At 39.3% G+C, this 144,179-nt stretch overlaps 5 protein-coding genes and 1 non-coding gene across 12 annotated transcripts; 5 read left to right on the top strand and 1 right to left on the bottom strand.

Moving 5' to 3' along the window:
- The first annotated feature begins 1,813 nt into the window (after positions 1-1,813).
- On the top strand, positions 1,814-39,408 carry eif4g2b (eukaryotic translation initiation factor 4, gamma 2b). Its single transcript, XM_027282621.1, has 21 exons — positions 1,814-1,871; positions 27,065-27,173; positions 28,798-28,863; positions 29,477-29,602; positions 31,991-32,093; positions 32,264-32,395; positions 32,530-32,596; positions 32,704-32,855; positions 33,047-33,157; positions 33,649-33,831; positions 34,199-34,340; positions 34,450-34,613; positions 34,721-34,834; positions 35,213-35,341; positions 35,493-35,597; positions 35,700-35,915; positions 36,164-36,422; positions 36,556-36,760; positions 36,872-37,080; positions 37,253-37,374; positions 37,819-39,408. Exons 1-21 carry the CDS (start codon positions 1,814-1,816, stop codon positions 37,882-37,884), a joined length of 2,838 nt encoding a protein of 945 aa, XP_027138422.1. The 3' UTR covers positions 37,885-39,408.
- On the top strand, positions 34,943-35,119 carry LOC113746757 (small nucleolar RNA SNORD97). Its single transcript, XR_003463110.1, has one exon. It is a non-coding gene; the product is annotated as a small nucleolar RNA SNORD97 (small nucleolar RNA).
- A 15,973-nt stretch (positions 39,409-55,381) lies between the features above and the next one.
- Positions 55,382-58,857, top strand: lyve1b (lymphatic vessel endothelial hyaluronic receptor 1b). Its single transcript, XM_019262407.2, has 6 exons — positions 55,382-55,493; positions 55,849-56,011; positions 56,951-57,090; positions 57,280-57,654; positions 58,126-58,204; positions 58,527-58,857. Exons 1-6 carry the CDS (start codon positions 55,409-55,411, stop codon positions 58,741-58,743), a joined length of 1,059 nt encoding a protein of 352 aa, XP_019117952.1. The 5' UTR covers positions 55,382-55,408; the 3' UTR covers positions 58,744-58,857.
- Positions 58,858-60,514: 1,657 nt separating this feature from the next.
- On the top strand, positions 60,515-67,943 carry rlig1 (RNA 5'-phosphate and 3'-OH ligase 1). Its single transcript, XM_019254613.2, has 7 exons — positions 60,515-60,754; positions 63,343-63,460; positions 64,725-64,820; positions 64,951-65,067; positions 65,305-65,502; positions 66,953-67,122; positions 67,216-67,943. Exons 1-7 carry the CDS (start codon positions 60,665-60,667, stop codon positions 67,399-67,401), a joined length of 975 nt encoding a protein of 324 aa, XP_019110158.1. The 5' UTR covers positions 60,515-60,664; the 3' UTR covers positions 67,402-67,943.
- Positions 67,944-68,615: 672 nt separating this feature from the next.
- On the bottom strand, positions 68,616-101,772 carry cep290 (centrosomal protein 290). 6 transcript variants are annotated; one of them, XM_027283651.1, is made up of 53 exons: positions 101,643-101,683; positions 100,936-101,173; positions 100,576-100,653; positions 100,305-100,374; positions 100,164-100,210; positions 99,535-99,669; positions 99,057-99,110; positions 98,866-98,886; positions 98,025-98,171; positions 97,609-97,791; positions 97,317-97,406; positions 96,582-96,704; positions 96,108-96,231; positions 94,713-94,885; positions 94,204-94,366; positions 93,982-94,082; positions 93,831-93,897; positions 92,600-92,709; positions 91,973-92,048; positions 91,697-91,830; positions 89,563-89,724; positions 88,846-88,995; positions 88,633-88,748; positions 88,441-88,543; positions 86,725-86,955; positions 86,305-86,478; positions 86,075-86,186; positions 85,673-85,878; positions 85,187-85,338; positions 84,821-84,932; positions 84,089-84,544; positions 83,831-83,995; positions 83,535-83,642; positions 83,257-83,388; positions 82,902-83,171; positions 82,038-82,145; positions 81,644-81,843; positions 79,871-80,084; positions 79,102-79,239; positions 77,755-77,976; positions 77,085-77,207; positions 76,837-76,979; positions 76,381-76,536; positions 75,327-75,441; positions 73,139-73,273; positions 72,387-72,473; positions 72,104-72,268; positions 71,864-71,986; positions 71,206-71,375; positions 70,963-71,104; positions 70,280-70,353; positions 69,370-69,464; positions 68,616-69,036 (listed from the first exon to the last, which is right to left on the bottom strand). In XM_027283651.1, exons 2-53 carry the CDS (start codon positions 101,038-101,040, stop codon positions 68,792-68,794), a joined length of 7,305 nt encoding a protein of 2,434 aa, XP_027139452.1. In that variant the 5' UTR covers positions 101,041-101,173; positions 101,643-101,683; the 3' UTR covers positions 68,616-68,791. The 6 variants fall into 6 exon arrangements, with proteins under 6 accessions (XP_027139452.1, XP_027139451.1, XP_027139454.1 ...); XM_027283650.1 differs by lacking the exon at positions 101,643-101,683 and adding an exon at positions 101,558-101,626; XM_027283653.1 differs by lacking the exon at positions 100,936-101,173 and having other exon boundaries at positions 101,643-101,772.
- tmtc3 (transmembrane O-mannosyltransferase targeting cadherins 3) lies at positions 101,654-124,731 on the top strand. Of its 2 annotated transcripts, XM_019254612.2 has the most exons (15): positions 101,654-101,778; positions 102,365-102,578; positions 102,666-102,884; positions 105,600-105,699; positions 107,848-107,963; positions 108,141-108,313; positions 111,176-111,428; positions 114,706-114,854; positions 115,146-115,266; positions 115,467-115,578; positions 117,960-118,063; positions 118,918-119,087; positions 120,305-120,531; positions 121,825-122,598; positions 123,110-124,731. In XM_019254612.2, exons 2-15 carry the CDS (start codon positions 102,390-102,392, stop codon positions 123,112-123,114), a joined length of 2,712 nt encoding a protein of 903 aa, XP_019110157.1. In that variant the 5' UTR covers positions 101,654-101,778; positions 102,365-102,389; the 3' UTR covers positions 123,115-124,731. The 2 variants fall into 2 exon arrangements, with proteins under 2 accessions (XP_019110157.1, XP_019110156.1); XM_019254611.2 differs by having other exon boundaries at positions 121,825-124,731.
- Positions 124,732-144,179: the final 19,448 nt, after the last annotated feature.

The following is a 144,179-nucleotide window of genomic DNA, read 5'->3' as shown; positions in this document are numbered from 1 at the left end:
GGTCTCAGGATGCTGAGACCAAAAAGGTCATTCAAGCACCAAAGCCGGATCAGCATAGAGAAACTAAAAGAACCCAAGCTACAACCAGACTTCATTATCATTAAACAACCTATTAGGTGGAAAAAAGTGTATCACATTTGAGATTTATCAGTTCTCCTCAACTTAGCAGGGACAACAAGTTACCAGGGTTCTCTAGATCTTGAATACAGGGTAGAGAGAGCATGTCACCTCCTTGGTATTCTTGATTCTCTGCAGCTAAAATCAGCCATTTCCAGTTCATCAAGAACATTCGACACCAGACAACAACACGGTAGAGTCTCCAAAAGAAGTTAAGAAGTGTTGCCAAGAGCCAGTCTTCTCTGCTGTGACATTAAACTAACCTTACCTGCCACTTATTGGAAGGAAATTGTTCTGAGTTTTCATAAATGAAGATTCATAGCTACACTGCAGCAAAATTTCCTAAGCAAAATGCTTAGTTTTTGAGGAGTTGTGGGTGAAAAGGACGACAGGTCCTGTCGATTATAAAAGAACATGACAGAAATCTTGCAAAGCGGTGTCAGTCATTCTTTGGCTCAGCTCATTTTTAGCAAATTATTATTTCTGCTTGTGGTGGAAGTTAAAACCCAAATCTAGAGTTATACAACTGTCACCATCCTTTTTTTTCTCAGAAAAGTTACTTTTATTCCACAATCCCAAAACAAAATCAGTTAAAACATGTTAATTAATCACACAGTGATTTTTAAAACAAAGTACTTGTCCAGGTTTTTCCCATTACATGTCACATTGACTATTCCACCATGATTATGAATAGCAATAAGGGAGTTTAGAGGGCCAATAGGTGGTTGAATATAGGATTTAAAACATTTGGCCCACTCATAGCAGAGGAAAGGGACTATTTAAGTGTGGATAGTTAACATGTATGTGTGTTGGCATCAGTTTAGCTGTACTAATGCAATGCCAGTGCTTTATGAATCCACACATTTACCTTAATCCCTGTTTAATCCCTTTTGACCAAATCAGTCACCAGTTTGATAAAGCAAGGAATGCTGCATGCACTTGAACAGAAGAAAAAAGCACAGTATACAAAAATCAAACCAAAAGTATGCAGACACCTAAAATATCCTGAAATGTGTACATCTCGTTCCAATTTCTGACATCAGTCTTCTGCTATAAGAGCATCCTCTATTACGGGAATGCCAAGTGCTATCCATAGGTAGCAATTACACAAATTACACAAAAGAGCACACTTATATCCATATAATGTACCTCTTTTGTGGAGCTGGATGGGGCTGTAATGCTGTTTTTATGTAACAATGAGATGTGTTTGTTTTTTGCTTTACTGTTTTTGTGTGTATGTGTGTGGGATTGTGGTTGTGTGAGGATGTGATTTAAGTGTGCATTGCCTATGAGGTGCCGTCAGGGACATTATTCAGAAATACCTCTCACACACACTACTGAAATATTACGCTCTTACACACACTAGTGAAACGCTCTTACACACACTAGTGAAATGCTCTCACACACACTAGTGAAATGCTCTCACACACACTACTGAAATATTACGCTCTTACACACACTAGTGAAACGCTCTTACACACACTAGTGAAATGCTCACACACACTACTGAAATGCTCTCACACACACTACTGAGATTTCAGTGTAACCGGAAGGCATTTCAGTGTAACCGGAAGGCATTTCAGTGTAACCGGAAGGCATTTCAGTGTAACCGGAAGGCATTTCACTGTAACCGGAAGGCATTTCACTTAAACCGGAAGGCGGGTTGTAAGAGGGAGCGCAGCATCGTTGGGTTGCAATGGCGTGGCGCAACGCTCAGCTGGGCGTCATTGGGGCCGCGAGACGGGAAAAGCGCCGTAAGCCGGCTCTCCACGGTGTCGGCACTCAAGGGGGCGTGGCACTGTTGCCTGCTCGCTGTTGCATTAGATAATGTTCGAATTGTCTCCGCTGATGACAAAATGTTGTTGAGTAGCGCGGCAGCTTCTGTAAGTCCACTGGAAAGCTCCTCCTGGCGCGACATCTGCAACCCAACGATGCTGCGCTCCCTCTTACAACCCGCCTTCCGGTTTAAGTGAAATGCCTTCCGGTTACAGTGAAATGCCTTCCGGTTACACTGAAATGCCTTCCGGTTACACTGAAATGCCTTCCGGTTACACTGAAATGCCTTCCGGTTACACTGAAATCTCAGTAGTGTGTGTGAGAGCGTTTCAGTAGTGTGTGTGAGAGCATTTCAGTAGTGTGTGTAGGAGCGTAATATTTCAGTAGTGTGTGTGAGAGCATTTCACTAGTGTGTGTAAGAGCGTTTCACTAGTGTGTGTAAGAGCGTAATATTTCACTAGTGTGTGTGAGAGCATTTCACTAGTGTGTGTAAGAGCGTTTCACTAGTGTGTGTAAGAGCGTAATATTTCAGTAGTGTGTGTGAGAGCATTTCACTAGTGTGTGTAAGAGCGTAATATTTCAGTAGTGTGTGTGAGAGGTATTTCTGTATAATGTCCCTGACGGCACCTCATAATTGCCTCCCCCCACCCCTTGTGTGTGTTTTATTGATGTTGAAATATATCATTAAAGAGCATCAAAAGCTGAAGAATAAAAAATAAAACACGTCTGTGTATTCCTTTTGTCAGCGTTCCTATTGTCATTCCTCACTGCTCCCACACCCACCCGCTCACAAATAGCCCTTAAATTTCTCTCTCGATAAACCTGGACTCTGCACTCCGATAAAGGCAGAGGATAAATGAAGAGTGCACTTTGTGAGGAGAACAAAAATTCATTCCGGAGTTTTTTGTATTGTTAAATGTGTCGGTATTGAGTAAAAATATGTTTCAAAGTGAAGCAGTTTCTTAAAGAATCAAAAGCCCTCAGCTAAAAAATAAATCATGTGTCCACAGTGTTTGGGTTTTTTTGTGTTGATTCCTGAGGGGCAGAAGGAGGAGCTGAGGGGTTTAATGTGCACCAGGGCCACAACTGTGAAAGCATCAATAACTACCCTCACAGTAAAGCACTCCTGGGTGTAAGATTGGCTCTATCGATCAGCTTCTCTAAAGATAACATCCTCACTTGTGGACCTGACTCTTTAAAAATTCTGAAATTTCGTTAAACCTCCCTTTTTGTTTCTTAATCTTTCCTGTGGGAGACATGCATGTAGAAAAAGACCAACATCTCGGGCTCCACACCAAAAAAATTCTCTGCACGTCAGTGAAGTTAAATGTTTAATTTGCAAAGGAAGTAAAAATCACTCCACAAATCTCTCTGAAATGGCTTTTGAGGCTGGTCAGACGTGTGTGTTCTAGCCCGTGGTGGGCGAGTGTCTTAACAGAGGTGAAATACACTGCTGAGTATTGATCGGAGGCCATGTGATTCAACTTCTTTCCCTGCTCCCTCATAGTCTGTATCCGCCCGCATCGATTGGATGGATGCAGGCAAGCTGGACCTGCACAACAACATGGTCAACCAGATGTCTGCTGCAGAGAAGCTTGCCCACTTAGCCTTCAACCCTAATTGTTATGCCTTTTGAGTTTTATTGTCAGCCATTTGTGCTCTGATTGGACATTCTTGAGCGCAGATATGAACTATAATTTACCAAATGCTGTTACCATGAGACTTTAATATAGCCCTAAAAACTAGCTTTGAATATAATTTAATAACTTTGTCTAGAGTGTCTAATGTGTTAATTGGTATCGGTTTATGAAATTCACACAGGCTTCACACTTAAAATGTCTGTGATATAAAACTTCTGTTAGAATCAATAAGCTATTGTTTCTGGGTTTCATAAATTTATCATAAAATCTAATGAACATTTGTTTTGGTCTTATTGATTGCAATGCAATAAAGCTAAAACTCCTTATTGATCACAGACCCAAATATAAATTTCTAGAGGCCGTGCTCACTGCACCAATCAGTATTTTATAGTGGCTAAGTCAACAAACACCTCAAACGTGTGACGCATGCAGTGCAGAATGTTTGTTTTAAAAAAAACAGGACACTGAGAATCTTTGGTACAAAGAAAATGATATTTGTTTTAATATGCTGTTGTCTGCTAGCAACCTGCCCAGTGCTTGCAATGCTTGTGTGTAGCAATGCTTATAATTGTCATTTATGTAATGTTTGGTATGATTTTGTGTAAGTAATTAGTTTTTTGTTTTTTTGGATGTGTGCTGCTGTCTTTTTTTTATCTTGCAATAACACTTTAATTTGTGACATCGAGAAGCCATCTTAAAAAGGCAGCAGCTGTATGTCTGCAACCAATCACACTCTGCACGTGCAATGGGAAAGCATATATGTTAATTTACTATATGTCTACATATATGTACTACAATCTCTATTTCCTATAAAATTAGTTGGGCTAAACAGAATTCTCAAAAAGATACATACCTAAATATTGCAGGTTAGATCAATCTGTGCAGATGCAATTGCATGGCAAGTGAAAACTCAGCATCAAAAATAAATGCAACCTTCATAATTAATACAACAGGGTTTCACTAAATCCCACCGAGCAAACATTACATCAACATTAACACACAAATATGCAGAAAACCTAAAACAAATTGAGACTGCAGCTTTACCCCGTTCCCTCATGAGGCCTTACCTTGTGCCACCATTGTAAAGAAGAATTTGTTCTGAATGACTTGCTTTGTTAATTAAAGGTTAAATAAAAATAAATAAATAAAACTGTTATTATAATTACTGTACTGCTCACCAGGGGAAAATGTGGAGTGGAACTAAAGTTGAAGAGATTGTTAAACATGGCTGTTTATTTAGACTACTGTATTGTGACTGTAGCTACTCTTCCTTGGGTCCCTATTCATATGTTTAACAATACTCTGATACATCAATACACATGTGTAACATCTGTACTCATAAGACATGCATACATATCACAGACTTATTACATAACAGGTGTAACTAACCATGTTTGCACTACAGTCATTGTTACTGATCGAATGGCATCATACTCTTGCTTCCAGTTGTGCTTTTTTCTGCTCAAACAAGTTGAAATCTCTGTTGTGAAGAAGATGCAAGATCAGATTCAGGTTAACAAGATGAAAAAATGTCATATCACAAAATGGGCACACTTTAGAAAGGCTTTCAAAAAGGGGGGAAAACTTTGGGAAACACTGTTTTAAGGACAGACCTGGTTCTATTTAACATTATAGTTGTTATAGTTGTGCATACACAATGTTTTCCTGTCCTATAAGTGATTATTACAGACATTAAAGACTTAAAGTTAGGCTTTAGTTTAAGGTTAACCTGACTAAATGTTGCCATGTGTTCTCAGCAATTACTTTGGTATCATAGCCAATAAAAACGATGGCCAAAGTAATAAAACAAAGAGCCAAGCTATAATTAACTACAGTATATTCAGCCTTTAATGGACATCTTTACTATTGTTGTACTCTGCTACTTTCTGGCAAAATACTTCTTGTTCACTTCACATAAACACCTGTTTGACGATCCACTGTGCGGTGGTCGGTGGCCATTAGCATTCCATCTGATGCACATCCAAGTGCTGATCCTCATTTAATTTGCTTCCAAGCTTTATCTGGAGCAGCAGAGATAATGCAAACATTTTGCTATGTTAATTGAAATCCTGAATAATTAACAGACTGCCTTACTTAGTTTGATTAGATTTTTTTTTTGTCATATCAGGCAATACAAATCATATTAAGCAGCAAAAGCCGATTCTAAAAGCATTTTGTGTTGTCTTTCTCATGTTTCTCAAACCTGAGAGGCTTCACTGAAATATGGATCAGTCTTGAATTTAAAACATTTTCTGTGCACTACGGTGAAACAACTATAAAACAAATAACAATAGATCTGTTGTATCCACATACCCAGAGGGAGAGGGAAGCCTGTCTGACTAATATTGAGTCTATAGGGTATCAGGCTCTCTGAGTCGGACTACCAACAAAGTTAGTTGCTGCAGGATACTTTTTCATGTGTCATTATTTCCTTGGACCAGTGAAACTAGATGTGAACCTATTTTCTGCAAGATTGTAAGAACCTCCTGGATGTTCCGGTTGGGGGGAACTGTCCACTTCATTTACTCTTTCCATTTGTTAAGGCTTTTATGAAAGTCACGCACCATCTGCATGGCAAAAACACTTCTGGAAACTTCTCTTAGGAGTGTGTTTGCTACTGCAAAACGCCCACTGCCTAAGTTGTTAAATGAGGAGATTAATATTGTAGTTTTCAGCCGTCTCTGTGACCTCTGTTTGGTTTTACCTTGGTGGCTTAAGTTAAGTTGTGTTCAATCAAAATGCGTGTGGTAGGCTGGCATAGCTTTCAGTTTCTTTCAATACAGAATGCAGTCAAAATAGTCCAACTCTCAGTGAGACATCAGCTGCCAGCACTAGAGGCCTTCATCTGTTCCCTCTGGACTCAATTTGTGCATCATTTTGTTTACACGAACACGCACACATACACACAAACACACACACACACATAAATTTGACCAACCTCAGAAGACACATGTACCTAGTTATTCCAAACACTGTCATCTCTTCTAAAAATGCCCTGGGATTGCTGTCAAAGGCTGAGTGTAATTAGAAATGAAAAGAGAGACTCATGAATAAATGACCTGTGGTATTTGTTGGGGACAGGAAGCCGTGTAAAATAAGTAAAATCCAATTAAGCGGTTAGGGAAATTGTGTTGGAAGTTATAAATCAGCAATATGGTACAGATTTATGCTGAGTCGCATTCATTTCTCTTTTGGCTCCCTCCTTTACAAGATAAATGACTTTAAAGATACACTGAATGACTTAAAGGTCTAGTGTGTAAGATTTAGGGGCATCTATTATGAATATGTGAGAAATAAAATATAATATTTACGTTTTCACTGTCGTGTTTTTACAGCAGCCCAGGAACATTCTAGGCTCTTGATAGGGCCTTTCACATTTCACATTTTTGTGAGTTTCACAGCAACCATAGGTTCTCCTACAGGCTAGGGAGGGGAGGGTGAAACGAGGTATATTCAGTTGGTTGCAACCACTAAATCCTACACATTGGACCTTTAAAGTTGGCCTGAAGAGTTTTCTTGTCAACAAAAAATGTCTCATTGAGCTCTAACAAATGTGTTGAATGCATCCCTGTCCTCATAACATTTGCAAAGCATTTAAAATCAGGATTGTTTACAAAAAACACAGTACAAGGCCCTCTGTCCTAACCTTAGACCCTTGGCATCGGCTAAAAAGAAATCTTTTTAATGTGGGAAAGAAAAGGAAGAAAGCCTCAGGAAGAGGGACAGAGAAGGACAGACATGTTATTGAAGATATTCAATAGATGTTGCGTATACAGAACAGACCAACAACAATTTCACAGAATATAGAAATTACAATGACAACATTTCTGATACAGAATGTTGATCTAGGACTACATGGAACAACTTCAGGTATCACCAAGTGTGGCTACACAAGGTAACAAAGAAAGAGAGAGAGAGAGAAAACTGGAAAGAGAGAAAAGAAGAACACAGCTTGGAGGTTTGAATCAAAACCAGAGGTTTACAAGATCTTATGTGTACAATGTATGCGAATCTTGAGGATGTGTTTACTAGCTTGCAGTTTTTTGTCAGTGATGTAGTGCAGAGTATACACAGGTACACCGATATACCTACTTATATTTCGGTCGCCATTGGATAAACCGTCCTCTAAAGTCCTTCTGATGTGCATAATTCTGTAGTGCTCTGTGACCTAAACTTTTAGTGATGGCAAAGACATGACATAGTTGTCCAGTTTGAGTGGATGAAGTGAAGAATGAGGAATACTTTACTCAAAATGCATAATTATGTAGTTGTCTCCCCATCTGTGGGTCATGATTTATTGCAAAATCTACAATTAGTATGTGGCTGATGTTGATTTCATAATGATCAGCAGCAGAAGTTAAGTGACAATATGCAAATACTATTGGCCCATTTTTGGCTGTGATGAATATGTAAGAGTACTTACATGTCACTGTTTATAATTTTATCCTTTCCTTGACATGCCACTTTAAAGTATGGGAGTAAGAGTACAATCACTTCTCCAGGCAACCACTGGTATTTGACTCCAAGCACACACAAATGCTTAGTAAACTCATAGTAAAATGGCTCCGTAGTAAACTTCACAGGTAGGTGCAGGGACTTGTTTCAGTTTTTATGATTTCCTACTGACTGCCGAGATGTCTGATGTATTTTAACCTTTGTTGACCCATGTGTGATGTCTGTGAATTGTTATGAAGCTGCCAGGGTCCTGACATCCCTTCCTAGGGAAGTTTCAGAGCACTTCACACTCTGAGTCCAACATGATGATATCACACAGTGTCATGTGGCCCCACCAACTCAGAGGTGACATAAAAGTGTGAGGGAACAACAGAGGTTAGGGAAAGGAACTAAATATCCCAGGACGGCAATCAAAGTGCTGTACGCCAAAACTATATCCATGTGTAGTGAATGAATAAATTGCATAACATTACATAATTAAGATTTTGTTTCTCTCCGTCTTTTGACTAATATCTTTTCTCTTTGCCTGTTGACTGAACATCTTTGAATTTGAATTAATTTTGGTGAGTTTTTTTTTCATCAACACTTTACCTTAATTAAGTAATTAAATAAAAATTCAGTCTTTTGTATGTAATACAAGACTTTTATTCTAAGGGGTGTGATTTAGCTCAGTTGGTAGAGCATCTGCCCCAAAGCTCAGCTCTTGCCATGGCAGCCCAGGGTTCGAATCCGACATGTGGCTCTTTCCTGCATGTCATTCCCCATCTCTCTCTCCCTGCATTCCAGTCACTCTTGAGCTGTCTCTATCAAATAAAAAAGCTTGAAAAGACCAAAAAAATTATCTTAAAAAAAAAGAAAACTATTTTACTCTGAAGGGAGATTGGATGGAATTTCACCTATAGATGAATTTACCTCAGGGGCTCCCAGGTGTCCTTTAGGTATTTTTTAAAAAGGCAATATTTTTTTGTATGAATTATTATGAAAATTTTGATATTAAAATATACAAATGAGACATTGTCTAATATGGACATAAACAATGGCTAAAGCCAGGTTAAACCAGCTTTCATTTTGTTGACATATTAGAGTCAAAGTTAGAGTAAAGCCCCCATAAGTCCCCATGATAAAATGCTTAACTTCACTACAGAAATAAACATGTTTACAGCCTGGTACAAAAAACAGTTTTAGTCTCTATGATATTAAGAAATAAAATTTATGCGTAAGTAAGTGTGTGTCTGATTTGACTGATGTATCAGCACCTAGGCTTCATGTCTTTGCCCATTTTTGGATTAGCTACGAAGGGGCAGAGGCTGGACTGCCAAGATGGTGCTCGCCAAAACTGCCACACTAAAATAAACACTTAAATATGTATTTTGTGCATTTCCAAAGTAACCCAAAATTTCAAATAGGACCAGTGCATAAAACAAAAACATGTTTTTGCCTGTAGTTTCACTTTAAAACATGTTGTTTATACATTGTCAATTTTCTGCAAAATTCCTGTGACTTATGTTTTTATGCATATTGTGACCTGCTGACATTGTCCTGAAACAAGACATCAGGACATCATCTTGACATCAATCATATGCTAACACTCACAAAAGTAATACTGAGGCGTGCTCGTGCCTTGACTTAACAGCGAGGCTCAGCATTGACACCGACGGAGCCTTCATCTGCTCTGTCACGTCTCCCGCTGCCTTTCCTCACTGCACACCGGCCCTTATTTTTAATACTTCTCCTGCTCAGCAGATACTCAGGTTTGAGATCTCTTATTTGAGGCTGGTGGTCTCTCTCTCTCTCTCTATCTGCAGCGCACTGCACACATTTCTGCAGAGCTGCCATGTAGCGTTGACAACACAGCACGATGCACAAGAGCAATAGAGCCACCGTGATGTGAAAATCGGTGGTTAACGAAAGGTGTCTGGGGTAATCACTGCTGTTTGGGAGAAAAAAACCTGATTCTCATGCTGGAATATATGAAGGTTCAAATGTCAGAAGTCCTGAGTTCCACTGTTATATTCCTGTACCCAGCTAGATACAGTAAGTCCAGTAAATGTTTTGATGGGGATTTGATTTGGAGAGGCACACAGAGGCATGCAGTGTGCACTGTCCTGGTGTTCTAACAAGAGAACCACAGATAACACCTCCTTTCCCAACTAACTATCAAATGATTCATTGCAACAGCAAAAGAAAAAACAATGGTGCATCATGTCTCATTAACCAAAGAATGCCCCATCATAACGGGTTATTAATACAAACATCAGCCAGCACTGATTGGCTGCCCACTAAGCCTCTACGCATCATGGTGCATGGCAGCGAACATTTCAATGTAATGACTCAAACTCATCACCTGTCATGGTGTATTTTTTGACAGTGGCGACAGATTGAGTGTACTCTCTGTGCACGACGTGACACGACTTCTCTCAGTCTTTCACCCGTCCTGTTCCCCAGGTTGGGTTGATTGTATGGAAACGCCATAATTCAATGCAGCGGGATGATAACGCTGGCAGAGCAATAACAGGATACAAGTCGTTTTGCTGATGTTGAGGAAAAACTGTGAAGCTGCAGTTAAAATTTTTTTCATCATGTTTGAAATTGATAGGTAGGTAGTCACATTAATGTGTGCAGTAGGCTTGTTGGCTCAGTGTTTGTGGCCTCAGGCATGTGTGTTATTTTCTATTTTCTTCTTTGCCTGTACATGATGTTTGACACACACAATAATCAATGTTTCACTCTGCTATTGTTTTACCCACTCTGTATGCATTGTATGTATGTATATACCTCATCACATTCTCATTAAGTACAGTGTACAATACAGAGGACCTTTATTATATGCCCAAAGGCTAACGAGTTAATAATAATTAGTAAATGGTAATTTGATTAAGCAGTTTTATTTAGAAACGTGCATAATTATGTATAATTATAACATGTTTTTGGTGCTTTATGGTCACCCTGATGAACTGGGGACTTCCAGGGTGTACCCAGCCTCCAGCACAACTGTGAACCCATGAAGGATAGGTGGTTACAGAGATGGATGTATAGATGGATGGTTCCTTATGGCTGTCAAGCCAAACTGTCGACTAACATATCCTCACCTCATGAAGTTGATATGATGAACATGTTGCCTGTTTACATAGCTAACAGACACAGCTTCATTAGCATTCATTTGTGTTTCTGTCCACCTGATGAGAGTAATTTAAATATTCCTTCTGCTTTTATCTCCTCTTCTCCACCAACAGAGAAATAATATCTGTGTGTCTTGTTAACAGCGCCGCTATCTTCCCTAGCTTGCCATAAATGTGTCTGTGGGTCATTTGGTCCTGGGCAAAGAAAATTCAGTGGGTTTATAACGGCTGCCTGATGCAGCTGGAAACAAAGTTAATGAGAGCTGTGAGTATACCAGAATAGTATATCTGAAATGAGCTGACACTCAACTGCCACAGTTGAGAGATAATTCTCTGTGAACATAGAAGAACAACTCTGGAGCAAAACTTGAGGACAGAAACAGGGAATATGTAATATCAAAAATTGATTAATGCAGCTTTAAGGTCTTAAAACTAGATTTTGACAAGGACCACATGATTTTTTAACCATGACCCACCTTACGTTGTATTCAGTGGTGTGAACTTCATTACAAATTTAAAATGAATCTAATTACCAAAACCACCTGACGTGCAGTGAGATGGTCCCTTAGAGAGAGTTAGTTAGTACATTATTAATTTATTAAGGTGTCAAATAATAAACTGATTGTAAAACAGCAGCAAAAACAGAGATTTTTCGAGTTGTAAGTTTGGAATTACATATTTTTGTGCCGCACTGAGATCCTGAGTGGCTCGTATTTGTTTTTGAGTGACAGAAAATAATGACTGAACTATAACAACTCAAACTTTATTTATACAGCACAAACATAACAAGCCCTCGGTGGCCTCACCATTGATGATCTACCACATTCAATGCTTCATTCCTCAAAAATCCCTCCGGAATCCATTATGTTGTCTTCCATTGTTCTGTCAGGTTGGTGGGTAGAGGAGTGAAAGCCTTCTTGCCCAGACTAACAATAGAAAACACAGAAAAAGTCATTAATTTGCTGTTCTGTCTGCAGGTGAAAAATTCTGACAGCTGAGCCGCAGATAAATATTGATTGAAATATTGTTGTTGACAAGGTGTATTAATGTGGAGATATTTACCGATGACCTCCAAAACAGACCTAAAAATGCACAGATGACACACACTTATCAGGATTGTTTAGGTTTAAAAAAAATATATGCCCCAGATTGTTTGAGTAAAAACAGCTTAAAGTTCTGCAATATTCCAATCAACAGACGCAATAACAAATCAGCACTCGCTTATCAGACATCACCTAATCAGGCTAATCGTCAACAAGATTTAACAACATGGATTCCCCTGCGGCAAACTGTGTGTCATTGTACCAGTTAATCTTCCCTCCTATCACACCTTTTCATGCAGCATAGAGACGTATAATTGTCCTTGTTGTTATTGTTGAAGATTGATTGCACATTAGTCTCATTTAATTTGAATTTAAACACATCTTTTGAAGAATCCCCATGCAGCAGATGAGTTCTGTTTGAGCAGCGAACTGGCCACTCTGTGACAATATGGGCGGGAAAACTGTTGGAACAGAATAATACTCTTTGCATAAACAAACAAGGCAACAAACCAAACAGAAAACCGACGAACAAAGGAGAGAAGGGCATATTTGTTCAGAACTTGGAATAATCTGTGTGCCTGGTTCTGTGTGATATGTGTTGATCCACAAGACTAGCACATTTGTTTGTGTTTGTCTTCTCATTTGCATTGAAATATGTGTGTTTTTGTCCCTAAAGAACATCTGAGGACATCATTAAATGTTGAAAGGCGTAGACATAAATAAAACATTAGTGTTTCATGTTGCCTCAGTTTGTAAACTTTCTGGGAGATTTCTCATCATAGCACACATCTTAATTACACCCATATACAAGCCACTTGGGTACTTCTCCTCCATGAGGATGGAACACAGAGAGGATGGACGTTTAAGTCACAGAAATGTTTACCAGTACTTCATTTGCATTACATGCATGCGGAAAAGGAGCTGCAAGGAACTAGGAACTTCTACAAAGAATTCATTGTTATTAGTCGTTCCTCCCAGAATTTGAAATAAAATATAATGTAATATGCAACACTGGGTGAATTAAAAATTAATTATAAAATTAAATTAATTCAGCGAAGTTATTTATTACTTTATATAAATTACTATCATATTAATTGCGTTCTCTAAAACGTAGTTGTACAATACTATACCCTCAACAATTAGAAATGGCACCACAACAATCATTTCTACACACAGCCTCAAACTAGTCAATAGCAGCTGTGAGTTAAAGCCATGTGTACTTTAAAAAACTGTTTCATTGGTGTTTAAACTGTTTCTTTGTTGATCTTTATCAAAGCCAGGTCACATAGGAGCCATTTTTTGTATTCATTTTTCTAAACTTTTAAGAGAAAAAGAAAGATTATAAAACATAAAAAGTTTCTTCAAAGCACCAAAAGTGCTGCATTTGTGACTTAAAGAACTCTTTTCTGCATTCACTACCCAGAGGAACCCTAAATAGGGTGCAAATGCAAATAACTACAAAAATCCAGCCTTGGAACATAAACAAATGGTGTATGCTTTACTCCCTATGTCTAGAGATTGGTGGTAATATCCAATAACTAGTCTAAAAGAGTGTAGTGTTTCTTGGTGTTCATCAAACCCATTTCCCATAAGCCAAATTGTATTAGGAGACAGTCCAACATGACAGTACAGTACAGACTTTTTTTTTTTTGGCAGAAGAGATTACAGCTAAAAAAGTTGCTAATTTGACTTGTATGTATTTACATGGTAGATGGACTGTACTTATATAGTGTCTTTCTAGTCTTGACCACTCAAAGCACTTTTACACTATATATCTCATTCACCCATTCACACACATTTATACACTGATGGCATTAGCTGCCATGCAAGGTGCCAATTGCTCATCAGTTTTTAGGAGCTAACCATTCATACACATTCACACTTTAGAGGAGAGCACTGTGGGTATTATAGTGAACAAATTTTGATGACAGAAATATGTGTGCTCCCCTCCTGGTAGTTTTTCATAGGCTGTTCGTTAGCCGATGAATAACTGTTAATTGTTTAACTTTGTTTAAATCTCAAAGGGTTCAACTTCTAATTGCAAGTGCTGTGGATGCCAATTTGTCTCACACCATGTCTACACAGGAGGTGTGGCGTGAGCAGCATGTTAGCAGAGCAGCAGCAGAGGCCACAGCATTCTGTATTTGTCTACACAGGATGCATTCAGAAAATATGCTCTGGGTCGTGTTTACGCTCATACAGCACAAACCGGATTGATTAAAATAGAAGCATATCTATTCTGTGAGATGGATGACTGGAGCTCAAACTCCTCCTGTGTGGACATGCTGTTAGAATATGGATATTAAACCCCAGGAACACTTTTTTTTCTTAAAGGGGAATAAAAAAAATATAGATTGATCTAGTGGAACGGAGAACTTCAGGCATGAACTCAATGCATTTGTCAGTGCTAATAGTGTGTGAACTCTGTGGTGCATCAACGATCACACAATTGAACAGAACTTGTGGCTCAGTCTCATGATTCCCGAGAATCATTCTGAATTCTGAATTAAGAAATTTGACATTCATTTCATTCAAAGGAATTTAAAGGTCTAGCTTGGTAGGATTTAGCAGTCTCTAGTTGAGAGTGCGACCAACTGAATACCCCTTGCCTCACCATACCATTACAAGCCATATACCCTATCTAAAGCCAGCATTTGGTTTGTCTATTCTGGACAGAAAACATGGTGGAAGATGACCTGCTCCTTCTGCAGATATAAAAGGCTCATTCTGATAACAATTCTTATTTTCTGCTGATGAGAACAACTTAATATTATATTCCATTTCTGCTAATAGATCCCCCTAAATCTTACATTAAAATGCTACAGTCCTACCCCTGTATCCCACTGGGCATGGCTCTGTGATATCACGGCATCATGGTTTTGGTCTGTTCTCCACACAGCTTCATTTCCCCACATTTCAGAAGGGGAGTATTTTGCCCAACAGACTTTGTTAACTTGCTCAGATTTGATCATCTTCCCCTGGTTTATGTGTTTCTGCCACAGGTAAGTAGGTGTGTGCTACTTCACTTTCATCTCACATTCATTGTAGCATTACATGCTATAAATTGTGCTCCTGTCCACAGTTAAATTGGTTCACATTAAAGCCCCAGTGTGAGATTTGATTCCAATCCCACTATTTTGTGAAGTTCTGGTTCTAGTTCCCTGAGTGGGCTATGAGGACCTCCAGGGCACCTTGAGGCTGTTCCAGGAAGTTCCAAGAATAGTTTAATTTTCTTAGAAACCATTACAGGCAAACAGTCTGAAATGACTAAAGATTCACAGCTGGAGTTCCTCAGGACAAATCTTGTTCATTTTATCAAATGAGGTTCTGCTGTTGCCATTTGAATGAACTCTGGAAACTCTCTAATCATCAAGGTGACCAATTTGAAATCCACAAAAGTCGTATCTGACATCATGTCTATCTTTGGCACTTTCATTTACACCCAGCCTTACAGTGCAATTTGTACTCTATTGTTCATGTACATTTCTCAGACAGAGCTTCAAAATGAGGTATCACCTCAGATCTACTTGTTGGAATATTAACATGAAAACTCCTTTGGGGGATGACATGAAATCCAATTTCTTGTGTATATGGCTCATTTGAATATAAATCAAAGGATGGCATGTTGACATCTGCTTCTTGAGCATCATCCATTGTGCTATGACAATCGTCCCACCAAAAATCAACAATTCAATTTATTTTTTTAATGAGAATATATGGTCACAAACATAACAACGCGCAACCCACAACTGCCACAATTTTTTCAATCAAACATCTACACAACCCTGTGAAAATGCAAACCAGATCTCCTCACAAATTAACTATAATTTCCTTCCTGAAAATGTCAGGCAGGTTCAGTGTCAGTACAGGGCTAGAGAGGGGTTGAGGCACAGATAGAGTTTGACACTAACTGTGCAGCTCACAGTGTTTCTTCCACAGAGCTGTCCTGCCTATTAGCCATATGTCTCCCAGAGTCCTGATGCTGTGAGGGCTTGACAAGCCCGCTGCAGAACCTCAAATTAACTTAATTTGGGTTTGGATGTCATCCTCCACAAAGCCGCCTCAGTTTTTCTTTGTCCTAACCTCTGACTGCTACTCCTCTTGATGCCGGCTCGGTCCGGGAACATAGCCTGGAAGGACTGCAGGCTTTAATAAGGGAGTGGATCGGCCCGAGCAGGGGCTTTTTAATTAGCAGCCACTTTCCCGCTCAGTGGTCTCCTCCATTTCCATAGCAAGAAATTATTTACGGATGCTTTTGTTAGGCTGCCCATTATTGTTTGGATGGCACAAATGATGTGGCGTGGTACTCGGCATGATGCAAAATTGACACAGAGGTCCACAGTAATGGTGTGTTTGAGTGCAGCTTTGTGCTTCTATTAGGTACTTATTTGTTTTTTAACACAAGTTGAGAGAAGACAGATTTATTGTACATTCAGTGTATTTATATATAGGCTTAGGTTTTTAATGTCAGCAGGGAGTTACCATTTTAAAGAAAGCCCAGCAAGAAAGCACACAAATCTTCATTTTGTTCACTTAAGGGAAATGCTTCCCATGAATATATTGGTGCTCGACACTCAATCTCAAAGCTTTACCTGGCCAGATTTACCTGATTTACTGTTTGGATTCTTTGTTTCTGATATCAGTCCCACTGTGGGCCGTTAATAAAAGACTTTTCCATATGTTCCACTGCCAGCACCAAGGGACCGGACCACTCCAGCCCCTCAGCATCTACTTTATGGAAAGTGACATTCCCTGTGTACAAAAACATTTGTGTGCTGGGACCAATTACACCCAGGAGCCACAAATATTTTTTCAGCATCTGCACACAAATATATGCATCACGAATACTTAACATAAAGCTATGAAAATGGATTACCCCACACTTTCTTACATGCAGAGAACAATCTCAACCCACAAAAAAGGGGTTTAGCTTCAAGCGAACTTCCTTTTAAAATTTCAATCCAAAGGCGGTCTTTGGTTCTATCAGTCGGATATATATCCTCAAGTCTAAATACAACACAATACTTACAGAGAGCAACCCCACCCTTGGGACTGGGATTCTTTGAACATTTTTACATAACAGAGCTTTTATTGATTTTTGTTTTGAACTAGAGGGAAGAGTTTGAATAGGAAGTGCTAATATTTTAATCCTGCATTCCCAGGACGGAGAAAAACTCAGTGAAGAGAAAAACACAAACAAACAATATTGTGTTTCTTTCAGGAAAAAAAGAAAGTTGCCCATAAAGAGTTATCCATAAAGAAGCCCCACCTGCACATCTGAACTGTATGTGGAGTCTTGCACTTTCCACTGTTCACTCTGTCAAGGTCTCAATAGGTTATTCTTGACTTTGACATGTAGCTGACAAGTGATCAATTGTTCCACTTAGAGAAGTTTATGGAAAAGTCTGCCAAACAAATCACCATCTTGTGATGAATGAGAAATTGACTGGAAGTTTGCAAACATGCGCTCGTATTGATTTTCACATGAAGGGTGAATTATTTCTCCCACATCTCTTGTTGAGTCTGAAATTTGATATGGAGTCGTTTTTGCTTTCTGCACTCTAATTCATAGGAGCAGCCAGAAACCTTTTATACGGGAGCGATACCCTTTGCCACAGGTCACTCAAACAGTAATGCGTTCTCTTAGATTAGCCTGTCAGGTACAATGTAATTGACTGGGGAGATTGAAATGAAGATATCACAGTGCTTTATTGATTCGCATGTGAAGAGGGTCACATGTACCAAAGTTTATCAGCACCTTGACAGACAGCCTTGGAATGGAGACTTTTTATAAAACCCTCTGTGGACAAGGGGGAAGGATTAAAGGGTCGCACACAGTCAATTGTTTTCAAGTTGCAGCCTATCGCCATACTAATTCTTTGTTGAAAATAACATCAAACTAAAATCAGACAGTTCTCAACTTAAATGAGATGTTTAGAAGGTAGATTGTTTAGCGAGTTATCATGCCAGCGTTTGCTTATTAGCATTAAACACAAACACAACTCATTGTAGGAATTTAGTCAGAAATTAAAGTACTGGACAAATAGGGATCACATAATTTTAAGGGATCACAAAAGTTACAACTCTTCCCAGGAGGGTTCAGGTTAGGGTTTCACTAAAAAACAAAGACCTGAACATCAAGATGGCAGAATGGGTAAAGTCAGGGGACCACCAATAGGCTTCATTGTCTGGCAGTCCTGTCTCCTAGAAATTCTGTTTATATACGATGAATTTGCGAGAGCAAACATGTTTTGATGGAAATGTAATGCCAACTGAATTCTGTTTTTCTGTTAACTGTTCTGTTTACATGATAATGGGCGGTAAGATGGTGAAGTGGTGAACTGTTGCCTCACCGCAAGAAGGTTACTGGTTCGAATCTCGGCTGGTGCACATATAGGCTCAAGCCCCACAGTGACCCTGAAGAGTATAAGCCATTACAGATAGTGAATGGATAACATAATGATATGTTGTTAATGAACATACCTGGCAAGTTGCACAAATGTTGATACTGAAAGTGTCAGTAAAATGTTCACTGTTCACTTCACTTCCCAACAATCTGGTTATTGGGTACACCATTATCCACCCCACCCGCCTCCTTACAACTACAGCATCTTGCAAATATGTAGTCTTTCATCTTGGTTTTTAGTTATCTCTTGGAGGCTGGGTTGTCTCTGGGGACAGTGAAAATTTCAGAACAATCTGTCCAGTAGCTGTTGAAATATTTCAGCCTGGATAAAAATATGAAATCAACTGACTGACCAACCAACATTACCAGCATATCATCCCAAGAGCATAGCTAAAACAGTACCCTTTTACATTTTCAAATGCTATATTGTTATCATTCTGTGATGAAGAGTTCACTTCTGTTCTGGTTAGACATTTCACACATTTCCTAGACTACCCTTCAGCAGACCTCAGATAAATGAAGGAGCAGGCAGTGGGAAATAGCAGAGCCAGTATTTTTCCCAGTAAACAACACATGAGAGTCATTCCCTACTCAATTATTGAAGCTACTGTTAGAGAACAATGGTCCACTATGATGGATTTTACCTCGTGTGATGATGGAACATCATTGTAAAAGAGTGGATTCCTGGAAACCTGATGTTTACTCTTTTTTTTTTATCATTTTCTGCTGTAACCCTGCATTTAACTGGTGGAAAATACCTTTGGTCTTTATTGTATGTGATTGGTTAGAGATTAGAATACTGCTCGGGCACAGAACAACAAAAGGAAAATGTATAGATATTGACCAGTATGTTGTTTCTTTCTTTGTGTACACATATTCAAAAAAGCAGTTTTTTCATTGTCGAATGTGCATTGCCAGTCTAAGCTTTGGTATGTTCATTTGTGTGGTTTGTGGTTTTTCTGTGCTGGTGCTCATTGGCTGACAACACAAGACTTGGCTGTGCCGGGCATCTCTCAGGTGTGAATTCTGTATAAACGCAGAGTTTGTGGACCTGAAAAAAACAGCTTGCAGCACGCTGGGTGAACCCTTCCCTGGATAAATAGAGGCTCTGAAATGTGTGAGAAAGGTCACACACATCTCAGGGGAAAGCAAAGGAGTGTTTCATTCATATTTTCTGTGTTCTCTGAAGGTCATGTGTATATACAGTATAAGGTCATGCACATCGGGCCGGGTTAGAGGTGAACTCGGTATAACTAGCCAGTGTGGAAAGATGCACAGCGTGACCTTGTCAGTCCCAAGATGCTACCTTAGCAAAGATAATTAAACTGCCGTGATTCAGCTTCAGTTATTGCTTCAGCTTTATATCGGATTATTCACACTCTTTTTAATGGCTTTCTGTGAACATCTGAAGCATTTTGGCATACAGCTTCAAGAAATAAAAAAAAATACTACTATGTATGTGGTTTATATTTCACTTTTCTTTCTTTAAACTCAGATCAGATCTTCCTCATTCTTTATTCACATTTGCGGCACAGACAGACCTATTCACTCAAGCTGGTTTCCAACAAAAACTGGCAAAAAAAAAACCCTCATGTGGCTGTCACTGAGCGATAAATGCGTCTTTTGAAAAGGTCAAGCTGGGTTTTTTGTTTTTTTTTAGCGCCAGCTGCCCTTGTTGGTCTTTGACAATGCCTGTTTCTTTCAAAAGCTCCTTCTAAATCCTGTTAAGAGAAAGACAAATAAAAGTAAAATTTGACGCTCATGGTATGTGACAGCTTTACTTCAGTGTTTAGGCTGAAAAGATAACCCCATTCATCTGCTTTTACTGTACATGCATATTTTACTTTCTTGTAAATCATTAGCTCAGTCGGTGGCCTTTATTTATGGCAGCAGAAACCTTTCTGTAATGACAGCAAATGTGTGGAGCATAAGTATAAAAGAATAATTGCTGCCGTGCCTGTGCACAATGCTTAAGCATCATCCTGCAGTGGAAAAATGATCACCTGGGTGGAAAAACGTTGCACTGTAATTCATGCATTGTGTTTATCTATGCTGTCTGTATCTCCATATAGGTTTCAAACAATGCATACGCTCAGCAGGATTTTCTCCCTCCATTTGGCCTTCCATCAGTACTAAGGCTTAAATTATATTTTCCATGTCCATAACGTCTGCGAAGGACCCTCACACAGCTCAAAACTTATGACTATACTGATGTGCCATCTGAACATGTAAGGACATGTTGAGAAATATAATCTCTATAAACAGATTTCAGCCCTGAAAGTCTTTTGGGTTCTGTTTGTAGTCTGAGTGGTATTAACCTGTCATGTTTGAATGGCTTTTGGTTTGCAACACTCTTGGACTTTGGAAAACATTGGCTGGAATGTAGTCTCAGAACACAATGACTAGCTGACCATGATTTAGCTTTTTATTATCTTAGCTAGAGTTATCTGCATTCATGTACAAATATCTGTTTGTACAGATTAGCAAAAATGTGTCTTGCTTGTCATTCTTGCACATAAATTTGCTAATCAGCAAAGGAAGTCTTGGCACGGAAATTCTCTTTTTCTTTATATCTAATATATATATATGGTCTAGTTAAATCTGAAAATATGTCTGTTTGTAAAACATTTTATTGTGGACGAGGCAAACAGAGCAAATTCAAATACATTCAGGGATGCCTGTAAGTAAAATTGTGATAATAACTTTCTGTCAACTGCAACTTTCTCTGAAATAACATTTTAAATCAATACACCTGCACAAAAAATACAAGTGTTGTCATATTTTTTATTTTGTTGGAGACTTCATGATCATAAAAATAATGACATTTTAAAGCAGAAACATTGGGCTTAGTTAAAGGGTATCATTTATGACTCTCCATTATATCACTACAATTTATTCTGTTGTCTGACAGGTGAAATGGAAATATGTGTAAAAATATGTAAAAGAAAATAACTAAATCGATGAGTTCAGCTCTATCAAAAAACGCAGCAGGAGAGCTGGAGGGGAAGGGAGCTGACTAAAAGAGCACGAAGAGATTTAGCGGTTGTCCTATTGATGGGTGTTTCAGTGCAGACATTGACTTTCATGAAAACTATCTGAAAGTGTGAACTCAGAGTCTCAGATAACCAGAACCCAACCTTTGATTCATTCCCCCTGGGAGTTCTAATCGCACAACTGAGGCTTCTACCTTCCAAACTCTGCACAAATATCAGTATGGATATGGACGCAAGGTCCTCGGCTAATTAAATCTGTAATCACTTTGTACTATAAAAACACAAAAGGGGAGGTTGAGACTGGTGAGAGGGTTGGCTGGTGGTTTGAAATGAGGGCCAGTGGACTGTTATTTAATAAAGACAGCTAATTGGGTCAGAGATCGTTATCAACATAAAGCATTAAGATAGGTTACTGCAGTCCTGCAGGATGAAAGTTTTCCTGAAGGGAGCACGGAGAACAATGGCGAGAGAGACAGAGATAGGAGGAGGCTGGAGAGAACAACAAGATAGAGTTGTCAAGGGTACAACGCGCAGGTGTTTTATTTTGTCTGTGGGGTGTGAAGTCATGTGGTTATGATAGGGAAAGGTAGTAGCACTGAAGAGAGATCCAGACTGAGAGTGCATCCTTATGGACGACAAGCAAGCTGAAGTCCATGAACACTTATCATGTCTTTTTACATCAACTGGAGGGCTCATTCTGCCCTCTAGTGGAAAAATTGAGTAACTACTTTTAATTCAACATCCCTGTCCTCAATTGAATTAAATTAAATTAAACTAAATTAAAGGAAAGAAAAGGAGTACACTGAACATCCTCACCCTACCCCAAAGGTTTCCTTGACCTTCATATTTTTCTGTACTCGCAGGCCTTTACATCAAGGGTAACCTAACATACCAATGAGGGAGCATCCACACAAAATAACAGCCGCAGACTACTAACTGTAAGTTTAAATTGTTGGAGTTTAGTCAGATCTTCTCCCCTCCCTTCTCCCCTCCCGCTATTTTTGAGCTTTCAATCAGATCTTATGATTCCCAGTGGATACAGTTTGCTCACAAAGTGAGTATTGGCTGCAGAGCAATTTGTTTTTGTATCCAGCCCCATCTTTTAGAATACAGTTCAGTGGTTTGTAGTTAAATGCCAGATCATCTCATCCTGGTATGCTCTCTCTTCTTCTATATCACTGACTGTCTGTAAATATATACATACAATAAATGCTGCATATAACTTTCCATCCAGATCCAACCTTATTGTTGCACGCTCTGAAAAATCTGTGATCCAATTCTTATCCATCATAACACAGTCCTTCATGCAAGAAAAAGGCTTCTTCTCTTTGTCCTCATTTAGAGTGCGAGTGTGTGCGAGTTTGACTATTGCTTTCGTCGTCCTGCGTTTTCCTGCATGTTCTACATATTCCAAAGGAAAACGCCTGGGCAGGTTTGTGAGCATTCCTGCGTGCATGAATTGTGATTTTATGTTTGATATCATATGTTTAGTTGTATAAGAACAGATCTGGTGTTCTGTCTGAATTATTTTACACATACTACATCTGTTTTTCTTCATCCTTTGTATCTTGTCACTGTCTATTGGAAATATTATAAGTTACTGCTCTATTTGGTTGCTCCACTTGTTCACTGTCACAAGTCTACCTTTCATTTTCTGTCTTTTTCTGTATCTTGCTGGTTGATGTGTTTTTCTCTCCACCCTTAAAACATCCACTGGGAACTGCACTGCAGGGTTTCTTCAACCAAACTTTCATTACACCAGCTCATTTTGACCAGCTCATTTCACCTCGAACAAAAGAGGCGCGGTGGGAGACTAATCACGGAAATCTGTTGTACTGGACTCTTGTTCTACTGGTTTCGACTGAGTACCTCCATACACTCTTAGTGAGCAAACAAGACCACAATGGATTAGTGATATTCCGCTTACCTGGCACCACATGCTGATTTCACTGATTAGCGGTGAACTTGATGTAGCTTTTGGTTTCTATGAAACCTAGCAATTATGTTTGTTCAAATTTACATTTAAAATGTTCAGTGTGTAAAATTTAGGCGGCTCTAATTACAGAATATGTCAGAAATTGAATATAATATAAATAAGTATGTTTACTACACTGGCTCCAGGTAGGGCCTGCATGTTTTTACATGTTTTGTGCCCAGCATAATTTCTCTTCTCATGCTAAGGAGATGCTGAGAAGACTAAATTTCACTTGGTAACACCACTCCTACAAAGATGGATTAAATATAAAGTATTATGTTTAGATGAATCCATAATGCCATTTTATTTGTTTCTTATTATCCTTTTGTTGGATGTTTTCTTGGCAACAGTGCAGCAGGAAAGGATAAGAGGTGGAGAGTTGATTAGCTGGAAGTGCCAAGGAGACTTTGAGGGTGTCTAAGGTGATGGAGGCCCCCAATTATATTCCTGGCTACATGGGGAAAAGGAGGTCATGACCTTTGCCCTTATCAGCAGACTGAGTGATGTGCTCCAGTTTGCCCTTGGCCTTGACTGATTCAGCTCCAAACCTGGCAGTTGTGGATGAAGTAAAAAATAAGTCAGAACTGTTCAAGACTGGACTGTGACTGGAAGTGCACAGTAGATTTTCTTCAGCAGCTACATCAGCACAGAGGTGGCAGGGTGGATGAGCAGAGGGTGATGTGTTTAAGCCTCCTGATGACTACTCCATCCATCAGAAGTACACTAGCATGAAGAATGTGTGTACATCACATTGATTAAATAAAAAATCTGCATACAAAATAAATAAAGGGGTCTCTAGTGTCACTTGCAGCCATTGGCAAACTGAACTCTTCTTCACATTAATTTCTCAAAAATAAACATGATTTAAGTTTGTTGTGTTGGCTTATTACTGTGCTACATGTTATGGCCTTTTGTGGCACTAAGTCCTTCTGAATAAGTTCATAACTTGCAAAAGTTTGTGTTGTTTGGTCAATTATTCTTTAAAAAAAATAAAATCTTCCAGGTGTATTGGATTATTTCACCTATTTCAATACATATCCACCTGTTTCAAGAACTTTCATTGTAGTTTTTCTGCAGTGATTAATTGTTTTGTTTCACGATGCTGCATGCTAATAGTCATAAAAAAGGAAAATTTTAAAATATACAAAATACAGTATATTTTTTGCTGAATATTGTGATCTGCTTCTGTTTAAGGGATGTAAAATACAAACACTGACTTCAGGAAATGCACTTATGGCGGACATTAAATCTGTATAAATGTCACTTACACAAAGTATACAGACAATGAGAATACACACCTATAGGAACAGTTCTCTTAGAAGTTCTCCTAGCGATTTATTTTTATATATATTTATATATATATATATTTATATTTACTTTATACATTTTATTGTACTGCCAATAGTTCCAAGACTAAAATATAAGCTGGCCTAAAAATTGCTATGACCCACTATCTGAATTGACCCCCTGCCTGAACACTAACACACACACAAGCAATAGAAAAACCATAGAGTGTTTTTTAATGACAGAAGGCGTCTATGATCAAGTTTGAACTATCTAAAAATAAAACAAAGGTGAAATTAAGTGAAATGTTTCTGTATTATGGCCAAATGGGAGTATATACTTTGAAAAAAACAAACAAACAAAAAAAATACAGGACTGTAACCATTGTTGGAACTTCTGATGCCTCTGATGTAAAATTCTTTGAAGGGGATATACTGTGCCCAGTAAAATCACCAAATGTCATTATTTTATTATTATTATTATTATTATTTTCCATTATTATTTGGTTATTATTATTAATATTATTATTATCATCATACATTTCATTATTTATTTCATTATCATAAAATCATGAAAATAAATAATATTGTGCAGAAGCAAAATGAAAATTAGATGTGTATAATGCTCATTTATAGGACATATCTTGCAACACATTTATGTAATAAATGTAAGGGTGTTTTTCTATACATTATGAATCCGTTATTATTATCTATTGGTCACACATATTCTGTCTTTTCAATGAAAAAATAAAAACTTATCTAATTCCTTTATCTCCATTAAATCGAGCAGATAATTTAACGTCTTCTCCTGCACTGCAGATGTTAAATTGTGTGTCAATCAACTAAAGGGGGCGGTCTCTTTTGTGCTAAGAAGCCTCTCATTGGGTAATATACGTTACTGGAAACGCCTTAATAACATATCATTCTTGTGATTGGCCAGGTTTCACATAGCAACAAACTACGTGACCAATGCAAATTGGTGACATTCTGTTCCCCCCATCGGGCTTTTCTGCTCTAGCAGCTAGCTAACGCAAACAAGCCAGGCGGCGAGCAGGGGGATTGATGTGTGTGTTTGTGCGGTCATCTTTCTGCTTCTAGCTCTCCTGATAACCGTCGCACAACTCGCTTTTCTTTTACAACTGTCTTATTTCTTCTTTGGTAGTCACACAACAATATAAAACTGAAGTTGCTTTGGTAAAGGTAAGGTAGAATTTTTCTCCCTTGCAAAAAAAAAAAAAAAAACCGCACCGGCTCATCCAAAATGGCTTCTTGCTAGCTAGCGAGCTAAGATACTAACGTATAACATCAGTCTGCTGAAGCTAGCTGTAGCATGTTAGCTCCGGAGCCGGCAGATAGCAGCCTAGCTACCCGATGGCTCAGCTGATTTATATGCAAGTAGAAAATGGCGTCGTCGCCTAGCTACTCTTAACTATCAGTAACAGGAAAATAGTGTTAACGTGTTGTTCGGGTGCTGTTAAAAAGGACTGAGTGCTCCGTTGCACTGGAGTCGGGGCAGGGTCATGTCAAAACTGGCCCTTAAACCCTCCTGTGTGCTCTCAGCCATGATGGGATGGCGACACAAGCACGGACGGTTGGAAACATTAGCGGCCAAGGCACGCTGCCCTGCCCCGCTGCTTCACCGCAGAGCGGCGTAACGTTAACGTTAGGCTTGTTTTCCAAGTGGCAAACCAACACAAGGCACCTCGGACAAGATTTCAGTGCAACTATAAACATTTCTCTCCATGAAAGCTTACGCAGCCGTCTGTACAAATCAGTCAGCGCTGCAACAAAACGACGAGCGAACTTATTATTAAACATATTAATAATGTCGTGACGTAGCTAACGTATGGATTTAGCAACCTAGCCGGCTAATTAGTTAACGTTAGCCCGTTAGCTGACGCACCTTTTGCCTTGTTGTGGCGAAGCAACGGCGGGGCACAGATTTGTGGCGTTTAATGTCCTCGAAACAAACACCCCTATCAACACCCAACGTATACATATGCAGTGTGTAACATATGGCGTTTATAATTTGTTACAAATGGTCATATCTGCTTTCATAATTAGCTCGGTTTTCCGTTGGTGGCTAGGCCAACAAAGACAGTTTATCCAGCTAAGTTGGCTAACTGACGCTGTCCTCAGAGAAGTCATATTTTCCTGACAGATATCAAGCTAAGACTGCCAATGATGCGTTAAATGAATGTGACTTGTTTTCTCCCATCACGGTCACTAATTGCACTCCTTTTTCTTCCTTCCCTAGCACCGTTTTCCCCATCCCCTCCTATTATTCTTATTCTTTTGAGTATTCTTCATTGTCAAGCCGCCAAAGTGGAGAGTGTGATTGCAGAAGGGGGTGCTTCTCGTTTCAGGTAATAAACCAAAAGCTTGTACAGGAAATGCCAACATAGAAACCCCCCCCCCCCTTTTTTTCCCTCTCCCATGGCTAGCCCTCTGCTAGCATTTTGGGCAGGGACTTCCGGCCTTAAGAACAAAGCAGGATGTGGGAAGGCTCAAAATGGCTGTCAGACACTTCTCTTTGTGAAACCTTTTTTTTTTTTTTTTTTTTTTTGAAAAGGGGGGGTGGGTAGACATAATGAGCCTAAGAGGATTTCTGTCCCATTGGTTGTGTGTTGTTGGTAGCAGCAGCAGCACACACCCAGTCCACAGTATACAGAGTCACTGTAAACAGGATGTCTCACATCTTGGTACTTTAAAAAATGAAATTGAGGCTTCAGATGTTCTGTGATACTGTATGTTGGATGTAAAAAGTCAGCGTGAGGGCTGTTTTATGGTGCACCTCCACACAACGTTCTGCTCTCGTGTGGCGTTTGTCAATTGGCAGATTGGTTGTATTGATCATCGCAGTGTTTCATAATTCCTTTTAATATAGCAGAATCTGCTAAACAAGGCTTAAAGTAATGTTTAGTGTATAAATAAATAGTCCCGGCCCATATGCTTCATTGGAGTGCACTATCAAGTAATGTTGTTGATACTTGGGTATTAGTAGACCGTGACGTCTGTGATCAAACATCCGCAGCAGAGCAGCCAATGTGAAGAATAACTGCTTCTGAAACTGTTACGACTGATCGCTGCATTATCTCTGTCTTTTGATCGTTCAGATTTACAGCTCGGGCTTCTAGGGAAAAGGGAAGGTGTGATCATAAAATGAGTTATTCACAAACTTACTAGGGCCAGTTCTGAAGGTGTGAACTAGAGCAGAGATGTGGCAGTATAAAATGTAGTAGGTGATTAGTTTGAATTCAATTTTTTTGAAAGCTACCAACACTGTTAAAAAAGCAAATAACCCTAGAGCGATTTAAAAAAATAAATCAATTGACTATCAGTCACTCATTGTAAACCACAGACACTCCGTCCCTACAGCACGAAAAGTGTAGCCTTGGTTTTATCTGTGCAAGGCTACATGTAGTCTCTGCTCGACTTTGTTCCATTTACTTGACTGAGTGGTGCATTAATGCCCATGACATCACCTTAAATGTACTGCGTTTAGCATTGATCTTTCTAAACATGTGCATTGTCATTCTCAGAGCTCCATCGCTGCCACATCAACAAGTGATTGTGGCAGTCGAGCATTGTGCAGTGTTTATTCATGAAGCTGCAGGACATGACATTCATATTTTTTTACTTTCCAATGAATCTGTAAAGCTGGCCGTGAATTGGTTTTAGCCTTAAGTAATCTAAATACAGCGCTCAAGTGCAAGGATACACCAAGTTAGAAGTTCGTTTTCTTACTCGTTTAACAAAGACATTTTATATATGTGTATATCTGCTTGATTTCTTATAGATCTGTTTTCTGATTGTGACTTTTTGGGTTTTAAATGTAAATGCATCTAACTTGTAATCCTCTGGGTCTTCAGTGTAGACAAAGTTTGAATGAACAAGTAGTGCAGTTAATCTTGTTTCCTGTGAGGCTCATTCCACCTTGTGCAGGTTTGCATGTACCTAATGTGTTTTTCTTCTTGTTTGCTTCTGCAGTGCTTCTTCGGGGGGAGGAGGTGGTAGGGGTGCACCTCAGCACTATCCCAAGACTGTCGGCAACAGGTTTGTCATTTAGTATTTTTCTAGTGCACAATTAATGCATGATGATTCCGTTATTAGCACGACAGCACCACAGACTTTTGATAGTGCTTTTCAAGAGCAGAAAAATGGACGAGACAAGTTGGTTGGTTAGATGGCTGTATGTTTACATACCCAGGAGTCCTCTAACATGATGTCAGTCAACTGCAGATAGTGCATGCATGTTTACCAACCAGGCAGTCTGTGATCATTTTACAACAGAGTGAAGTGTTTAAAGTCCTAACACTGGCAACAAAGCACTCGCACTCAGGCATTAAAGACAAATATTGTTTTCCATTCTTGTGGCGATTATCTAGCAAACCCTTTTATTTAAAGTAAATAATAAGACAAGGCAAAAGGGGGAGGTTCTTTTCTTAATGCAGCTCTGCTGTTTGAATTGGACCAGTAAGATAGACAGACCTGGCAGTGCAGCATTTTCAGTACAAGTGTGCAGTCACTTGTAAAATAAGTATTGTAAGCGGGTTTGTACTACAACAATAACTGTATTGCAACGGTATTAGTGTATTTGTCCTGTTCCTGCCATGATGTTATTCGATTCTGTGGTACTCAGCCTCTCTTTCTTTCTGTATTTCTGTAGCGAGTTCCTGGGGAAAACCCCAGGGCAAAGCGTTCAGAGATGGGTTCCTTCACGAAGCACTAGACGAGATGTCAACTCCAGCAACGAAAAAGAGCGACACGATGCAATCTTCAGGAAAGTGAGGGGGTAAGGTTCAAGCCCTTCTGCATATCTAAAGAGTTACTTATCCATCCCCAGGGATAAAAAAACAACAAAGACACCAAACAAATCATCCACCCAGACTTAGCCAGAAATACTGTGCATAAGAATTTTGATCTCTTGTGGCTCAGAGATTGTTAGTGCTAAATCTATTTTGGTTGTTATTCCAGGACTTGCTAAATTTATAAAACTCATATGATCAACAGTTGGTGTGGTTTGTCTTCTGGAATGCCAGCATGGTTGTGAAAAATGCCAGTAAATATCTTGTTGGACAAAGGTCACAGATCTTGTAGTCCAGTTGATTCAATAAAAAGAAGAAATAACCTAATTGTAGTGAGAAAATTCCCCTTAATGCTCCATTTGTACAGTTTTCTGTTGAAGCCGTCAGAGACCAGATAAGAATCCAGAACTTCACCTCTGAGGATCAGTAAAGACATGAACTTATCAGGGGTTAAAGGGATAGTTTGGGTGTTGGGGAAATAGGGCTGTATGAGGTACCACAGGGATCCTGGCACAGAAACCGAGCATTGTTTTGCTGTGGACAGGGTAAGCAGAGCCTGACCACCTCTAAACATAAAGACTTTTTCTTTGGAACCAGCTGTAGAATTTCCATAATCCTACGCGCACTCCCAACACCGCTGCGCACTGTATCACCAGAAGATGAACTGCTCGGACAACAAAGTTGTAAGATTCATAGGATGGTTTGTTTTGCGTTTTTCCTGGCTGACCGTTCATTACGTACAGATCATTTGCCCGTTGAATCGCGTTGTTCTGCAGTCATTAAAATGCCATGCGCTTGGCTAAAGGCACTTAAGTCCCGTTCTCCTCAGTGTCAGGTGATGTTTACAAGTACAAAAGATGAAGAGATGAGTTTCCCTCAGGAATGTAGGCTAGCTGGTGGCCACCACAGGAGGCAAACATTGGACTCGTGCCGTTTCCCCTTATTTTATTATATACCAGAAATTAAAAAGGCAAACTTCTCCAGAACTTAAAAAATAACAATAAACAAACATGAAGTCACCCTGTGACAGAATGTTTTGCTCTCAATAAAAACAAAGCCAGTAAAGAATGAGAAAGCTAATGAGGATAATGAGATTAAATCAACAGAGCCTGTAGATTTAAAATCATTAATTGGCTCGGTTGCACTGTGTCACAGCAAATCAAGAGAGGCTGCAGCTTTGTCCAGAAGTGTGAATAAGCACTAGTGAAGAATTAATGGGTATTTTTTGAGAGACTACAACCGAGGGAGCAAGTTTTAAATGAACAAAAAATACTTCTACTTGGTGTTTTTATCAGATCGTGTATTTCACGGGTCTGGCGCTGCTTTGTCTCTGTGACAAATATATTAGATTTCTACATTAAAACCCAATTTTGTTCTTTCAGACACTTTAAATGCCAGAGAAAAGTGATCATGGATGTTGAGAACAGGCTATTGTATAACCCTAAAGTTCAGTTTCTCTACTATGCCTGCAGCTTTATGTAGAACAAAAACAGCTCTGCTTGCAGGTGTAATTCTTTGGTTCAGTAGCAGAAGGTGTAGAACTACAGCTTCATTCAGTTCACTTTAATTGTCACATATAATCATACAGGTACAATATTAACATTAAAAAGAGTAAACTCTGCAGTGTCCTCATTTAGGATCTGAATGGTTTGAGAGTAGAAACTCTTCCTAAACCTCTCTGCGCTGGTCTGGCAGGCCTTCTTCCTGAATTCAGCAGGAGAATAAACAGTTATCTGGGTGACTGGGATCCTTTTAAAAATTGTCCTAGTCTTATTTTTGCAGCACTCTTTGCAGGGCCTTGTTTGGTGCAGTTCCTGTACATGTTTCCTACTACTCTAATACAGGGAACTGTTATGGTACTCTCAGGAGTACAAATTCCTCAGTATTTGAGGGAATACCTCAATTTCTTCAAGTGCCTGGGAAATGGTCTTAGCCTTGCTTTTCGCCCCGCAGAGTCAGTATACTGCACCCAGACCCGGGTCTCGTGTGAATTCTGGTGTCTCAAGGATAATTCATGAAGGCACCCTGCTATTAGTGGGTGAAATGCAGATTGAACAAGTGTCAACAGGGTTTATTTTATCATGGAAGCGGTATAACTTGACGTATCTTCAAAGTCATCGAGTTGTCAGCCTTGGGGTGAATGACGGGCTGTGCAGTAACTTGGTACAGGCAGATGGGGGAGGGAAAGTTTTTAAATGTGAATGGAATTTGTTTGTGCTGAGGTGGTCTTAACGAACTCAGGCGTGTTGCCACGTGCTGCTAAACATATGGCAAAACCTTCTTGATAACATTGTGTCACGACAACATCTTGACTGTATTTAATCATACTTACTTACGTACTGCCACTCCCTTCCCCTCTTTTTTTATTTTTCCAGCATACTCAACAAACTCACGCCTGAGAAGTTTGACAAGCTATGCCTTGAGCTCCTGAACGTGGGCGTAGATTCAAAACTCGTCCTTAAAGGAATCATCTTGCTGGTAAATGAACTATTTGTTTTTTATTCTTCAGTCGTCTGCGAAATTGAGATGTATTCATCCATTCTTGGCAAGCTGCTCTGAATGACTCATACACGTTTTTATGACCTGAGTGGTCACGCTCTGGTTTCTCCCTTTTCTCTTCCTCCTCCTCTTCCCTCACTGTGGTTTAGATTGTAGACAAAGCCCTAGAAGAGCCGAAGTATAGCTCGCTCTATGCTCAGCTATGTCTGCGCTTGGCAGAGGACGCACCAAACTTTGATGGCCCTTCATCTGAGATCCAAACATCCCAAAAGCAGAGCACAGTAAGTGCGGCTGTTCACATTCTGCTGGACTGATTAAATAAATGATTTTATTGTCATTAACACCTCCCTGGAACTTGGTTGTGAAATGATATATATATATATATTTTTTTTTTTAAATGTTCTTATTATTGTAGACCTTCAGAAGACTGCTGATTTCCAAACTTCAAGATGAATTTGAAAACCGCACCAGAAATGTTGAAAGTAAGTTCATGTCATCTGTTTATCTTTATGTAATATATTCAGTATCTTTGTAGCCCATTCCTGGAAGCCTGTCCACTACTAACTTCTGTTCCTCCTTTTCGCTTCAGTCTATGACAAGCATGACAACCCTCTTACTTCTGAAGAGGAGGAGCAGCGTGCCATTGCCAAGATCAAGATGCTTGGCAACATTAAATTCATCGGGGAACTTGGCAAACTCGACCTCATCCATGAATCTATCCTTCATAAGTGCATCAAAACAGTATGTGCACTCGTTTTTTTTTTGTTTTTTTTTTGTCTGTTTGATTTATTTTTTTTGTTGAAGACAGAGTTTCTCATTTTATAAGATTGCAAGAAGAAGAGCTGCAATTGAATCAAATGAAATGCATGCGTTCATGAAAGCAGAATACCTTGTATGACCTGCCGTCTGCCTTCTCTCTATCTTTTCTGAAGCTTCTGGAAAAGAAGAAGAGAGTCCAGCTCAAGGATATGGGGGAGGATCTGGAGTGCCTCTGTCAGATAATGAGGACAGTGGGGCCGAGACTAGACCATGAGAAAGCAAAGGTAACGTCTCCATCCTTTCATGATGGTTGGTAAAAGTAAACCAGACATTTTATATCTTGGGTTAATTTGGTCAGGGGGTTTGTATTGTTGCTCTGTGTGCCATTTTGCACTGCACTTGTGCTTCTGGCCTTGTTCTGAGCAAGGTTAGCCCAAATTTTGTGGGGTTATCCTCCTGAAAATGGACTAAACACAGGGCTAAAAGGTGCCAGTGTCTTTCATCTCATGTTCAGGGCTTAGGTTAACCCGGGATTAATTAGAAAAGGGGTCAAGTTATCCCAGGATCACCTCTTAGCCAGTGTTAAGTATATGCAGTGTAAAAATCCCTTTTGTGGTTTTGTCTGTGTTGGCTGTGTCACCTCAGGTCACGGTTAAGTTCAGCATCTGTCTGGACGCCTCACCCAAAGCCCCACCTGGCTCACAGCCAGTGCTAAATCCTACTGCTGTACTGTATGTATGCGAGTCCTCACACCCCCTCTCCAACCTTTCCCCAGTCTTTAATGGATCAGTACTTTGGCCGTATGCGATCCTTAATGAACAACAAGGAGTTGCCCGCTAGGATCCGCTTCCTGCTGCAAGACACAGTGGAACTGCGAGAAAACAACTGGGTCCCCCGCAAGGCTTTCATCGACAACGGACCAAAGACGATTAACCAGATCCGTCAGGATGCAGTGAAAGTAAGTTCGGTGAAATGATGGTGTTCATTGTTTAGATCACCCACGTTTCAGGGACCCTGCTTGTATCAAGGATGATTAATAGCTAATGTCCAACATCGGAAGCAGAGGTTGAGGCACCCATGTGTGAAAAAGGCTCCATAAATAAACTTGAAATTATAGCCCCTGCACCTTCCACAGACCTACTGTGAGTCAGCAGGACATTGTCCTGACACAGTATGCACAGGATGTAATTAGGTTTCTGGTTTAATTATAATCGTGTAGTCTAAGGTGTGCATCCCTTTAAAAACTTTAAAATGTTCTGGGTTAGATTTTAGCACTTTAGCTACTGGACGGTTTTCTGACACTCTGTTTTCTGTTTTCCTTTTAGGATTTGGGTGTTTTCATCCCAGCACCCATGTCTCAGGGGATGAGGATGGACTTCTTCCTGGAAAGCCCCTTCATGCCCACCAGAGTGAAACTAGACAGGGAAACTCTTGGGGGATTGGCCGACATGTTTGGACAGATGCCAGGTATGGCCCGGGTTCCTCGGTGTCATGACCTTGTGTCCTTCAATTGTTAAATTCTTTTTTATGGCAGCCATTTCATATAATACACTAATACTATGCTTTGTTTTCTCAGGCAGTGGAATTGGAACTGGCCCGGGGGTTATTCAGGACAGGTACTCGCCCACTATGGGACGCCATCGCACCAACCCGCTCTTCAACGGCCACAGTGGCCACATCGCCCCTCAACCACAGTCACAGTTTGACATGGGGCCAAAGTCTTTTGTTAAGTCCAACCAGGTAATCCTCCTTAATCAATGTTAGTCCAGACTAAAAGCGACTGCTGTCTCTTTATAAACCCTGAGATCAGATTTTTTTAAAAAGCAATCCTCTATGACTTTCGACAGGTTCAGAACCAGCATTTCCTCAACCAGAACCAGAACCACACGGCCCAGCAGCAGGTCCAGTCCAAGGACATGCCTCCACGATTCAGCAAGAAAGGACAGCTCAATGCAGATGAGGTAACTGGAACTTGTTGTGAAACTCCATGAAGATGCTGCACAAGGGTCTTGTCACATTAGCATTATTGGCTGCATCATGCAGTTCTACATGCCTGTGTTCAAGTCTTCATGCCCAGTGATTATAAAAAGACGCGTTATTCTGAGGAGCACAACCAGCTGCCAGTCTTTATCTACCCTTCACTCTGTCTTTGATCTCCATCTTTCCTATCCCTCCTACACTCCTTCTCTTCTCTTTCTCAAACTGGTAGCTGGTCCGCTGACTGCGATTATGAGATATGAGGGCATGAATTTAGCTAATATGCAAATATTGAAGGTATCTATATATTTAAAGTTACTAATCTCATCGTATGCTCTGTTTATGACACTCTGGTCCCACAGATAAGCCTCAGGCCTGCTCAGTCATTCCTCCTCAACAAGAACCAGGTGCCCAAGCTCCAGCCCCAAATCCCCACCATGATGCCTCCCAGCGCCCAGCCCCCACGCACTCAGACCCCTCCTCTGGGACAGGTAAGGGACAATCCCTTCTCACAGTTCACCACTGGGTTAGTTAAACAAACATAAGAAGGTAGATCACTGTTAAAGAACACAAAACATGTGAAACAACGATTTCTGTTGTGATTTCTTGGTGGAACCATATCACATGACTGTTTTCTCTCAGCCGCCACAGCTTGGCCTGAAGACCAACCCCCCACCCATTCAAGAGAAACCTCAGAAGACGAACAAGAAACCACCTCCTGCCAGGGAGGAACTGCTTAAAATGACTGTAAGCAGAACAAAGTGCATTTTCACAAATCGGTTCACATTTTACATATTCAGCGATCAGACTGTCCGCAGCTCATTTCTTTCCCATGCTTCAATCCTTCAGGAGGCGATCATGACTGAGTACTTGAACAGTAAGAACCTGACTGAGGCTGTGAGCGGCGTGCGAGAGATGAGAGCTCCCAAGCACTTCCTGCCAGAGATGCTGAGTAAGATCATCGTGTGTTCCCTGGACCGTCCTGATGAGGACAAGGAGCACGCGAGCACTCTGATCCACACACTCCGCACCGAGGGCCTCATCACTGGAGAGAACTTCATGCAGGTATACACTGTTATCACACTCGAACTAGACTGACGAGTAAGCTGCCCTCTGTAAGTCAAGATTGATGGATTAGAGAGGTGTAATGTGTACTGTTGGTGGTCCGTAACAGAAATAAATGGAGGAAACAAAACCATCACACTAGTAAATTTAGACATTTTCTCAAATGACAATGAATTGCCCACAGAGGTTTCTGTTATTAATTATCATTATTCATGCTCTGGCATTTCCCTCCCTCTCATGTGATTCAGGCTTTCCTCAGCGTCCTGGACCAGTGCCCTAAGATCGAGCTGGACGTGCCCCTGGTGAAGTCCTACCTGGCCCAGTTTGCGGCTCGGGCCATCATAGCGGAGCTGGTGAGCGTGGCAGAGCTGGCTCACCCCCTGGAGAACGGCACCCACTTCCCCCTCTTTCTGCTCTGCCTGCAACAGACGGCCAAGCTGAAGGACCGAGAGTGGCTCACCGACCTCTTCCAGCAGAGCAAGGTCAACATGCAGAAGATGCTCCCAGGTACGTCAGCCAGCCTTCAGGCACAAGCATTCCAACGCAGCTGATGTCCCACTTCCCGAAAGCATCCCATTGAGGTGACAGGTGTTACTACGTGACCCGCCCCCTCTCTAAACAACAGACTTGTTCTCTGCAGAAATCGATCAGAACAAAGACCGCATGCTGGAGATCCTGGAGGGGAAGGGCCTGAGCTTCCTGTTCCCGTTGCTGAAGCTGGAGAAGGAGCTGCTGAAGCAGATAAAGGCAGACCCGTCTCCACAGTCCATCTACAAGTGGATTAAAGACAACATCTCTCCCAAGCTTCACACTGACAAAGGCTTTGTCAACATCCTCATGACCAGGTAAATATTTTTTTTTTTAATGAACACAAAGCGTAAAAAGAAATACTAGGCTGAATATTGTCAATGGTTCAACTGTGTGTAATTGACCGTTGTTCTCTGATCTTTTCCCAGTTTCCTCCAGTACATCTCCCAGGAGCTGTGCATGGCGGAGTGTGACGAGCAGCTGGCGGCGCCCTCCAAAGAGCAGCTGGAGCAGGAGAAACAGCTGCTGCTGGCCTTCAAGCCCGTCATGCAGAAGTTCCTGCACGACCATACCGAGCTGCAGGTCAGCGCCCTGTATGCCCTGCAGGTGCACTGCAACGCCAGCGCGTTCCCTAAAGGTACAGCACCCACCCATGTCTTTGTCAACCCACTAGAGCTGGACCAGTAAATTGTTAACTTGCTGCAGATGGATCAGAAATGGTGTCTGTGTCCACAGAGAGCAAATGACTACCAGCTGTTCATCAGTGCTGAGGTACAGGAAACCATGTATGTTTGATTCTTTCCATTAAGGCATGCTGCTGCGCTACTTTGTCAACTTCTACGACATGGAGATCATTGAAGAAGAAGCCTTCCTTGCATGGAAAGAAGACATTACCCAAGAATTCCCTGGAAAAGGAAAAGCTTTATTCCAGGTACAGTAATGACTTCACAGTGGGTTTGTAGTTTTTATTTCAAATAAAACATCTACAGTAATGGGCATGGCCGCTAGGCATTGTACTGCTGTTTGACGGGGGCAACAACAAAACATTTATTTCAATCAGACAACCAGACTTGATTGACAAAAACAATCAATTTACCTGACAGAACATGAGAATTGTTGGTCCTCCGCTGCCTCCATCAATTAGTTTTCTTCTGTTACTGTGCGATTTTAAAGCAGTGGTTCACCAGCTACACCCGTGAGTGAGAAACCTGCTATGACGATGATGGTTTTGATGAGGCTCCGGTCCACTATGGTCCTGACTATGTAGAAGTACTGAGAGTCCTGCATCAAATAACCTGATGATCATTGACAGGTTTTATTTTGTGCAAGACCAACAGGACTTGATGTAATTGTTGACTTTGTTTCCCTCCGTCAGGTCAACCAGTGGCTCACCTGGCTGGAGACGGCAGAGGAGGAGGAGTCGGAGGACGAAGCAGATTGAGAAACTAAGCCGAATCATCACGGTGTAGATGATTCGAAGATCAACCTCATCTTATTACAGTCGCCTTTCCTTTATTAAACTCCATGCTTAATTTAACCACTACCACGTGGCACTCGGCTGCTTCTGTCTCGCAAATATAAACCGAAAGCTTGTACACGTAGGGCCTCATGTGTAACCACCCGTACCGTGACGATAGGCTGAGAAGCATCATTTGACCTGTTGCCTAATGGATGTTTGATTTTGGATCTGTGTCCTGATCAGCTACATGAATTCTGAAGTCTGGAGTGGCTCAACCATGTGTTTGTTTTTTCTTTTTGCTCTGACTCTGAAATTTGTAACTTTTTTTTTTTTTTCACTGAATTGCATGTTTTTCATTTTCACATTACTTTTCCCAGTAGGAAAGTTTATTTAAAAATGTGTAGGATTCCCCCTTAAATAAGACAAATGAAGTGCTCCTCTTTGCTAATACTAGTTAAAAACATAAGATCATTAACTAAAAGCTCTCGTCAGTAATCTGCTTTGTGATCTTCATTAAGCCTGGAATCCCTTCATCACTCCTCATATGTGAGGGAGGGTATTAAAACCACCAGACAGGCTGCGGAGTGACCCCCATATATTGAAAGTCAAAGATGATGTGACATCAGCCTTGGTGTCAAGGAAGTATGATGAATGGCAATGGGGCCACTGAAGTGAGAGCCAAGTATAAGCTGGCAAGACATTTCAAAATGAAATAAGGTGCATGTTTAGTTTTTTTTTTTTTTAAGTTTCTCCCTCATCAGGAGTTTCCCCCCTTATGTCCCTCTTTGTTATCTTTTATTACACGAGTGGTTGCAATACTCAACCTCCAAATGTTACAATATTTTAAAAGTTGTAATCATTGGTGTGCCGCCGTAACGTTTCAAAGTTGCCTGTGTTTCTACCTCTTAGTTAGATGGGCTTTTGTTTGTTTTTGTTCTTTTTTGTGCTGGTGGGATGGTGAAATCTGAGAAGAACTGAGAGCCCAAAGCACACGCTGAAGTATTTTGATTTAGTCCTGGCCTAATTGCACAATAAATATATTGAAGCAGATTTTTTTTTTCCTACAAAGCTTCATGTGGTTTACAAGTATTAATATTTAATGGAAGAAAGGCTTGTTTTTATTAATTGGACAGCTCGGCATCCTCTTTCAGTAATGTACCTGTCAAAAGCTTTTCGTCTCACCCGAAATTTGGAGTGATGTGATTGCGGCCTGTTTATTTTGAATCCTCAACATGAAATATGAAACAAGTGAATTTTAAATGTTTTTTCTTAAATTGGCAAAATGAAAGCAAAGCCTTTAGATAGGTTGTAATCTCCCCTCCCTTTCACTAAAATAAGTCTAACAGCTAATTAAGTAAGAAACATCAAGTTTTATCCAAGAGTTGTGCTCACAAGCCATGTTCATGTGTAAGATCAATGGATTTGGATCATATTGTAAGGTATTCAGAATTATCATGCACCCCTATTGCTTTAATGTCAATAAAATCCAGTACATGAGCACCAAAACCGTTCTTCACCTTTATTTACACTGCTCTTCTTTACATATTTAAATTCTGCATCACACTCTGTTACAGTTTCGCATCTGAGATGACCCCTATCTGCTGAGCAGCTCCACTGAAGCTCCACCTAATCTATAGCTCCCAGATTTCTCTCTTTAATTCAAGCCACCACTTTTTAATAACTCCTGTGGCTTTATAAAGGTTATTAATAAATGTGGCTTACAAAGTTGGATGAAGCCAACATAATTTCAAAAACAGTTTACTTGGATTGATGATAGAAACAAATACTTATAGATTCAAATGACCTCGTTTTGACTGTAGATTTTAATACAATAAGGGAAAACAAAGACATAATTCTGGGCTATAAATTTTATGATTGTTGTATAAAACATGCCAAACATGAGTCACCAAACAAAACCCTGAAATGACATTCAAATGAGTTTGTACAGTTACAGCAAATCTGAGTGAGCCACAGATACAAATACATGTTGTACCTGTCCATCATGAGCTTTCAGTTAATACTTGTCATGCCACCTCAGTGTTTTCCCCAACAACGATCACTTCACTCCTCTTCAACTTCTAAAGAACTATATCATCATGCCATCATGACCAAGCCAGGCAGGTTGAACCCGTCTTTTCTATGATGAAATGTTAATTGTTGGCTACTCCTGGTCTGTAGGGATCCAGAAGTATTCCACCACCTTCCTGCTTCTGCGTTGAGGAGCAGAGTCAGGCCGATCTCCCCCGAAGGGGGGCAGCTCATCGAAGTGGCTTGGACCAGGATCCCTCCCGGTGTGTGGGGCAGAGACCCTCAACATGGTCCTGAGAAACAATTCATTTAAAATATAGTAGTGCAGTATTTCATTTAACCAGTATTACTTCATTTTTTAGTACTTAGTATCACATAAGACAGCATAACAGACAGTAATACATGCTATTGCCCCTCCCACCACATAGAGAGCACCAGGTTCAAGAACCTGACAGACAATACATTACACATTTCAAAGCATCAGCACACACTGCACTTTTATATAGTGGGTTTAACCTGTGACAAACCAGACAGGACAGACACCAATAAGTGTTGCCACCCAACATTTTTTTTTCTTGGTTGCTGAAAAGTTGATGTTTTCCACCTGAGGACATGGTTTGTGAAATGTGGTGTTCTTAGGGCCCCCTGGTGGCCACAGCGTTACCTGGATGAACTCCTCTCAGGCTCTTCAGGACTGGACTCTGGAGTCGAGATGAAGACGGGGTCTCCCTCCTGAACAAAATAATAATGACACAAATACAGGTCACTACTTTTCTTCAAAACATGAATTGATCCGTCCACAAACTTAACCTGCAGCTAGATTTATTATATAACTTGATGAACACAAGCTGTAGAGAGCCGTCTCACCGTAAAATTTCTCGGGGTGCCGTCTTGGTTTTTGAGAATTTTAACCCTCTGATCGCTTTCTGTCATGCAAAGGAAATAGCTCTTGATGTTGGCTTGACACTGTAGGAAAACAAACAGAACATTTGCCTTAGAGTGCTTTAGTATTAACCACAGGAATGGAAAATTTAAAAATACAAAACAATGTATAGGAAAAAAAGGTCAATTTATAGGGACCACACTTAAAATCCAGGTCTCTCAAAGAGAGATAAACACTTCTTTTATGTCTCCTTCAGAGAACACAAATATGAGATGTCATGAACAGTAATGGATGTCGGGCATTGTTTTCTCACTGCTTTGCTCTGCCTTAGAGCCTTCAGGTCCTCCTGGACTCTGAACTTTTCGGCTAACTCCTGATACTTCTCTCTCCAGCTGAGACACTCTGCCGTCCTCTCCTGCCTCTCCTTCTCAGCCAGACGCCTCTCGGTCTCGGCCTCCTGCTGGGCCTGGTTGGCCTTTTTGCTTGCATCCTCCGACACCATTGCTCTGTGCCTTGAATTAATCTCCCTGTAAACACAAGACTGAAATTACATCCTGATATATCGTATTTTTACAGGCGGATAGTAGAGAAATAGTTTTTGATTTCTTTTTAATGATATTCAATGCCTTTCGATTTTTATTGTCCTTTTTTTTTCCAAAATCTTGTGAAGGAACACAAAAACAAGGCAGTAAATCAGCTAATGGAAATTGAAACCTATTGTGTACACGTGTCACCGAGTCATGTTGTGTGTTTGGATAAATACTATATACATATATATATATAAACTAAACACATCTGGAATGAGGAATTTCCCCTTTGAAGAATCAGTTCACTGACACTGCATTAGAGACCACCTACACTCGTGTCCAAGGAAAGGTAAAGAAATGTGATTTAATGAGGTCTTACTTTGAAACAATTATACATCTTGTGAAACTTGTCTTAGAATCAACAACCCTTCTCTCACTTTCATCTTCTACTGTTTTCTCTTCTGCTGTCACCTTTTTCATTCTTCTTCGTCTTTTCTTCTTCACTTCTCTCATATCCTCTGCGTTCCTCTCAGCTCCTTCATGCTCCGGTCAAGCTCGGCCTTCTGTTTTCCCATATACACCATATATTATGGAACACTATTTATTATTTGCTAGCACTCCTCTGATCTGTCCTGACATCATATCTCAGCTGGTCTCTTACATCACTTATTGGGCTCAAAGACCTGTTATGTGGCAGGTCCTGATTGTAACACCAATTGTAAAACTTGTAAAGCATCTTGACTGATCTTAAGTAAGCCTTGATCATTGTGTGGCTACACAGTAAGACTAATTGTCAACATTTTAAGTTCAGTGGCAAAGCTCTATCTACATTCCAGCTCCATGGTCATGAGCGTTGGGTAGTGACTGAAAGAATGAAATCACAGATACAAGTGGCTGAGTGGTGAGGGGCTCAGCGTAAAGCTACAGCTGCTCCTCAGCTTGCGTCAAGAGGAGCAAGCTGAGGTGGTTCCGTCATCTGATTAGGACGCCTCCTGGGCGCCTTCCTTTGGAAGTGTTTTGTCCAACCAGCAGGAGACCACTTGGCAAAACAAGAAACCAGTGAAGTGACTACGAAGCCCATCTGGTCTGCGAATGCCTCGGGGGAGCTGAAATACATTGCTGGGGAAAGGGACATCTGGAATGCCCTGCCACCATGACCCAACCCCAGATAAGGATGGATGCATGGATGGATGGATGGATGGACACCATTCAATTTAATTATGACAGGTTGGTGCATGCTCAGTGGATTCAATAAATTTTGCCATAGACACAGGTGTAATCATTGACCTGTTTGACAAAGACAAATGTGTCTATACATCCTGTGATTCATATCCACTCCAAAACATAATGGGTTCTTCCGTGCTAAACCCTTCTACCAAGTTTCATGAAAATCAGGCCAGCAGTTTTCTGTAATCCTGCTGGCAGACGAACAAACAAACAGCACTAAAAACCTTAAAAGAACATCTTCAGCACCTCCAGAAAACACAACATGAATCTCTGACAAAAGCCAAAGACCGTTACTCTTGTGTTCCTGATTTTTTATACCCCTTGTCCATTTTCAGCAGCGCCATCTGCTTTGATCCGTCAGGTTTTATGGTGAGCTCTGTTGAAAAATAGTCATGCAGCGATTCGTCTGATCTGATGTTCTTCTAATGTTACAATTTATGCTCCCTGCAGGAAAAAAAATATGTCCTGTCAGGTTATTGAAAATGAGATGTTAGAGAGATGTATGATGCAGAAACTGGGTGGCCTAAAATGGCAGCACAAGATGTGTTTCAATCAAATTGTCTGAACATAAGAAATGATTTAGTAGCATGATGCTGGATCATCCTCTGACTACAACCTCATGCTGTTTATGGGATTTCTTCTCATCTTGATTTGTTACAGTTACATAGTTTGCTGTAATGTGATTCATTGCTTCCTATCAGCAGACTGCATTCCCACTATTCTTATGTTGACAAGGGGCTACAATCACATTTGACATTGAACCTCAGCGCACAGTTTTTTTTATAGAAGTGGGTGATGCTGTGAATCTAAGACATCACTCCTCTGATGCAATTTTATTGATGTTTACATCACCCATCTCCCAGGACCTCATCAAGAAAGCACAGCAGAGGATATACTTCCTGCGGCAGCTGAGCAAATTCAACCTGCTAAAGACAATGATGGTGCACTTCTACTCCTCCATCATTGAGTCCATCCTCACCTCCTCCATCACCATTTGGTACGCTGCTGCCACCGCCAAGGACAAGGGCAGACTGCAGCGTGCCATTCGGTCTACAGAGAAGGACTCTGAGGTGTGCAGGAAGGATTGTAGCAAATCCCTCCCACCCCGGACACAAACTCTTTGAGACACTGTCCTCTAGTAGGATGCTGCAGTCCATCAGGACCAGAATCTCACGCCACAAGAACAATTTTTTCCAATAAGGCTGTGGGCGGAGGAACACTGTGAGTGAACAGACTGGCCCATAGACATGGATTTATTTTACCCTGTCAGCAGCTATAAACCCCTAATTTATAATATTTATATCTTCACCTGTACAATACTGACTTAACTGTGTAAAACTCTGACATTAATACTGCATACTGTATAATTTAACTAATATTCTTATTTGTACTTTGATGCACAGATCTCATCCTCAGCATCAGTCATCACTTACACTGCTGTTATATATTGCAGTATACAAATTATTCCATATATCTTATTTTCTATTTTTCTAATTGAGGTCATTATAGGTTATTATAATAAGCGACTGCTTCATCTTTTTTGTAGACTGTAAATAGTTTAAAGTGGCTCAAATGTTGCTTCAGGGAAATGTTTAAAATCTCATATGCACAGCTGAAATTAGGTGTACACCAGGGCTCTATCCTTGGTCCTGTTTAGTCAAAGACACTTCACTTCAGGGGTATTGTAAAGTTAGATCTAACACTTTCATACGCCAATGTTATGACATCACCTGAGAATCTGTAAGCATCTCTTCATATTTTTCTTTCCCCCTTGTCCAGAAATGAATGAATGCAGCTTTAACTGTAAGCAAATTAATGCTTATTTAGGATTTAATATTAATCCATACCTGAAAGCAGAATTAGAGAATTAAGGTGTATCTGTAACATCTTTGTTAGTGGTGATGGATGTTGCACAATCTAGCTTAAATGTTAAATTTAATTTGGGGACACATCCAGGTGCCCAAGAAATATACCCACCTCTCTTTAATTTTGACGTTTTCCTCTGTGATCTGTCTCAGCTTGTGTCGGAGGTCGTCTTTGTCTCCCTCCAGGCTCTTGTTCTCCTGCATCAAGGCCTGTTTCTCCCCAGACACCCGGTCCAGCTTCAATTTAGTTTCAAAGTAATTCTTCTCTGTTTGTGCCAGTAAAAGCTGCAGATCAGTGTGCTGCACAAAGAAAAGGAAGATGCCAAATTAATGCTACATTTCATAACTGAATCGATTGAGTCAACTGATAATGTTACATCCTGTTTATGCCTCGGCTGATTCAGGGATATTGATGCTGGTAACAGAGAGAGAGGGAACTGTATCGGAAAACTGCGCTAAAAATATTCCAAATCCATTCTGGTTAAGGAGATGTCATCTGCAGTTCATTGCTCTGCTCATCAACACATAATTATGGAAATGATGATGATCATTTATCTCATTATTCACTCCAGGATCTGGAGAAAGTCATTTTTTGTTATTAAGTCATATTTCTCAGTGTTACCAAAAAACAAGAGGCCGCATCAGCTGTGTTCTGGCAGCAGCCAGTTGAGTGAAGACAGTAGCGTAGAATCAATTTAAAATGTATTTTTTTAAGGGAACAGCACAATGGTCGCCTCACAGCAAGAAAGTTCCTGGTTTGAACTCCTTTCTGTGTGGAGTCTACATGTTCTCACTGTGTCTGTGTGGGTTCTCTCCGGGTACTCCATCTTCTTCCAACAGTCCAAAGACAGACATGACCTTAACAGGTTCATTGGTGACTCTAAACTGTCCGTAGGTGTGAATGTGAGTCTGAATGGTTGTTTGTCTCTATGTGCTCTGTGATGAACTGGCAACCTGGCAATCTAAGGTGTACCCTGCCTCTCACCCAAAGTCAGCTGGGATAGGCTCCAGCCCCACCATGACCCTGATGAGGATAAGCAGTTACAGATAATGGATGGACGTTTTTTTTTGGATGTAATAATAAAAAAAAAGCAAGGCCATGTTGAACATTTTCAAACCCTCAGGTCTCATCCCAGTGAGATCCTCTGACCCCCTGACCCCGTGTTATTACTTGTGTGTTTTATATCTATGTTCGTAACCTTATATCTGCTTAAAAAACTGTACAGCACTGTAAAGCACAAGGCTGCCATTATTCTATATTTCTATATTTTTCTGTAAGCCAAGAAAATCCCATATGTATTGAGGCAGAGCTGGCAAGCTGCTAGTAGTAATAAAATAAGTAGCTGATATTCATCAAAATTTCATTCAGTCAGAGTTAATGAAAAACAAAATTAACATAAAACAGCTTTGTATGACATTTAATTAATAGTATTATTACTAATGCCTTTTATATTTTTATTTTCAGTGTAAATGTCTATACTTTGAATGCACAGACACACATGCTTTCCTTGCATTTGCTAAATCGACACCTAACCATCAGGCCTTTGTTCTGCAACCAAAGCACTAACTGCTGAAATTTAAAATGAAGTGTGACACCCACCCTGACAGCTTAATGACAGAGCACCCAAGGAACGTATACATTACATGTAGGACTATAGTTACTAATTGTGTTGTGGCGAAAATGAAGAGCCAAGAGACAATCTGAAGAAAAGGGCAGCCCAGCGGGATCGTATATATTCTTGTAAACAACACCCAAATATCACAAATATGTGGAAACACCCTCACATTTGTACTCCCAAATCAAATCAATTGGTTACTTCTTTACTTCACAGGCAGACTTGTGTTCAGCATCTCTTGGCTTTGGCTTTTGGAAAATACCAAAGAACACCGTGATCAGGTCACTTTGACCTGGTTTTGTTCAAGGGTACTTTCCATAAAAGTCATAACAACCAAATTGTTCCTGGGAAATGATGCTGTGCTTTTTATTTTTAGAATAAACACATTTTCAACCATTTTCACACCAGGATAGGGCAGGTTAAGATAAGGACAATAAATTCTTAAAACAACCGCTGCCTATAATCTCTGTTCTGTTGCAAATAAGTTATTTGTAGGTGACTGTGGAGATAATTTGATAATATCTGTTTCAAACTGTGTATGTTTTTTTCTTCTTTCAACATCTTTTTCATACATTACATTAAAGTAGACTAACAACCAAACAACTAAAAGGAAAAAAGAAACAAGACATGCATTATCGTGTATCAAGACATAGACCAGGACAGACTACCTAGTTGCAAGCCAAGTAAGCTGTTCATATATAGATAAGTGACCAAAGTAAAACCCTGGGTCAAAGTTTAGTAACACACTTTGTTGGGAATCACTTTCATTTCTCCCACATGGGAGGTTCTTGGCATCTAAGGAGGCTGTTTCCTTGTCATTGAAAGAGTTGCAGTGGTCACTGATAAGGTTCTAAAGCGTCTTTAGGAGGTTCTTAAGATCATTTAGGAGATTCTAGTGGTAAGAGAGGAGGTCCTATAATTTCTTTAGGAGGTTCTGTGGATTGTTTAGTAGGTTCTAATGGCCAAATTAGGAGGTGCTCTTGAATGTTCTTTATGAAGTTATATTGAGCATTGGAAAGGTTGTAGGGGACCATAGGATGATTTTTGAATCCATTAACGATCTAGAGGTTATTTAGGAAAGTCTGTTGGTCATTGAAGATGTTGAAGGTTCTTCATTAGGTTCTACATGTCCCTAAAAAAGCCCTTGTAATCTTTTAAGAGGTTTCTCGTGGGCCTACAGGGGATTTCGGGGTTCTGTATGTGGTTATGGTTACTCTAACCCTAACCCTAACCCCTTTGGTGTTTGCATCTGGCTGTTAGATTTGGGAATACTCTCACATTTGTAGCTTTAGAGAAGTGTAGTTGATGTAGCACTTAAGGGCATGTCTTGAGTACAGAGATGAGAAATGACCCCTAGAAAAAATCATGTTCCATTCCTCATCTGGCAACAGAGGCCCCTAGGTCATCTTCCCATTGTTCTCAAATGTGAGATATAGAGTGATTATACTTGTACCTCTTTTTTAAGCTGCTGCAGTTCTTCACTCAAGCGGCTCCTGTCAGCCTCTGCCACATCCTTGTCCCGCTGACACCCGAGGGCCCGAGCCTCAGCTAGGGCCCTGCTCTTCTCTGCATCCCCTCTGGACTCCTCCGCCTCACTTGCAGCTCGTGAACACAATGTTGCCCTCTGCTGGCTCTGATACAGCTTCTGCTTCAGCTGATGGGGGTCATAGAGAGAGAAGAGAGAGGTGGGTGTAGACTGTGCTGACTTGGTCAGGAAACAGTAGAGGCCTGCCTTTGTTTCGAGATGTAATACGACTCCAGCCTGAGTCAGAACAAGGGTCAGCATTGTGCTGCTATGTGGCATGAACAGATATAGGTTAATGTACTGACATAAAACTCCTTCAATACCATCATATAAGACTAAATGTGTAAAAAAAATTAAGAAAAGAATCCCTGATGATGTCATAGTGATGTCAGGTCAGGGTTATCTCATTCCTCCGAATACTGTGTGTTAAAACATTTTGAAAGCAGCAATACTGTCATACTGGTGTTATTGGTACTGTAATATTTCATTTTTGCCAGCACTCAGCCTCGTATCAGTAAGAGTTTTTAGCTTCTTTTTTTTTTTTTGCTGTTGGTTGGTTGATTAAAGCAGAATGTACAATGAAATCAGACTCTGTACATTTAAACATTCACAGAGTAAACAAAAACACCAGCAGATGAAAGAGTGTGGAGAGATAAGGAGACTGTAACCTTGCTTAAATTAATACATAAAACAAACATAACATTAGCCTTAGCCTAGAATTCGAGGTCAGACTGTCCCTCTTTTAATTACATCATTAGGTTTTGCACACATTTGGAGGGAAATCTGGTTACTATACTATCTGGTGCTAATATTTTTAAAAATGAACCAAATTTACTTCTGGTCACAAAAAAAGCATTTTGCTGCTTCACCCCCACATTAAGTGTGAAGGATCTATTTGGCTGTTATGAAAGAATATTACTGGTTATAGAGTAATACCCCTTCACAACAGCTGAATAGATCTTTAACCTCTTACTTTTACACCGGCATTTGAACACAAACACTGTTGCTGTCTAATTTAACTGATGTTATGATATTTTCTGTTGGAGTTAGTTGACAGGCGTCTTTTACTCCACAAATGCCTTTTTGGAGAGTTATCTGCAGATACTCACAACTGTTGGGTGATTTTTGAATTGTTAATTTAGCTCTTCATCAGTTTACTGCTAACAAACTAACCATACCTATCTGAGGCTGTGAGGCTTAAGTGTTAATTACTGTTAGACTAACTAACTGTTGATGTACTTCCCATGGGGAATATGTCCTTTTGCTGGTGATTTTCCATTGGTAAGAGGCAATATGACAATTGACACAGTTTTATTTGCTTGCAATTAAAACTTAAAAGGCTCACTCCAGTCTTCCACCTTTATTGCTAGTGTGTTAAAGTCACTGCATCTATACACAAAGTTAAGACACTATTTTTACATATTATAACGTGCTTCATTACTTTACAGTATTGACATATTGTCATATGTTATCACATTTATCTGGGGCAGAACTGGAACACTGAGAGAAATCAAAAACTTAAATCTGTGAAACTCTGTTTACCCGTGTTTGAATGAACAAAATAGAGTTTAGTTGACCTCATATGTTGTTAAAAAGCTTTATGAATTTGAAGCTTTTATTATAACAAGTGTCAAACAGTGATATTGATGTGAAGAGAGGGTTTTTACATCAGTTCTTTCCTAAAGTTCTGATAAAAATCTAAAGTTGTTAAGTCAGTGTTTTGTGATGACCTACACCTTCAGTTTATTAGCGCACAGACAAAGCAAGTCTGACGCCCTGTTGCAAGTGATGTCGAGTGTTTGAGTTACCTCCTTGACTTGAGCCTGCAGTTCCTGGTTCAGGTTCCTGAGGTTCCTCATGGTCAGCTCATTCTCTGTGCGCATCGTGATCCGCTCCATGTGGATCTCATTTGCTAAGTACTTGTTTTCTTTTCTCAGATCTTCACATTCCTGAAGGAGGTTTACATTATCGATGATGTGTGAACAAAAACTTCTAAAGGACACAAACTCATGAAATGATGGATCACACAAAACTAACCCCAAAAGACTTCTCTGGATGTACAAACAGAAGTGTTTTGTGACTTCAAGAGACCGAGTGGTGTCAGTATGAAATTCTTCATTCTAACCATCAAATAACTTTCCTGTAAGTTATCCTGTTTTGCAGAAATGAATGACCATGAATGAATGTTATCTTTTAATGATTATTTAAACTCATAAACTACCTTAACTATGCTGAGGTTCAAAGTTCTTTCTCAACTGAGGGAACAGCAGTTCTAGGCTATGTTAGGTAGTTTAGAAAAACCATAATGTAGCTTTTCTAGATAGTTACAACAAGCCCCAGTCCAAGCTATTATGATGGGCCCCAGCTACCATATTGTATTGTGTCATTGCGTGATCAAATAGACTTGACATTGAACAACAACATACATATTGCCCATTTATCTGTATGCGATAAAATACCAAGAAAAAATACATTTCATTGTTTGAAGGCTCTTTTTCTTCTATGGCCCCCTTTAGCCCACCGTACTGCCTGCACTGCCAGAGTGTAGGAATCCCCTTACTCTACTATATATTTTTTTGGAATTATGAGTCCTGGCAGCACTGTGCATGACTTCTGAGATTATCATGATTTTAAGGAAAATAATCATAGTGAGTATGAATTATTTGCACATTGTAGCCACACTTGGCTTCAAACGTCTCAGTCCAGCCATAATATGTCACACAGGTAAGCATAAAGTATATTACACACCTTCATCTGCACGTTATTTTTCCCAGTCAAATGATAGATGTTATGTTGTGCTTGTGGTCAATGATTTCTTTGAACTAAATTCTGAAAATATGATTGAAAACAGATTGTAGTGGGTTTTGTTTTACTGTGAGATGTTTTTTTTGTAATGGTTAGACGTCACAGTACTTTAGTTTCAGTTGTAGTCACTTTCTTTTTCATGGGATTACGCCAAGTTAAATCTCTTTTGGGTCTGTGGTATTGAATATTCCTGTGAGATGACTTTCCCTGTAACATTCCTAACATTTAATATTTGCACAGTAAATAGGAATATAATATTTTCCCAGCAGGTCATTAGTTAAACTAACAGAAGCACCTCTGTGGATGCTTGTACAGCCCCAGGGCTGCTCCAGTGCACGTTTAAAACACCCCATCTGCCTCCTTACCTTCCTTTTTCTGACCAGCTCTCCTTGCAGATGATTGATCTGGAGGAAGGAGCCACTGGAGCTGATGGCACTGACAGGCCTTACCACCCGTACAGGCCTCCTGGAGGGTCTGGGGAGACCTTTGACCTCTTCCACCAACCCGTTCCCGAACCGGCTGCCTCTGTGAACGTTACTGCTGCTCATGGAGAAAGACTTGTACAGACTGTCATCTAACGAGGACCTCCCTGCCGTCTGCAGGTCGGTGTGCGATTTGGCTCTTAGTGACATTTTTAAAAGCAGTCCAAATGTCGGTTTGATGTAATTCTGGTGATGCTGCGAGAGCAAACGGTCCTCTTGGTTTGTGTTCAGAATGTCAGCGTGTGATGTGAATGAAGTTCTCAGTTTCACGTTGAGTTCACTGGGTGGATCCTATCACCAACTGAGCATCATTCTTTATTTATAAGGTAACATGATAGGACAAATGCACGGGACAGAAGCAAACAGTCTGTGTGTTTTGGTTTGGGGGCAACTTTTCCCCTTTGAAAGGTGAAATGTAATCCAAATTTTTGTTGTTCACACTTATGAGCATAGATGTTTTTTCGGTGCATAGGCAAAACATTTAAAATAGGCCACAACTCCAGACTTCACGGCCAATCTTCAGGCCTTCTCAGGTAGACAGAGCAGTGGGGGCAAAGAGGGCCAGGGCAGGCGTAGTGGTTACTGACACTTTGGAATGTGCAGTGAAAAACGGGTCTGTTGTTGTGCCTCTATGACAAAATATGTCTGACTTAAGTACGTAAAGCTAAAGGTGTAATTATTTAGTGGCATTGAGGACCAAAGTGCACATCCTGCCTCCCTACAGCAGAGGTTTCATGTAACCATGACCACAAACTTTCTCTAAACTTTCGGTATGTACTGAGATCAGAGAAGAATCATATGAATCCATTTTGTAATGGTCATATCTAACAATCATGGCACTGATAAATGATGTCGTCCTGTTGATGGGAGCACCAGATCACAAATATGTTTAAAATACTTCTCGGTATTTTGTGATCTTGGTGAAAGAAGGTTTCTTTCAGGGTGTTGTTTAGCTCAGTTGGTAGAGCATCCGCTCCATGTACAAAGACTCAGTCCTTGCAATGGCGGCCCAGGGTCCGAATCCGACCTGTGGCTCTGTCCTGCATGTCGTTCCCCATCTCTCTCTCCTCACATTTCCTTTCACTCTTCAGGCTGTCTCAAAAAAGGGTTTCTTTCACAAGGAAACAGAATATGTTCAAATATGTTTCCCCCTATGGGACTTTTGAACTTTGTGTAACACAGTCTACAAAAAAAAAAGTAGAGATGCTTTGTAAAACCTTTTAGCAAAGAGACACGTGATGATGATTTCTAGAAACAAATTTAAAATGTTGACCACAGCACACTCTTCCAATCTCCACCAGTAGATTTCAGATGAGCTCGTGCTGAGAGAAGTCAGCAGCATTTCTGGACGTTTTCATTTCATGGCACAGTCATCTACTTGCATTTGTAGATGTAGCAACAGACAGACAGTGTTTTCTGAAGTGCTCCTGAGTTGTACTTAAACGCTGCTTGAGGGTTCAGAGGTCATGGGTATTCAGTGTTGGTTTTCAGCCTTGCCACACAGAGATTTCTCTGTTTTCTCTGAATCTTTCACATAGTAGATTGTAGAAGGTTGAAATCCTTAAAATTGAACATTGAGAAACATTGTTTTTAACTGTTGGGCTATTTGCAGGTGGTGAACCTTGACCTCTCTTTATTCGTAAAAGAACTGAACTTTTTAAAGGATTCCCCTTTTACCTGCTCCAGTGAACCTGTTTACCTGTGTTGTTTTTTTAACACCCTATGACATTCACAGTGTTTTATACTTTTATACTGTAATTTATGCTTACAAAAAACAATATAAATTATGAGCTTGAACATTAAATATCTTGATATCTTCAGTTGAATATAAGTCAAAAAGGATTTGCAAATCATTGAATTCTCTTTACATTTTACATGGTATGCCAACTTCATGGAATTGGGATTGTACAAAACTCTTGGCTTCAGGCATCTGGTCTCCCCAGGCAGCCAGTATGCCATCCCTCACTACACTGTACACTACACAGCACGAATTCCTAAAGATGGTTCCTCCATGGGAAGGTAATAGTTAATGATAAAACTATATTAACTGGCTCTATATTTCTTTAAAGCTTTATTACGACCAAAAGAAACAGTAAAAACACATATCTGCTGTGGGAAAAGAATATTATTTGACATTTCTGTCTGAGAAAAAAGAAGTCTGTAATAGACTTTGGATCAGTGACCTCAGAAAAACTCTTTCAATTACAATCTCCTCTTGTCCCCTAGGACAATTTTCTGTAATGATGGAGCATGAAAAGAAATTGTCACACTTTTATCACTGAATTATGCTTTTCTGTCCCAGTGGATGAAGCGAGACTTACACTCTTCTTGACCAGGGAAGTGTGACCAATTAGCTTCTCACCCAGCTCCTATCTGCATTACTGCACTGTATCCCTTACAGCGCAGCCCCAGTCATCCATGCTGCAGCCCGAGGCAGGCAGGAAGCTCCATTATTCACACGATATTCAGCGAGTCATGAAAGTAGGACATGTTGAACTCCCTCGCCTTGTGCACCACCATACATTAAAACATCCTCGCTGTCAGCAAGCGACTGTAAATACATTGGACCAACAGAGGGGATCACTCCTCGTGCTAAAAGGCTTCTATCACTCCCACGTTCAGGTTTCAAATGCAGCGTCAGAGAGATTAGAGAGGCAGCCTTTCGGTTGAAAGGTTGCTGGTAACAATTGAGATATGCATGATGAGGTTTGCAGTTGCTTATTAAGTCCATCAATATGTGAATAATTCAATTGTAGATTTGTATAGAGTCTTTTCTTAAAAGTTCATCAAACTTCTGATCTGAGCATTTTGTGAGTTGGTGGATCTGGTCTCCTATGGGCAGAACCTGGCTAGCTGTTTCCCCCTGACCCAGTCTTTATGCTCCTTGGAGCGCCGTAGATAATTGGCCAATCCGCCTTGGTTGATAATTTAGGTTTGCTTGTTCTGTCTGGTCCGTGAGCTGCAGGAGTCAAAACACATCACTCTGTGTAACTTTAGCTAAGCATGACAGATTGTTTGTGCTCTTTGCTGTAATTTAGATCCTCAGGTATCCACTACACAGGAAGGAACACATAAAGTAATAACTGGATGTATTGCAGAGTCACAGTTCAAGTCATTCAAGACTCCTGTCCCTCTAACAGCTCAGAAAATAAAAAACCTTAATGTTGTTTCATCGCCTTGATCCTTCATGCTTTTTTTATAAGAACTGCTGATAAACTGGATTATGAGTGGAAAATTCTGCATTACTTCTGTTTGGGGTTGTAAAGCATGGTTAAATAGAATCTATTTTTATTCTAGTTCTGTATCTGTGATTGGAGTTAACAGTAGTTTTACACAGTACTACCACAAACCCCAAATAAAATACTTGGATTACTTGAATTTTAAACTTTGTCTATAAGCATAGAGACCAGCCTGAGCCCAAATATGAGACTTCACATCACATTATAAGAGAGCACACTGTACATTTCTTCATCTGAGAATGACTTTTGGTCAAACAAAATGAATGTATATCTGTTCAAACACGGTTTACACATCTCATAAAACATGAAATGTTTCCTTTAGTGTAATACCAATGTTTTATGGTGATTTGGGTATATCTTCAAAAGTTACCACTGCAATAGTTAAGGCAAAAAGTAGTAGTGCACTTAAAGCATTGGACTCTGCAGTGTCATTAACAATTAGGAAGTAAAGGTTAAAGGTTTGATCCCTCACTGTGTCATGAACCCTGTGTTGTTTTTTTGATGCGTGCCATGGGACGCATCCCAAAATTGGATAAGAACACCTGAGAACTGTTCTCTGTCCTCGGTGTCGGTTTGAAACAAAAGAAAGAAGGATTGAACGCACTTCGTTTTGGACAAAGTGTGACGTGATGCAGCAGAAACATTTCAGAAAAATATGAGAGTTTAACTAGAAATGATAATAGAGAAGAGGGGTAAAAGAGAATAACAGAGAAAGCACAGGGACAATGTGGAGGAAGTTCCTTTTCCGACCAGCCCGTCAGAGCAAACATACCTCTGGAAGATGCTGACAAAGCAGGAAAAAAAACCTTTTTCAAAAAAGTATATTGCTTTATCTATAATTGGCTGAGAATGCACCAGTTTGATAAAAAACATGAAGCAACCAACTTACATGAGTGATCAGCTCTCTACTAAGGAGTCTCTCCTGTTATTCATTACTCTCGGAGCAGCACTTAAAGCTAATACTTCCTGTCATCCCACTTTAATATATCCTGGAAATCCTCAATTTGTTGTTATTTTTAAATAGCTTAGTGTCGATTGTACCATGTGTGCCATATACCTATGTGATTTGATAGCCAAAACAACAACATTTGGATCAAACAGAATTTTTTCCCCCCCTCGAGTTCTACTCCCTGTGGAAGTGTGAGTGTTATCTCGTAAAGGGCCATCAAGCAGATTCGACCCTCTCGCTTCCTGTTTCCTTGTCCCATCCGCATGACATTCGTTCTGAGGGTTTTCCCTCTGTGTTCGCTTTATTTGGCTTCTCACCTTCAACCACTTCAGTTATATGTGATTCATATTTTATAGAAAAATGGCAAGATTGCGCTTTTTTACTCACTTCTTACTTTTGTCTTTTGGAGCCTTTTTGATGCCCACTGACTCCAATCCGTTTAAAGGTACGTTGTTTGATTCAGCAGCATGTTTAGACTAAATACTGGCACATTTATGAATTTTATTTCAATGTCTCTACCTGCGCTCACAGCATCAATAATACATGAGAAATGTGAAATCAACAAAAACTATAATGGATTAATGTAAATGTTAATTATTATAATTATTTGTCATTGGTGCCAAGGTTTAATCTGTGGCCTACGCACAAACATTAGAGACTTTTTTTCTTTACAGTATAGATTAAAGTGATCATAACCCTTTTATAAGATGTAGTACTTTAAATGTACACAGATGTAAGTTTAATGTTCAATCCACATGTTGTTGTTGAATACCTCTTAATGTGTGTGTTTTTACAAAAAGTCAGTCAAAGTCAGAGTGCTGCTGGAGTCTTCATGCTTATTGAAGGAGGAAGATACACCTTCAACTTCACTGCTGCCAGAGATGCCTGTTTATTTCTGAACGTCACCATAGCGAGCCAAGCCCAGATGGAGCGAGCAGTACGGCGTGGACTGGAGACGTGCAAGTAGGCTTGAAAGCTTGTGGTGACTGTTCTGGTGCAGCAGGATATCTGACAAATGAAAAAATCCAACATTTTAATATTAGCAGTTATTAACATATATACAAATCACGTTAACCAAGTGCATCATATCAGACTAAATCTGCTCCCATAAGTCAGCCTAGTTCAAATACAAATGAACTGTTTTCACACATGCAGTGAATATTTATCACTCAGTTGCCTGGTTTTTAGTTTGTCACTCTGTCTGTGCTGTTCAATGGGAACATGATGCTGCAGCCACAGGACTGATTCACAAAACAGAAATGACAAGTACTCCATCGACATTTACAGAATATGCCAAAAATATAATATAATATGCATAACTATGTTCTTATTAGTGTATAGACACCTTAAAATAAGAATCATGTTTTTGTCACCTTAGAATGTGCCTCTTATAGATGTATATATATAGATATATAATTATATATATATATATATATATAAGATTATATATATATAGATATATATAGATATATATATATATATATATATATAGCCATAGCCCAATGGACAAACTAAACACTGGCTCTAGATATTGGCAATTACACCACTAGAGGGTACTAAATCCTACACACTGGTCCTTTAACATTGTCCCACTCACAATAGACAGTTAAAAAAGAAAACAATCAAAATGGAAAGACCAGAACAAAATATTCCATGCATTCCAGTAATCTGGTGCTTACATAACCCACAATTCAACTCAACCACCATCAGTTCAGGCAATATCCCTCGAGGCGATTGTTCTGATTACATTCATTCATTTAAAAAAAAAAAAACATATTTCAAGTTCTCAGTTTTAAATTAAAATAATAACAATTAATTAAACACATTTTTGAACAATGCTGTGAAGTCCACAAGAACATTTTTATTTTTCATAATAAACGTCTTTATTTATTGTTCTTACAGATTTGGCTGGATAGCTGAACAGATTGCCGTTGTCCCACGACTCAGAGCTGAACAAACCTGTGGAAGTAACAAAACTGGAGTGGTGACGTGGTCTGCACGTCCAGATAGAATGTTTGGTGTCTTCTGTTACAATGCATCAGGTACTGTTTATTTACTGCACTGTATACTGTATGTTTCCACGTCTATAGGCGTGATTCATTTGTCATTTACTGATCCTAAATTGCTTCTTTTATTATTTCCTTTCCCCCGTTACATGAGCATTCTACACTCGTGATTCTTTTGTCCTGTTCAAGCACTTTAAACCATAATTTTTTTCTCACCAATTGCAGATTTAGAAACTCCAAACACCTCAACATCCAGCCCAGAAACCTCCACATTCTCCACCAAACTGAAAACACTGACCAAACCTCTGCTCATTTCAACAACCAAGTCTCCACCTTCAACACAGCCGAGGACGACAGCAGCTGCTAAACAAACAGCTTTCACTCTCCCAGTCAAGACAACACATTCAGCAAGGATTCCCTCCACCTCCGCTATACCTAAGACTTTATCTACGCACATTCCTACTTCTCTCTCTCATCTCATCACCTCCAAACCCATTGTTATCAGTTCTGACTTTTCTGCTTCTGCTCATACCTCTGTTTCCATTGCTTCCTCTGAGTCAACGACGCCAACATCAGTGAGCGCTGCAAAACCTCTGGGAGGTACTGTCCCCCGTCCTCTTTCATGTTTAGTAGTTGTGACATTGTCCTGTGACAAGGAGATCTATCTATCTATCTATCTATCTATCTATCTATCTATCTATCTATCTATCTATCTATCTATCTATCTATCTATCTATCTATCTATCTATCTATCTTTTTATTAAATGTTTCCTATTCTAGCAGAATTACAGTCAACACATTAAAGCTGCATTAATCAAATGTTGGCCACTAGGGGGCAGAGAAACAAGAGTGTACACCTTTAAAATGGTTTACATGATTTTGTCTGAATTGGAGTCTAAGGGTTAGACAAAGATTGTAGTCTACTATCACCTCTAATGGTAACATATAACATTTATTAGGGCCCTGTGGAGAAGAAACTGATGAGCTGTGAGTTGAATTGGTGTGTATAATTATATAATATAAATTAGACCAAGTTTGTGATGATTCAGAAAATGTTTCTTTGTGTTCCAGATGTACCAACGGCACTCATCATTCTTGCCATCATCTTTCTGCTCATCACAGCAGCTGGCGTTGTGTGGTACTACAAACTGTGAGTCTTCCATTGTTTATAACTCTGTCTGAAGCATCATAAAAAATGTACGATGATTTAGAATCAGAAAGGGGCTAGTTTACAATATATAAGAGTAAAAGCAGAAACAAATACTTTCATGATTTCAGTTTGAGTTTGAAGTCTCTGTAAAACTTTATTGTCATCATTAGAGGCAACTCAAGAACTTTTATCTTTAATTATTAATGTATGAGTGCCACTCTTTTATTTGCTTCATCAAGCCTTCTACTGAATGTAATAAGCTGTGAGCAATTCATATACATTGTGTTTGTAATGTGATGTTTCTCCTCTTCTTTTGGAAAAGGAATCTCTTCTCCTTCTGGCCTCAGGGGCAGCAGAAGGACGACACAGAGACAGAGATGTGGAAGCACACCGACAGTGAGATGGACCTGCACAGCCAATATGAAGGAGAAGAAGAGTCGGACAGGATGTACTCCAGTGACATCACGCTGTGTGTGAATCCAGGCATCACGCCGATTTCTTTAGAGAAGCTTCACAAAGAGGTGTTTCATGATGAATAATGGACTCTCTAGAATATCTTTATTGCCATCTCAGTGCAGGAAGTACAAAAAACAAACAAAAAAACATAGTATAAAACAAACATAGATAAAACATAAATGCAACATAAATAAAACATAAATAAAGCATAGATAAAACATAAATAAAGCATAGATAAAAGGGATAAAAACATGGAAAAATTAAAAACAAAACAAAATAGCGCATACACCCACATACAGTATATACAGAGCACCAGTCCATGAATTATTTCAAGTGGTCATTTAAGGATGTTATGGCATAAAAGCTGTTTTTTAGTCTGTTTGTGTTGGTTTTAATGTAACTGTTCAAATAGGATGTGGTCGGGGTGGGATGGGTCCTTGATAATGTTCTGGGTTCTTTTGAGGCAGCGGGAACTGTTAAGCTTCATAATACATTTCAGACTAGAGGAAGATTTACTTTCTAAATGTTTTGATGCATTTATAAAGTGATTGTAAATATCCACTGTCCATCTTCCATCTTTAAGTCCATATATATGTGTGTTTTTGTGTGTGTTTGATCAACGGGTCTTTAAATCTTTAAGATGCAATTCTTTACTGTATAAAAGTAAAATCATCCTTGGGGAATAAAATGTGAGTCTTTGTCAATTAATGATTTTACTATAAAGTGACATAAATCTCGATTGTTAACAGTCTGACGTAAGAATTCTGTGTTATTACAGTTTTATTTTCCAATTGCTTAACACAATTTTGCAAACTAGGCTGGTTTTATCAAAACACTAACACAATTCACCAAAGCACACATCCAAACTGTAAATTACCTCATATATCCTGCAAAATGAAGCACTGCAACCAAAATCAAACTTTTGCACCAGATGGCACACACTTCATTCGTATTCGTAGATTTTTGTCTAACCAACTACACACTATTGGACATAATGAAAAGCACTCTCATCTTTAGTATGCTTTGCCATAATACTAACATAGTTCAAACTGTAGAGAATTCTTCAGATTGTTCACGTGCACAGAAATATTTGCAGATACACACACGTGCTATTGAAATATTTATTTTTTTATTTTTCACCAAACAAGTCAGTGCAACATATACACAGCAGATATATTTACATTGGAGTGAACTAAAATATGCTCAGAAAACAGTGAGCTGACAAATACAACTGAAAAAAAAATGTCAGAAAAAATAAATACGTAAAAAAATAAAGAGGAAAGCAAAAAATAATTAGACAACACTGCTCTACCCCGACTCTCACTCTTCCTCCCCCTCTCATTCTCACCCTCCCTCTCCCTCTTCCTCTCTCAGCAATGTCTTCCATTGTTGTTGTAAAAGAAAAAAAGATGCTCACCTATGGTCTTTTATTGCTTACTACCTGATTGAAGTGTTAACAATTACATAACACCATGTTTGGCCAGGTGGCACATATAGTGGCCAACAAGCTCATGTAGTGTCATTTTAAATGGCAGTGTTTTGAAACTGCAAACATGTGACTTTATGTCAGATTGTTGTGTCTTATGCAGAGAACTTTGTCAGTAGACTTAAAAAGTGCCATTTCGAATTGCAAAATGTGTGTAAAGCAGACAATGTGTTTAAAGTTTTGGAGTTTTGAGATGAGGTTTTGCTCCCTGTGTGTCAGTTTAAATATTTGTGCTGTCCATGTCATTTCAGTGTGTTAGCAGCTGAAACAAACTGTAAGGACTGTTTTCCTGCAGCCTTTTCAAAGATGGCTGCATGAAGTCCTCCACACAGCAGGCGGCGCTAACGAGTCATTTCATTGGACGAGGAAGAAGCGCGTCACGTGACCAGACACATCCACGCTGAGGCGTCGCTGACACATTTGAGCTTCTCTGCAGCGATAAAAATATTAATATTTAATATTAATATTTAATATTATTTCCGAGCGGCTTCAGGTGGATAGTAGAAGAATAGAGCAGAATGCGCCGCCTGGGCTCCGTTCAGCAGAAGATAGCGTGTGTGTTTGTGACGGAGGTGAAGGAAGGACAGTCCAGAAAACGAGACTGTCAGGTGAGTGTGAGCTGATTCACACACACACACACACACACACACACGGTCAGCGTGTCCACCAAACTAACGACACGTCTGCTGCTGCGAGGGTTGAATATTAATCTGATAACATTAAACATAACCGTGTTCGTGCTTGTGCAGCAGTGGCAGTACAAAGTGTGAAACAGGACAGGACAGACATATATACACTGAGATGGATGACGTAGCATGAGGGAGAGATATGAAATATGCAAATGATGTGCGATCATTAGGTACACCTGTCCTCTCGTGTGTGTAAACGCTTGGCCAAAATATTAGAAACACCTCAACATGATGCAGTCCACTTTCCACCTCACTGTCAATAACAACATGGTAGTGATAGTTTAATGAATTTAATGACGGTGTCAACAAAAACCTGTTGCATTGGATCACATTGGATTACACAAGTGCACATAATGAAGAGGCTGGTCGGTGTATGTATATGTAATGTAAAGATTTGTATATGAAGTGTCTCTGTGTGTGTGTATATATATATATATACACACACACATATGTGTATACACTGCCGGTCAAAAGTTTTAGAACACCACACTTTTTCAAGTTTTTTACTGAAAATGATTCAGTTCATTGTGTCATTGCACTCTGAAATGAAAGGATAGAACAAATAATCAATTTGAGTTGAAAAAGAAATCATAGAATCAATTTATAGACCAAAATGTATTCTAAACTTTTGACTCAACAAAGTAGCCACCTTTGGCAGATATAACAGCTGAACACACTCGTGGCATTCTTTCTACAATAGAAATCAAATATTCTTCAGAAAGTTCTTCCCAGGTCTGTTGCATAAGTTCACATAAATGTGTGGCAGGTTGCTTGGCTTTAACTCTTCTGTCCATTTCATCCCAAACCAGCTCGATGGGGTTTAAGTCTGGAGACTGTGCTGGCCACTCCATGTTTTCAAGCTTACCATCTTGTTCTTTTTTCTTGAGGTAGTTTTGGTATAGCCTGGACCAACTAGGCGCATACCAGAGGGTATTGCGTGGCGCTGCAGAATACTGTGGTAACCGTTTTGGTTCAGGGTGCCGCTCACTCTGTACAAGTCACCGACCCTGGATCCAGCAAAACAGCCCCAGACCATCACACTTCCTCCTCCATGTTTGACAGTTGATGTCACACACTGTGGAACCATCCTCTCGCCTGCTCGACGGCGTACAAAGATCCTGCATGATGAACCGAAGATTTGAAATTTTGATTAATCAGTCCATAATACCTTCTTCCAGTCTTCAGTAGTCCAATGCCAGTGTTTCATGGCCCAGGAGAGCCTCTTTGTCTTATTCTGACGTCTTAGCAATGGCTTTCTTGCTGCAGCTTGTCCTGTCAAACCTGCAGCTCCAAGTCTTCTCTTCACAGTTGAAACTGAGACTTGCTTACTACGACCACTATTAAGCTGTGCTTGAAGCTGTTGTCCTGTGAGCTGCCTATCACACAAGCTGTTAACTCTCAGAAACTTGTCCTCTGATTCAGTTGTGGCTTTGGGTCTGCCAGACCACTTCCTGTCAGATTTCCCCCAGTTTCTGAGTGCCTTTTGATGGTGAAGAAAACCGTACTCACTGACACCTTGAATTTCTTTGCAATTCCTCTGTAGGAAAGACCTACATTTTTAAGTGTTATGATGGTCTGTCTCTCGTCCATTGTTAATTGCCTTTTTCTTGCCATTTTTGTAGCAACACACTACTTTCTGCAGTACGGTACTGTTCACCTGATGCTCATGAAGGTCTGGTACCACAGTGTGTTCCAACACTGCTTTTATGCAGACAGAGGGGGTTATACGTAATCCAGAAAAGTTGGAACATTGTTAACCCACTTTGTCTTCCCTGAAAATGGCCTTTCTGTATAATTCTGAAATGTACATTTTTTTCAGTTTTGGGTAACCAAACCTTTTTTTTTTTAACCTCTGGCTGTTCAGTACTTACCTTTGTACCATTTCAAGCTATTCATTGGGCTTGCACGACTTGAATTGCAATAAATAACTGGAAAAATTAGGGTGTTCAAAAACCTTTGACCGGTAGTGTATAACATATGAATATGAATAGATTGGATGTAGAGAGTGTAAATATGAACTATCAACAGCTGTCCAACATCCACAAAATCCAGAATACACACACACACACACACACACACACACACAGAAATGAATGAACATGAACAGGTGGCGATGGCACACAACATTTTTAATCTGTACTGAGCTGTGCATTAAGAAATACTCTCTAACTCTAACAGTGTCGCTATTTCTATAAGGTGCACTAATGAAATCAATCAATTATCTTCCTGTGTAATCGGCCATTCATATCTGCCAGTGTATCTGTATTATACAGAACATGAAGCTCCCCATGAAACCTCTGACTACAGCTCGAACTTCTAGTTAATTCCTAAAGAAAAGTGAACTGTCTATCATAATCCCAGATCCTGAGGTGACTAACGTAAAAGCAGCACAAAAAAAAGTAGTAAACCCTGACATCTCAGCAGCAACGTTGATTATGCTTGATATAAACAATGAAGTATCAAAATTGTCATCTTGTTGAATGTCTCACTTCTGTGTGTCTCTTCAGCAATTCCAGGTTGTTGCCACTGAAAAGGTGAACCCTGTTGCTCTGGAGGCGAACATTGATTGTGCCATCGCCACAGAAAAACTAGATGGCACCTGCTGTTATGTGACTAATTATAAAGGTAAGTATCTCCAGGATAAGCCCAGCCAGTATGCAGTAAGTTATATCATGTAAAAATACAAACAACAATTGAGGCTGACAGATGTTGTGAATATAGTGCTATTATGTCATCATAATAGCATTGATATTGGTACCGTTTTTCTTTTTTTTCAGTTATCTTTTTATTTATTTTTAACAGTTACGTAACAGACAATCAAGGAAATAAGGGAAGAAAAAACAAACAACAACAAAATATACAGCAAATAAAATCAAATCAGTCCATGGTCACAGTTCACAGTTCATCCTTTTGAATGTTATGTAAGCATGCCTATTATGGTATGGTAGTGTCAGAGGTCCGTAAGCGGTCCCCATATCCTCCGGAAGGCATCCCCCCCCATTATTCTTTAGGGCGTATGTATGTGGTTCCAGTCTGAAAGTTTCATTTAGGATTTGTTTAAACAGATGAAATGATGGGGGTCTTTGTTGATTCCGATTGAGCAAGATGCATTTCTTTGCTATATAGCACTGATAATCCTCTTCCTGCGTGTGGTGTCTAGTGTCTTGTCCAATTCCATACCAAAGAGGTCCCGTGTTGGTGTAATGTCCAGTGGGGTTTCCACAACCTTAACAGTTAGATCATGTACCGCCTTCCAGAAATGTTTTAATTTCCTGCATTCCCAAAAAAACATAATTGACCCTCTACATGTTTTCACAATGATGACATGTGGGGGATGAGTTAGGAAACATTTTACTTAAGCGGAGCGGAGTAAGATACATCCTGTACATGAATTTATGATTATATTATTATAGATTATTTTATTACAGGACAGCGAGGAAAAAACCTTCTGACATATAGTATCCCACTGATCAAAAACACATCCCATATCCCTCTGCCATATGTTCCTAAGTGGGGTCAAGTAAGAGCTGTAATGGTCCATCAAAACTTTTTTCCTTTTAATGATGTGGGTTTTTTTTTCATATTCTGACTGCAAAGGACTTGAGTGTATCCTCGGCAAACATTGATATATACCATTTTCTCTCCACTTTACAAACAAGGAACTACCAATAGATGGTGGCAGATCCAGGTTTAAGGATAAGGGGGAAAGCCTGGAGATTTTGCCAAAATTCCCACTAAACTTATTTATATCTTGCCAAGCGTGTTGTAAACTACATATGTTTTTGTTATTTGATGTAGTGTGGTACCCTTCTATGGGACACTTTGATTGCTAATTTAGTTGATTTTCTTCAGTGGACTGAACTGGATGCTGTTTGTCTTTTTTGTACAGGGCAGCCTTACCTCTGGGCTCGACTCGACAGGAAACCCAACAAACAGGCAGAGAAGAGGTTTAAGAAGTATCAGTATTCTCACAGGAGCTGTAAAGGTACTTTAGGATGAGTTACCAACAGATATGTTATTAACATGCAATTTATGCATATCTTTTTGCAAATTCCATGTCAAGTAGATGATTTTTTTCCATGGGCTAGTTTTATAGTTTTTGTGCGTTTCCTCAGGCTTCACGTGGAACGTAGAGGAAGATTTTAAGACGGTGCCAGAGATGTGGATCCCAGCACACAGAGTCAAACACCACAATGGCCACCCAGTGCCTGATGAGCATGGACACATTCCAGGTCCTGAAGTTTCATTAAATCATAGAACAGTCTTTGAAGTCACGTAGATGTGACCTGCTGGTGGTGTCCCATCAGTTTGGAGAGTAATTATATCTAGTTAACTTGTTCAACTAGAATTTGTTATTGAGATGCATTTCCTGAAGTTGTGACAACCTCTGGGTTTGCAGTGTAAATGGTGGACATGTTCTGTATGTCACTGTGTGCAGAAGTAATGATTTTCTCCATGTGGATGTTCAGGCTGGGTTCCAGTGGAGATGGACAATAAACAGTACTGCTGGCACTCCTCCGTGGTGGATTATGAAGTCGGGGCGGCTATTGTTCTCAGGCCCAGCGCTGGCAACGAAGACGTGCTAGAAATTGCAGCGGTCCCGCTCGTGGACCTCCAGGAACAAACACTAGAGCTCATCGGAACCAACGTCAACGGAAACCCTTATGGTAACATAAGACTGCGTATGTTTATTTTGGAGCAAGAACATAAACTTGGACTTGTCAAAAATACAGTTTGTTTAAAATTATTCTGGTGCCTCAGGTCAGATCCTCCGGCCAGAGACCAGCAGCACTTGAACAGATGTTTGCAGATGGTCAAGTCATTGTTAAAGACAATATGTAACATAATAACACAATCCCAGGTTATCAAATGTAATTTTGTTCTGGTGTCTTTAGTCCCTGAGCTGACCGGTTCCTCTTGTCCGACACAATTCTTTGATCTGTGTTAATCTGCATATGACAAACAAACCTGCAAACTTGAAAACTTTTTCTGGGACAGAAAGAAACTGAAGTGATTTCACTGTAACGTGTACGTCAGTTCATCTCTGTGTTTTCCAAAACAAGAATCAGAGGTGGCCTGTGGAGTTTTCTTAGAAACAAACAAAAGGCTTTAGGCCTTTTAAAGTTGTCATATCAGGGCACGTTTATATTTATATGTGATTCGCATTGAATTTGTCTCAAGGTCTTTATACACTTTGATAAAGCTCTTATTCCAGATAAATGGTATGGTACATTGTTAGCTTTAGGGCTGCCACAAACGATTATTTTAATAGTCGACTAATCACCGATTATTTTTTCGATTAGTCGATTAGTCTAATTGGATCATGCGTAAATTCACTGTCCCGGAAAGGAGCCGTGAGCCACCTTCGCCCCAGAGTCTTTCCATGCCGACCCAGAGCTGCCACGGAGGAAATGCGCCCAGTGGAGGCCAGCCAGCGCCGGGGAGAGGTCACACGAGGGGATCCTCCCGCACCGTGCGGCCGTCCCTGACCCGCCGAGTTGAAGTTGCGTTGAAGTTGCAAATCGCGACATCGTGAATTCCTGGAGGGTCAGCCGCAGTTTCGAGAGAAAAGCAAACTTAAACCCCCCCCCCCAAAAAAAACAATCGACTACTAAATTAGTTGTCGACGATTTTGTTCGTCAACATAATCGTGACTAACCGACTAATCGTGGCAGCCCTAGTTAGCTTTAACCCTTGGCATCTGTATACATGAATTCAACAGTAATATTCATCTGTTTTTAAAGTTGAGTCCAAAATACATTTAAAAAACGCTGCAGTAAGGACACACAGTACATACTTAAGAGGATGATGAGTAAACAACAAGTTTTATTATTGTGTGATGTAATATTTATATATAAATTAATTAATTTATTTTGAAATGATGTCACTGTAATAGAATTAGCTGTTTTATTGATCAACACAGACCTGAAATTTGCTTCATTAAGTTAGTCACATGATCTTTTTTTCATGATATGAAATAACTGTGTTTATTTTAACATGTATCTTTCCCTGCTACCTGAACTCACCTTAATGTTTAATGAAGACATTCTATCCACATCAGGACATTTTCAGGAAAATAAGCACAAAGTACATAAAACAATGTTTATGTCCTGACAGGATTGGGGAGTAAGAAGCAGCCCGTCCACTGCCTGGTGTCACACGGGAGTGTCCGGATCAGAAACCCCCCTCCAGTGGACTTCCAGCAGCTGAGCTCCTGGTTCCAAGAGAGTCCAGAGGGCCGAGTCGAGGGCATCGTCTGGCACTGCAACGACGGCACTCTCATTAAGGTAAGAAACCGGCTGCGATCAAGATGATCTTTACTAACGGATCAAAGTCAGACTGTCTATTATGTATGTTAACCATATGAAACGTGTCTGTAGGTTCATCGTCATCACCTGGGACTGAGGTGGCCAGATGGGAAAACATCACTTGGTGACAGGGCGGTGATCATTCACGTGAACGGGACGGTTGACGAATACGACAACAGCAAGGACTTGTTCACACCCTTCTCCAGATTAAATGGACACTGTTTCAGCCAACTGCAGGACATCCAGTTTGACTTGTAAACACGGGCTGAGGCGATGGAACGCTCCTGTTTGTGAAGCTTTGAGCCTGTTTTAAAGATTAGCACTTTGGTGGATATTTTTCATCAGTAATTCAAACACACAGAGTGTGTTACAGCCTAAAGACAGGTTGATATTAATAATGACTGACCAACTGAGCTGTAAGTAACTGAAGCTGTTAAAAATGTGAAATGATATCTTGTAAATACTGTGTTAGAGCAGAAGAATAAATAAGAAAGCCAGATTCTATATGACAGCCGGATCAGTATGAAAGACTCTTTATTGTCAAATACACTCAAGCGCAATGTCAGAACTGTACAAATGTAACTCAATAAATAACCAACAATGAGTTATATAATCAAACCAAGAATGTAGTATTAACAAACAAAAAACAGCTGCCGTATGGAAGAATGTAAAAGGTCTCACTAAACTCATCACCTATCCTGAGTTTCAGCACAAATACCAAAATAATACTGACTTATTTAACAGTCCAGAAAATATTTGAATGACTGTAAAGACGCTAAAGTTCTTAACTGCTAGATTTTTTTTTGTAAACACAAGCAGCCTAAATAAAAGAAAATGGCAAAATTCTAATTTCAATCAGAATCCTCACTGACAGGATTCACTATGCATACAGTATGTGCTAATATATTATTATGGTCTTTTTATACAGATATACCATGTGGAGCTTGTTATGCTAATAGCAGATTCATATGAACACTAATGTAAAGAAGTTTATTGTACAAATGGTGGCATCTCATAAATGAACCCATTAATATGTAGTTATTCAGATTGTCTTGTAGTTTATACATGCTTGTCAGAAAGGAGATATAATCTTATTGTTGCTTATTACAAACAAGTTAACAGTAAAAGAATGTATTTATTTGATGGTGAATTAATGTTTTTTAAATTTTTGTGTTATAAAAAAATAAAGTCAATCTAAAAATATACATTTATCGTCCTCTTGAAATTTTTACGTGTAAGTTGAATATCAGTTATTGTGGGTTGATACCCTACGGAGCCCCTAAAGGGACATGGTGAAAGAAAAAAAAATGGAAGTGTTTCTGGTGCGCACCAGAAACTTTCTTGTGCGCACCAGAAACTTTTTAGTGGGCAAGTTTCTGGTGCGCACGAGAAAGTTTCTGGTGCGCACGAGAAAGTTTCTGGTGCGCACGAGAAAGTTTCTGGTGCGCACCAGAAACACTTCCATTTTTTTTTCTTTCACCATGTCCCTTTTTTTTCTTTCACCATGTCCCTTTAGGGGCTCCGTAATACCCAGACCCATAGATCTACATAAAATATTGCCTGAATAATGTGTGATAATGTTTTAAAGACGGAGGCGTGTGAAAGTACATTCAGGTGTGAACAGTTCTAAAGGCACAGTAACCCTGAGTTAACTGATGGACACATTTGGCAGTTCAGCCTTTACGCCAAACTGATGGCACACCTTCTTCAGCTGCTCTTCCAGCAGAATGTTCTTCTTCACCTCTACATTGTAGTTATACTTTAAATCTTCGATCTCTTCAAAAAATGTCGGGTCAAAGCTCTCCAGTTCTTTCTTCAGCTTCTTAACCTCAGTTTGAAGTTTGGTTTTCTCCGTCTCGGCTGCCTCCAGACGATTTTTGAGCTTCCCGTGATCTGAGAACACGACAGACAATCCAGATGATTTACATCACGTATATTAAGATGTTTTGTCTGTCTAACTTAAAATGAAAATGACTTCATCATATTGTGTAGCAACAAAGTCATCAACATTGCACATTACAAAGAAGCCAACATGTCCAGAACACATGTAGCTCATCATGTTCAGATCATGACTCAACTGTCAGGTTACCAGATGTATGGAATGTTTTGCTTAACTTCACAAGCTTTTCTGTATTTATCAGACTAAGATATGATTCCTAAAAAGGCTTTTGACGTAGCCAAACATGACAGATGCATTACTTGTGAGCAAAGCCGAACAAATCTCACCTTGTTTAGAGGATGTTTCACCGTATCGCTCGCTGTACTCGGTCAGCCTTTGTTTAAGTTCTCTGTTCTCCTTCTCCAGCTCACTGATCATTAATCTTAAATCAAGATAAACCACATGAAGATTTATTGTTACAGGTTCCACATACAGCAAAACACTTTTTAGGCTTACTTGCACTAATTTGGTCCTGTACACTTTAAGGAAACCATCATCTAAATCTTCTGAATCTGAATGTTTGCTTAATAATCAGTGACAATCGTTGTGAGTTGCAGATAATTTAAACGTACTATGAGGAGTTTTAAATCTCTGAAATACTTTTTAAAAATGAAATTAATTAATAATTAAAAAAAAACATTATACTATCAAAATATGTCTAGAAATTTCGACTGAAAATAACCTCACTGGAATGTAATTCAACACGCTGTACATTGAATTTCAGCCTGCTTTGTAATTACACTCACGCACGTAGCGTTAAGCATGTGCATACTTCTATGCAAAGTATCTAAGTTAGTGAGTGGAGACAAAATGAACAGTTGAAAAACACAACAATGAAAATATTAGGAAGAGAAGGTGGGATCAGTACAACCCCCTTTCCACCAAATTAGCTCTGGTTCCTGAAATGGGTCTGTTGATTCAACAACAGTAATTAATAAATAGTCTTCTTATTATGAATAAACCTGCCTTATGCCTAAACAGCCCCTGGTTGAACAGGGCCAGCCTACACTGCTGCATTTTAACGTCTCTCATGATGGTGGTACTTGGAAAGTTTGGTTTAATAAAGTGTGCGTTATGTATGTATAAAAAATGAATCTGATTATGTTGTATCTGGTTCTGCATTTATTTGCCATATATAATGAATATTATATCATATGGCCGTTACTCATTAACAACAGTTCACACATGTTAACAAACCTCAGTGCTTGGAACTCTTTGGTGGGTCCTTCTCCAGTCTTTGCTGTGGTTGGAAATCTTTTCAGCATGTCAACCTGAAAAATAAACCCACGTTAACAGTTTAATTACATTTCTACAGAAGTTTCAAAAAAATTGATTTTGTCTCAGAATATGAGCTATGTAACAATCCAGACTTCAGTTGGAAATTTTCTTTTAAAGGAGAACTGACTGCAAATGTCAAACTCAATGGACTGCCATGACTAGTAAATTTAGCCTATGTGTAATGTCTTCTGTGACTTCTGTGGAGGAGCTTTCCAAAGAAAATTACCCTCACCCGGGTTATCTCAACTTGGACTTGGTCCTGGAGACTGGACAGAAAGTCTGTGTTACAAACTGGGGGCATGGAGTTCCCTCATGACGCCCATGAATGAACAAAGGCAAAAAGACAGTCTGGACCAGAGTGGTTAGAATTCCACCTGATGTCACTATTGCTTTTATAAAGACAGAAGCTAAATGTCACAAGAACAGTATACAGTTTAAACTGACAATGTTTCAGTAGTCGAGTCCATGTTTGACAGAAGCATGAGGCCAAATCACAAATCCTATAATGCATTCCAGTCCCTCAGAGGCTGAGATAGCAACCCAACAGCAGTTAGCGTGTACTTGAAAGCCGTGATTAAATTAAGTTGTTATCCAGCCTGTACCTGATCTTCAAGCTGCCGGAAGCTTATCTGAGATTTCTCCTCCCGCTCGTTCACGTCCTTCAGCTGTTGTTTGAGCTCAGACACCCTCAAGGTCTTCTGGGACACTTCCTTCTCCAGCTCCTTCATTTTGTTCTCGAACATTCTGTGCACATATGTGAAACAATCATTGGCTCACACTCCGTACATTTTGGAGCCTGGAGCTTCTACAAACTGACATAATGAACACAAGCTCAATTTGCCGACCTTGTCACCACTGAAGCCTTCCAGGTCTTGCTGTCTGCTCCTTCAGTGATGGGTCTGGATAGAGCTGCCAGCAGTTTTTGCTTGGTCTCTTCCAGCTCTGCCTCAAGCTTCTCGTTGGTCACCTCCAGACTCGTCTTGGTCACTCGCAGCCTTTCTGCGGCTTCCACTTCCTGTCACAACATGAAACACACAGAAAACATGTGGCATGACAAATATGATATTCAACACATATTAAACATATTTCGACTTCTGATTTTTTATAACAAATGAGGAATCCATTTTTTATTGAAGATATGTGGACTCATTTTAAGAAGTGCCTCAGGAAATTTGTTCAGTTCATTTTCGTGGAAAAAAAATATATAAAAATGATGACTGTACCAAACAAACACGTTCCCTTACATCTGGAGAATATGATTTGTAGGCCGGGGCATGTCTGTAGTGCTTCATTTATCATGCTCATGTCATTTGTGTGTACACAATGGAGAAAACTGTAAGACTGCAATTTTCCGGGAATGTTGCTACATAAACACCCAATTTGTAATACTGCGAATATATACAGTAAATGTTGGACTACTTTCATATCAGTTTCCAGTGCTTTGTGACTTTTTAGGATACAGAAAAAAATTTAACTAAACATATGTCACCCTTCATTCGTTACCCTTTTGATCTCCTTGCGCAGACGTTCATTTTCCATGACTATTTTCTCCAGTCCTTTAGTTTTAGTTTCAAGTTTGGAGCTCAGCTCTGCTTCATTTTCACTCTTCAGTTTCTCATAGTCAGTCTATAAAAAAAGCAATACAATAGTTAATGTCAGCTGTCGTAACACAACAGAGATGTTCATAAATGTGTCCAGCAGATTGTACGTGTATGACATGTAAGACATGATGCGGTCAACAACCTTTATTTTTGCATTTTCTTGCTCCAAGGCAGATATCTTGTCTCGATTGACAGGTGCGCTGGATTTCTTCAGTGCCTCATTTTCCCTCTGCACCCTCTCCACCACTTTCTTCATCAACCCAATGGTCTTCTCGAGTTCAGGTACTGTTTTACCACTGTGACCTGCCTGATGAGGAACACATTACAAAACCTTCTGTTTTATTTCTCCATGCATGGGTACACTTGTGTGTGTGTTTGTAATTTCCTGGAATAGAAAGAACATATGTGACTTTAGGAGAACATACTCCACGTATATGTGCCAACTTTTTCTCCAGCTCTGCCTTTTCCTTCTTCAACACGCTGCACATCTCCTTCAGGTCTGCAACTTGATTCTGTTAAAAGAAAAAAGAAAAATCTTCTGGATAAAATCTTCACACAGCTAACATTACCTTAATCACTATTGCGCCCTGTGTCTTTAGAGTTATTATGTAGTTGAGGTTCTACACACTTCAACTGTTTTAAAGTTTGTCATACTGAAATGTAGAATTAATTTATTTGTCTATATTATATTTACCCTTTCTTACACCATAAGAATATAAAGCCACAAAAACTACACCATCACCACCAGAGAAAAACTCAACTCTCATTGATCGTTTTTTGGCACATACACTTATTCCCTTTCAAGACAAAAGTTAGTTTGATCACTCGTATGACTAAACATGAAGCTTCAGCCTGCAGAAGATTAGCTTAGCTGAGCACGAAGATGAGAAACATTAAAAAACATCTAGCATGGCTCCGTCAAAAAGGTAATTAAAACTTATAATATGTTATATGTGCACCAAAACTGGTTCGGTAGGCAGACATGGTCAACACTTTTAAGTGTAGACTTAAGACTTTACTTTTTGATAAAGCTTATAGTTAGTGCTGGCTCAGGTCGCCCCTTAGTTATGCTGCCATAGGATTAGACTGCCTTGGGACTTCTCTCCCCCTCTCCCCCTCCCCCTCCCTCTCCCTTCCCCTTCCCCTTCCCCGCACCCTCCCAGTTTAGATTGTGTACCTTGAGTTTTGGCAGATCTTTGCTGGTCTGCTCCAGCTGAAAGCGCTGCTCCAGGTTCTCAGAGGCCAGCTTGAGGTTTTCTTTTTGGAGGTCCTGGTCTCTCTGTGAGGGAGTGCCAGTGCCTCGTCCTGAAGTCTACAGAGAGTAAACGACTCAAAGTCAGCTATGGGAAATTAATTAAGAGGCTTGATAGGTATTGACACTGTATCTTGGGAGTGTAGAAAAACAGCTTTAAATGAAATGGCCTCTACCTACACATGGCCACGGAAACCTTTAGTCCAAACATGACAATGCAGAGGGGGAAAACACCGACACACTAACAAGCCACATACTTTCTAATCATTTTACTGCCTTTAGATTTGCTTTGCCACATCTACCTCAATGCTATGACAGCACTACCACTTCAGTTGGGTCACTACAAAAGCCTGGAGTACCTTTAGATTTCTAAGAGATCTGCTTTCTCGTTTTCGTACACGATCATCCCTTGTACTACTGATAAATCTCTGTGTGTGTTGGCTCTGTTTGGAGCTGAAGTCCACATCTGGTTCTTCTGAGCAGGACTTTTCTGGATTATCTTCATCTGTTTCTTCCTTTGTAGTCTCAACCACTTTATCTTTTAGCTTAATCTGTTCCCCATCTTCTCCTGTATGTTCTTGCATGATTCCCACATCATCATCTGTACCTTCATCATCTAGTTCACCAACACATTCTGGATCATCTGGTGGATCATCGTGCTCAGGCTTACTTCCTTGAGTGTTCCGTGGTTTCTTCTTTTCTTCAACACCTGGTATGTCTTGTGTGCTTTCCAAAACATCAGCTTCTGTTTCTTTGACGTCTTCTTTTCCAGTCACATCTGTTTTGTCTGGAACATTGTGACTTGATCGCTCGTGTTCGGTGCGAAAATCCTTAAATCTTTCAAAGCTGGTTTGAGTTTTTCTATCTATGCGGCTTCGCTTTGGTTCCCTCTGCTGGACAGCTTCAGGGCGAACATGAGGGCTGTAGAATTCAGCAAGATGGGGTGCTACATTCCCTTCGCCTGACTCATCCTCAACATCAAAAGTGACAGACCAGAACTCTGCCGAAGCATGAGAGGAGGAGCTTTTTCCCTTCACAGGTAATGAATCAGAGTCAATCCAAAGAAGGAGAGATATAAAGAAAGAGAGCAGAGAGTGATGAATCAAGAGATCAAAGGAAGGATCTTCGGCTTCTTATAAATAAAACATGCCATATATATATATATTAGGGCTGTCAATCGATTAAAAAAAATTAACTAATTAATCGCAAAAATTTCTGTAATTAATCGCGATTAATCTATCAATAAATGTATCAATAAATTAAATGCATTTTTCTGAGACTGAAGCTTATAATGAATATTTATTTATGTAAAATGATCAAATTAATGTAGAATAAACTCAGATAAAGTATATGACATTCATTCATGTTATTGGCTTAAGGTGCACATATGCACAGTGCAAACAGAAAAAAGCCAGAATGAGGAAATATACTGAGGAGTGCCACACTCCTGTAGTGTAGACTGGGTGTTTTGCTTTGAGGTGATATGTTAAAGTCGTGTTACTTCTGTGGAATATAAATTCGGCTTTGCAAACTGTGCAAATTGCCTTGTTTTTGTCCAAGGAGCTGTCCGGCAACTTTTTAAAATGAAATGTTCCCCCTAAAAGTCCGTCCTTATCCATCTTTACACCACAGACTCTCCTTTAGTTAGGATAGATCATAGACATATATGCACAGACTCTCCTTTAGTTAGGATAGATCATAGACATATATACACAGACGCCTCACTGAGCAGGTTGGTCCGTTGCTGCGATACGTTAACGTGTCCGCCATATTGGATGTGGCAGATCTGCCCGTAAACTAAAACAAGCAGGGCCGGTTTTAGCTGTGGGCAATGTGGGCGACCGTGCAGGGCGCAGTCTCCGTAAGGGCTTTAAGTTAATGCCTCTTATACACCCATTCACACACACACTAATATATCTGGGAAACAAAGCTCTACTTTGCCACATCCAAAATGGCGGCCGCCACCGGAAGTAAACAAAACCGCGTTAATTGCGTTAATTTTTTTTAACGCGTTAATTCTTTAAAATTAATCGACAAAATTAACGCGTTAATTTTGACAGCACTAATATAAATATATATATGCACGTTTATTACAATCATTACGAGTGCTTACAGAGGGTCTCGATGGAAGTATCTGGTTCTCCAAGCAGTGGAGTCTCTCCTCCAGGTAGCGGTTCCTCGTGGTCAGCGTTTCCATGGCCTCATCACGAGGTAAAGCCTGGTACTGTCTGCAAGTTCAACAAGAAGTTCAGACAGAATTCTGTTAAATTTCAACACAGTTAATGGTCAATTCATTTATGTTGTTATATCCCAGATTGGAGCCATATCCAGTTACTTGGATAATCCTGTAAGGCTTTCAGTTTATCCACATGAATCAGTTAAAGGCATCAGTGACATTTTGAAAAAGGTTTTTTCTAAACAGACCAGCTGATAACTTAAATATTGTTACTCAATAGATCTATATTAGACAGACAATAGATCTAAATTGACACACTGAGTACATTTACTTAAGTACTGTAGTTAAGCACAATACTTGTACTGTACTTGAGTATTTTAGAGTTCAGAGAAAAGTCGATTTAAGTCAATTACATTCCTCCCTGTCACATCACAGATGTCTATTAGCTAGAGACATTTTCCCATGACTTTTTAGAATACCAAAATGGGAAAGCAAATTTGAAATGGCACAACTTTGTTTGTTTATTTTACTCCCCATTAATGTTCTCACAATGCCTGCAACTCTTTGGAGGGAACCACTGAACTAAACTAGCCAACATATAAAGTAGTTCAAACTAGCTCCACCTCATACAGCTACAACAGTAAAATGCTGCTTACACACATTGATGCTTCATTGTTAATAATCTGTTTCTCTCTAATCTCTGATGTCATAATAATATGTCAGTCAGAGGAATGAAACCAGTCCTTGAAATCAAACTTGGGGTGAATTTAAGCTTCTCGAAAAGATGATTTATATTTTATGATTTTGTTTATGCATTTTGTGCACATAGCTGTGTATTACAATGGAAAATTTGTATGTACTCAACTACATATGTGGTAATAGTATAGTAATAGTAGGTACTGAATTATCATGTGCATGAAACATCTTTAAAATAAACCAAAACAAAACACTAAAATCGTGATTTTGAACAACAGAAGAGATGTTTTGTTACTTCATGGTGAAGATCTGTAACTCCAGGTCTGAGTTCTTCCTCTTCAGCTCCTCCATCTCTTTCTCCATTTCAGTGGATCGCACTCCAAACACTTGATCAGCAGTCACACCTCGAGCCTTCAGCTTCTTCTGCAGTGCACTCCTCTCCTGCTCCAGTCTGCACACACACACAATGAATGGAAATAAGAAAGCTGCAGCAGACAGCTGATTGAAATTTAAAAACTGACCCTGTTTGCTCAGAACAGTCACCGCATGTAGGACAAAACATCTTGTGTTTCCAGCTTCACAAACGTGAAAATGGAATATGATTAATTAATATGACACTTAATAGTATGTCGAATAGTATACTCAATATCATACTAAATTGAATTTATTATTGCATTTTTCTATTGCAGTTTTGAGTTGATGTAATTTTTGTTATGTGCACAAAAAGTGTCCAACATGAGGACACACTGACCTGGCATAGAGATCTTTAAGTGTGCTGAGCTGTTTCGACAGAGACTCATTTTCTCGTTCCTTCTCCTTTAGTGAATTCTTCATCTTTTCCATCTTGGCCTGCCACTTCTTACCCTCCTCCCAACGCACAACTTCATCTCTGGTCTATCAGACAAGCAAATCATACATCAAGTGAACGTGCAATAATCCTAATAAGAATAACACAGTAAAATATTTCTATAAAATAGTTGACTGAATTGCTGTTCCAACCTTTCCATGATCATCTTTAACATTTTTCACTTCTGTTCTTTTCTCCAAGTCACACTCCAGCCTCCTGATCTTCTTCTGCAGATTCTCGACACTCGGCCCCTTCCCATCTGGTTCTGGTTGATTCTAAATGGCAAACATGAAGAAAAACATCTTTGTAGCACGTCACTTTTCCCAAATGTGCACAGTGGCGACAGTGTTCCCAACAGGCATCACTGAGAAAGCAAAGACACTTAACACTGCAAAGGTTAGGGTCACAACCTTGACATCATGTCTAAGATATGAGAGATAGAGATGCTGTTAAAGCCCTGAGATAAACGTGTAAAAATACATGCTGGCACTGATCAACAAGAATACCTGAATAATTTGATTAACTTTGACATCCACTAGTGGAGCTGCTCTTACATCTTAGAAGAATATGAGATTACTGCATTCCTGATCTTAATGTGCTGTGGAGGAGCCTGGGAGGGTTGGTATGCCTTGCCTGAGTCAGGAGATTCTGGTCATTTGTCCACATGATGTTATGCTGATAGTGGCTGTGTCATGCGGCTGTTGTTGAAAGCTTGTGAACAACAGCAACAACAATAAGCTCCAAATCACAGATCCAACCAATCTGCACGCTTCCTCACAAATCAATAACTTGGTGTGTTCCACACTTCTTACGGACACTAACCTGAAGGGCACTGCTGAGCCTCTTGACTTCCTGCTTCAGCTCCTGGACTTCCTGCTCTCTCTCCTCCTTTTCAGCCTGCAGGCGTCTCTGGGTTTTTTGACTCCTCTGGAGGTCCTGGTTCAGGCTGTCCACTTCCTCTTTCAGGGTGTTCTCCCGGCCTCTGGCTGCTTTAGCAGACTCCTTTGCAGCTTGAAGTTCTTCATTGAGTTCTTGCACACGCGCCTTTAGAGAAGAGGGATTTCTCAATTTAAAGGATAGTCTGATGTCATTCTAGTACCAGTATCAACTTCTTATTTACAAGAGATCTCATCTTATTACAATCACAGGAGACCATTATTTTGCACTTATTATATATACACATCATGAGCCACAAGTTGACCATTTGCTCCTGTTTCAGTAACATTTGCTAAAAACTACAGCACCAAGCTGTTTTGGAATTTTATCTTTTAAGAAAATACAACTTTTATTTATATTATTTATATTTTATAAAAGGAAATGGACTTGACTAGAATGTAGCCAGAGTTTTTCCTTTAATGTTTTACTGACTGCTTGTTTATTATACTAGTATATACTATATATACTAAGAGTACGGTGTTGTGGTTTAAGAGACAGAGAGAGAGAAGTATGTTGCACATGTTGCCTGCCAGTAAAAAAACATCAATTCATGATGCTTAATTTTAATACTCAATATGTTGTTTAAAAATTGTTTAATAGTACTTCATGATAAATATATGATAAAGGATTCTACCAGACCCTGTGATCAGCATTGGCCAATACCGTGTGATCAACTCAATGATAATCATAAAGTATCTAGCCAAGCTGTAGTATGGATAGTATTCTACATTTGGAAATGTATAAAAGGATCTGGGGGACTTTTTGCCTTGTTATAACCATTCACATATATACACAACTAATGTTTTTATAATTCAATTGTTTAACTAGAGTACAAAGCTCTTCATAGATCTGGCCTGGTCATAAGGTCTACCCACCACAATCTCACATAATCCTGTGGGAAAGTTTCCCACAGGAAAATTTAATGGCCTGTAGACATTATATTAATACCAGTATCATTCAAATATAGCTGTCTGTTGGTATCATATCGCTTCATTCGCTCTAACCTTGCAGAGTATACATGGCTGCCAAGTTTGCTACACAGATTAAATGGGTTCTCAACTGGGTGAAAATAAATCATGAGGACTTTATGGAATGTTGCTATTTATGGAAAACATTTTATGTAATCTGTAATAACTCACCCATGCCGCTTTTTTTTAAAATATCAGTTAATGAGATCAACAGCTATTCGTACATGCATGGAAAACAAGTGTTATTATGATAAAGGGGTCCCACCTTCAGGTCTTTGGTGTGTCTGTCAACCACCATCTGTACATTGAGACTCTCCTCTTTTTGTGCAGCGCTGGCTATGACTTGCTGCTCTGCAGCAGACGTCATCTCTGCCCGCAGCTCCAGCAGAGCCTTACTGAGAGCCTGAGAAAACAGCGAGCACAGAGATCAATTACGGCAAATGTGATGAGTGCAGCGGTCAGACCTCATTCTTCAGTTAATGCACCATCATCCATTTCTCCATCGACTACTTCCTGTCTTCGACATTCAGTGCAGATTTTTTTCCGCTTGAGGTGAATAATTACAAAACTTGGCTACAGTTTTGACGAATGACAATAATTTGGATGGTTTAATTTGGTCCTATTTGTTATCCCGCTAAAAGGCTGAAATAATTCAAACTTTATTCAAGTTTTGGGACCAGCACGCACTAAAAACCCATTGTTTTCAATGGTCAGACATCTGACCTATAATATGTAGGTATAATATGTAGAAATGTGCATGTCAGAAGGTTTCAGTGTGTCAGGAGCTTGGAATGAATTACTGAAAAGCATTCAGGTCAGACTACCAGTCCATCAGACCGTAATAGTCATTTATATGAGGAATCAGTCCACCTCTCAGGGATGTCTTTGGACTGGGAAGAAACAGATTCATCCAGAGAAGAGGAAAATATGCAAACAGTAGACAGCATTAATCTGGGTTTAACCACTCCATGTTTATCACTGTGACCACTATCACTGACAAAAAAAGACTAAAGCACTTAGATTAAAAAAACAACCTTGAGCTGTTTCTCTTTCTGGGTGAGCTGTGCTTTCAGTCGTTCAACCAGATTCTTCATGGTGTTGCTCGGGGAGCGGACGTTGGATTCCTTCTGGGCTGCCAGCTCAGTTTGGAGGTAGTTCATCTCCTTCTCCATCTGGGCCATCTGGCTGCTCTGATTCTCTGTCTCAGCAGTCAGAGATTTCACCTGGGCAGCATGATACTCCTCCAACCTGCATATAATATACAAATTGTTCTTACATAATTTGACACACTATTAAATGACATCTGACAGACCAGACTTGGTCCTGTTCATTATTGCTGTGCAGTAACATGTGTGTTGTGTTCTGTGGCTAATGTGCTATGGGGAGATGTAGTCATGACACCTAAAAGGGAAAATACTTATCCTTCAGCAAATACAGAAACATTAAAAAAACGCCCGAACCCTCGCTCATACAGAAACACTTCCTTTACTATGCTTTATATCACTGATGAACATAAAAAAACACAAGGCCAAGTTTAATGTAAGTGATGACTTAAGTGTCTAACGCTAAAGTTAAAATTGGTCTTTCTTCAGACCATGTGTAGTAAACCACTATCATACATGCAGAGGTTTCTGACAAATTATGACTGTCTAATGTGAAACACTGTCACTTTCACACACTCACACACACACACCTACACCCACACACATTCTGCCAGTTTGGAAAGTCACTTTTACATTCAGTTCAGTTCTGGATGGTAGGACAGTAGTGGTTTTAAGCAGGAGGATGTTTCTTCAATATATATGAAGATCTTTCTGTTTGAGGGGTAAATTTAAACACTTTTTAAACACACACATCAGTGAAGGCCAAGATGGGCAACATCTTGTGGCTGGCAAATCATTTTTACATCTAAGACAATATTTTATCAAGCAGGGAGATATTTGGTGCATGCAGACTTATTCTGCATTGCTAGTGTTTCTTTTTTAACACAGTCGTATTATAAAAAGCCTATTTATCAGTTTGTTTTGACACATGTAGAGTAATGTTTCTGCCAGGACAGCACAATCTGGTAGTAGAGCTGCAACTAACACTTATTTTTAATATTGATTTCTTCTAAGATGAAACATAAAACTGCTGAGGTGTACTGAGTTGTCAGTTTATGAGAAACACCTACCTACCTAGCTGAATCTAATGCAGTACAATTACCCTACGTCATATTTAGCTTTTGTCCCAGTGCAACCGTCCTTTTGTCTGCTTCACTGTAGCTGCTGAAGTTTTGATGTCAAGTGAAATGATCAAACCCAATGCTCCACATAATCCCCAATAAAAAGCAAACAATGTTTAACCTTGTATTATAAAACCTGCTCTACCATATAGAGGCCTTTGATTTAAAAAATGTCTGAAGAGACATTTTCAAGCATGTAAAGCAATCAACTGTGCCCTGGCACTGACATCGACCTGCTGTCCTCACCATACCTCACACATGAGGTGTAATCCTCGCCGGGATCATCATTAGCTGTGCTGTGCTAAGTGCTTCAAGTTGCATTAGTTCTGGGAGTGTCACACTTACAATAACTTACTTCGAATGTGTGATTATTTCGAGGTTGTAAATTGAGGTTGGACGGAAAGCAGTTCACTAATATTTGGCTAATTAATTCTCAACATGTTTCATGTTGTTATTAAACATGCTTTAAATCATAAAACAAAAAAAGTTTAGATTTAAAGAAATGAATAAATCTGTAATCTTCACAAGTGACCACTGGGACAAATTCAGAAAAAAATGTCTGGTTTAATGAAGAGATAATAACTTTGAAATCTCGTTGGTGTGTTTCTTAGCCTGTGTTTCCATGGCGATCCTCTGTCTCTCCAGCTCAGTCATGGTCAGATTCAGCTTCTCTGTGAGGGAGGAGAGCGAGAGGTCCTGTTCAGCCACAGTCTGCTCCAACTCAGCAAGACGCTCCAGATGTTTGGTGGTTGGAACCCTGATGGTGGGCTTCTTCATCAGTTCCTAGATAAAAGAAAGAGGTCACTGTAACATAGAGTAGGTTCAAAAACACAATATGGGACATCTCTAGACATCTCTGGATATCATTGTGAATCGGATATCCTGGACTAGACTTGTACCAATGTTGTTGAGAGCCTTGGCTCAACAAGCCAAAGCTATTTAACCCTAAAACGAGAGAGACATGGATACATGCGTACCATTGCTGTCTGTTTAAAGCGGTCCAGAGAAGTGTCTGTGTGCAAGTCCAATTTCTGATGCAGCACTTTCAGCTCCTCCTGGTGTCTCTTTATCATGTCCTCTTGATCCTGTGATGAACAAGGTGCAGTTAAATGAAATGAAAAGAAACCTTCAAAAACTTTAACTCCAAGACAGACAGAAGAGGCAATACGTGACACCTTTTCTACTTAGTAGCACATAATGACCAAAATATTTCTGTATGCTAATAAATATTTAATCAAAGCCACTGAAGACTCATAAACCCTAACTCCAACAGACACTGCAACTAATTAGGCCTGTTTTGCTGTACCATTACACACAGCAATATTTTGATCACACTTTGCGTTCTTCTGCACGACATGAATGCAGGCAGAAAATCTTCATGAAGGCAACACACAAACAAGCATGGAGGACAGTAACATGACAGATCATTCTGAACAGGAATGAATAGGAGAAGGGCTTTGCTGAGCCAAGACAAAACAAGGAGCTTTTACCTAAAGAAGGGACCTACTTCTGTCACATCGACATGGTTATTAGTTTGAAAAGTCTGACACAGACCAGAAAACTAATTTATTCTAAGATTTGCACAAAGCTTCTAAATAAAAGGAGAAAAATGATCAAATATGAGTGAATACCTTGTCATTTGTTGAGTAATAAATTCAAATGTAATAAGAAATAGGCCTTTCCATGTGTCATATTGTTCTATATTGTGATATATATGAAATTTGACTCACAAAAAAACAACAACAAAAAAACAACAACAACAAAATAATACACAGCAACAAAAATAAGAAATTTGCACTCTACTGAGAATCATTGCATACCCAGTATTTGTATGATCATACCTGTCTGGCTTGAGTCAACTGGTTCTGGTATTTCTTCAGCACATCTTCTTTTTTGTCAAGTCGACCCTGGAGGTCTTTGATTGTCTGGTGAGCCAGCTTGAGGGCAGGCTGGCTGTCTGATTGGCCTTCTTCATGCTTGGCCACGTCTGCTAGCAGGCGTTCTCTGTTGGCAGCAGCTGGGAGCCGAAGACGCAGCTCATTGATCACTTTATCCCTGGACACGATGTTCTGCTCCGCCTTCCACAGAGCTGCCTCTTTCTCTTTTAACCTCTGCGTTTGAAGGAATTCATATTGAAACAATGCAATACGCATCTGACTTATGAAGAATACTGAATGTATGAATGGAAAACTATACCTCATCCAAACTTTTGCAGGTGGCCTGAGTGTCCAAGATGGTGCGGGCATGCTGTCTGATTTTACCCAAGGCAAACTCTAACTGATGAGCAAGAGGTAGACTTGGGTCTGGAAGGGATCCTGTACTATCATACTGAAAACAAGCAGAAATATAGTAAGCTCAGTCCTACACTTGAAAACTGAAAAGAGCTTAAAAACCAGCCTGTTTCTCAATAGTCATGTTTTACTTGCTATTTGTTTGACCCATCTCACCATCAGTTGCTGTAAACAATAGTCTACCTTCTCAGCACCATTTAGAATTTCATTCTGGTGCTTCTCGTACTGGTCCAGTTGGCGCTCCAGCTCCACCTCTCGCTGATCCCATGCAAGCTGGTGTTCATCTTGAATCTTGGTGAAGAGAAGAGATTTCTACATTACCTTGACATTAAACCTTAAATACTACATAAATACGGACACATCAATGTACTTAAAAACTCCAGAATAATGTTTTTGAAAGATGCTTGTCTATTCGTTTTGACGCACAAATGTTGTGAATTGAGCGTGTCTATAGACGCATCTGAGGGTTTTTTTCTCACCGTGTTTTGCTGCACAATGTCCTCTTCAAGCGAGCGGATGCTTCGTTCCTGCTCTTTCACCAGGTTTTTCAGGTACCTGATCTCCTCCTTCTGGACCACCAGCTCTCTGCCCTTTCTCAGCTCCTGCAGACGAGCTTCTTCCATCTTCTTGTGCCACTCAGTCACCTGTTTGAAGTTTTACAATGCAGTGGTGTTCAGCAAGATGTACAGTAACATTTTTATTGTGATAACATTTTTAACTGTCAATCAATCAGTGACCTTCTGCGCTCCTTTCACATCCTTCAGTGTTGAGATGAGCTCCTCCAGGCCACGAAGTCTCAGTTCCAGCTCCTCTGTCCTAGCCTCTGCCCTCCTCCTCTCCTCCTCAGCCTTCCTCTTCTCCTCCTGGGCCTTTGCTCTGTCCTCCTGAAGGCTTGCTATTGCCACAGAGAATTTTTCCTGCTGGGGAAGAGGCAGAGCTCCGGCAAACTGCCTACGTAGTGACTGAATGGTCTGCCGTAGGTGTTTGGCGCGATTTCTGCCTTCCTGGCGGGCGAGGAACAGAGTGCACTCACTGGCGTCCAGCCGCTGTTCAGCACGTAGCTTGTCGGCTTCTAGCTGTTGGATGTGAGAGGTGGTGGCCTCCAGCTTCGCCAACGCAGCTGACTCGCTGCGCTGCAGAGCTACAATGTGCTGGTGGAGCTTTGCAATAAGGGCCTTCTCATCTGACTGTGACTGAGGGAAAGCGATGACACTGTGAACACACACACTTGAGACACACTCGACTGTTTGTGCATACATTTATAAATCTTAATATACTTTTTCGCACTATAACATCAAGAGGATGGTGATTATAGAAAGGAATAAGTGCCAGCTGTCAGCCTTTTAGAAGCTTCTGACATGAAACGTAACAGTAAATTCTTTTAATGTACTGCAGAGGGAAAAAAATAATGATTATCTACCCATCTGAGGTTCAATAATATTTATAAAAATACTAAAAAATACTGTTACCTGATAGTCCATTATTTGTCTCCTTAAAGACTCTACTTCCTTCTCTTTGGACTGTTGCCTTGCCTGTAGTGCAGATGCCTGCATCATGGCCACGTCAGACACCTCTTGAAGCCTGTACAAGACAACAAACAAATAAATAAAACCTATCAAGCATTTTTTACCTTTACATTTTACTAATAGAATGAGACTGAATGTTTTTATTACAAACATAGTAAGCAACTGAGCAAGGGTTAGTGTCAGAGCTCATTTAGATGCACAGACATTCATCATTTAATAGATCTGATAGCAGATTAGTTCTTACACTGCTGTGACCTCCAAAAAATGTGTGAGTGCATAAATCATCAATCTTCACATAATCAAACATACCTAGAAACCTCGATGCGAAGCTCAGCCTCCGCCTTCTCCAGTTCCACGATCCTGGCTCTGTCAGCATCACTCATAGCTTTGCTGATACTGTCTGCCAGCTCATCCCTGAGCTCCCGCTCCACCCGCTGGGCCTCCACATTCATCTTGGTCAACTGAAGACAAAGAGTGTTAACAATGTTTGATAAAAGAGAGACTTTTAGAGAAAAAAATCGTGCTCAGCATCTGGCAAATAAAAAGGAGCGTTCAAACACTCACGTAGCTGTATTTCTGTTTTTAGGGGTCATGAACCAAAATGTTGAGATACAGGAATAAATAGAAAACAGGCACTGTATGCAATCCAAAAGTATTCTTCATCTGTACAATCCAAATCTATTTACTTCACTTTATTTTCATACTTGGCACAATGTTTTAAAATCAGTCGCATAGTCGCAACAAGAGTGGGTGAGTAGTTAGCAGAAAATGTTTCTGTTTTCTTTGACCTCTTACCTCTGCAAACTTGGACTCCAGGTCAAAGTTCCGTTCTTCCACCTGCTTGAGGGAGTTCCTGATTTGTTCGTACATTTTGTGGGCGTGCTCAGCTCTCTGCCTCTCGTTCAGCTCCTTCATCTCGAGCGTGGTGATCCGCCTAGCAGCTGATACCATCTCATTGTTGACCAATGCCTTGTCTGCCTTATCCATGCCACTTTCACCTCCTGAAATAAACAAATAACAAAACACAATCTTTTCACCACAATTTCACCACATACCTGCAAATGTTATGTTGATAAGACTGATGGCAAGTACTTTAGCTCATAAAACACTGAACTTTTCCTTTAATGGCCCAGTTAGTCTACTGATTATTATTTTATATTCAAATCAAACACATTTTTTAATAACTGAACTGAATACCAGTTGCACTGATGTTGCCCCATGCTTGTTCTAAAGTATTCAGTTTCTCTTTTGTGATCTCCAGTTCTTTAGTCATGGCAGAGATTTGATGCCGAAGTGACTCATTCTCACTCTGAAAGACAGGAGGAAAAAAATATGACATGGTCAGTCTACAGCCAAAAAATATTTAAGTGTGTTGCGTGTATCAGAGGTGTAATGAAAATACACAGGGAGTTAATGTGTTGAAAGACCTCTAAGTGTTCCAGGTTGGTGGTTCTCTGTATGAGACAGCCGTCCCTCTGTAGCATATCTCTATACTTGACTGTTAGCTCTGTGTACTGTCTGTTAGCCTTCTCCAGGTCTGATGAGGGGACACTATCATCCAAGGCCTTCTGCAGTGCTGCTATCTTGTATCCAGCCATTTCCTAAAGACAAAACAAAACACAGAGCTTTTAGGAGGAAATAATGACCGACTCCAAATGTAACTTTTAGTTGTATGTGTTTCATTTTTTAAAGGAAATGAAGGATTTGGCAGTTAGGGTGTTTTCTTTCACACTTTGGTCCATGGTGCTACAATAACTACAGGGACTCTCACGAGACTAGTTTGTGTGTTAATGGCATAAGAATTGTTTTGTTTTCCAGAGCCTGTTGGTGGAATAACATTTTTATACCTTGTATCTCTGGAGGTAGCCTATCCTCTGGGTGACAGAGGCCTCCATTTCGATGCTCTCGTCCCTCAGCTTGCTGTTCTCCTTGCGGAGGTGTTGTTCTTGCTCCAGCAGAGTGACGTAGCGCCGTGTGAGTTTCTTCTCATTAACCTTCAGTAGCGTCATCTTGCGCCAAGCTTCACTCAGCTGTCTCCTGATCTCGTCTGGGTCCTTCTCAAGGTTGTCAAGCAGCTCCTTTTGGGCAAATTGGATAGTTTATTTTTTAATAAAGCTAAATCTTCTGTGATATTTCTTTCAGAAAAACTCTTTGCTTCACTGAAAAGCACAGTGAAGCAAAGAGGGCAATCCATTCCAACTGATGCTGGATGTTATCCCAACATGTGCAAACACCAAAAGTTAAGTACTTTTGGGCCTTTGTGTGTGTAAGCTATATAAAGGAGTGAAAAGATTTAATTTCCCCCTTGGGGATAATTACAGTAATTCTTCTCTCTGTGAGGAAGTCTGCCTCAGGACATTAATTTGACAAACTGCATGACAGACTGAGTGGTCTGTTGTCCTTCTGTGTTCTTTTGAACATTGTTGGAAACATAATTAGGGTATACAACTCAACAAAATACAAAACATATGTTTAGATATTTTTAGACATGTTAATGCAGAAATGTTCTGTATGTATATTTAAGTGACAGTTGAACAATTAAAGCTCTTCTCTAGTCTGGAACTGCATGAAAGTCTCCTGGTTGAATCACAAGAACAAAAATAAACTGTGTGCTGCAGGGATGTTGGCAGTTTAAACAAGGGGCAACTTCTGTGGCTATGAAGTAAACACAGGAAGTGCAAAAAACTGGTGCTCTAGTGTAGACCGCTGCAACATATGTGACCAGAAAACCTCCAAGGGAAGGTGCTCAGGAAGATCCCGGTCAGGAATAATCAAGAATCATTAAGAATAATTTATAATTTATACCCTGATGATATTTCAATACAGATTGTTTTTTGTTTGGATTTAGCAGCTGGTATCGCAACACAAAAGAAACATACTGGAACATCTTGAACATAGTCCCTTTTTAACAATGTGCTTAAATGTTTTTCTTGAAATTAATATATTTTGACCAAAGTTTTATTCATCAAGTCAAAGTCACCTAGGTTTTTCTTGTTTTTAATTCTGCCTTGTCATTCTCCTTTCTTCTATGAACAGTTACTGGACGCTAGTAAAAATAAATAAGCAGGAGCATACATTTATCTCATCACACTTAGATGCACATTAAGACTTGATTGCATTTTGTTTCCTTCTCCAAAAACGTCAATGGCAATCAAACAAAAACATTTCAAAATAATAGAAATCTTGACAGGAGATGTCAGCCTTGTATTTGAATAATAAACACCAATTTATTAGAACTATTAACCCTGTATTGGTAATACTTTCTATAAAAACCACATCTGTTGACTCAAAAGTGCACTGATAATTCATAGTGAATGATAATGCATTCATTATGCTTTATGCTATTTTTTTCTGATGCACTACATGAACAGTCATGAAGCATTACTCATAATGAATTGTAACTTCATGTGTCTTATGGACATTTTTGACTAGTTATAAACTATAGATTGACTGATGTTATTACATTGTAATGTGCTTGGGGTAAAGTGCTACATAAATGGCATCCACATTGCATCATTTAAATATCTTTTTAAACATTCATTTGTCGCATTTATTTGACTTACTTTGAACTCTTGGATTTTAACAGCGTCCGTCTGGTTTTGCTCCTCCAGTTTGTCCTTCATCTCTTTAAATGACTCTTTCTTCTTTTGCCACTCTTCTTTCTCACTGAGCAAGAATGATAAAAATGGTTTTAAATTTTGACCTTGAGGTTACAAACCAGCCATAAGCAGCAAGGAACTTTCTCGTTATCCAACCTTAGGTATTCTTTATAGAGGAGTCCCTGTTGGTGGCTAATAACAGAAAACTTCTCTTTGTACTCCTCCACCATTCCTACGAGTTTCTTGCTTTTTTCCTCTTTGTTTTTCAGCTCCTAATTAATGAAAGTCAAATAAATGTTAAACTGACAGCTAAGACATTTTGTTGATTCACCGTTTTACCAGCCGGGTCAAGAAAACAGTGACACTGACCTGTAGAAGTCGAACAGCATATTCATTGAGTGAACTGATAACCTCAGTGCTGCTGGGCCCCAGGCCCTCGGGCAGGGTCAGCGGACGGACGATAGCTCCACTGCTGCCCGACTTCCTGAGCAGTTCCAATTCACTTTCCATTTGGTTCACCTGACAGACAAAAAGCAGTGCCTAGCAGTCCAATCTCTGAGGTGCCAATGTGCAGGTCTTTTCAACACTCTCTAATTGTTTCCACTTAGTTTTAGCAACGAAAGCTGCAGAAGTCCGAAGAGGGTGAATATTAAACATTATTTACCAGAATTGGTACATAAAGTTGGTTCAATATGTTGAAAACAGAGGAGACTGACTGTTCAAAGACATGTACCCAACACGCTGAGTTACCTCTATAAGTCTGCATTATGTAAGTTTGTCTGGTTAACAACTTTTATGTGAAAAATGTAAGTGCTGATTTGGAAAAGAGAGTTGCAACACACAGCTGTAAGCATTTGGAGCTGGCCTAAAAAAACTAATCATATTTAAATATGTAGCCAGAAAAACAAAGTTAAGTTATGCTTTGTTTTCTTGCCAAAGGAAGGAATTCAGCCAAAAAATGATTCAATATAAAAGTGAACATATCGTGATTAAAAAAAACCCCAAAACAAACAGCATTCATGTTGTCTGTCATTATGTGTCAGCAGCATGATTTCTTCATCTTGGTGTAAGACAATCTGCACATACCTTTTCTTTGGCTCTGGCAAGCTGACTGAAGCTGCTGGTTGCTTCCTCCCGGGCCAATTTCAACTCCTGCCTTAGTTCTTCATTTCTCCCCACCAACTGATGTATTTGAGACTTGAGGGGCAGTGATGACTCAGACTGCTCACTCATGTTGAAATCTAAAGTCTGTGATATGGAGGGATAAGCACAGTTAGAATTCCATTAACACAACCCCCCCAGAAAACACTGGATGTTTAATAAATGACCCAGTCTGTGAAAGAGAGAAGACATTTTGATTACCAACACTTAAAAATGTACTTTTCAAGATCATGCATCTAACAGTAAAGACAAAATTAATAAACATATTTGTGATTTCCATGTGGTTTGCACCTTGTCCTTCCAGTGTGAAATGTCTGATGCTGAGCCCAGCACAAGTCAGACAAACATCTCTATCAGCTGCTATGAATTTTACTTGCTATGCCGGATGTCAGTATGACACGATCACTTTGACCGCTCTCACCTTTTTTTAAGGCTCACTGCATTTGTTGTTCCTCAAGTTGCTACGTGACAAGCTCTCACCTGACAGAGCCCAGTTAAGCACATAGGAGGCGAGCATTCCATTGTTTTCCACGCAGCAAATCTGAACGCATTCTACGCTGTGCAATTTGAGAAACACAAAACTCTCTAGGACAGTGGTGCTCAACCTTTTAGAGCTCCAACACCCCAGAATATTTAGGTTGGTATTGCGAACCTCGGGAATATAAAATATAAAAGCTACAAAATTAGGACTTCTTTGCCCACAGACAGAACAATGACACCCTCGACCATCCACTTGATTTAAAAAAAAAAGAAAAACGTGATTAATCACACCAGGCCACCTTCCTCCATCAGTTCTGATGCTCACATGCCTAACGTTTGCGCTTTTTGGCAGTGGACAGGGGTCAGCATGAGCAGTCCACACTCCAAATATAAACATAAAATATATTATTTTATTTTATTCTGCTCAACATTTCGCTGGAAATTCATCTTGCGACTCTTTTGGGGGTCCCAGACCCCAGGTTAACCACTTCTCTAGGAAACACAAACAATCACGTGATCACAGGTTGAATAAGCACGATGTATTTCACTGAATCTGCAATAGTACAGAGATAATCCTTCATTATTGTGTCTAAATGGATGTATTGGGTTATATTGGATGTATTAGTCTTAATATGCTTTATGTGAACCTGCGTGTAAGATGTTTATTTGATTGGTTAAATACACCTCTATTAGATATAAACTATATATCATTATATTAATCATAAAGAATCAATGAAACATTGGATTTACGTTATAAAGTTTTAACTCAAATGTTAATCTAGACACATTTTGACCTCACTAACTGCTAATATGCTTCATCTACTACTCGTACCACTATGCTCAAATCCAGTCAAATCCATTATACTAAAATGCATTTAACTGAATTTATATTTGTAGGAGACATTATTTATTATATAACAGATCAGATCTTACAGGATGAGACAAAATGAGTCTGCTTTGAACTCATAGCCAAAAAAATATTACAAGGGAGGTTGATTTGATCAGTGCCAAGAGAACAGAAGACAGACAGTTAAAAACACCAGGAATAGTTTCTGAGAGCCTTTCCAAAAGTCATGGTGAGATCTTTGATGAGGAGTCATTCAAGTGAAAACACATTTATTCAACTAAAGAGTGCTATACTCTTAGTGTTATTGAATGAAAAAACAACAATAAATATGTTGAAATGCTGAAGTCTACGCTGTCATCAGATAATTTACGGCAGTGATGTTTTCGGAGACATAATAAATTTCAAGAAATGGATAAAAAAATTAAGCTGTATGACGTTTATTTTGTTCAAAATTAGACCTGCATTTAGTAATAAATGTGATAAATGTAGCAATTTTTTATAATCAAAGCCAGCAGTCAAAAAAGATAGCATAGCATCAAATACTTTAAATTGCAGGATCAACATCCATCTTGTAACATTTTTTTGAAGTGTAGGAAAATGAGGATCTTTTCTGTTCTGTAGTTTGTACACAAATCTACTCCGCATACTCTTTGCTTAAGCTGCTGGACCCCTCTCCACAAGGCTCCCTAAATCAGCGTTTCACACCAGACATGATGCGTGGGAGACACTTACATGAGCCAGTCTTTCCAGTCTGGGTATATTGATGACAGTGTTAGAAGGCGTGCTCTCTTGATTCATCCTCATGGCTTGAAGGACGTCTTTCAGTGCAGCCTCCAGGTCTCTTTTCACTTTTGACAGCTCCTCCACTTTAGTTAACACACAGGAGAGATCAGTCAAGATGTGGCCTCTGATGTATTTCACTCACTTCAAAAATTCTGTTTTAAAATTTTAAGTATCTTATGAAGTCTACAGCCTGTGGAACTCAAGTGTACAAACAACTGGACTTACATTTGACTTGAAACTGGGTCTTGTGAAGTTCAAGCTCTCTCTTTTTTTTGTTCAGTTCTTTTTCCAGGTATTCATTCTGCAGAGAAAAGTCACAGAAAACAATGACATTCTTATAAACTTTCATGTAATGTGCTACATGTACTGCATCAACTGCACAGCTACCAAAACTCAAATTCATTTGGTCTGTTTCTTTATGTAACACAGGTTACATAATCCATTCCAATTCAGCATGAATTACTAATTCACTAAGTACATCACTACACAGCAGCAGATGACTCTTTAGCACTTGTTAAATTAAAAGGTGATGAATTCATGAAATATTCATCTATCCCTTCTATCCCTTCTCTTCTTTTCCCCCCCACATCTTTCTTCAATCATTGTGCATTTTTCTGACATTTGCTTTGTTGTGTTTGGTGCATGAATCATGTAATCAAATCTGTCAAGACACTCTCCATCTAAACCAGACATCTCTGGAAAAATAATCAGATAAAATGAAGCACAAACAAATCATATTGTTGGTCATAAAACTACAAACCATCATGCTGTGGATAGCAAATGCAATATGCTCTAAAACTTCAAACATGATATTACTCTTCTGTGAAACATAGGGCCTCAACTGAAGCTTACTTTGCGTTGAATCTCTTCATTGGTGGAAGTGCTGCTTTGTTCAAATGTCAGCTGTCTGGTCCTGCTGAGCCCAGCATCCTCATCCAAAAGCAAGCTTGACTGTGGAATCCCTATAAAACACAGCTAATTATTATTAAGACTTAGGAAAGCTCGCTGTGAATATCAAATCATTTTCTGGTGATATATCGAAAAGCTAAAAAAGACTATAAGTCAATAACAAAAAAAAGAAGCTAATACCTGCTAATGATCGATATATTTCTATAGTTTTATTTGCACATGATACTTGAGATATGTCTTTTCTTCTCTGCTTTCTTTGGCCTAAATTTCTGTCTTCTCCACAGTATAAAGGAGTGAATGGAATGCCATTTCGTGCTCAGGATCACATTGCTGACTTTCAACACCTTTCATAGACACTGTTTCTGGAAAGACATGTTGCTGCTGAATGTTTTGAATCATCATTGCACAGCAACCCTGTTTGGACACTATTGTATTTGGATGGAGGATGTGGAGGAGTTTCAAGGTTTGCTATCTGGTATAAAAGATGTGGAAATAATGTGCAAATGAAACCATAGATGTCAACATGAGATACTATCAGAAGTAACTGAAAGAAAATGCTTTTGGGAAAAACAGTAAACTAAATGGCTGTATGTTGCTGTAACAGTGCAGATGAGTTTAAGTTAAAGGCCCAGTGTGTGAGATTCAGGAGGCTCTATTTAACAAATATAATATTCTTAACTATGTTTCCATTAGTGTACAGTATAATAATCAGAAAATAAGATTTGTTATAATTTTGTTATCTAAGAATGGGCCTCCCTCAATCTACAGATGCTGCAGATGGGACCTCTTCCTTCAGCCCGCCACTGAACGGCCATGTTTCTACAGTAGCCCAGAATGGACAAAATAAACACTGGCTCTAGATATTCACATTTTCTGCACATTTCGTGTCTACCTTAGTTTCTGCCTTATGCCTACAAGGAGGGGATGAAGTGAGATGAAGTTGTGCTCAGCATCTACACTAGTAGACGCCACTAAATCCTACACATTAAAAGACTTTAAGAGTTTTTTTCCATTTCTTTCTTTAACTATTGTGCCCACATCAGGCAAACAAAAGTTTTGTCACCAGAGATACAATATCAAACAAATAGACGAAACACCATGAAGTAATCTTTTATCTCTCTGGGGCAAAACAATGTTTAGAAATCTGGTTGGTGTTTTTTAATTCCACGGTCACCTCTTTCCTTCACCATGCGTCTGATTTGTTTCTTAAGCTCCAGTCGCTCTTCTTCAAGACGTTCGATCTAAAAAGAAATCCAGCAGTGAGGTGTGAGGAGCTCATAGTAGTTGTAAACAGTGTGGTGAGAACCATTGTAATCCCATTTTACCTCTTTGGTGAGGACTTGGTTTTCTGCTTTGTACTGCCGTTGTCTCAGATCTTTGGTTCGCCTGAACTCTGTCAGATCCACTTCCTGCTTTGGTTCCAGACCTTGAAAGTCAGAAAGACAGAAACAAACAAAAGTAGAAATTCATTTCACAACTCCAGGTCAGTCCATGTTGTCTAAATATGCTGAGCGATGGGAACAGGAAAGTTTTGTAAAAAATCTGACCTAGTTTTTCTCGGAAATCCTCATTTTCGTCCATGAGGTCATTGATTCTCATCTCAAGCTGGTTGATCTCTTTGGTCATGGCCTCTGCCTCACAGTCTCTCACTCTAATTTGATTTTTACACTCTTTGATCTCCAGGATGGCTTCTTTCAGGCCATAAGTGCCCTGTAATGCAGAAACAGAGCATCGGTTACTCGTCCATCATAAAGCACGTCTTGTCTCACTTTCTTTATTTCTTTGTTTCTCAACTTGTACGCTTTTTTAGGGATAATCAGGATGTGATTAGACATAGTCAAAGACAAACAGTTAGCTTGTGGATGCAAAAAGCATGTTGATCACACCAAAGTCACATAGTCATTTCAATGTCTCTTTTAAAAGTGAGGATGGACAGGAAACGGCTTTGCTTTTGGCAATTTAAGTCTCAATAATTTGACATGGATTAAAAATGTATTTGATGTGCGCCAAAAATTTAAGAGAACAAAGGGGAAAGAGAGTATATTTGCAGACTTACAGACTCGTACTGGCTCAAGCGGTTTGAAGCCTCAATGAGTGCCTTGTCTTTTTCCTCAGCATGAGCTTCAGCAAGCTTTACCACCTCTTCTGCTTCCTTTGCTCTGTTCTCTGCAGCTTCCAGCTTGGACTTCAGTTCTTCCATCTTTCTCTGCTGTACAATTGATGGTAGGCCTTAGAAAAGAAAAAGAAATGATTTCTTTAACTACAGAGGGCTGCAATTACTGATAAATTAAGTTTCTACTTAATTTAGCAGAAGGCTAAGACTGGGGATGAGTAATAACTAAATTGGCATTCTGGGGTGATACTGCTACTTTTATCTAATGTTAAACATGCAGATTTAAAAAAAAAAAAAAAACTATTGCTGAAAGCTGCATTTACTGATTTTTTTTCTCACTTGGGGGCAGCAGAGCAGTATACAAACAGTTGCCTATATACACAACCAGCAGGCAACCTTAGCATTCATTAGGAGTCCTGTTTCTGGCCATCCAACAATAAATACATGTTAACTGCCCTGGTAGCTCCATTTTGGTCTCCACCAATGCCTCAGGGAAACATCTGGCTCTTTACTTTCTAAAAGCTTTATGGCTGAAAACAATTAAGCAATGAAACTTAACCAAACAGTTAAGTTGTGGGCCGTAAAACCAAAACAATGACTAAAAGACGCTACAGAGGTCAAGGGAACTACAGTGTTGGATGATAATTCTCGGTGGCTTTTGTCACTATGAGTTATCTCTTTCTCACTGCTGTCATGTGATCCATGCTTAATATAAAAACTGATTTTTTAAGCGTACAATATCACGGTCTTCACCCCATAATTTTTTTTCTCTTTTTGTTCCTATGCAAAGATTTAAAATACAGTTTGCTGGCGAGCCACATAACCTATCCAAGGGAAATTGTCATTTCTGTTGCTTTCAAACCAGGAATTATTTTACTAGTGAAATGTTTGTGCTATTAACTGCCTAATCATTAATAAAGATAAACATTAATATCCCAAAGATGGCATCTTTGGTCTGACCAACATGTGATATAAAACACATAAAAGACAAAAACAAGAAATATTTACATTTGAGAAGCTGAAATGAGAAAATGTTTGGCAGTTGTTTTCTGCGGCTTTCAGCTGTTGGTCTTTTTGGAGCATGTTATTTTAACTGCATTTTAAGTTTGAAATCAATTTTAAATGTTTTTAATTGATGTTCATCTCAGTTCAGCAGCATTCATCTGGTGACCGACCTAATTTCTTTGCCTCTCCATTATTACTAATAAATGTTTGCAGACCATGAGTGAGAGAAGAAAGGCTGATGAAAATGTTTTGGAGTAGTTAGAACTTGAACAATCACAGTGTGTGACCATACATTAACTATCTCTGGTATCAAGGTGTTAGGGATTCACCCACCTCTGTCTTTCTTCGTGGTCGTCTTTAGGTCTTCAATGAGCATGGTGTGCTTCTCCATTTCCCCTGTATACTGCTCCACCTGCTCACTCAGCATCTTGATTTGATTATCTCTTTCCTGGACGGCCTTTAAGACATTCGCCAAGAGAAGAATGTGTTTAACACTGAGCACAGCTGTGGCACAATGATCAGCACTTTCATCATTAAGACAATTTAGGAACTGAAAACTAAAGGAATCTCAGGACAGATGAAACTTACACTGCAAAGCTCATATATGACCTGGACCAGAGCAGCAATAAAGCGATGGAAGGGACAGGTTGATGGAAAGACGTGACAAAGCGAAAGGAGAAAGCAGAAAGTAGGAAAAATGATAGATGAAGGAGCCTGCATTCTGTGCACCATCATGACAGGAGAGGTCAAAGATATAGTATATTCATAGAAGAGGAGGAATAATCCCTCCCACGTTCTGAGACAGACCTGCTGCAAAGCAATAATGTTGCTCTTGTCCAAGTCCAACTGGGCTGAACGCAGCTTTTCCCTCAGGTCACGAATCATCTGCTGGTACACCAAAATTTCATCGTCCTTCCCAGAGAGCACTCTCTATGTGTGAGGAAAAAGATCATGTCAGCACAATGGAAGGATCAAGATGATCATAAAGAATAATTCAACAGAGTCAAACTCAATCATAACAGTAAAGAAGCATAATGAGCACCAGAAATTAAATCACATTCTTGTTTTTGCTCCTATCTCTTAATAACTCTTAATTAAAAGAAATGTCAACTTCATACAACTGGCGTTTCCACTACAGAAAGTCACCAGAGCTCCAGGGCTAACCTCTCTGACTTTTTCAAGACCAAGAAAAAAAAGTCTCAGGGGGTCTCCCTGAGACTTTTTTTTCTTTGTCTTGAGAAGATGCTAAATCAACAGGGGAACAAAAAAAATGGGACAGGACGGAGTGGTTCTATTTGTGCCATCCACAACTTTAGACAATGGAAACATGAAAATACGTCATTTTAATGTGTGGTGAGCTGAACTGGACAATTCACTGGAAAAGCAGCTTCAGTGGCCCAGAAACTAAATTTAGATTAATTAAAAGTCTGCGGTCAAAAGGCAAGCTTGAGTTCCTGCAGTAAAATCTTTAACTTACATCTGGTTTTAAAAAAAGAAAGACGACATGCTTTGTTGAGTTATACAGATTTGATTAATACCCACCTTCCACTCTTCCACTTTGGCATTGACTGCTGCCATGATTGGATCATCCTCTTCAGTCATGCTATGAATCTTATCTGTTAACTCTCTGACCTGCACGTTAAACACACAGACAGGACTATGATTTAGAAGTTCAACATTACTTTTTTTTTGGTGATAACCCAGGTTATGTATGTCATGGCCCCATAGTGAAATGATAAATGGTGCCATGTGATATCTTTTAAAAATCACCGACATATTTATGGCAGGGAAAGAATGCAGAATAGAAAGGTAGTTCAGTGGGGATTGTCTTTACTTGTAGTTTTGCGTGATCCCTCTCTTTCCTGAGCTGGTCCATAATGGAGTCAGTCTGCTGTACTACAATCTTCATCTTGTTGTACTCGTCCGTCATCTTCTCCATCTCTTTCACTGACTCCTCCAGACTTTCCTGCATGTGCTCATTCTGTGTCTTCAGGTGTAAGTTTTCATCCTCGACTCGCTGATGGAGACAAAATCAGTAGAAAGAACAGGGAAAAAAGAATAAGCAGCAAAAAGTGAAATTATTAATTGAAAGCAATTTGGGCACAGACTTCATGTTTTGTCTTCACCAAGGAACCCAATGGTTCTGTTCTTCTCAAAGACTACAGCATAGTGCCATTGCCAGGCTTACCAAATAACAGTCTGTTACCTCATTCAGAACATGGCATAGTAAACAGATATATTTCCAAGTACCTGAAGGTCTTCCAAGCACTGGTAGAGCTGGCGGTTGACCAAGTTGAGCTTCCTCTGGGTCTCAGCATTCTCATCTCTAGATGCGGCCGGCTTATTCTGCTCCAGCTCTCCGTAATAGAATTGCAGATCTTGCTTTAGTTGCTCATTCTGTTGTGGCGCAGGAAGGACAGAGTTGGTCTCAGAAAAGAAACTTGACATAATATTGAGTGGTCATTAAGTACCTGGGAAAACTACACTTGATTTGAACTACAACTTATTTTACTATTTTATTATGATAATTGTGAATCTGTCAGTCCAGTTTCTCATATGAGAGGTTTTCCAACTATTTGTCTCATACAACAGTAAACTGGATATTTTAATACCCATCAATGCCCAAATACTGGTAGAATATCTGTGGCATGCTCATCAACAAGGATCTCATGCTACATATAAAAGGCAGGGAACATTGATAACAGAGGGATAACTCACGTATGTACAATATTTGAATGTATATTTAAATACTTTTTATTCATGAATATTTGAATGTATATTTAAATACTATTTATTCATGAATATTTAAATATACATGTCAAATACACTCTACTACCACTAAATATGCCATGTCACATTAAAATGGCACACCAGGAAATGTATGCTCAATGTATTTTATACACACAGTATTTAATTTCTGCACATGGGTCTAGAAGAAATTTACACTGTATGAAGCTGATGTATTATATCATGTTCCTACCTAACTCTCTGGTCTGTATCTTATACTCTTACACTGTCCCTGCTGACTATACAAAACTATGACAAATAACTCTTATTAAACCTAATTTTACATGCTATCTATATTTCTTACCTCGTTCTTAAGTTTTTGTATCTAAAGCAATAAAAGAAGAGATGATGACATGACAAGGCATTCATGTGAGCAAATGACAGCAGAGCTTGAGAGACTATACAAGTTTTCAATCAAGAATAGCTGGTGTACAGACTGAAGATTAAATAATGAATGAAATGATTTTGTGTGATGTAGATCCAGCTGTCACATACCTCTTTTTTCAGATTCTTCACCTCCTCCTCCGCCTTGTGTACTTGCTCAAACAACTAGGAAAACAAAACAGAGTACAAAATGCAGAAAAACAGGCAGCAGTGTATTAACCTGTGTACTAATGAACGGGAAGTCACTGAGAGCAGATATTAACTAAAAAGAACAGTGCAAATATAGATTATTAGTCAAGACTTTTAATTATGTCATACTCATAATAAACCTCTGCACTTAAAATGTTTGTTTTAAGGAATATTTGTTACTTAGGTATATGAAATTAGACATCTATATAACATATTTTCCATAAATAACAGCAAACGACAACGAACACTTTTTTAGCAGAATGTACTCAGGACATAGCAGCACAATGTTAATGAGTCATGATAAACAGTCATGAACTACTATTTGTAGGTCATCCTAGGACTCAATACTGAATCCACAGTCCGATGCCGTGCGTGTGAATTATGGGTAACATATGCGTACCTCCATGTTGGTTTTCTTTTCTTTGCCCATTTCCTTCTTTAAATGGGTTAATTCCTTCTCCCTCTGCTCCAGCTGGGTCTCGAAGTACCGGATCTCATCCCTCAGAAAGCGACTATCTGGCCCTGTGCCGGACTGCTGAGCCGTGTGGATCGGAAACAAGACAAACAAACACCCAAACAACCCCCACCAAGTCTCCCATCAACAAAACAATAATACATGTACACGCCGACATCAACAAGTCCTAAAATAAGGATTAGCTTTCTCTTTGCAAAGAAGACTTGCAAATTCTGTAGCATACAAACCTTAAAAAATGAGCATTATAATCTAGTTGAAACTAAGAATAATGGCTGTGCATGCAAGGAATTAGCTGTAATCTTCTTATGTGCTGTCATTCAGTGGTCACCACAACCAATCCTATTGTAGCTGGGGTTACACTCTATGACTGGTTTAAAGATTTGGCACTGTTGCTGGAAGTAAAGCAGCATAAAGGCTGACTTCCAGTCAGACATGTTAATGCGTTTTTGTTTGTTTTATTCACATTCATAATGACAGTCATCGCAGCGCTCAATAGCTCAGTGATTAACGGACAATATGTAATGTATAGACAGAGAGATGCTAAAGCGCGTTACCTTGCACTCTTGTTCCAGCCTTGCCATCTTGGCGTGGAGTTCTTTTTCTACAGAGCAGAAGACATAATCAATGTAAAACCGTGCCGTTTGTTAGCAGAACTTCAGGGTCTACGAAACTCTAAAGTTTATCTGTGCACTAACCGACTTTTGCCTGTTTTTCACCAGTTTTCTCAAGGAAGTTGTTGGAAAGAATAAGTTCCCGTTCCTTAATCTAACAGGCAAGAGAAAGAAAACAGTTACATACAAAATGACAAACCTGTATTATTTCAATTATTAATTGATTTCAATGATGTGAATTATATACCAAATATTTCTGTTTCTTGAAATACATATGTGCTAGTGGGATTTGTGATCAATGCTGATAAATGATGCATGGGAGACATCAGAAAATGGTAATAACAAGACTGAACACCTGCAATATGGCCTGAAACAGTCGGAGGACTTGATTTATGTTCTTCGGAGATTTGTTCTCCACCTCCCATTCTTCTGTCTGCGTGGGAAACACGGTTTAATATGAAAAACATTCAAAATGCATGCATTCAGATGACAGCCCTCACTGCATGTGTGCATCAGTGCAACAGGGACTGGGTGCAGATGTAAAGCTAAGCTATTCAGGTCACCTGTGACTCCATTAAGAGAGGGCAGTCAAAGCAGCACCACTATGTTCACCACTGTCCAACTTATCATTTAAAACCAGAGAAGCGTTAATGGTTAAACAGCTGAGCAGATGTTTGAGGTGTAATTGAAACATATGTGAAGTGTGCACAATTACCGAAATTAACATGTTGAAGACGTCGTCTATTTGGTCTTTAACACAGTTTCGGAGGTTCATTGGGTCAATTCCCATAGCTTTATCCCACTCAAAGGCAGCAGACATGTTGGCAAAAGTGTTTGGAAAGACTTAACCAAGGAACTGGACACACGGTGAAGCGGCAATGAGCTTCACAGTGTCGGTGTTAGCTGGTTTGCTGGGTCATTGTAGTTAAGAAGCTTGACATGACTGAGTGCTCCTGAAAGTAAGCATCACATTAGTTTAGCTGACTACATTTATAATGACGTAGCTACGCGTTGCTGCTCAAACTGCAAACGGACGCAGACGAAGCAACAAGTTGAACGTTCAAAACAAATGCCTGTCACAGTAAGACAGTCATACGTGCCGTATACAGCTAAGTAAAGGTGACAGTGAGCGGCCACCCTGAGCTTTCCGCGGTGTGACGCTCTGGCTGCTAGGTTACCACTCACAACAACAGCGCCAGTTAGCTCATTAAGCTAGCCCACGAAAACATGAACCTAACAACAAGCGGCGAGCGGACACTCGCACGGCACTTTACCGAGCTGTAGCGATACAACGGACATTACGTTATCACAGAGCACACTATGTTACATCTATTTACCCGCATACACTCTAGTTTGTTAAAAAAAAAAGCACCGAGTCGGTGAGCTAACCCCTGACGTTTAACGTTTAACTTGCGCGGCTACCTTTGCACCGGAAGTGATCCTGTCACGGCTGAAGCTAGCTTCCACAAGTGGAATGCCGCTTTCTGAATTGTGTGACCATTCCCATTTTTTTTTAAATATCATCTCTGCAGGAACAGTTTGCCCTGTTATAGACACGGTAGGTGGGAAATAAAAATAAAAAAACTCGTAATACGTCCGTGTGCGTCCCATTTGCTTTAAAAACCGGTACCAACCCGGTTAGCGTTAGCCGCTAAATTAGCTTCAGCGCTAGCTAACGCTGTGTTGCAGTAGCCAGTCTGAAATAGTCATCTGGTTTTTGGTTTTGTGCTTTTATATCGTAGGAGCATTGTCGATCATTTTAGCAGCGTCTGCCCTTTTATAGTAATTAAACGATTTATATCTCTGTTGAGGGTTAGGCTAACCCTCTTCCTGCAGCCAGCTGTCACTGTGCCGGTTTGATATCCCCACCCTGCACGTTAGCCATTTGTAGGGTCACTTAGACTAGAGTAACCCACATTTCAACGAATGAAGCAGGGTGTCTTTATAACTGAGTGAGACAAGGAGGCAAACTTAGAAAGAGCTGCTTAATAAAACTTACTCTAACTGTATGAGATACCATACATACTTGCACTGTATTGAATGATTGCTTTGAAATTACCTGACAAGGTGCCTTTTTTACACATCATGGTCATGTCAGCTAAATTTAGTTGTATGTCCAAACTCTTTGTTTTTTTCCTGTGCAGTGATCAATGACGGCTTTGATCAGCCATGGCTGTCGTGTCATGGAAGGAGATTTTACTCTTGACTGGACTGGTGGTGGGATGTTACTGGAACAGTCTGTCATGTGGTTTTGTGTTTGATGATGTCTCCGCAATCCTTGACAACAAGGACCTACGGCCCTCAACCCCTCTTCGTAACCTATTCCTCAATGACTTCTGGGGAACGCCCATGGCTGAGGTAAGTCATGGTCCATGTCAGCCTTTTATGTCTTTCAGTCGGTCATCTGTATCTGACAGCATTTCTATCATGTATGTCCAACTACAGGAGCGGAGCCATAAATCTTACCGACCCTTGACTGTACTCACCTTCCGACTGAACTACCTCTTCAGTGAGCTGAGCGCATCGTCCTACCATATGCTCAATGTTGTGTTACATGCTGTAGTGTGTGTGCTTTTCCTGCGAGTGTGCCGGCTCTTCCTCGACAAGAATTCCAGCTTGGTGGCGGCGTTGCTGTTTGCTGTGCACCCCATCCACACTGAAGCTGTAAGTGTACATTTACTGGGTGAAGGCAAGTTATGTAATGTATGTTATGACAGAACATAATGTGTGTGAGATCATTGTTCAGTTAAACTGATCAACTGGACTTTAAGGTCCATTGAAATAGTATTATTGCTTTCTTAATGGGATGTATTGCCACTAGTGTGTGATCTTTATGACTTCTATATATGAAATACCTTTAGCATTTATCCTTAAGCAAAAATGATCAGTGCATCATTCTCCTGTTTGACTTCAAACTTCTACGTGAGCAGATATTTGGGAAAAAACATTGTTGGTATGCTTTAAACCAGGCAACATGCCAAGACAATCCTTGTTCGCGTGCATTCATGTAAGACGATTAAAGCAACAGTACTGGCGATTAAAGCAACAGTACTGACTGTGCACAAATACATTACACAAAAAAAGGAGAGGCAGTTCACCAGGTCAGAGCTCAGTGTTGTTCCTGCTGACAGAAAAAGCAAACATAGTATGAAGGTTCAAAAAGTACATGTACAATAAGGTGTAAAAAAAAAAAAACTTGTCTGCTGTTTACGACACTGCTCATCAGCATTGTTCCAACATGCCCATGGGCTTCATCTGCTGGGTGGGGCATCACAGCCAGTCAATGCCTCAGTTTTTCCGCTCCTGAACAGGTGGCCGTGTTTATGCTCTTACATATCTGGGTGCATGGTTTCTCCGTATTTACCCACGATTAGAGCTAGATAAAAAAATCATGCTTTTGTCACATATTAAATCACATGTGTTTGTTTTTTTCTTTTAAAGAAATAATGTGACAGTGAGCAGAAGGTGAAAAACACTCTCCACATAGCATATTGTTAGATCCTGCTTCAGGGCATGGCCGTACCTTATTCAAGATGCTGCCTCCCTTCTCTGTGGACTGTTTACATGCATGGTATTAATACATTTATAAGAAGATTAGATTACTGTCACTTAAACTCCATCTGTTTATAGAGCAATTACTATCAGTCCTCTTCTTCTGACTTGTCCTCCATCTAAACCTTTTAAAACAAGTTATTTAATTATTGTTATTTTTTTATTCATTTACATTTTTAAACTGAAAGTTTGTTGTTAAAGCCGTTTATCATGAATGTTATCAGGACCACACAGTTTACTCAACTTGATCGGAAACCAAAAACCTCTGGTGATTGTTTATCATTTGAACTTGATCTCGTTGTCTTCTATAGAGCCTGTCCAAAAAGCCGCTTCCCCAATTAGGACTTGTAATTCATCCTATTCAACACAGCTGAACTGATGACCAGGCAGGCCCTCACCAAAGTAGAAAAACAAAGGAAACATTCTGCTTCTTGGGTCGGAGTGCTACTGTTACACAGCATGCACTGCTCTTCCTCGTGGTGTTCTCTAATCTATGCAGAGTCTCTCAGACTTCTTGAATGGAAACAATTTGCCTCACAAATGAGCCCTTAGAGTTAGTCTAGCGAATGCCCTTCATGTTATCGCCGTCTGGAATCTCTCTCTGAACGGATCATTTGTTTTTGAGTTATGCTCCAAGCACTGAAGGTCCCTTCATGATAAGTGCGTACAAAGAGTCCTTGTGTGTCCCCATGTCTTCTCACTGTGTTTTTTGGTTATCTGTCTTTTTGAATGGAGACTTCAGTTTCCTTTTTTAGTACCTCCAAGTATCTTCAAATACAAATTATTTAGTGTAGTCAACAACAGTATCTTAAGCCTCTAAAATGGAATCGGGGAAGGCGCTTACTGAAAAGTTGCGCCCCGATGATGTACAGAGAGGCAGACGCACATAGAAAATGGGATTTGTAGTCTGTGCAATTGAGCTAAATTGAGCTAACTGTAGTCAGCTTTTCATTCATTCTCTTGAAGCTTTAATGGAATGATGAAGCCGATGTCATGCATATAATTGACTGTCTAAATCTAGTTTCAGTTCTTTATGTTTAACAAAGTAAAACACTGATCGTACCAGTGGCATACATGTTGACCATGTGTCCTTGTAGAAAATTGGCCCCTGTTCACCTATTTTTCTATGAATTGTTTTGTATGCTTTATGAGACTTTATGTGTGCTTTTGGGGTATGTCTATTTCCAAGAACTCAGGTCTTTGGTTATGGTAGAAGTGAGAATGTTATTTCTTCCACATGAGGGCAGTCATCATTTATGTAAATGACAGACGTTGCTGTTAGAGAGGCTGCTTTAGCGAGATGTATGTCTGCTTGCCATCTGCTCAGATGATTTACCTGAATAGACTGTGTTTTCACAGCCGGCTTCAAAGGCTTAAACATGTGGACTCTGATTACTGCCAGTTGTAGACACGTTTGTAATGTTCTCAAAGAGGTAAAAACAGAGTGTTACTCTATTTATTTCTCAACTTGAGGTGTATCAGCAATATATTATAGTGAGATCTGCTACTACATCTCTGTCACTGACAGTTTACCACAGGCTGAGGATTTATTTGTGGTGGTTTTTGACCCCTGGGGAGGGAGGGTCATGCGCTGGTGGGAAGCTCTGACAGATTTGACATCTGAGAGTCCGTGGCAAAATAGCATGGCATTTATAATGTCTAATCGGGAAAGGAATGTTTCTCTTTGTCTAAGTAAGCATGCAATATTTTGACTGACTTTTTAATTAATTTAGTTTTATCTGCACTTTGATCAGACTTGAAAATGAAACAAAATGATAAATAAATCAGTATATGTGCTGCAGTATTGACTAATGTTTTTATGATCAGGTCACAGGCGTGGTTGGCAGAGCTGAACTTCTTTCTTCAATATTCCTCCTGGCTGCTTTCTTGGCCTACACAAAATCAACAGGTGCAGACCACACCATTGGTAAGTCAGCCAGTCTCTTGACTATTTATGTCTCAAGATGTACTGGGCTCATGTTATGACAGCTTTTTCCACAAGGCCTTCCATTAAAACATTATTGCAAACACTCAAGTGGGTGGCAGCAAACCCAAAATTCTCACTTGTTACTGCATGGCACAAGTGATTCAATGAACTGGATGGCTTTGGGCAACGTTTCAGACTTCCTTATTCAATTATAAGCAGAAAAAAGAAAAAAGTCAATAATTTGTGTCAATGACGATGTTTGTGTTTTGTGTTTGTGGGATTAGGGCCAAACACCTGATTCAGAGTCAAACAGTCCGGGTTCAGAAGTTCAGATCCAGACATGTCATTTGTTTGTTTTAGGTATTCCTTCCCCGGAATATCCTATTTAATTTAATAACAAACCTGTTTCTTGATGTTTCTTGACTGCTGATTGCAGTGTAATTCATACATTTAACTGATAAAGCAGAGAGTTTTGGAGTAGTTTAGCCTCTGTCCATTCTCACACGGTCTGTCTCTCATTCTCATGGGTACGCCCTCTCTCATACTGGGGAGTAGTAGCAGTATGTTTAAACATTAATAAATGAACACTCTACCAAACCTCCCTATTTTTGAGGATGTTCTACCACCAGAACCATTTTGTAATCATACACCATGTAGCGTAACTGATACATAAGAAAAGAAATAGATTTTAAAAAAAAACATCCTCTCTCCCACCACAAATACTTCTGTCCTCCACATATACTGCATATACTGTATCCCAGTAAAAATGGAAAAACACAATAGTTTTAACACCAACATTTTTACCTCAACACTTAGTCCCACTTCAAAATGTGGAGGACTGTAATAATAATAACTTAAAATAACAATAACTTCCTCAATGTAATTCTTCATATTTTCACCTCAGTTCATATCAGATCTCTGCTGTCCAATTAAGGCATAATAATGCCCCCCAAACAGATTTGAGTCGATATTAACAAACATTTTGGATCAGGATGCTTTAAAATAGGTTTTTAAAGAATTTGACCAAAAGATGTACCAAGCTCCACATTTTACACCTGCCGTTGCTCTGTGGTACTTACTAGGTGATGCGGGGACAGTTACTAGATTAACTCAGACTGTACAATATCTTTATGCTGCCATTTCTGTTGCTGAAATATATGCTGTTACCAATGTCTACTTGAAGCTACACTTGGCCAGTAATACCAGTATTTCTGTAGAGTATGATATCTGTAAGATTCTAGTTTCAGCCTGTAAACCTGCAAGGTACTTTCTGTTTATTCTTTGGCGGGGCTTGTATTTGTGCAGGTTGTTGTGTTGGACTTGCCGGCCAAGTAGCTGACGATACTGTTTCGTCAGACACCTGGCAGCTCTTTTAAGCTGTGTCCCAATTCCCGAGGCCGAATCTTCAAAAGACCTGAGGATTCAACCCGTTTTTCCTTTAATGAGATGCTTTTGCCTCACCGAGACCAAAATGAATGGTCAATTCAGACAGTTCTCGTGAAGTCCCAAAGTTCAAATCAAATCAAATCAAATCAATTTTATTTGTATAGCCCAAAGTCACAAAATACATTTGCCTCGGAGGGCTTTACAATCTTTACAAAGTTGTCCTTGATTGATCAACAGAGGATACATATTTAAACAAGGACCATAATTGTGTTGCGGTGGAGATATTTCAGGTAAATGTATGATGGACAACTTGCAAATGGTGGACTAATGGAAAATGTATTCATACATCTTCCATTCACCTGTAATGTCCTATGATTAATGGCATCTATCCTGTTAACAAGAGCAAACACAGGAGTTAATGCCCCCCCCCCCACTCGCACACATTTGCTTTTCGCACACATTTGCTTTTCGCACTCTAGTAACGTTCAAGTGGTATTTAACTGGTGACTGATGGCCACCTCAGTGCAAATGTTTGATTATTTGAAATTTCCCAAATACATGTTGAGGAATTTCTGAACTGAGGCCTGCAAAAGATAAATGGGTCCTCCGTTTAAGTAATAGAAGGCATTAGAGTTTGTTGTATCATTTGGATCAAAAGAAACTGTCTAGAACTATCTAGAATTTGCCCATTTTTGTGTATAATGGATGAACCACTGTAAATGGTTGTCTGTTATTTAAGTATATTCTGTCTTCATTTCTTAGTTTGGCCTCCCATTGCTCTGACCGTTGTTCTAGTGGCGGCAGCAACACTGTGTAAAGAGCAGGGAATCACTGTTGTCGGCATCTGCTGTGTCCATGAAGTGTTCGTTGCACAAGGGGTAAGGCTCCTGAAATGCGGTCTCTCTTTGCTCCTTTTGGTCAAGCATGCAACATCATCACTGCTACACAGTCTTAGGCATGCATGGAATAGTGTAGATAAATAGATGTAAATAAAAATGCATGATTGTTAATTAATTAATGCTGAGTTGAGCCTTCCTCCCTGTTGCTTCTCTCAGTTTACCTTGCCCATGCTATTGGACACACTGCGGCAAGTCCTGCAGGGTAAAGACGGTTTCCCTTACGCAGTCCTGCAAACTCTGCTGAAGCTCATCGTCCTCGTCATCAGCACCCTGCTGCTCGTCATCGTCAGGGTCCAAGTCATCCAGTCCCAGCTTCCTGTCTTTACCAGGTAGGCAGCATTATCCCATCAGCTGCAACTAAATACTGCTGTATACTTTCTCCCAGTTCCTTGACTACACAGGTTTTTATTAGCGTATCATGATTTGATTTTACAAATCAAATGTTCTAATAGTGTGCTTTCATATCCACTTTTCTTGCTTTGCACAGCTTCTTTGAGTTGGGCCAGCTTTAAAAAGTCTAGCTCTACAGCTGCTGTGTCTTATCTGCACATAAGGAAAAGGCATTTGTATATACTAAATATATTGGAATAATGGAATATAGTCATGATTCAAATGTAAATGGATTACAGGATTATGTAAACACCCTATACTAGCCTGGTTCTTTATTTATTTCAGATTATGTAATATGTTTACATAATGCCTTATGTCTGTATGACATGTTATGTTTATTTATTTGATTTAAGTGGAAAAATCTTCTCTTGGCTTCTGACTTCCTGCAGCTGATGAATGTGAATACCAGGCTCGAGTCTGCATATGAGTTACGCATGCATACATTTGCATTGTACTCTTCAGTATGACTCCTTGATCTCAAATGTTGAAAGCAACCATTTATTTGAAATTCAAAGGAGTTAAAACCTGAAAGCAACTAAAAATACTCCATGTAATCCTCTTACATGCAGAGAATTTTAAAAAAGGAAAAAAAAAACCTGAGGCGAATACTGTATGATTCTGTGTGATATGCATGCATTTATGTGATATTTATGATGATAGTCATGCAGTGAGCTTGATATGACTGCAGAGAAATATAAGAGGTGCAAAGAGCCTGTGGAAAGGCGCAGAATCTCTTCTCACTCACAACGCATACCTGCTGTACTTAGCCTGGAGCTCAATGCAACCCTTATTCCGAAGCAAAGCGCACACCATGCAGACCCTGTGTGTCACATAATCTGTGCTGTTTGTGCGCTTCAAAAAACTTGAAATGCGGGATAGTTTCATGCTGAAGAGCACGTTTAGAGGTCTTCGGAAAGTGAATGCATGATTGTCAAAGACGATATGCAATCATTTGCCATCTATTCTTAGCTTTTAACTAAAGAACCTCCATTCTATTTCTGTGCCAGGAAATGTTCTAATCTCTGGATAAACAACTAGAGATATATGCTCTCATTTCTATGGGGTCCCTCACAACACAAACAACACTGTAACAAGTCAAACTATGCCATGGTGGCAGCCAAACACTGAGCCAGTTTTTACTCAGTTAAACTAAAATGAATAAAGTAAAATGCAACAAACCCACAACCTGAACACAACACCAAAGGTGTAATGTTATCCAATAATTTTTTTCAATTATGTGTTGAATCTAGAGGTTTTTTTTGTTTTTTTTAATTGTCTGGATTAGGATATCACACAGACTTTCAGACAGTTAGCCTAGATGTGCCAATCCTGCAGAAGTAATCTACATGTCTCCGGATTGTCTGAGGGAATCCTGCATTTGAGACATAACATTACTGCATAATCAGCTTATCACTGGGTGTGATCAGTTTTCCAAAGAAGTGGCCTTCTTTGTCAGAAACTAAAACAAGTTTGAACTACGTGCTGCACCTAATCAGTGTAAATGGAAAGTCAAGGTGGAGGTGCATTCCCTAAACACCATTGAGAGAGATTGTGAGTTAAGGATCTAGATGTGCTTTTGGCAACTGTATAGACAAAACATTTATTGTGTAGAGTGCTTTTTTTAATTAAGATTTTCTCAGATCAAACAATGTCCATAGTAATTGAAAATAGCTTGATTAACTATGGTTGTATTCTAAATAATCTTTCAAAGGATGGTAATGTCAATCGATTGGTTAGTGGGTAGTTGCTTTAATCTGAACGTGAACATCCGTAAATGGAATATTCGCTATATATTTGTATATTCTTCCTCACTGTTCCCCTCCTGATTTCTGAGATATTGAGATATTGATCTGGACAGATGGCTATAGTGTATATATAGACAGATGTAGGTATAGGTAGTGGCTGTTTTTTTTTCATAGAACTGCAGATATACATGTAGTAGATAAGATCTGATACTGCTACCTTTACAAAAACTGGAACCTAACATATACTGCTCTTTTTGAGATAAAAAAAAAAACGGCTTATAAAGATTATCACTGAATACATAAATTCTGAGGTACTGTATTTTATATATTGTTGACCTGTGTCTTTGTCAAATATCATTACTGTTCCTTGTCTCTTGTTACTCTAACTCTGCAACACATTCCACTAGCCTGATACCGTAGTCTATCGGTTCATTTGTTAGGTTGCACTGATTTGTAAGGCCAAAATATTTGACTTCTTGAAACTGATATTTTTGACCATGCCACAGGCATAGTCTCATATTTTTTCTGAATGGCTTTGAGAATTGCCTGCTCATGATTGTATTAAAGGCTTAGAAAGGTTAAAACATAAAAAAAAAAAAAATAATAATAATAATGTTTTGTAGGGATGCGTCACTATATTCTGACTTCCTCTTTTGAGAGCGCAGTGTCTGGACTTCTTCAAACCTATACCCATGACTGACCAAATTTAATCAGAGAAGTGTGTTTCCTTTCATATATTGTCATATGTTTAAGGGAACCTTTGGGTTGTAGTTAATTTGGTCAGTTGAAGTATGTAGAAAAAAGGAGAGAGGCTGCATCATTTCTGTGCATGTTTGTACTCAACTGCTTCCATGCTTTTTTTCTACATGATTTAAATAAAAGAATAATCTGAAATTCAAAGCTGCATCCAAAAATACAACAATATTCTGTCAAAAAGGTAATCACAATAAGGATTATGGTAATGCCAGTATACTATATTTCACATCTTTTTTACCCTCTCCTGTACCATGCTTTATTGCTCAGATTAACTTTTCTTCTCCACATCCTCTCTTGTAGATTTGATAACCCGGCAGCAGTCAGCCCTACCCCCACTAGACAACTGACATTCAACTACCTTCTTCCTGTGAATGCATGGCTTCTGCTGAATCCCTCTGAGCTCTGCTGCGACTGGACTATGGGCACCATCCCTCTGGTGGAGTCACTCCTGGACCTTCGTAACATGGCCACCCTGTTGTTCTACACTTTTCTGGGCCTGCTAGCTTACCACAGCCTGCGCTACAGACACAGCTCTGCCAAGACTGTCATCATGGTGAGAGGAAGTTTGGTTAGATTGATATAATTGATGGTCACAATTTATATATTGGTAACACGGTTCAGAGGTAGGACTACTGCATTGGTGTGTGCTAAAGTTCTGACACAGAGTGAGTTCTTGTTGATGTCAAAGGAAAGTGGCAAGTCCTGTCATAGGATGTTATGGGAAGACAACAATGAACAAAACAATGGAGTGACACATAGCCACACATGACGCATGTTGGATAAAGGAAGTACAACATAACTCTAGCTGCCTTTACACCCAACTCAAGATGGAAAAGCAGTATTGCTACGCAAAACTAGTCGTGTCAAGGCTGCAAAGCATAATCCATAAAAAAGTGAGATTTTTACGACTTATATATGTCTAAACAAAAACTTACTGACACATATTTTAATCAGTCTCTCTTTTGTCAAAGTACATACTTTTCCTTCTTGTGAAGGGTTTGCAATCTTTTTCATCACCCTCTGGAACTTTGACATATTTTTTCCCTCGATTACAACGTGGTCATAATCATTTCAGACCACTCACATCAAGTTGAATAATTGCATTGGATATAAATGGTTCTGAAATGAAAGAACCCCTTTGGTGTTGCTATATAAGAACACTTGGATCAGTTGGAGTGGTTTCCTGCATTTGCCAGCTTCATCCATTGTTTTATAGAAACTGCAGATTGTGCTTCTTTATCCTACTCAATCGGATATTGGATCAGAGCAACTTAGCTCAGGCTAAAGCTGACTGAGGTCATAGAAGCTAATTTTATTATCGTAACATTGTTTAGGTTCCAACCATTGTTGTTTTTTATTGATAACATATTGCTTGTGACATGTGCCATGCTACATACCATTGTTGAATCATTGGGACAAAATCAGGATAGCAGAACTTTCTTACCAGCTTTATCATTAAAAAACAAAATAAGATATTATCAGCCAGCACAAATAAATAGAGATAAAACATAAGCTCTTACTTAAGCTTTAAAGGAATGAATGAGTGGTGATTGTTCATTGTAGCACACAGAAACAAATTAGCATCTGTTGTGCAACAGGCCCAAGGCTTTCGTACTTAAAGGTCAGTAAACTTCCTCAAAGCATTACTCTTAGCTTCAGTTTAGAAAAGGGGACCACGAATCAACACAAAATAAACGAATTATGACCTTTGTGTTATAACCAGTGTTTACTCTGGTTTGCTAAGAGAATTTTGGAATATGTTGCATAACTATATCAGACCATATCAGCCTACTTAGCTTCTTTGTAAGGCTGCCAGCTGTCTCACATGGAGTGTGAGACGCATTAAAGGGTTTTAGAAAACAGTTGACCACTGAGTGGGGCTCTAAAGTGGCTTTTCCTACCTCCGGTGGCTGCTGGCTGCATTCTGGGGCTACAACTAACAAATTGGCAGGTCATCTGCTGATTGTTTCCTTGATTAATCATTTTATTGTTTAGTCTGCAAAATCTCAGACTGTAAACTGACATGAGTATTGCTTTTTTATTCACCCTTTTTTAAATCAAAATTCCATTTATTGTCACAGAAAACTAAGAAAACCAACAAATGGTCACATTAAAAAGCTGGAAGCTGTGAATTCTTGACTCTTTTTTTTTTTCTAAAAATATTCTCTAGAATCTAGAGAATCTTTTCTTAGTTTTTATGTCCAGCATCCTCGAAAACGATTGCTCACAAAGATATGTTGTAACAAATGGTATAAAAAATTCCAGGGCGGAGGCTCCACCGAACCCGAGACTGACTCACCGAACCCCTAGGTTTCGATCGAATCCAGGTTAAGAACCACTGCTCTAGATGAAAAATTTTATTTTGCAATTGTTGCCAATTAACTTCCTGTCGATTGACTACTTGACACTTGGTTTACTCGACAGACAGTTTGTGAAAACTACTTATGAAAAACACGCCATCTTGGCTTATACTCTGCTGTATTTTGTCAGACATTCCTCTAAGGCATGATGTGGCATTTTATGTTGGTAGGAAGTACTCAATCATTTCTATAGAACCCTTCATCTTTATACTTAAGTCAGTCCAGAAGAACAGATGTTTTATGGGGAAAAAAAATTATAATAAAAACTTCACTTAAGTAATTTGTTACCAATTTCACTGCATAGTTTATGAATGTGTCTGTTCGGCCTAAAGTCTCTACACTACATCTTAACTACACTCAAGATTTTTAAACCTCATGATAATTGATGCTTAAAGATTGACTCTATCAGGGTATTTGATCTGACATTTATAAGGACTTAAATCTACTACAAGGAGTTTTTGGTTTTGAAACAATTTATTACTGATGCCTCTACTGTTGTGGAGAAATTGAAGTCAAAGGTCAATGGTGAGGTGAGGAGGGAAGAAAGTGTTCAGGAGCCTCTGATGTCTTATGCTGTATTATTTATTGACGCTTGGCCAAGAAGAATTAGAGACACTCTCAAAGTACATCAGAAGTGCCTGAGTCAGTCTCACATTCTGCTGAAGTCATCCTGGTGGATAGACAAGATAACACCACAAATGTATGTATGTATATATGTATGTATGTATGTATAATATATATATATTATATATATATTATATATATATATATATATATATATATATATATATATATATATATATATATATATATATATAATATATAAATAATATATATATATATGTGTGTATGTGTATGTATGTATGTATGTATATATGTAATTATATATATATTATATATATATATATATATATATATATATTTATATTTATTATTTATTTATTTATTTATTTATTTATTTATTTTTAGAAGTAATAATCTAAGTAATGAGAAAACAGGTCATTCCTTTTTTCCCAGTAACCTGTATATAAAGTGGATTCCTCCATAGAAGCATTTATTGTCATTTCTTTTCATTGCACTGAAGCTTAATATAAAAACAAACAAACCCTCAGGCTCCAGCCAATGCAGGGGGATCTTTGCATCAGTTCATTTCACACCTGCTCCTTCTCATAAGAATTTATCGGTGAGACAACATCTGCTGATTTTGCATATACACTCTAACATTTATTGGAATAAAACTTATGACAAAGAACAATGTATTTAAAGTGTTTTTATAAGAGAAATGACCTCAATTAATTTTCCGTTGATTGACTAATCATTTTATTCTCAGTGTAGTCGTTTCATTATTGTCTGCATGTTTGTTTCACAGGTTTTAAGTATGAACTCTGAACTTTACTATGTAGTTAAAAGTGCATTCAAACATAATGTCTCATATGGGCCAAAGTAATTTTATTAATCTTCCTCCTTCAGGCCCTGTCTTTGATCGTCCTGCCTTTTATTCCTGCGTCCAACCTCTTCTTCCCTGTGGGTTTTGTTGTGGCAGAGAGGGTACTTTACGTACCAAGCATGGGCTTTTGTGTTCTCATTGCACATGGATTCAAGATTGTCTCACATAAAGGGTGAGTGTTTCTCCAAAATGATGGTCACTGCCTTGAATGTAATGAACCTATTACTTGTCTATTATCCAAGGCCAAACAAAGTCAGACCCCTTGGCCTCAGGGATTTGGGAATAACTGAGCTGCACAATTTCTATTATTATTTTTTCACAAGAGGTAACTGTACGAGTTACAACAATTCTGCCCTTTATTTTGCAAAATAACTCTTTTTACTGACATTTTAAATGTGAGGAAGTATATAGTTTACTGTATTACCAAATCAATATAATTTGAAACACTTTCTGTCTTTTGTAGACACTTGAAAAAGATTTCCTGGTTGATAATCGGGGTGCTTTTAACTACACATGCAGTGAAAACCTTCAAAAGGAATTGGGACTGGGAGTCAGAATACACTCTGTTCACTTCTGCCCTGAAGGTAAGCCATAGAGCCTATTAACTAGTGTTGCCAATGTATTTTTGCCCTTCTTGCCAGTGTATCCTGGCTGTTTTTCAAATATCAGAAGAGTTTTCATGATAACACGCTTGAATAAACTCATGACTGTCAACATTTATTGATAATAATGAAAGATCAGTCTTTTACACATGTTTCCTGATAAATTGTCTCTCTCACTTCAGGTCAACAAGAATAATGCCAAGTTGTGGAACAATGTTGGCCACGCTCTAGAGAACCAAAACAATTATGCAAAGGCACTGCAGTACTTCCTCCAGGCCACTCGTGTCCAGCCAGGTAAGAACCATAACTCACACATTCATAAATTCAGTATTTTGACATCCGTGAATGACATGATGATATTGCACATAAAATACACTTCAAGGCTCTGCAAATTTCTTAACGATAATTCTTTTCCACAGTTGGCTGTCACACTCTGTGACAGCCGCTCAACCAGTTCTTGATATACAGCAACAGTCAAAAGTTTGGACACACCTTGTCATTCAATTATTTTATTTTATTTTTATTCATTTCCACATGATATTTTCTAGATTGTCTCAACTTTGCATCTTCAAGTAATGACAGTTCTCTTTATTAGTTGAGTGGTTCTTGCAATAATATGCAATAATTCTAGACACACCTGGTCACTACTTGCTGAGAGAATATCAAGAGTGTGCAAAGTTTTTATCACAGCAAAAGATGGCTAGTTTGAAGAATCTAAAATATAAAACATTTTTTTTCTTTTTTTACATGTTTTGTGTCTACCACATAATCCCCTATGTGTATAGTTTCGATGTCTTCAGTGTAGAAAATAATACAAGAAAGAAGAATCTTGAATGAGAAGGTGTCCCCAAACTTTTGACTGGTACTGTACATGCAGACCAGGTGATACAATCCTGTTATAAACTCCTTATTGGGTTTCACTTGATGTTTAATTTTGTTGTTGTTGCTGTTGTTTTCCACTTTTAAGTGCTTCCCAGTCATATCTGTCAGGGTCTGCTTGTTTGCCAATGCCACCTTTCCTGTGTTTGTGCTATGCTATCTACTACTGTAGAGTCCACTTAGAAGTGCAATTACTGTGCTGAGATTACTCATATTTCTCTGCAAGTTCTCACAGCAACTTGAGGAAGTATAAAGACGCCAACTTGTCACTGCCTGCTTTGTTTGTAGCTTCAGTTAGTTAAATCAATACAGTAAGGGAAATTTTAGTTGCATAATACCAACTGTGCAATGTTGCAATGTTCTGTCTTGCAACATTAACTTAAAAAATGTGTTAGCGCCTCTGCCCTCTGCCAAGTAAGGCTTTGATCCCATGTGAATCTTGTGGTAATAAGTGGCTCTTACTCCCGAAACAGTTTCATGGTGGTTATTATTATTGTTGTTAAAAGGATTAGTAATAGTTTCCATTTGCATGTTTTCATACAAACCACAACTTAACTAAAAGAAAATGGACAGGAAAAGTGCCAAAAATAAGATGCATACTGTGCACAAAGACGTGCAACCAAACATGTAAAAGAGAGTCTGAATGAGTTGCCTTTGCACGGATATCAGAGGTGATGAAAGGGGTGACTGAAGGAAATATTCTCTACACAGTGTTAACGGCCGGCTTATTACTTGATGAATTCATTAGTTATACTTCCAAGAACCCATAACTGATCGCACCTGACAAACCTATATGAAATTTATATTTAATTTTAATATATAAAATGTGAAGTTAACATCTATCTGTGCACAACACTGCCTGTTACAGTTTAAGGTGGTGCACAAGGCGTGTCCAAAGTCAAATTAATTTACATCTTCCCAGATGTCAATCTCTTGTGTAACAGATGTCAGAGAGGTGAGGTTTGATTCACATGTTTTGGACATGTTCTGGCCAGGAAAACTAGGGAGAGACGTCTTCCAAAACTTGCCAAGCATTTTTATTTTGAGCCCGACCCATTAGTCACCGTTTTTGGCACCCCTTGAGATGATGAAATGCGCCTAACTCCAAACAAAAGCCACACAACGTCCTTCACATCTCTTTTGCCTAGGCGCGCAGTACTGCTAAGATGGAGGGACGCTGCCCCACCCACCCATGCTCAGTGGTTAAGAGACGCTAAGTCCTGTCTAGACCTTGAAAAGATCCACTACACACGTTGTAACTCAAGAAGTTTGGCGACCTTTCCTGAAATACTTTTAAAATCTGCCCTCATAGTGAAGAGTCTGTTCCTCTCTCCTCTGTTAGAGTGCATAGGCCAAGCCTCCCCCAACACTTCTGTTTTGCTTCACAGCTTAGTTTTCAGGAAGTCTGTTGTCAGTGAATACATAAGCACTTTTACGGGCTCACCACCCAAGAGTGTTTCCCCAAGATTAACCATGTAAAAACATATTAACGAGATGAGGATTTCCTGCTATGCTAATCATCAGTCATCAGTTCTGCTGGTCTTGAATTTTAACGCTTCACTTTTTCTTTTTCTTTTTAACTTGTTCCCAGAAAGATTTATCTTTAAGGCTCCACAAAACAAAGTTGCATTTTTAACTTAAATACACTGTTTTATTTCTCATTATTTTTGCTTATTTGTGGGATGTTGAAACAAAGCAAAGTTGGAGAAACTTAGATAGAGATAAGTTTAAAAAGATTCGGTGTGAGAAGTGCGTTTTCTGTTGCCTTTCTTACACTCCATACGATGTTTCTGCAGATGACATCGGCGCACACATGAACGTTGGAAGAACGTACAAGAACTTGAATAAGTCCAAAGAGGCAGAAGATGCCTACCTGGTTGCCAAATCCCTGATGCCACAGGTATCCCACCGTGTCACATAAAGGGCTCACCGTGTGTGTGTCTGTGTGTGTGTGTGTCTGTGGGTTAGAAAAGATCAGCGTGCGATTATATTTGTGTGTGATTAGTACAACCATGCCATGCAGACTTATTTTGATGTACACCCACCGTTTGAGTGTTTGGCCCAACCACCTTAAAATGCCTGGATATCACTTTGCTGTCTGATGTCGATTTAATAAAAATTAAATTTTTAGGCTTTTTTGCTAAAATATGCGGCAGATGTCTGCAGACACACTGTCTGTTTCAGCTGATTTTACCATTGAAATAACTGTAGTATTCCTCCATTATGAGGGGCTTCAGCAGCACCCCAGAAAACCAAGACTTTATCAAAAATGTTGATTTAAAAATTAAGAAAAGAAAAAAAGTGTGATTCAGAGAGACAGCATCTGTTTCGTCCCTTGCTTATTATGACAAATCATAAATTCAAAAAGTCATTTGTGCTTGGCCGTGTGAGTGCTCTGACTAAATTCTTTGAGTTTTTAACCTCAGGGTTTTTCGTCCACATAGCATTTTTCTCTCTCAACACACAAGTGCTTCCACCCACCACCCACATGAACAAATTGTTTCTCTCCACCTCTACCACTCTGTGTAGGCTACATTACATTATGTATGCTCAGGTTAACTGTTCTCTTACATCGTCTTCTTTTTTAGTCTGTAAGCTAAGATGGAGTCAACGCCTCATAAAAACTAAAAACTGAGTCTGTTTTCAATACTGTGATTAGGCAGATTGTCAACAAACATGTTTTTTAAGTCACTGTATTTCTCAAACAGTTCCAAATCACTGACACCAATGACTTCCCTGTCAACAACTCCTCAGGTCATTCCCGGAAAGAAGTACGCGACACGTGTGGCCCCTAACCATCTGAACGTTTACATAAACCTGGCCAATCTGATCCGGGCCAACGAATCAAGGCTGGAGGAGGCCGATCAGCTCTACCGACAAGCAATCAGCATGAGACCAGACTTCAAACAAGCCTACATCAGCAGGCAAGATTTTTCACTTTATACCCATCAGATTTCAGCCCTTGACTCATTAACTTCCATTATTTCCACACGTAGCCCACACAAGAATACGATAACTTCAGATAAGTCTGTACTATATTTTCTGGGGGATTTTTTTTTTTTTCTTTTAAATGGCCTTTTTTTTTTTCTAAAATTGATTGTCTCACTTCATCGTTTCTTTAAATCCATGAATGAATACGATTTAAACAGTAATTTGAGTTGACTGTTCACAACTGGCATTTATATTTTCCTTAACCACCGCCATATCTTTTTTTGGACTATACCATAGGTCAAATGTATTGCATGTATTTAAATAATAGTAACTAACAATTTGTTACACAGAAGAGTGACTCAGTGTCAGAAAAGTTCTTTACAATAGCAGCTCACCTGCAAAAACCAGGGTACAGAAGTAGAACCACATTGTAAAAAAACAATATTGTGAAATATATAATATGTAAAGTCACCTTAGGAGTCACACATGAATACAGTAAGAAATGTTGAGTATTTGTCAGGTTAGGTTCTTTATATCATATACAAACTTCTGTTTCCAGTAGTTCTTGAGCTGTTTGATATTTTTATTCCCTGTTCTGCTGTACTTGGTTAGACGAACTTCAGGATTGAAGGTTTTAATGTAACTATTGCAGCTCCTTTATAGGGATGGGAATCGAGAACCGTTTCTTGTTGAGAACCGGTTCTGTGTGTTTCAATTCCATGGAATCGTTTGGCAATTTATCTAACAATTCTTTTATCAATTACAGAAAGCACGAATTACGTCACGTAGCTCACGCAAGTTTCGCAGGTGCAGTGCAATCAGTAGTAAACAATGTCACCCACTCGGTACAAACGCTCCAAAGTTTGGCTGCATTTTACCAAAACAGATGGCAACAGGGCGACTTGCAATCATTGCAAAGTGGAGATAACAGCATTGGGAGGGAACACGACGAACATGCAGAATTATTTGCGCACAGAATCGATAATGGAATCGTAATCGTAAAAATCTTATCAACTCCCATCCTTACTCCTTTATTTGGTATTTTGTGTTGTTACTACTTACTACGACAGCTTTACAGTTTCAAGAAAAAGAGAGCCAAAACCCAGGAAACCGTATACACATTGTTAAATTCCATGTACAACACATAATGATCACATTGATCTATAATGATTTCTATTTATGTGCTTTTGAATTTCTTGACTTGGTCCAGAGGGGAGCTCCTGCTAAAGATGAACAAGCTCACAGAAGCCCGGGATGCTTACCTCCGAGCCTTGGAGCTTGACCGCACCAACGCTGACCTGTGGTACAACCTGGCCATTGTCAACATCGAAATGAAGGACCCGACAGAGGCCCTGAAAAACTTCAACCATGCTCTGGAGCTCAACCCTCGCCACAAGCTGGCACTCTTCAACTCAGCACTTCTCATGCAGGAGTCCGGTGAGTGAAGTCTGCTGCTCTGCAATGAGGAAGTCAATAGTTGAAACATAATCCAGGTATCCAAATGGAGTAAACAGACGAGTCCATTTTCAAATGGAAAGCATTATTTGGCTTTTACTTTCATGCAAACTGCACATGAACAAAAGGAAATAACCTGATATTACCTTTTAGGGCGTAGCCGCAGTCTTAAGATTGGCCCTTATGTCGCAATGAACCCTACATGACCGGCCAAGTTTCATGCTTCATGCAATAAACACATTTCTTTAGCAGTTCCATTTACAGCAGGTTTGACTGGAGGTTTAGGCTTGTTTATGTTTGCTTTTCCACCCATGTTTCTTTACTTTTGTCAATCTCACCACAATCATCCGTGCACTCTGTACTACCTATACATTTCACACGACTATGACCTAGCGTTGTTCAAACAAAAGGGGACAGATAAAGAGGTGTGTCATTAAGGTTTTCACTTTCGTATGACTCTGTGACCATTCAGCCCTTTGAAAGGTATCATCATCCGTTCTGCATATGAACGTAATTAAGTTTTTACGGATGTGTCACATTGTTTAAATGATTCTCTTCAGTCTTCTGAACACATGAGGTGTGAGTCATGAGGTGACATTTTTCCCTCATGTAACCTTAAGTTAACTTGTAAGCGCTATCCTCAGTGTGAGGTTGTATGGGTATAACACATAGCATTGTATGTATAACCAACAAGTAAACTGTCACATGAGATATAGATATGTGTATGATGCTCTCCAGTAACTCTTTGTCTATAATCCATTGTTAATACTCATGACAAATCAGATGACAGGTTACTTGACAGTATACTGTAGCACTGCACGCTCCATTACAGTAAACGCAAGCTTCCTCAGAAGTGATTTGCATACAGTCTTTATTTTTTTCCGGGTGGCAGGGGCACGTAGGTGTGCAAGTTGTCACAGCGCCAAGCATGCTGCAGATTCTTCTCTTCTCGTTCCTCACATTCTGACTTTGACTACTTGAGTTTTCTCAATCGCACCAGTCGCCTCTAGCTGTTACAGAAATGATCCACTTTCGTAGTTTAAATATCAACTGAAGACCGGATTCGATATGTTTCTAAAGACAGAAACTCTCCAGAACGTTTTTTTTTATTTCAAGGACCTTAACACCTACCAGGAAGTGCGACTATGTGTGCTTGTGAATGTCTTTTGTATTTACACATTCTTGTACAGACTACCAGCTTTTTGTATTTTAGATCATCAGGCATGGATTGTGAAGATATATGAAACCTCATATCGTGTCTGTTTTCTGTGTCAGGTGAGCCAAAGTTCTGGCCAGAGGCCAACCGTCGTTTCCTGAACTACGTGGAGGAGGAGCCAGAAGATGCCAACGGCTACTTTAACCTGGGCATGTTGGCCATGGATGCCAACGAAAACGCGGCAGCTGAGCGGTGGATGCGTAAAGCCATTGGTTTGCAGGCAGGCTTCCGCAGTGCCCTGTTTAACCTGGCACTGCTTTACTCTCAGTCCAAACGCGAGATTGACGCACTGCCTGTGTTAGACGAGCTGCTGCACCACCACCCAGAGCACATCAAGGGCCTGATCCTGAAGGGCGACATCCTCATGAATCACAAGAAGGACACGCGCGGTGCCAAAGCGTGCTTCGAGCGCATCTTGCACATGGACCCCACCAATGTGCAAGGCAAGCACAACCTGTGTGTGGTATACTTCGAGGAGCGCGACTTGCCGCGGGCCGAGCGCTGCTTGGAGGAAACACTGGCCCTGGCACCAAACGAGGAGTACGTGCGTCGTCACCTGAGCATCGTGCGAGGTAAAATAGCAGCCATGAGTGCGGCGGGGCAACCGCTCACTTCAGCAGGGGGAGCCACCATGGCTGCTAAGGAAGAAAAGCCGAAGAGAGTTAAGGTGGAGGTTGCCGAGGGCGAGGAGGAAGGGAGGGGTGCTGATGCTGTTGGAAAGGGGGCTGGGGATGAGAAGAATGTGCGGAAATCCTCTGCAGAAAGCCTCGGCGGTGCAGGCGTGGACCAATCTGAGTCTTTGGACAGCAGCCAGTCTAACAAGCGGACTAAGGGTAAGTCCACTAAAGAGATTAAAGATATAGAGGAAAAAAGGGCAGCGGCCTTAAAGAGACTAGAGGAGATTGAGCGCATATTAAGCGGCGATTGACATTGTTGTAATTTATAGCTGGACTACTTTTATAGAGCTCTTTAATGCTCCACGATAAGACTGCATTTTCTCCTTCCCTTAGACGTGTATTCTTAATCAATTGTCATTTTACCCCTTTGATTTATTCACGTGTTTTGCAGGCCGCTCTGCTGTTTCTGACACTAGTCATGTAAAGAAGGGAAATGTTGTTGCCGCTCATGTAACAATAAGCACAAAGCCAGTTTGGGGAAAACTCTATTTAAAGCTTGTACGGCGGATGTAGATGCCAATGTGTGTGCTTCATCTGAATGTGACTTCACATATCGTAGATCTACAGTAGCTCTAAATATTTTCATTGTTTATCACTGGATTTTTTTCTTTTTTTTTTCTTGCCACTAAGATGTGACTCACTTGTGTGTTATTGTTTTTAAAAACAGAATGATTGTATCACGGACAATTAAAGGAAATGACACGTTCCCCAGAATTTCCTCAAGGCAGGATGATATCTGCAGAGTTTGCACCTCAAAATAACCCAGAGAGCAGAATAACCCTCCACTCTACATCGACACCATCGCGGCAACCATCTTCTAATCTTTATTGATCTCACTCAGCACTTCCTGCCACTACATCATCGGCCTCAGCACTCACAGCTGCCTTCACCTCCAAATTTCATTGTGATCCTATCTAGAGACTGTTATTTCATTCCCTTTGTCACATTAGCCTCAAACATCTCCACGCCTGTCTCCCTCAGACACTACATTAAAGGCGAAATGTTTCCGCCGCCTTTTCTTGCTAAACGTACCATGGACACATGGCTTTGACCCTAGCAGCACCCGTTTTATGTGGCGGTCAACGATGACGCACACTCATCGTCAAGCGTCAGGCTTTCATCATGTGTTCTTCATTTTTTTCAACGTTCCTTCCATTTCACAGGGGGAATTTTCACAGCACATTACCAGAAAAACAGACTTCCTTCATCTTGCTCCACAGTGATTATGTTACGTACTGGCACTAAAATATAATTGGGATGCTCCACATTTTCAAGTTTTTTTTGTAGTAGCCCTTTGTATTCACTTTCTCTGACTATTTCAGCTGTTATCGCTGAATTGATAAATAGTCTCTCTTAAAGAGCTGTGGGTGAGTTCGCAAATTAAAACTTGAAAAAAAATTCAGGAAAGCACAAAATCTCTCCTGCTCCTGTTTCCTCGGGCAATTTCTCTTCCAGTCACTATACTACTATACTGAACCCCGGCGCCTGACTGGCTGTTTTCCAGAAGGTCTGATGATTTAAACAATCCTCTGCTCTGATTGAGAGAACTTCAGGAAACAAGAGGCCAATATGTGCTCATCACAAAACACCTTTGTCACTGCACAAATGGTTAACGGCTTCAGATGGGGGGGGGGCGGGGAGGTGAACACGAGCTGACCTGTGATTGTAGCTATGGGGCAGGTCAGCAGTGTTCAGTTCATCACGCTTGTTACACAGCAAATGAAATACATCTGTTAGAAATATTCTTCCTTTCGTGAGCCGATGTCTTCAGAGCTCCCATCATGTTCCTGTTTTGCGCTTCACTGTGCAATAATTGGTTTCAGCGCGACAACTCTGCTCAGTGCAATTGTTGATAGTGGAGGGAGACTGATTACTGTAAGTTGGGAGCACTGTGGTGGTACTAAGGAGCCTTGCTATGCATTGACCTTGTTTATCCCTGAAACTTTATGTACATAATATTTACAGTGTACGTGTATCCAGTGTTATTTATTTTTCTATGCACTGCAAATGCTGTAGATGTTTTAGTTTACCACTGACAGTATGCTTTAAATTTATGGTGCATTATTTTGTTTTATTTTATCTTCAGTTGGTGTACTGTCACTTCTAAAACGTGTCAACGGAGCCTGTGTCAGTGTTAAACACATGTATGAAATATCAAATGTCTGCCCCCAAAATATAGGTACAGCTTTGACTGAGGAAGCATTTTTTTTGTACGATTCTTTTTTATGCAATAACCCTTGGTGGTTGGGGTCAAGGTTATTAAATAAAGTGAGATTATGAAAACTCAAACGCTTTTGTTCGACTGTGTCTGTTCACAGTCAGACTTAAACCTGCAGTGTTGCGGTTGGTCTGCTGCAGGAGTGTACATGCTGGTGATGTGCATCAGATACTGTAGTGCAGTGGGGGGGGGTTATAACGGGGGTATTTCTACCCCCAGACTCAACATTTTTGTTGTATGTCTTTTATTTGTCACATTATATACCTGTGGAATATGTGTAAAGGATTTTTAATGCACATAAAAACAATAAATCAATAAGTCATTCACATCCTAAAAGATAAATATTATAGGATACTGCACTGTACTACACAATCAATTGTAAAAACTGTTAATAAAATAAAACAAAATAAAGAATGATCAGTAGTAAAGAGTTGATGAAACAGGATATATAAAATAAATAGCTTCATCAATAAAGAATTAAATTGATAATAGTTAAACAAATAGCTTTGAATCTATGTTCAGATCCTCTAGCACACCGGTTCTCAAACTGTGGTACCAGTACCACTGGTGGTACTTGAAGAAATCGCTGAAATTCTTTTTTTAAATGAAATAAAATCATTTTTAAACATATCAAATCATTGACAACATTCAGAATGAAATAAAATAGAGGGAACGCTCAAATGTAATTTAAAATATTATTTTTTTAATTTCCTGAAATATCTTCCTGATACGTATATGCACACGCATCCACGATTAGTTCAAATGTCATGACATTGTAAGCAGAGGTGAAATGAATGGTACAAAAACTCTCAACAGTCAAAAATAAATCCTCTTTTTAGCCATACACCTGCCTCCTGTGTGAACTGTGACTGTGTAGCTGATCGGAGTCGACTTGCGCTGTCACAATGATGGTACTTGGAGAGAGGATTTTTTTCTGAGGTGATACGTGGTATAACAAGTTTGCTCTAGAAGGCTGCTTGGAGCTTAATGGCTGAGAACAGCAATACCAAATGTTTGTGTTCTGCTTTGTGGAACAGCTAAAAGAGACCCAGAGGACATTAAAAAGGCCTTCATGATTCATTAACCACAAGCTTTTCTGAGAGGCAGTCTGGGGCAAATCCATGTAATTCCTTATAAATTAAAGTCAATATGAAAATGCAAACACAAGTTTAAAGGGAAAAAAAGTGTAATGCATGCTTTCAAGAACCTCTGCTGTGCATTTCAAACTAGAAGCACATTGTGCTGCCCTCACAGGATGTCAAGCCCTGAGCCAATCCAATTTGAAATCCCAAATTGAGTTCCAAATTGAAATCCAATGTTCTAAAAGTATGCTGCTATTAGTCTCTCTGACCAATTACATTTTCAATCTAATTTCATTTGCAAATACACTGCATCTAAAGCAACAATCTGTCCTGTGACATGATTTGACGTCCTGCACTGCTGTGGTGTCTGTGAGGAAATGTACTTGTTCGGAGCAGTGTGTTCACCACGATGTGCTGCAGAGGTATTGCTCTGTGATCAGGAAATTAAGTCTGTGCAACTAAATTCCAGAAAGATCATACCGATTTTGAGTCTCTGAGACTTCTGCTTCCACTCCAACACATCAAAAGATGAATTTAGTTTATGGTGCTCACAACTAGGATGGGCATTTTAGTTTATTTACATATCGGAGCACTCCCCCCAAAAGTCTAATGTAAGAATATAGTCTGCCACAGTTACTCTGCCTTTCTGCACTGCACAGATTGTTTCGATGTTGCTGGCTGGTAAAAACGCTGTGGCTGGTTTACTTTTTCCATCTGCAGCCATCTTGACCTGTAAAGCTTAACAGTTAGTATCTATTACTATGTTATGCTTTCAACTTTATGTAAATTGTCCAACAACAGTTACAACAATTGCAATCTGAGTATAAAGATAAAGACTAAAGAAAAATCTGAAGACTCTATACATTGAAAAAATATTGGTGTACTTGCGGTCTCACCTTTAAAAATGTAACGGCAACATGTGTTTCCATTATCATCACTCATAATGTAAGGGTCTAAACTTTCAGTAGAAGGTGATTGCTTAAGCTGTTTACAGTAAGGTGTGTGGGTTATTATTAGTATAAAAAGGACACTATGGAAGTCTGAAAAGACTTCTTTTTGTTATGTCATTTTAAAACCTTCCATTTTATTGGGATCTCAGAGATGTGTGTCTCAAAATGTGGACGGATAAAGCCAAAAATAATCTGCAATATAATATAAGAAAAATAATCTACGGTTTTAAGTGTCTATCTTAAGTAGACAAATTAACAGGTATCTACTGTATAACAAAACGATTGAAAACAAATAAAGTCACACCTTCATTTCCTGTGTTCCGTGTACTGACATGTATTGATTTGCAGCAGTCAATGGTTTGTGACGAGGCAACCCCCTGTGTGATTAAAGATGAAGCAGCCAACAAGAATGCAGTGTCAACGTCGTTAAATTGCTGCTAATTACACTTGAACAGTGTGGGAGTGAAGCATCGCAGGAAATCAAAGGGAGAGGCCAACGCTACGAAGCGAGCCAGCGTCCTGTCTTCCTGACAGGAGCAGAGCGTAACTATCAAGCTGTCAGTGATTATGTGGATTCCATGCAATGTTGCACACTGTTGTAGAAAGTAAGATTTACATTGAGGCTGATTGTTAAGCAGGTCTAGCTGCTATAAACACATTAAAAGCATGAAAAAAAGCTCCACCTACAGTCAGTATTTAGAGATTGAATGATTGACTTCTGATGGTTCACCGTTTCCTTGTATTTCCATCTTAATTTTAGGAATGTAAACATGCAGTATGTGGCTCTGTTGAGACACACACTGCTGAAGGGGCTCTGTCCATCACTTAACAAGAGCTTAAAGAGTTTGGATTGCTAATGACTCACTCAGATGTCTGAAGCTTAAATATCCTCCGACTTTCTGAGCACCCTTGATGAAGCGCAACTGACATAAATCAGCAGTTGCGCCTTGCAGCCCTCAGGCATGAACATGTGAGGATATGAATATGAAATGGAATGGTTTACAGGAAAGTTTGAAATACACAGTATCTATTAACTTGGGGGCAAATATTTATTTAGATGTTATCTACAGTATGCATGTGGTTGTAGGGCTTTAGAGTACACGCCCCTGTAATGATACGCCTCCACCTATCGTCTACACACTAACAACTGCCGCCGTCTTTCTAAAGTCACTCTCTCTGCCTTGCCTCAATATAGAAAATTTAAAGTATGGGAAAGGAACCTCACACCGTGTTTGAGTAGGAAACAGGTACATTTATATGAAATTTAATCATATTTTGACAAATTACACTTTAGCCCTTTTGAAAAAGCTTCCAGCTGATTCTAGGATAGACTAGAAGAACCCGGACCCATTTCTTCTTTAAGGAAAATTATGGTGGCTACAACACAGACTAAATAGACCACACAGAACACATTTCTGACCGTTTTGGGTTTTTTTCAAAATAGCGCCCCCCACTGTCAAATATCTGAAAAGTTACATATGTGTCACATCGGGCATTAACTGTAACTTTAAATAAAATTATAACTTCACTTCTTTGGTTTAACAACAAAATATGTTTTACAGATTTGTTTTTTATTCAGTTTGAAAAGTGAATAAAAATAAATAAGATTACCTCATATTGGAGGTCCTCTGAACTAGTTACTGTAACTGTAGAAAACTGAGCAACAGACTAAAGTAGAAAACTTGATAGAACACCTTTCAACAAAAGTTGAGAAAATAAACTTCAGCACTGTATTTAAACCAGTGGTCTCAGCATGCGTGAAGGTTTAGTCTAGGCCAAATGGAAACATTTGAAACAATTTCTTTCCTCAGTGAAGCATGGTGCATCTTGGAGGTCTAACCCTTCCATGAATGTGTTGTACTCCTTCACAATGTGTGGCCTGTTGACTTGCTGTTTTGTTTCAGAACTTTGTTGACCTGATCTGAGCTACCTGCACAACCCTCAAACTCACTGTCATCCCCTTGGATGATTGCCTGTGCATCCTGAGCACCATACCTTGTTATCCATACTAGAGAAAAATATAAAATTACATTTAAATATTACTGATATGGGGTAAAATAATCTTGTTTGTCTGTTTATTTTATTTACTGACAAGCAAAAATGGTTTAGTTCAGGCGTCTTCAACCATGAGGTCCGTAGAGTTTCTGCAGGGGGTCCGCCAATTGTTGTCATAATAACTGACAAAAATGATAATGAGTAAACTGCAAACATTAATATGCAATAAAAAGTTACTTTTGACAAAAACTGTTACTTTTTATATATTATTTATAAATTATTCCATTATGCCTGAATGTTTTATCAATTAGGTAAATATAAAAGTTATTATAAGCCAGGCTTAAAATGTGACACATGGGGGTCTCTGTTCTGTTTGTCTCTCGTTTATGGGGTCCTTGGGCTGAAAAAGGTTGAAGACCGCTGGTTTATTTGCATTTGCATTTGCATTTGCGATGCATTTTCTTAATAAATATAATTAATATAACATCATTTTTGTTCACTTTTGTTTTAATCTTCTTTGAATTGAACATGAATAAAATATATTTACTGAATATCATTGAATCGGCTAAATTAACTGAGCAGTTCTTAATACTTTTAAGTTCTTATATTTTTAGTCAACGATATTTATCTGATTTGTTTTATATCAATTTGTTCAAGAAATATGTTCACAACAGGTCAAATGTAATAAAGGACATGTTATGTAAGCATTAGAATCCTGAAATGGTTGAATCTTACATTTTGCAACAAAAACAAGCTTTTTAAGTTTAGCCTGTTCCGTCACATTTTCTGACCTGGCACACAGACATCTTGGAAATGGTGTCATGGCAACACAAAATCACATGACCTGACACATGACCCACCAGGATGTTTAGTATGTGTCATGAGTTAAAGTCAAGGACAGTGTTGAAAATAGAAGTTTCCAGAACATTTAAAGGGCGTGTGACATCTGTGTGGGTTCAATTTCTACTCTCTGCTCTGGCTTCCACATACTGCACGTGTCCAAACAGAAACACACTCAACCAGACATCCTTTAACAAAACTCTCCTAGCTACTTATATTAACACAACATGGCCAAAAGCACAGTACGTAAACACCAGAACATATGTGATTAATAAAAAAACATCCGCTGTTATAACATCATCCACTTTTCTGGTTTCAGGCTTCTTCACCAGATGTTGAACCTGCATGCAGGGATTTGCTCCCATTTAGCCACAAGAGCATTAATAAGGTTCACCACTGATGTTGTTCATGAGGTTTGGCTCACAGTAGGTGTTTCAGTTCATCTGGTTCGAGGTGTTGAATAGGGTTAAGGTCAGGGCTCTTTTACACTAAACTGAATTAACATATGGGATAGCATATCCTACGCTGCAGGATTAAGACTTGCTTTACTTGGAACTTAAGAGATCCAGCAGCCCCAAACAAGAAATGCACTTGTCTTTGTTTTTAATTCAGTTCAGATTTTACAGATCAAACTACATGTTTGTGTGAGTGCTGTCTAAATTATTACCCTTATTGCACTGGCATGAATTCAGTCTTCCTTTCTGACTGTGAAGCAGCTGTAACTTAGTTTTGAATGAGTAAGCATGATACAAATAATCCTTACAAGTGTGAACCTTAAATCTTACAATTATTAGTTGCGGTACTGTTGTTAAGTATTTAAAACTTTAAATACAAAACCGTTTACAAGAAAAGAACAGATGAAGGAAACATCACAGTAGAGCCCACAGTGATTATGATTGACAGGGAAAGCCGAGGAAAGCTCAGCAGAAATGTCACAGATATTAGCGCTAATGAAATGACACAGTATGTGATGAGGATGATGTGACAACAAGTTATGGGGTTGTTGAAATAACAGCCCTCTCAAGATGACATATAGCTTATCCTCCCACTCCTAATGATTTTACAATTCTGGCTGAACATATAGCATGCGATAAAGGGAATCAAAATGTGACACACACAAATAATCTCAGAGAAAAAACACATGTAATGCAATCAAATTGGAAGGAAGAGCATGAATGTGCTATGCAAATTTGATGGCACTGCGGCAATGAGATTGAGAGTTTGGTCTGCTGGGAGTGCTGTAGAAAAGGCCTAAAGGCCTAAAACATATTCATCCTAATTAAGAATTTAGTGATGTGATGGTGATTACGGAATTTCGAGTTGGGGGGCAGGCAGGATTAGGTTCTAGACTAAATTGTCTGATTTCCTGAATCCCTAAAACTGGATCCACTGGACACTATAAGGACACCAACTGTGTAAACAACAGCTCACCATGAACAAAAAGAACATCATATCAATTTGGCAAGGCTGACTCCATGTATTGTAATCTCTCTGCCTTCTAGTCATACTGCCTGAGTTGTCATGTTTTTCTTCTTTCCCTATCTGCACCCCACCCCCCACCTCTCTCTTGAAATGTGATCCAACAAAAAAGACACCTCATGTAAACCAATCCACTGTATAATGTCGTATGTGTTTGTGATTGTCTTTGCCTGTAACTGCACTCTTTTCTTAAAACATGGTTGGTGCGAGCAAATGGCTGGCAGCCGTAACCGAATTTCCCTTTTAGGGATCAATAAAGTACTATCCTATCCTATCCTACTCAGATCCATAAATCAAGGGAGACATCCCTAACCAATTTGACGCCCTAGGCAAGATTTAAGGTGGTGCCCCCCTTGCATCGCAGCACTGTCAATTTATATACAAACACACAAGAAACTGAATAGCTTTGTCTTTGACATTTTATTTCATTTTTACAACACAAGTTGCCCAATCAAAACAGTAAACACAAAGATAATGAAATAAAAATACAAATAAATAAATAAATAAATAAATAACAACCAAACATGGTATGTAACAAATATATATATAATAATTTAAATATATATAATAATAAGAATAATAATATATATATATAATAATAATTAATATATATATATTATATATATATATATATATATATATAGATATATATATATATATATATATATATATATATATATATTATATTATATATATATAATATATATCTCTTCATCATAGCTTAATATATCTCTCTCTCCATAGCCTACACAGAGTATGAAATTTACACAGGAGGATCACTTGATGTTGCTGAAGTGGAGATAACTGGTGATGGTCCAAGATTGGCAGTGGTGGGATTCAGATATCTCAACAGCATAGCACAGAGTGTGTGAAACCACTGGCTGTCATAAAAAAATATGATATAGAATAAAATGAAACGAAATACTAAAAATTAAAAACCTAAGAGAGGCATGATCTCCCCTATTCTGTACATGTATCATATACAAGCAATTATTTCTGAAATGCAAATTAGGTTCAATCTTATTATCATTATTTTGAACTGCTGATTAGCAGAATGCAAATAAGTAGTAAACTGTAGTATAACATATGGGAATGCTAAGTATTAACATTAATGATGGGCACTTTAACACTGATGTAAAGTTTAACACTATAAACACACAATATGAACTGTAACACAACGAACAACCAGCCTTACAGCTCTGATATATGAAGGGGCGGAAAATGAAAAACATTTGACTGACTATTACAAGCATAACAAACGTTAGATAACCACATGTCATGTAGACAGATGTAGACACCTGCTGAACAGATCTAATCTTTACAAATGAGCCTGAGGTATGAGCAGTTACCTACATTATTATTTTCCATAACAGCTGTTAGGCCGCTCCATCACATTAACTGACGTTAAAACGATCTAACGTTATTTATTGATTATCAAACCGTGTTAGGCTGAAAGTTACTATCATTCTGCAACAGACAAATAAATACATGACATCCTCTTTACTGTACCCCTGTCTTTGTCGCGTTTTTCCTCCTCTTCTTTTCTTTTCTTCTTCCACCAGAGAGATTTGGTCGTTTTCACATTATTATTGTCAATAAGAGGTGACGTCAGAAAACTGAGAGCAGCTATAGTCTAATCAGTCAGAGAGGAGTGGGGCTTAGGAAATTGTTATTGTTATTATTATTATTTAATAGGCTTTGCTATTCAGCTATTCAGTTAAATTAATGTGGGCTTAATTTTTCATATTAACAAATAATAGTACCAACTAGTTTTATTATAAGAAAAGTTAAAGTTACTTAGTTTTTTTTCTTCCCCCACTTGTGGCGCCCCCTGGATGGACGGCGCCCTTAGCATTTGCCTATACTGCCTATGCCACGGGCCAGCTCTGGAGACATAAGATAAAACATAATGATTCAAGGATGACCTTGTAGGAGACATCAGTCACGCAGTATATCACTATACTATGTCAGATCGGTGACATGCAAGAATAACTACACAGCAATATTACACACAAGAACAATTCACAACCAGCCTATAAACACAGGAGCATCTCCATTTTCCTGCACCCTTTTTAACCACCAGCAGCTTCTACGGGGCTGTTGAGCTGATGGTCACTCTCATTTGTCATTGCTCGTAACTCTGGAAAAGCCACCTGCAAAGTCTCAGAGGCGTCGAGGCCCAAACATTTGTAAAAACTTGCATGATCATTTAACTTTACTGCTAGAAACATTGTTGTTTTGTTTTGTTTTACAGCTGTTCTGTACATTATTTTCAGCCTACATAAATAGCTGTTATAGTATGTAAGCCTAGTCAACACAGATGTTTTGTTGTGGATGTGGGTTTCCCTTATTTTCTGCAGCTTTCTGAGTTCATAGAAATATTATTTCACATCATTTTCATCTCTCTGCCTTTCATCAAGACTATGTTTAAATGTGTGGAATTACCAAAACTCATATGTAGTTTTCTCAGTTTATTTAAACCTCAGTAGAATTTTATTCAGATCAGCATTTTTTCTACTCAATCAACAAATAGCCCCCTCTCAAAAACAGCTATTTCTTTTATGAGACACATAAGAAAAAAAATCTTCCCTACTGACTCTTCGGCAAACTGCCCCCCATAAAACAGCCTCAGTTTGGGCAGTGAGAGCTGGGTAAGTCCTGCTGTTTATGTACGATGATTATGTGATGAAATTTTGAGCAACCCACATCGTTATAACAAATAACAAAATAGTGTCTTTGGGAACTTATTTGAGAAAACATATTTATGTGGAAAAGTCAGGCCTCCCTGCCAATTCTTCAGCGAGAGCTGGTAAGTCCTGCTGCGTACTGATGGTGATTATGTGATGTGAGCAAAACACTTGAAATCACAATGTCTTTGTCTCTGTCCACGATGCACAGTGGGTCAGGATCTCCCTCATATCACAATCTTAGGGCTTTCATAAGACTGTAAACCCAGGGACTCTTTGCTGGCAGAGATACAGATTTAGTGCTCCAGAGCGCCAAAGTAAAGTATGAGAGCTGTGAAGTCTAGAGGGACAAATATTATTTCAGATTAAAAAAAGTACGCAGTCGCTTCGCCAAAACTGACATGGATGTTCCTGTTTAGGTTATTGTAGGTTAGAGGACCAAACTAAGTGTGTCTGCTGGAGGTCTGGTTTCCCAGCAACCATCAAACAGTAGTTTGCTTGTATGGTGAAAGGCCACTATTACTTGAGTTTATTTACTCGGCTTGGTACCTTTGACCCTGGTACATTTGTAGCCCATTGATGAGACACATGCAAACAAGGTAGGTAAGCTTATTTAGTGACAGCAGACAATACATCATTCAGTTGTCAGTGAAACCTGCTAACCAGGAGGACCTTAAAGTCTTTGAGCTAACGTGACTCCTCACCTCGTCCCCTTTAAAGCCGAGTTCGCCACCCGGGTGCTGTGCTCCGTCTGACCCTAGGTGGTAAACTTCACACTGCAATGCAAAGACAAAGACTTCTATACATGCTGTGAGACTGCACACCAACAACAGGAATCTAGTTTGCAAATCCAATATGAAGGGTAAAGTGACCTGAAAACATTTTCTCATTCCTTTAATATCACTTTAAAACCCAGATATTTAACAGGGGGTCCCCCGGGATAGTGGAGTAGGAAACCAAATTATTGTTATAGTAAGTGGGTTTTTTTTTTTTTGTTTCCTTTTTTTTGTTTTGTTTTGTGTTTTTGAAAGTATGTCTGAAAATAATAATAATAAAATTAACATCAATGGCTACGATTATTTTCCTTGGTTTCTCCTTCTTAAATGTGACAATTTTGTGCTTTTCTTCAACTTCACAAGACCCAAAAACATGGTAAAATGGTATGTACTTATGTAACACCTTTCTAGTCTTCCGACCACTCAAAGTGCTTTTACACTACATATCTCAGCTAACCATTCATACACATTCACACACTAATGGCACAGCCTTCAGGAGCAATTTGGGGTTCAGTTCAGCTTAAGGACACTTTGACATGCAGACAGGAGGATCGAAACCGCTGATCATCTGATTAGTGGATGTCACTCGGATGGATGTTGTGGAAGGAAGAAAGTTTTCAGGAGCCTCTGATGTCTTATGCTGTATTATTTATTGACACTTGGCCAAGGAGAATTAGAGACACTCTCAAAGTTCATCTGAAGTGCCTGAATCGGTCTCACATTCTGCCCAACTCATCCTGGTGGATGGACTTCAAACCCCAAGATAACACCTCAAATACTATACACCCAGAATTAGTCAAAGAGAATGTCTTTACTCATGTTCGTGTTATTATCAGCATAATCTAGTCTGAAGACACGGATGCTGTAGGAATGTCAACGGCAAGCTATCTATTATGTCTGGGAAGGCAGCAATAGGTCTCTTTGACCATGTCTACCACAGTGTTGAGATAGACTGGCACCTACTGTTCTCAATCAAAGCCAAACAACTAATACTGAGGACCTCAAGGCCCACATGTGATCTTGTGTAAAGGATAGAAAATTGCATAACAAGACCAAACTAGACTACTAACCAAGATCTGACGACATCACAGATAGACAGATAGGCCACAAATCTGAAATATGAGCTTCAGATGAGATAACAGTAGGTGAAATAAACAGAAAGTGAGTAGATGTGAATCATACCTGTATGTTGCTCCTGCAAAAACATGTAACACAACTAAATATCAATATACTGATCATCATGGGTACAGATAACACAGTGCCATATCATTTCTACTATGCACAATGCTGCACTGCTAATCTATTTTAACAAAACATGCAGGAGTGAAACTCAACTACTTCATCACTGCTATTTGATGACTTTTATGCAAAGATTGCCTCCTCAATCACATTATGGGGTGTCAGCACTTATGCTGCGGAGCAACTTTTCCTGACTGTCATTTTGTCTTCTGCCTCAAGCCTTTTAACTGAAAAATGTCACACAGTGGAATGTCAGTGATTACACATGGTGCCCAACAGTCTGTCTCACTGAGTCACATGAAACTATCAGGAACGTAACTGAAAGACGCCACAACTTCAGCCAGAGCGCCAACAAGGCACAGGCTTCCCTGTCTGTTTGTCTGGACAGAGATGGATTTACAATGAATACGACAATAACAGATAAGTCTTCCACTACAGAGAGAACCGTTTTCATCATCTCAGTTACTCATTAAATTCAGGTCAAGTGACAAGCAGTGACAACTCAGAAAAGAAAGTCACTTTTTTGAAACATTACTTTGCAATGTACTTGCTTGCTTGTTTGGGTAGGTCTTCAGTTGGAAAGTGTCTTAACATCAACACGGAAGCTTGTCTGGCTCATTTAAGCCACCGGGGGCAGAACTATCCTTTAAGAGGGTCCAGCTAAACCCTTAAAAGTTAGCAATGCTTTTAAAAGTGCTGAGTCTCAGGAGAAAATGTGCGAGGAGACAGGTTATCTAACAAAAACATGTACAAAGCAGGACACAGCTTGTGTCATGTTTCCAACTAAATGAACTTGTAACATTCAGACTTTGTAGTAACACAGTCATAGACACTCCTAAATAACGAAAAGAGATTATATAAAGTACTACAAAACACACATCTCCCATTTATCCTTGTCATTAAAAAAGGCCAACATTATTTAGTTACTTATTAGAATTACTCAGTAAACAGTCCAGCTTAGAGACAAAAGCAGCCAGGCCTAGCACAGGCTAAATGCACAGCATAACCACAAATCACACATAAGAATAGACACCTTGACTAAAAGCAAAATAAATTTCAAAAATTCCACATTTATTCACAGCCCCAGCAGGCACTGCCCCTGCTGCTTATGTGTGAATACAGCAGGCAATAAAACAGCAGCTTCTGTGTATACAAGCCATGCACACTTTAACATATATAACGGCAGCGACTGCACAGCCAGTAAGCAGCTAGACAAAGTCACAGCAGGCTTTTAGTAATGAGTAAGCCTCAGGAGCCACGCAAACAGACACTACTTGAAAGACCCATTGTGAAGTGGTTTATATCCAAGTAACAATCTCCCAAGCAGGCCACTTGTTATCTCCACCATCCCTGAGTGCTAACTAGTTTCACAAAAGCACCATAACTAATATCATTACTGACACTGAAAGGCTAACTAACTATTTTAATTATTGTTTCTCAAGGTTTTACTCTGGCTTAACCTTAGAACAGTCACAGTCTTTAGGTAGCATTAGTCATTATTAGGGATGTAACGATACACTCAACTCATAACTCGATACGGTTCACAAATTTTTGTTCACGATACGATTTTCTCACTTTTTTTTTTTTTTTTATCAAAATGAGCACAAATTAAAATTAAAGACAAATTATGACCAAATCTTTTTATTTGTAGGAAAAAAATCTTAGGTGCTTTCTTTACAGAAACTCTCAAACAGTTTGTGTTCTTATAAAAAGTGCAACTTACATGGTCATCTTAAACAACAAAATACATAAAAAATATCTCCTTTCTTTAGAAACAATCTCACAGTAAACTGGTGTGATGTGCAGTTGTTCGCTCTCGAGGTGGTGTAACGTGACTTTGCTTCTCACTGTGGTGGCGGCTGATATGCTGCTGTATGTTGCTCATGTTGCCGCTCTGTCCATTTCTCACGGTTGTATTTGTGTATATAGAGAATCCAAAATGCTCCACACAGGTGATTTCAAACTGCTCGGTGCATCCTCTATTTTAAAGCTATTTTCTACCGTCGCCATGTCTTCCCCCGTTCTGTGCTCCGTACCTTCGTAGTGACGTAAGTCACGTGACTTGATGCCTGATGTTGAACAAATGAATCACCAACCAGTGACTTTTTTTAAGATAACGTAACCTTTTTCTAATTTAAAAAAGAAGAGAAAGAACATATCCTACTTCTCTCACATTCGTGAAGAATCGCGACTCATTTTTTCTGTCAACCGGTGCGAATCGTCACGCATTTGTACCGATTCTTAATCGTGTCACGATGCATTGTTACATCCCTCGTCATCATTTATTTAATTAAAGATCCACTGTGTCAGATTTAAGGGGCTCTATTTACAAAATATGGCAGAAATTGAATATAATATCCATCTATATGTTTTCATTAGTGTATAATTACCTGAAAAAACACAGCATTATGTTTTTGTTACCTTAGACCAGGGGTCGGGAACCTATGGCTCAGGAGCCAGATGTGGCTCTTTTGATGACTGCATCTGGCTTGCAGACAGGGGTGAAAGTAAGCCGGTACTGCGTACCACTAAAAGATTCAGTGGCGGTGTGCAGTGTGCGGCTGCACTCTGGGTCAGAAAATAGATCCGCTAGCAATATGTAGTCTTGAAAACTACTTTGTCTGTTTAAAAAATATTTTTAACTCATTACGAATAGTTTCTGAACTGTCTTTGCTGTGTTTTAGGAAAAGAAACTGCTTATTGCTAACGACCGGAGATTTCACTCAGAAGTATGTGAGTGCGCATGTGCGTCCACATCAGAAACACAGCGGTTGCTATGGGTATTGGTGCACGATCAGGACCATGCAGCACCAGAAGTCGCATTAATGTTAAGAAGTATTTTATTTACTATTGGTTAGCTAACGTTATTAAAAAGAATTCATTCAGAGACTTATTATACTCTAAAAATGCTGGTCTTACTTAAAAATGCACGCATTTATTTTGTATTTAGTGTTAAAAAATATTATATAGCTCTCACGGGAATACATTTTAAAATATGTGGCTTTCATGGCTCTCTCAGCCAAAAAGGTTCCCGACCCCTGCCTTAGACCGAGAATTTTAGGCCTTTCAGTGCATCCTTTCCTGCATTAGTTTCTCCTTCTGGCTATGAAAGAGAGGTTGAGGTAAGGTGGTTGCAATCACCAGTTCTACAAACTGGACCAAAGTTTCAAGTTTTAAGTTTTATTTGTCCTGAATAAAACAACTCTGCATTAAGAGTGCTTGTTGCAGTAACAGCACTAGACACAGAAGATAAAAATAAGCCAAAAAAAAATCACAAACAAACTCACATAAATAAAGGATATAGAATTTCTTTTTATATAAGATAGAAAAGAAAAACAACAAGGTGCACATACAAAAACAACTTAATCATAAACTGTTGTGCATGTGGAAACTTGTTTGTGATCAAGGTTTTCCCATCAGTGCCATGTGAAGGTACATGTGTGGCTTGGTTTAAGAAAATTACCTTAATAATTTTACTCAAGGGCAATAGCTTTGCCTCTCCAACATGTCAACTTTATTAAGGGTGCTGTCAGAGAATTTCAACAGTATACAACTGATTCAAGGAGTGGTTCCTACATCAAACCCCTCAGGATAATCAAAGCCTGCACAGCACCGGTTCTATAGTATATAGGTTATTGAAATGTTCTAGTTAATTTAACCACTTGAATGAGGAAAAGAGGTTCAGACTTATGTCTCTTTTACATTACTTTCATAGGGATAACAGAGAAAAATACAGACAGCACATGTCAGATATCATGATGTTAAGCAAAACAAATAAAGACTGGGTAAAGTGAAATAAAAGTCCAGGTTTACTTTTCATAAATTGTTATAATAGTTTTTATAGTAGATCCAAAAGGAGGATGGGGCTCACTTCCACCCTAAGAGTTAAACAAGCCCATGGGGAGTGAAAGGGCGGAGAGCAGTTCATGTTACCTTTAAAAAATAAATAGTTAAATCCTGTGTTTGATAATTTGATACTGCGCCAGACCAACAAAAATACACTCAATGCCACTCAGTTGGAAATCAGCTAAAACAATATCAAACTCTAAAAAACTTAAAACATGAGGAGACGTTTAATAATTCTAGTTCCCTACACTGAAAATAATGTCTGTCTTCATTCTATCTTGAATTTGTTTCTTCGAGATATGTGAAAAGAAAGAAGGTCATTTTTTTTCCAGGAAAAATAAATATTTTATCTAAGAGGTTTCACAGGAAGTGTGTCTGCAGAAGGAAGTCGTCCCAATAAAAAACAACTCTCCAGAATGAATTGCTGGAGAGAGACACATAGCTGGTTTATCAATGCCTTTATTTATTGCTTAAAGGGGCCTTATTATGCACATTTTCAGCTCAAGATACTCCACTAGAGTAGCTCAAAAACATCCTTATTTATGCAACAGTAACAATGCAAGCTTCAGTTTGGACAACAGCAATATGGGGCACTGAATTTGATGCTGTTGATTAGTGATTAAACTTTGTATCTTTATTCACTGCTTTTAGTGAAACTGGATCAACAAGAGCTTTGAGTTTCTGGGAATTGTTGTGGAGAAATTGCTGAAGTCAAAGGTCAATGGTGAGGTCACGAGGGAAGAAGGTGTTCAGGAGCCTCTGATGTCTTATGCTGTATTATTTATTGACACTTGGCCAAGGAGAATTAGAGACACTCTCAAAGTTCATCTGAAGTGCTTGAGTCGGTCTCGCATTCTGGCCAACTTGTGATGGTCGATAAACTTTAAACCCAAAGATCACACCCCAAATACTACACGCCCCAGAATTAGTCAAAGAGAATGTCTTTACCCTTTGAGGTGTTATTATGGAGACACAGATGTCTGTTTACGCAGATTGGAACGTCTACAAAAAGCTATCTATTATGACTAGGAATGCAGCAACAGGTCTCTTCGACCCTGGCCACCACAGTGTTGAGATATGGTGGCACCTAGTCAAAGACAAACAATTAACACTGCCGAGGACCACAAGGCCCACACGTGACCATGTGTAGCCCAAGGATAGAAAATTCCATAACAGGAATGATGGTACATTGCTGATGCGCCTGTCCAATAGCAGTTTGTCTCAGCTCACAGTGATGTTCAGACTTTCCTGATGGACAGTCAGATGGACTGCTACGAACTACAGCTGCTGTTAGCTAATGTTAGCTCAGTTTGTTAGCACAGTCTGTTGGCTCACAATCTGGGCTGCCCAGACTGAACCGGGAGAGCATTAGTGTTTTGGACCACCGAGAAGAGGAGAGTTTTCAGGTTGAATGCTGATGGGGAGCGAAACTGGAGCTGGGCAAGCGGGCAATATAACCGGGTCTGCAGCAGCCTCTATGGATATAATCGCAGAAGCAAAAAGACCATAGAGGATGTTAATGGAAGAAAGTTGTTTTTAGTTTAAAGGTCAGAGGCCATTGCTCGCACAAAGTGGTTCAGAGTCTAAAAAGAGTAAAACAATGTAAAGTAGATTTATACAGTTCCTGCCCTGTACGTAATATGATGGGAAACCTTGATTACAAGAAACTAAAGTTCAGTTGTTTGTCACCCTAACAGGTGAGTCTTCCTGTAATAGAATCTGATCCTTAGCTTTGAACAAGAACTCTGCATGCATAGTTTTTTTAGCAAGTCATAGGTGCAAGATAAGACGTACGTTGCAAACTGTAGTCAGACTGTCTCTCTGGAAAATACACAGAGAATATCAAAATACAATACAAAACACAACACAGTTAGCGGCCAACAGCAATGGATATGTTTTTCACCACACACTACACACACATTTCCACAGAAGGAAAGTCCGAAAACCCTGAATAAACAAATGGATACTGTCTGATATCAACAGGAGTAATTGAAATTTGATGACTTTTTGTCATATCCCATGAATCATTGTCTTTATTATCTTAAGTCAGTATCTTACCACCAGCTTTTGACAGTGATTAAAAGTCAGTCCTGTCTGCATTCCCCTGGCACCAGGCCTGAAAACCTCCTCTTCCAATTCAAAATGCCTGCGGTTCAAACACTACCCCCAGCAGAATCTCCTGTATTTATTTCTCCTATATTGTCAGAACAACAATACAGAACTAAGGATTCATTTGCAGGGTTTTGCTTTTGTCCCAGAACAGTATAACATCTCTTCCTAGTATTCAATGGACCTACTCTAAATAATCAATTGATGTACATGTCAAAAATGCATGAAGATACAAGTCAGAGATATCACAAATATGGCAAATAGCAGAAATAGATTCTTACCAGAATGAGAGAGGATGCTAGCTGTGCCTGGAACTCTCTCATGTTCAGTATTTCCTTCTTTGACATCTTGAGAGCTTGGCAGTCCTGCTTGTAGAGAAGCCAGGCGTTGACCACAGCGAGGGTGATGGTGTGCCAGAAGATGTACATGTACCAATGCCGGGATTTCAGGGCGAACTTGTATTTCGCTGTAAACGAGTCTAAAAAATCCACACCTCCCATGTATTTGTTGTAGGAACCCACAATGTAAGGCCTTTCAATGTAGGTTTTGGTGGCCTTGTCCCAGCGTTGAATCACCTGCACAGGTTCTGGTCCAGTGAAGGATGACACAAGTGTGACTGCCCTGTTGTCATACCATTTGACAGCACAGATGTTGTGTTTCCCCTTCACTCTGTAGTCAAAGCTTCCTCCACCCTTCTCCTTCAAGCTCTTCTCATTTTCAGGGTTGCACTTCGGTAGGTGTACCTGCCTGGCTGTTCCCACATAATGGATTCCATGCTCACAGAGCTTCACTACCAATGCAACAGAGGTGAAGTAGTTGTCTGCATAGAATTCTATTTCCACATCACTCTCTCCATTTTGGACGATTGCAAGGACATCCTGCACACTGTACAGGGGATGTCTCCTAGCTGGTGGCATTCTGAAATGGAAAAAAAAAAATAGAAACAAATGTATATATAAATAGAACACATAGATTATTTTTAGATTATTATTACCTGCAGGAACACAGACAGACAGACATTTCGATATGAAGTGTTTACACATTGCATTGAAGTAACCTATTCACACATTTCACTGGTCACACAATACTGTATGGCTGACCAATTGTAAACCCTGATTATCACCCTAATAGGAATGTAGGTAGCCTCCAACTTATAACCACACCTTACATTCCTGAACATTAGCACCTGTTCCAGAACAATGCAAAAAATGCCCCTCCAAGCATCCCCCCAACTGCTTTGTCAATCTGTACATGCACAAACAGAGAGTAAAATACTAAAAGAAAAAAAAGTGTTGAAGGTTGTTAGAAATCATTAGTAGAAGTAAATGAAAATGATTAGATATGGCAATATATCTTTGCACATTCATTTCTAATACAATAATATATGTAATCCAATGTACAGCTAGGGGGCACGAATGTGTAAATCATGTGTAGTTTAAAGTTATATTAGGAAAATTTTAATTGAAGTTCCTTCTCAAGACGTTTCTCTCAAAAACAGGGTTGTTTTGACTACCACATTCACATTCTTACAGGGTTAAAGACGTTCTTTCTTGGGGTCCACTGGGACATCAGTCAGTAGTCCTTGTATGTTAAATATGTTAGTAGAATAATGATTAACATTTAACAAAACTCAGCTCAGTATGGCAAAAGTGCATATTGTTATAGCACACAGTAATGGTAAATGGACTGTACTTATATAGCGCCTTTCTAGTCTTCCGACCACTCAAAGCACTTTTACACTACATAATCTCATTCACCCATTCACACACATTCATACACTGATGGCATTAGCTGCCATGCAAGGTGCCATCTGCACTGGGATCAACCTGCTAATCATCTGATTAGTGGACGACCTGCTCTACCTCTGAGCCACAGCTACCCAAATGTTACCAGGCTTCATTTCATGTCAAACATTTTATGGGAGAGGAAATTATTTACTCACAAAAACTGGAGTAAATCTGCTGCAGATTTTTATTGACATTGTCACATGCCATGGCTGGGTAATTAATTCCCTCTCTGGCACACACCCATCTTTGAACCTTCATTTTGATCTCAGCTATACACCTGTACAGTTTCTTGATGCTATCAAGCTGACAAAATCTGTCCTACATAATACCCAGTCATAATGTAGACACATAAACACCTGTCCAAATTGTAAAAATCACTTCATTAGTGGTTTCCACTACAGTAGGTGTTTTCAGGATGACACACACACTCACGTAGTAAAGCTCAAACTAATCAGGCATAATTATGTGTTCTTACGTCTGCTTTGTGTTCAGAAGCAGATCATTGTGAGTGTCGCGTAACTGGCAGAGGCATCACTAGGTTTTAAGGACAGGGGGGACTTAGCCCCAAGGAGATGCACAGGATGTGAGCAAACGTAGCTAACAGCTAGTAAAGACTGAGAAATTATTCATTAGTATTAGTAGTTATTTATTAGTATTTATTATCAGTCTGTTTAATACAGTACAACAACAAACAAAGGTTTGCACAGTAGCAGTATGTTTACAGCATTA

Source organism: Larimichthys crocea, chromosome X (assembly GCF_000972845.2).
Source record: "Larimichthys crocea isolate SSNF chromosome X, L_crocea_2.0, whole genome shotgun sequence".
Classification (NCBI taxonomy): domain Eukaryota; kingdom Metazoa; phylum Chordata; class Actinopteri; family Sciaenidae; genus Larimichthys; species Larimichthys crocea.
The sequence above is the reverse complement of the archived record's forward strand: the minus strand, read 5'-3'. Positions and strand labels throughout refer to the sequence as shown.

Excerpts from the sequence above, each read along its gene's own strand:
- eif4g2b (XM_027282621.1), top strand. The coding sequence starts at position 1,814 with ATGGCGTGGCGCAACGCTCAGCTGGGCGTCATTGGGGCCGCGAGACGG. Across the intron at positions 1,872-27,064 it reads CGCGAGACGGGAAAAGCGCC|CACCGTTTTCCCCATCCCCT; the intron begins GTAAGCCGGCTC and ends TTCCTTCCCTAG. Across the intron at positions 33,832-34,198 it reads TCCGTCAGGATGCAGTGAAA|GATTTGGGTGTTTTCATCCC; the intron begins GTAAGTTCGGTG and ends TTTTCCTTTTAG.
- tmtc3 (XM_019254611.2), top strand. The coding sequence starts at position 102,390 with ATGGCTGTCGTGTCATGGAAGGAGATTTTACTCTTGACTGGACTGGTG. Across the intron at positions 111,429-114,705 it reads CTGCCAAGACTGTCATCATG|GCCCTGTCTTTGATCGTCCT; the intron begins GTGAGAGGAAGT and ends TTCCTCCTTCAG. Across the intron at positions 115,579-117,959 it reads GGCCACTCGTGTCCAGCCAG|ATGACATCGGCGCACACATG; the intron begins GTAAGAACCATA and ends ATGTTTCTGCAG.
- rlig1 (XM_019254613.2), top strand. The coding sequence starts at position 60,665 with ATGCGCCGCCTGGGCTCCGTTCAGCAGAAGATAGCGTGTGTGTTTGTG. Across the intron at positions 65,503-66,952 it reads CGTCAACGGAAACCCTTATG|GATTGGGGAGTAAGAAGCAG; the intron begins GTAACATAAGAC and ends ATGTCCTGACAG. Across the intron at positions 67,123-67,215 it reads ACGACGGCACTCTCATTAAG|GTTCATCGTCATCACCTGGG; the intron begins GTAAGAAACCGG and ends ACGTGTCTGTAG.
- lyve1b (XM_019262407.2), top strand. The coding sequence starts at position 55,409 with ATGGCAAGATTGCGCTTTTTTACTCACTTCTTACTTTTGTCTTTTGGA. Across the intron at positions 55,494-55,848 it reads TGACTCCAATCCGTTTAAAG|TCAGTCAAAGTCAGAGTGCT; the intron begins GTACGTTGTTTG and ends TTTTACAAAAAG. Across the intron at positions 56,012-56,950 it reads CGTGGACTGGAGACGTGCAA|ATTTGGCTGGATAGCTGAAC; the intron begins GTAGGCTTGAAA and ends TTGTTCTTACAG.
- cep290 (XM_027283651.1), bottom strand. The coding sequence starts at position 101,040 with ATGTCTGCTGCCTTTGAGTGGGATAAAGCTATGGGAATTGACCCAATG. Across the intron at positions 83,172-83,256 it reads CCTGCAAAAGTTTGGATGAG|AGGTTAAAAGAGAAAGAGGC; the intron begins GTATAGTTTTCC and ends CTTCAAACGCAG. Across the intron at positions 77,208-77,754 it reads GGCTCAGCAGTGCCCTTCAG|AATCAACCAGAACCAGATGG; the intron begins GTTAGTGTCCGT and ends TTTGCCATTTAG.